At 29.1% G+C, this 144,179-nt stretch overlaps 6 protein-coding genes across 8 annotated transcripts in view; all 6 read left to right on the top strand.

Moving 5' to 3' along the window:
* Positions 1 to 15,264: 15,264 nt before the first annotated feature.
* Positions 15,265 to 18,880, top strand: LOC129916801 (uncharacterized). The gene is made up of 3 exons (XM_055996940.1): positions 15,265 to 15,505; positions 18,271 to 18,492; positions 18,549 to 18,880. The coding sequence occupies exons 1-3, from the start codon at positions 15,265 to 15,267 to the stop codon at positions 18,860 to 18,862; spliced, it is 777 nt and encodes a 258-aa protein (XP_055852915.1). The 3' UTR covers positions 18,863 to 18,880.
* A 23,268-nt stretch (positions 18,881 to 42,148) lies between these two features.
* LOC129914487 (uncharacterized) lies at positions 42,149 to 91,982 on the top strand. Of its 2 annotated transcripts, XM_055993765.1 has the most exons (9): positions 42,149 to 42,895; positions 51,659 to 51,889; positions 56,144 to 56,397; positions 62,955 to 63,199; positions 63,430 to 63,660; positions 63,792 to 63,930; positions 79,829 to 79,939; positions 80,029 to 80,207; positions 91,813 to 91,982. In XM_055993765.1, exons 1-9 carry the CDS (start codon positions 42,178 to 42,180, stop codon positions 91,955 to 91,957), a joined length of 2,253 nt encoding a protein of 750 aa, XP_055849740.1. In that variant the 5' UTR covers positions 42,149 to 42,177; the 3' UTR covers positions 91,958 to 91,982. The 2 variants fall into 2 exon arrangements, with proteins under 2 accessions (XP_055849740.1, XP_055849741.1); XM_055993766.1 differs by lacking the exon at positions 63,430 to 63,660.
* Positions 91,983 to 101,051: 9,069 nt separating this feature from the next.
* Positions 101,052 to 102,291, top strand: LOC129914957 (uncharacterized). Its single transcript, XM_055994408.1, has 3 exons — positions 101,052 to 101,499; positions 101,741 to 101,922; positions 101,986 to 102,291. The coding sequence occupies exons 1-3, from the start codon at positions 101,052 to 101,054 to the stop codon at positions 102,289 to 102,291; spliced, it is 936 nt and encodes a 311-aa protein (XP_055850383.1).
* A 21,372-nt stretch (positions 102,292 to 123,663) lies between these two features.
* Positions 123,664 to 124,564, top strand: LOC129914958 (uncharacterized). The gene is made up of 4 exons (XM_055994409.1): positions 123,664 to 123,876; positions 123,930 to 124,146; positions 124,203 to 124,384; positions 124,445 to 124,564. Exons 1-4 carry the CDS (start codon positions 123,664 to 123,666, stop codon positions 124,562 to 124,564), a joined length of 732 nt encoding a protein of 243 aa, XP_055850384.1.
* A 6,553-nt stretch (positions 124,565 to 131,117) lies between these two features.
* LOC129914524 (uncharacterized) lies at positions 131,118 to 136,220 on the top strand. Of its 2 annotated transcripts, XM_055993824.1 has the most exons (6): positions 131,118 to 131,310; positions 133,236 to 133,385; positions 133,455 to 133,529; positions 133,736 to 134,025; positions 134,746 to 135,011; positions 135,069 to 136,220. In XM_055993824.1, exons 1-6 carry the CDS (start codon positions 131,118 to 131,120, stop codon positions 135,121 to 135,123), a joined length of 1,029 nt encoding a protein of 342 aa, XP_055849799.1. In that variant the 3' UTR covers positions 135,124 to 136,220. The 2 variants fall into 2 exon arrangements, with proteins under 2 accessions (XP_055849799.1, XP_055849798.1); XM_055993823.1 differs by having other exon boundaries at positions 133,236 to 133,529.
* A 7,909-nt stretch (positions 136,221 to 144,129) lies between these two features.
* The window catches only part of LOC129916970 (uncharacterized), a 956-nt gene continuing 906 nt past the window's right edge, over positions 144,130 to 144,179 (top strand). The window contains exon 1 of the mRNA XM_055997241.1: positions 144,130 to 144,179. This exon is cut by the window's right edge and continues 361 nt beyond it. Coding sequence (XP_055853216.1) covers positions 144,141 to 144,179 — 39 coding nt within the window. The 5' untranslated portion in view covers positions 144,130 to 144,140.

Below are 144,179 nucleotides of genomic sequence, written 5' to 3' on the forward strand. Positions count from 1 at the left end.
TAAGTGCAATTAAGATCTTTTATTCCAGTTGTTTTTGAAAAAACTGGTTGTCTGTAAAGTCGGTTTACGGACTATAATCTAAGGTTATAACATCATAATAAAACAGGTTGTGTGCTTTTTTCAGGGTTGGTGATGAATGACCAAAACTCATAATCCCAAAGAGAAAATCCCCAAAGCCAAAATCCCCAAGACAAACCTGGGTATAGACAAAATCTACAGAAAAAAATCTCAAAAAAAAAAAAATCTCAGAGCGAAAATCCCAACATTTCAGATGCGCAAGTTGTGTATCAAGCAATCAAATCGCGCGCGCATCTTCATTTTGGAAATACCTGTTTTTAATCATATTTAATTGTAAGCTTTGATAACTTGCCTCAAAAGATAATGCTTAGTTCAACTCGCTGTATCCTTCCAGTATATTAGAATCATTGTCAAGGCACACGAATGGTAGGTCAAACAACGAAGGTTCAAGTCACGGTTGTTTACATAATTTATATTTTTACTGTTCCGTTTTAAAAGAAGAACCTTTATGATTTCAAAATTGTCGTGTTTAGTTCTAATTTTACTTTGACTTACAGTGTTTTTTTTATCATTCTATTACGTTTTTGTTTTTGCTAATTGGAGATTTTTGGGGATTTGGAGAAAATGGGAGAAAAAATTATTTATTGGAGATTTTATCCATTGGATGCCTTTCCCCATGGAGATTTTGTCCATGGGATCAAAAATTTTCTGGAGATTTTATCCTATTGAGATTTTTTTTTTGGAGATAGTGTAGGTTTCCCCTTTTTTCATTATATCAATTTTGTATACCTATGCAAAGCTTACAAAAAATTACACCATTAAAAAGTATAATATTTCTTCTACAGAAAGACAATAGCACATTTTTCAATATTCTGTTGTTTAATTTTTGTTTGCTTGGTGAATGTGTTTTGACAGGATGACCATTAGGGTGTCCGTTATTTCCCAAAGTGATGTTTTCGGGGGAGACACCTCCCAGATCGAATGTTTAGGGCCTAAATAAGGTCAAATTAGCAAAAAAAAATTTTTTGGAAGTCATTAACCCGTGCCTCTAAGGTCATACTTTCCCCATACAAATTTGTATGGGAAATTTTTAACTCATACATAAAATTTTTTTTCTCTCGAGTTAAATCATCTATTTTTAAAATGTTTGTTGATTCTGATTTGAAAATAGTTCCTTTAAAAGATTACATTCAAAATTTCCCGTTAAAAATTTTTTTTATATTTTATTTCGGTTTTTGAAATTATTAGCTGTTTTCGTAGTTTTTTCTTTCACCTATCACATAATTTTAAATGCAGTTTTATTGGTTTTTAATTCTTTTCAAATATTGCATTCAAAAATTTGTGTATAAATCAAAAATTTTAATTTTTTTAAATTTCTATTTGAAATTTTTGCCGTTTTTATAGTAAATAAATATTATTAAATACTTTACAATTTCTTGTTTGCAACTTTTTTGATGTCATTTTTTAGGTGAATAATTTTTAACAAAATTCAATAAAAATATTGTAAACATATATATCTTTTGTAGTTCGAGAAAAATAAATTTAAACGTATAAAAACCGCAAAAATTTCAAAAAAATTTTAAAAAAATTAAAATTTTTTATTTATACACAAATTTTTGAATGCAATATTTGAAAAGAATTAAAAACCAATAAAACTGCATTTAAAATTATGTGATAGGTGAAAGCAAAAACTACGAAAACAGCTAATAATTTCAAAAACCGAAATAAAATATAAAAAAAATTTTTAACGGGAAATTTTGAATGTAATCTTTTAAAGGAACTATTTTCAAATCAGAATCAACAAACATTTTAAAAATAGATGATTTAACTCGAGAGAAAAAAAATTGTATGTATGAGTTAAAAATTTCCCATACAAATTTGTATGGGGAAAGTATGACCTTAGAGGCACGGGTTAATGACTTCCAAAGAATTTTTTTTTGCTAATTTGACCTTATTTAGGCCCTAAACATTCGATCTGGGAGGTGTCTCCCCCGAAAACATCACTTTGGGAAATAACGGACACCCTAATGACCATTGACCATTGCTGCACCAAAGAGTAAACCCATCAAAGTGAGTTTACTATTGCAGCAGATTTGGTAGGCAGTAGGAAAGGAATCATGGACTTAATTTCATATACAAAGAAACTACGTATTGTCTATAATGTTTAGGATAAGTTTCTTGTTATTTTTCAAACAGAGCCAAAGCGTACTTCAACAATGTCATCCTGTTATGCATTAGACCCCTTGATAGCTTAAATGGTAAATTGAAAGTCATTATTCCTTGGAAAGATTTTGAACATCAGTGATATCTAATTAAACAACGTAGGAGTGCTATAGTAGCTATTCTTCTACTGCTTTGTTATATAATTCAATATAAATATTTCCAAAAATTAGGAGTTTTTGAGTAAGAAAAATGGGTAAAAATATCTCCATAGCATTTATACAGGGTGTCCCACACTCACCGCCCCAAATGAAAACCATGGATTTCTGAGGTCATTTTAAGTCGAAAAACTTAAGTGGCAATTTTCTCGTTTTCTTAAATTACCTCAGATATCCATGGTTTTCATTTGGGGCGGTGACTGTGGGACACCCTGTATATTCTATACATAAAAAAAGTTTTTTCATACAATGTATGAAAATGTATATTTTTAGATTGTTAAAAAAAAGCTTTATATAAATTTCTTTCAAATAAATAGTGAATACAAAATCCACTACTTTTAATTCAAAAGTTACAGAAGCAGACAGATTAGATTTTCGAACGTCACACCCATTACAACTTATTTTATTTTATTTATGTCAAATTGACAAAATTTTATTTTAAATCAAATTAATACAAATCAGGAAAAAAAAAACTTGAAATAACTAAATAATGGAAATATCAATAGGTTAATGTCATTAAATTTTAACGGTCAACCACAAGACAGAAAAAAGGTGTGGAAGTAAAACATCGCGAAAATTTTAACTTCCAATTATAACTCCATCCAAAAGTGAATTTTGTTCCACAAAAACAAAGAATTGGTTCACATATTCGGTTTGAATTAACTTCAACAAATACAAGTAAAATTATTTGGCATGCAGAAATAGTTTCCAAGAAATTCGCTTCATGCACCCCTAAATGAGCACTTATTTGTAAAATAGAACAAAAATCGATAAATAAAAACAGAATTGTTTTCCTCATGAAACTTTTTTTAAAGTGTATACGAAGGTCTTTTACATAAGAAATAAAATGCACGACTAGGTCGCACGAAATTGCTCTTTTAGATTTAAAGTTGCTTAAATTTTTAAGGCTTTTTATATAGAAATTTGGAAAAAAAAAATTCGTTTAAAAAAAAAATTAAATAAAATCTGAAATTAAATTGCCCTCGAAAACAAGTATGCAGTTTTATATTAATTATCATGCATTTTTAGAAAAAAAATTTTCAAAATCGTTAGAGCCGTTTTTTAAAAAACTAAATTTTTATAAATAATTTTTTGGAAAAAAAGTTTTAAAATAAAACTGGTATGCCATTTTGTAGAAATCACGAATCAACATCTAACAACAAAATTTCAAAAATATTCAATGTCCCGTGTTCGAAAATTTGATTTTTCAAAAAAAAAATTCAAATTTTTTTTAAAAATCCAAAAATCATTTTTTTTTAAATTTTATTTTTGGTTTATATTTAAATTATATAAATGCTTCTTCACAATAAGTTTAGTTGAAATCGAATAAGCAGTTTCGGAGATAATCGGATTTGAAAAAAAAACGGTTCTATGGCAGGTACCGTTAATAAAGATTTTCAAAAAAAAAAAAAATTCATTGAAAGATAGACCTTAGCTTGAAACTAAAATTTGAATTTTTTAAACAAAATCGTTGGAGCCGTTTTTGAGATATTTTAATTTGACTAAAATCGGTATATGACAAGTACCGTTATTTTTGATCCAAAAAAATTAATTCCAAAAATCCCTCTGAAGAGTCGCTAAATAATGCTTCATACCAAGTTTGACATTAATCGGTCCATCCGTTTAGGCTGTAGCTCCTTATACAGACAGACTGACAGACAGACAGACAGACGGACTTCCGGTACCCACTTTTTTCGCATTGTCTACCATCGTAATGTCATGGAAAAATGTTATCTCAACTTTTTTTTTTGTACTAATGCATAACTTGATATATAGTACCTATATCGCAAGTAAAAAGACACTAAAACCAGCCTTTTTAAGACATCTATTATATATATTTAAGTTTGGTTTTGTGTACGTTCGCTAACCGGCCACACCGACTGACTTTTTTTCTTAATTTTTTTTTTAAATCAAAGAGGCATAAGAGGAGAAGGTTTAAGGCAAAAAAAAATTTAAGATTTTATAGGGTAAATAGGGGTAACAAGACATTGAAAAAAGAGGCTATTTTCTAAACGGTAAGTCGTAAAGAGTTGACTTTTTTTTTAAATGATAGACAAATTCATTCAATAGTTAAAAAAGGTATTGAAAAAATTCAAAAAAATTTCAAAACCAAGTTGTGAAGGTTTTTTTGCAGTCATAGACCTTCGACAAAAGACTAATTACAGGTGCGCAAAATTTTGCACAGAAATTTGAGTTACACCATGAGAAAGATATTTTAAAAAAATATTAGGGGTCTAAAACGGATTTTTTTCATAGGCCCTGTATTTTGAAATAAAAATTTTTGAAAAACAACCTAATTTTTAGATACATTTTTGAGTAGTCTTTTATTTTTTTGGAATTTTTAAAAGTCTGCAAAAAATCTCAAATTTATAGGAAATATAGGTTTTAATCATGCGCATGCATGTACAAACTTTTGAATTTTTAAAATGATTTTTGACCGAATAACGGGAAAAACAATTTTTTTTTGTCCCAAGTTTTTTGGCTGTTTTTAACAGTTTTTTATTTTTATCTTTTTTTCCTCAATAGATAAATGAATGAAATTTACAGTGTAGATAGATAATGAGCAAGACTATATTTGTACCAAGTTTCAATTAATTTTGTAATGACAAATTTGAAATAACGGTAAAATAAAACTTTATTTTTCAACACGTTACATCTTTTGATCTGGAGCTTATAAAAACTTGATTTATCTGTATTGAGCATCCTGATAATATTACCTTTCATTTGATATATCACACATAACGCTGCATTCACTACAAGCTTCACAATGGTAAATTAAAAAACTTCAGAAATACCTCAAAATACCTGTGGGGATCTGTTGCCCATGACGAGTCACCAGTGCGTTGCAGTGAGGGATGTACCGTAATCTAAGTGTGTTATTTCGACGTGGTTGGCTTTAAAAAATTCTTACTTCTTTTGTAGTCATCTCAAAAATAAGATTGAACCGTCATTAGAAAGGTGAAATATTAAGCTTTCACATGATATAAAAATTTTTATAGGTTGTCATTGAAAAAAATTGATTTAATAGCGTGAGAAAAAAAAATTATTATTTTTTTTTTTGCTTTGCTTGATTTTTAAGATTGAGGTATCAATAAAAAGGTAATTTGACAAATAAAATTCAAAAATTGAATATTATTTTACTTTTTATAAAAAAAAAAAACAAAAACAGTCAAAATATTACATTTTTTTCTGTCATGAATCCATTTGTTATCTATTATATATATTTAAGTTTGGTTTTGTGTACGTTCGCTAACCGGCCACACCGACTGACTTTTTTTCTTAATTTTTTTTTTAAATCAAAGAGGCATAAGAGGAGAAGGTTTAAGGCAAAAAAAAATTTAAGATTTTATAGGGTAAATAGGGGTAACAAGACATTGAAAAAAGAGGCTATTTTCTAAACGGTAAGTCGTAAAGAGTTGACTTTTTTTTTAAATGATAGACAAATTCATTCAATAGTTAAAAAAGGTATTGAAAAAATTCAAAAAAATTTCAAAACCAAGTTGTGAAGGTTTTTTTGCAGTCATAGACCTTCGACAAAAGACTAATTACAGGTGCGCAAAATTTTGCACAGAAATTTGAGTTACACCATGAGAAAGATATTTTAAAAAAATATTAGGGGTCTAAAACGGATTTTTTTCATAGGCCCTGTATTTTGAAATAAAAATTTTTGAAAAACAACCTAATTTTTAGATACATTTTTGAGTAGTCTTTTATTTTTTTGGAATTTTTAAAAGTCTGCAAAAAATCTCAAATTTATAGGAAATATAGGTTTTAATCATGCGCATGCATGTACAAACTTTTGAATTTTTAAAATGATTTTTGACCGAATAACGGGAAAAACAATTTTTTTTTGTCCCAAGTTTTTTGGCTGTTTTTAACAGTTTTTTATTTTTATCTTTTTTTCCTCAATAGATAAATGAATGAAATTTACAGTGTAGATAGATAATGAGCAAGACTATATTTGTACCAAGTTTCAATTAATTTTGTAATGACAAATTTGAAATAACGGTAAAATAAAACTTTATTTTTCAACACGTTACATCTTTTGATCTGGAGCTTATAAAAACTTGATTTATCTGTATTGAGCATCCTGATAATATTACCTTTCATTTGATATATCACACATAACGCTGCATTCACTACAAGCTTCACAATGGTAAATTAAAAAACTTCAGAAATACCTCAAAATACCTGTGGGGATCTGTTGCCCATGACGAGTCACCAGTGCGTTGCAGTGAGGGATGTACCGTAATCTAAGTGTGTTATTTCGACGTGGTTGGCTTTAAAAAATTCTTACTTCTTTTGTAGTCATCTCAAAAATAAGATTGAACCGTCATTAGAAAGGTGAAATATTAAGCTTTCACATGATATAAAAATTTTTATAGGTTGTCATTGAAAAAAATTGATTTAATAGCGTGAGAAAAAAAAATTATTATTTTTTTTTTTGCTTTGCTTGATTTTTAAGATTGAGGTATCAATAAAAAGGTAATTTGACAAATAAAATTCAAAAATTGAATATTATTTTACTTTTTATAAAAAAAAAAAAACAAAAACAGTCAAAATATTACATTTTTTTCTGTCATGAATCCATTTGTTATCTATTATATATATTTAAGTTTGGTTTTGTGTACGTTCGCTAACCGGCCACACCGACTGACTTTTTTTCTTAATTTTTTTTTTAAATCAAAGAGGCATAAGAGGAGAAGGTTTAAGGCAAAAAAAAATTTAAGATTTTATAGGGTAAATAGGGGTAACAAGACATTGAAAAAAGAGGCTATTTTCTAAACGGTAAGTCGTAAAGAGTTGACTTTTTTTTTAAATGATAGACAAATTCATTCAATAGTTAAAAAAGGTATTGAAAAAATTCAAAAAAATTTCAAAACCAAGTTGTGAAGGTTTTTTTGCAGTCATAGACCTTCGACAAAAGACTAATTACAGGTGCGCAAAATTTTGCACAGAAATTTGAGTTACACCATGAGAAAGATATTTTAAAAAAATATTAGGGGTCTAAAACGGATTTTTTTCATAGGCCCTGTATTTTGAAATAAAAATTTTTGAAAAACAACCTAATTTTTAGATACATTTTTGAGTAGTCTTTTATTTTTTTGGAATTTTTAAAAGTCTGCAAAAAATCTCAAATTTATAGGAAATATAGGTTTTAATCATGCGCATGCATGTACAAACTTTTGAATTTTTAAAATGATTTTTGACCGAATAACGGGAAAAACAATTTTTTTTTGTCCCAAGTTTTTTGGCTGTTTTTAACAGTTTTTTATTTTTATCTTTTTTTCCTCAATAGATAAATGAATGAAATTTACAGTGTAGATAGATAATGAGCAAGACTATATTTGTACCAAGTTTCAATTAATTTTGTAATGACAAATTTGAAATAACGGTAAAATAAAACTTTATTTTTCAACACGTTACGTTCCTTTTTTTTTATTTTTTATTCTGTAGAAGATAATTTTTTTATAAACTTTTGATACCTACCAATGAAAAAAAATTGATACAATGAGAAAAGAAAAAACATTGATTTTTTTGTAAAATATGATTGGTTTCAAGAAATTCTAACTTTTTTCTAATAACCTTACAGATAAGACTAAAGTCTTAATCCTTAGCTTAAATATCAAGCTATGTACTTTTTATATTTTTTAGAATACCTACCTCTTACGTAACGAATATATTTGAATATGATATTATTCTTAAGAAGGGTAGGCATAAGGCTTTTTGATGGTAGACTTTTCATTTCAAAATTCTTTTAATAATTTTTTTATTGTATTTTTTGCATTTTTACGTTTAAAATTATTCAGAATCACACACATATAAAAATGTATATCCATTCAAGATTGTGGTATAGATTGTAATTTCATCTTAAAAACCAAGCCATATGAACTAGGGCTGTAAAAGTAACGACAAAATGAGTACCCGCATGTATACGTTACTTTTGATACTAGTACCTGCATCAATAATATCGTTACTCGTTACTTTCGTATGTTTCGCATTTTTCGCATATTTCGTATGTTTCGGGTGTTTCGCATGTTTCGTTACTTTCGTTACTTTCGCATGCTTCGTGTGTTTCGTACATTTCGTATATTTCATGTTTTTGATGCGTTTGGTATGTTTGGTATTTTAAGTATGTTTCGTACATTGGTATAAGGGTGTTAATTTTTTTTTTTTTTGAAAAAAACCAAAAACAATTTCTATAATCTAAGCTACATTTTAAGGTCATAAACATTAAAATTAGTTGCGGCATTCTCATGTAATAAGAGTTTAAAGGTAGCTATATTGAATTTCTTTCGTTTTTGTTTTTAATCAAACGTGGAAACTTTTTTGATTTTTTTCCAAATTTTTAGACAAAACTTGGGTAATTTTTTGTTTATATTCTTTCAGTAATCTTATCACAATTCTTTAGAGACCTTTATTTCAAAAGTGCAACGCGCAGATCTCGAAATATTAACACTTCAATACAACCATGTCGAACAATTTTTCATTTATTTTTTCTATTGAGAGTGATTTTCAAACCTCGTTTTCTCTGCTTTTTTTTGTGTTGAAAATTTTGCACCGAAAATAAACTAATTTTTTGAAAAACCAAAAAACTTTTGTACATTCTTAAGCTAAATATAAACTATTAACACAAAGGCCATAAACAGATTGGTTGCGTGGTGGTGATGAAGTGATGATACCGATATCGAACCGATACGAGATGCGATAAATGCTGTTCAATTCAGAATGTTCTACCGAAGGGAACCGCAAACGAATACGTAAAAAGCGTACTCAGTTTTAGGGAAAATTGCGGAACGCAAATTATCCTCATTCCCGAACACGCCCATGTTTCGTTTCCTCCCGGTCCAAACTTAAAAATTGTCATTGCAGCCAACCTAAAATAAAAAAACCATTCAATCATTTCATTCAGTCAAATTCATTCCATATTCTCATTCAAAGTTGTCGTCACTCATGTCAGACACCACCTCACCACACACAAGCAAGAAAGTAGTACCTACTTGAAATCAAAAGAAAAAAAAAACAAAAACTTAAAACCACGAATAAAACCAAAATTGAAATTATTTGTTTGAATCAAACTAAAGAATAAAATAAATTAAACAAATCAAACAAAGGAAAAGAAAAATTCTTTTTATTAATTAAAAAAGGAGAAAACAATACAAGTACGGCTATGCCCCAACAGATGCAGTGTACCATTTTGTTTTTGTTTCACATTTCGTATACCTATTCAAATTGGTATTCTAATTGGAATGTATCTACACTACACTCAAACACACTTTCACATATCTCACTCCCACTTGTCCATAAAAAACAGGTACGAAAGAGAAAGAAACTGAATTCTTATTTACCCCTTTTGATATACATACACAAAAACAGAACAACAAAATCGTAAAATACATAAATGATGATACCGAACCGATACGAGATGCGAAATAATGCGCACACGACAAATGCAGTGTACCATTTTGTTTTCGTTTCGCATTTCGTATATCCAATCCAAATTGGTATTGGAATTGGAGTATCGTCGTTACTCGTATGTTCCGTATTTTTCGTATGTTTCGCACGTTTCGCACGTTTCGTATGTTTCGCATGTTTCGTTACTTGTTCAGTACCAGTAACGAAACATACGAGTAACGAAATTATTTGGGCAGTAACGTTTCGTTACTCGTTACTGAAGTGAATACCCGCATTTAAGTAACGAATACATACGGTTTCCTACAGCTCTAATATGAACCCAAAACTAACTTAAGACGAAGTATTGTGTATCCAGTCAATAGCGAAGTTGGTTAGGCGGTAAAATGTTGTCATTTGCACTTGAGGTCCGAGGTTCGAAGCCCATGAAAGACGAATTTTTTTTTTCTTTCAAATAATTTTTAAAATCATATTTTTTTTATCTAAAGCACACAACCTATTTGCATATGACTTCATCACGTTAAGTTAAACAACCGATCTTTTTTTTTGTTTTTGTTTTTCAAAGACAACGTTTGGTACACCTACATATATACAAATCCATAAAAAAAGTTCTTATGATAACAACTGACACCTACCATGCCTACCCCTATCAATTAATATTTACACGATCACAATAGGGGTGGATTTGAGTTCATTGTTTTATGACACCCAGTCTTCGAACCCGTTCGTCGAATCTGTTCGTTTGCTGACCTACACACACGAAAAAAATGTTGTCCATACCTACCTATATTTTTTTTTTATTTGTCGAAGAGAAAATACATGCGGAAGAGAAAATACATGCGGAAGAGAAAAATTGGAGTTATGTTCGCAAAGCTTATACATAGTGGGAGTGTGTGAGGTGTGACGTGTGACTGTGGAAAACGAAAATATCCGTAGAGCGTAGATACCGTTCAAACACAAAATACTCATTATGGTTTTAATGTATTTGTAGTTGTACCAATTACAGTTCACAGTTCAGAGTTCACACAGTTCTAAATTCATTAAATTAATTAATTAATTAATTAATAATTAATTAAATTCATTGGATCTACCAGGAATTCCACCACATTATTTGAAATTAAAAGTTGGTATTCCAATTATTATGCTGAGAAATCTTAATCATCCAAGATTATGCAATGGCACCAGATTGGTAGTGAAACGTTTAATGAAAAATCTAATAGAAGCAACAATTTTAACTGGTAAATTTAAGGGCGAACATGTTTTAATACCACGAATACCAATGATTCCATCTGATTTGGCTTTTGAATTTAAGCGTTTGCAGTTGCCTGTTCGTGTCGCTTTTGGTATGACCGTTAATAAATCTCAAGGCCAAACCCTTGAAATCTGTGGTATACATTTGGAACATCCAGTTTTCTCCCATGGTCAACTTTATGTTGGTTGTTCACGTGTTGGTAAGCCATCAGCCTTATTCATTTATACGACCAACCAAGGAAAAACCAAAAATATAGTTTATAAAAAAGCATTAGAGTAAAAAATAATCAATAAAATACATACATATACAAAAAAATTAAAAAAAAAAAACAGTTTTTTTAACGCCCTGCGAATCGGTCGGGGGTCTTGCTATCTTATAGGTATATAAACCGGCAACACCGGCTGACTTATTTTTCTTATTTTTTTTTTAATCAAAGGGGAATAACAGTAGATGGTTTAAGGCTAAAAAATTAATGATTTTATAGGGTAAAAAGAGGTAACACGATATTGAAAAACGAGGCTATTTTATAAACGGTAAGGTGAAGAGAGTTGAATTTTTTTTTAAATGACAGATAAATTTATTTTTAAGGTTAAAAAACGAATTGAAAAAATTCTAAAAAAATTCAAAATTAAGTTGTAGTGAAAACATGTGGTTGACATTCGACAAAAGTCTTATTACAGGTAGGGAAATTTTTTTACAGAAATAAGAGTTACACCATTGGAACGATACTTAAAAAAAAAAAATTAGGTGTCTCAAACGGATTTTTTTCATAGGCACTTCATTTTGAAATATGAGTTTTTGAAAAACAACTCATTTTTAGGAACATTTTTGAGTAGTTTTTTTTAATTTTTTTGAATTTTTAAAAGCCTGCAAAAAATCTCAAACTAATAGAAAATATAGGTTTTAGTTATGCGCATGCATGAGTATTTTGCATAGGCCACTTTTGCTAAAAGTTTAAAAGTGAATATTTTTAAACTCATTTTATGAACTCTTCAAGTTTTGATCCTCTTTTTCATTTGAAAATTAAACAATTACAGAGTCGAACATTAGAAATAAATACAAGAAATGGCGGAACGAAGTCCGCCGGGTCAGCTAGTTATTTCATAATTTCTTGAAAGTAATGCCGCACGTAGCTTAGAAGCAGTCTCGCTTTTATTTGTTTAGCTTCCAAAAGGTAATTTAGTGGTAAAAGTAAGATTTAGGTAAGCTTTAATAACTTTACAAAATTATTGCTCTCACAGGAACTACCTGCTCGGTTGTTTAGTTTGCTATGGAACATCTTGCTCTTAATATTTAAATTTTAATACAAAAATTATCTTCAACCATATTTCATTAAATAAAACACATTTTGTGCTTCCTTATTTAACCCCATTAACATCATTACTGAAAACATTATAAACTTTCAAAGCTCAATACTTTTTTTTTAACCCTAACCCTTTTATCAGCATACCTTATTAATTAGGTACATCAATTTACATCTTACATCTTCTTTTCTTATCTTCTAGTCTATAAAAAAACATTTTTTTTTCAGCACAAATTGTTTGCACTTTGTAGTCATAAAAACTTCAAACTTTCCGCAAATTACTTTCTCATTCCCAAAAAAAAAAAATTTGTAAGATAGAGTATATAATATTCTTTGGTACAGAACAAACAGCCTTGGGCTCAAGCAGTAAATAAATTTGAATTACATAGATACAACGACGACGATGAAGATGCCGCCGCAGTATTCCTGTGAGACGCTTCCAAAGAATGACGATGACGACTATTAAATAAGAAGATAATCACTTTGTTCAACTAGAAGACTGTAGCACCTGTAAATGAAGATGAAAGAGTAAGTACAAACTAGAGACTTGAATGAAATAAACTTTGACATAAATTCAATTCAACAATGATTAATTATATCCCGCTGGAGTGTCACGATTTAGATGCGTCATTTCGAAGAAAAAATATTTTTGTCTCAATAGTGACATTGTTATAATTTTGTTAAAGCAAACGATGAAGTTAATAATCTACAAACTTTTAGGCAGAAATTGTTTGAAGAGTTCAATTTTCGTTCACGTTTTAATAATTATAGTTATCTGTGTTGTTTCCTGGAGGAGCGATTTTGAAGAAAATTGTGCCTGGGGTGAACATAAGAACAACTATGCAACAAAATAATCTCAAGACATTGTTTTTTTCATATTTTTTACCTAGTTGATGCCATAATAGTTCCCGTAGAGCTCGTTTACTCTATTTTCTACTGATTCAGACCGGTATCAGAATCAGTATACAGTATCGCAGTATGAACTACACAGTATCTAATACCCAATATCCATTATCCGTGATCCATTATCCACTTATTTATTAACTACTATCCTTATTCCATTTTTCATTATCCATTATGAACTATCCATTATCGATTATCAATTATCCATTACTCATTATCTAGTATCCAAGAATCTTCATCCATAATCCATTTTCCATTATCCATTATGCACTATCCATTATCCAGTATCTAGTATCGATTAACCACATATTATCTAGTATTCTATTATGCAATATTTAATATCCAATAAACCTTAACCAGTATGTAATGTCCAATATCCATTATTAATTATCCATGATTCATTATCCAGTATCCATTATTCATTATCCATCATACCATTCCACCATTCACTATGCAATATCTTTTATCCGGTATAAAATATCCAGTATCCCAGTATCCAGTATCCAGTTTCCAGTATGCAGTATCTAGTATCCAGTATCCATTATACATTACCTATTCATTTATCCATTAACCAATATCCATTAGGTATCCATTATTCATTATCAATTATCCATTATCCATTATTAGATTAGATTAGATTAGATTAGATTCTTCCTTTATTCATTAGATAAATTACAATTTTTTTTTTCTATTGGAAATACGGACATGACAATGCTGCCGTCTGCCGGAAATGACATTTCAGTATAATAAATAAAATTATATAAAGAGAAGATGTATCAAAAAGATTTACAATAAATTTGAAATAATAAATTACATAAATAACTGTTACACAAAATATTAGACAAAAGTTTATATTAACATAGATATGAGGAGTAAATTTGTATATAATTTTAAATTTTAAGTATTAAATATTAATTTTTTAATTTTAAAATTTTAAATTTTTTAAATTTTATTATCCATTATTCATTATCTATTATCAATTATCCATAATCTTTTATAAATTATCCAATATTCAGTAACTATTATCCAGTATTCAATATCCAATACTCCTTAACCAGTGTCTAATATCCAATATTCATTATCCAGTATCAGTATCAATTAACTAAGCTTCGGCAGTTGTATGAACTAAAAAGCCTATAATTTTGAAATATCCGACCCTTTACATAACAATAATATAATTATTATCCGCGACCCTAGTCCTTAGCAATACTTATAAACATTTTACTTAAACAAAAAGTTAATTAATAGTTTTCACACTTTAGACCTTTGATCTTCATTTCTATTCGTTCTGTGTTCTGTCCACTTTGACCAAAATTACTCAACCAAGAAAGGAAGTCAAAAGAAAGCAAAACATAGACAAAATGTGTTCTCAGTTTAATTGCAGTTGACCACCAAATTGTTGCCCATTGTTATGCTTTTTGCTTTCTTGACTCTTAAGTCAACGTTAATGGAACCCTAAAACAAAAAAAAAACAAATAGCATTGCAAAGGAAAGTGCTTCTGTATATTACCTACAATTGTATAAAAAAAAGTCTTAGGTGAAAATATTTTTATAGTAAGTGCTAAAAAGATTCATGTTTTTTAGAAAGAGGCCGAGGGTCCATCACGGATGAATGATGATGAAAAATCATTTTTTTGTTTTTTTTTTGCTTTTGTTGTAATTATCCAACCAACAACGATGGCATTTTTTTTTTTGTGGTATGTAATTGAAGCATCTAGTAGTGTTGTAGTTGGTTTTGGTCATTTCTTTTATTTCAATTGGAGATTTAGTTTTCTTTCAACTTAGCCCAGAAGTCCATCACTTTGGACTCAAATTAACTCTTTGAGTTCTTGTATAAATCGAAGCTATTTTAAAAGCTGGCTATTAGTTCTAGTTTGTCTATTTCATCTGTTAGTTGTGTTGAATAAATAATCCTCATTTAAGGGAATTTCTTTTTTTGATCATTGATTTGAAGTGATTTTGATATTAAAATGTGTATCATATTAAAAGGACTTGCCATGTGTTTTGTGCTTCTAGGGACATTATCAAGTGGACTTACAGCAAGTATTGATAGTAAACTAGAAATGAAAAAATCTATTGACAATTGTGAAACTGAATTCAGTTTTACTTGTTTGAAGTTGGAATTTGTAAAACTTCTTGAACGATTAATCGAACGTAAAGAAATCGATATACTACCTGGGATTAGTTTAATCCAGGATACGAGTGTTACAGTGCAAAAGAATACAGAACTAATTGCTGGTAAAAATCTTGTACATTAATTAAGCTTTCATATATTTTTTAATATTCGATTAAAAAAACAGTTTTGTGTGTGCTCTGATAAAATAAGGCAAGAATGTAAAATGGGTTTTAGCTCATACTATGTCAAGTTCAATGCCATTAAAAAAGCACAAGTATTATTTTCAAACAGCTCCTATGATTTTGATTAAAAGGTATTTTCTTTTGTACCTAACTGGTAAATTTTTCAAGCAAATTATTGAACCATGTTTTTTACAATTTTTGGTTTTCCTTCAAAACTAGTTCAATTTAACAGTATATTTTGCATATAAGTTCTTATTAAAACAAAAAAAAAAAACTTCGAAAATTAATTTTTTTACAATTTTTGGAAATTTTAACAGTTTTGTTTGAAAAATCAATCGCAAACAGGGAATTGCATTTAAAATTTAATTTTTAGAATTAAAAAAAAAAAAAAAAATATCTGTTATTTTCTTTCTAATCTAATTTTTATTAATTTGTTTTTTGTTTTTAATATTTACTAACTGTATCTCCCATATAATTTTTTTTACTTCAAACTTGTTAAATACTGATTTCATTGATTATTTTTTTTTTATAAAATCATTAAAGTTTCCTTCAGAAAATTCTAAAATAAAATTTAAAAAGTGGCCCATCGGTGTAACACATTGTGACATACATCAAATGAAAGGTCTCGATGAGTGTATTATTTTTGTATATGGGCAAAAGTCTGTATCTCGTGCAGGAAAAGTGCAGTGATGCATTTTATGTTCAAAAATGTATGTAATAAAATTTTAAAAAAAGTATACATTTTGGCTAGATTCTCGATTAAATTGATTCAAGAACATAATAACTGTGTTCAAAGTTCAATTAGGCTATTCCATCATCAATTTTCACACATGACGCAATGCATTTTTCGTTTTTTAGAACCCTTTTGTATGGGGCGCGGCTTATTGGTGTAACACATTGAGACAAACATACATCAGATGAAAGATCTCAATGAGCGTATTATTTCTTTGTATGTACAAAAGCCTCTATCTCGTACAGGGGAAGTGCAGTGGTGCATTTTATGCTCAAAAGTAAATGTAACACATTAAGACTTACATCAAATGAAAGGAACATGATGAGGGCATTATTTCTTTGAATGGACACAAAACTCTATCTCGTGGAAAGTGCAGTGGTGCATTTTAGGTTCAAAAATATATAAAACGTTTTTTTACATGTTTGTGTTTTTAGAACAAAAAAGGTGGAGAAAATACTAAATCCATGTCGTAAGGTTTTTAGTTTAAATTGATAATACCTACCAACATTTTTTTAGTAATATATCTTATAGTTTGAGTTGCATTTTGAAAAATTAGTCATAACCTTCGTGCATTTCATAAATCCATAAAAACCGATGAATGCATTTTTTTGAAAATGAAAGCAGTTGAGGGATTAGTCCAATAGAACACCGTTATTATAATGTTTTTGAATCAAGTCAATCGACCATCTAGACGAAATGTATGCTTTTCTGAATTTTATTAGATACTGCACTTTCCTTGCACGAGATACAGACTTTGGCCTATATAAGAAAATAATACACTCATCGAGACTTTTCATTTGAAGTATGTCTCAATCTGTTACACAAATGAGTCGCGTTCCATACAAAAGTGTTTTAAAATTCGAAAAATGCATTGCGTCATGGGTGAAAAGCGTTGGTGAAATTGCCCAATTGTACTTCCACACAGTTATGTAATGTTTTTGAAACAATTTAATGGAGAATCGAGTCAAAATGTATACTTTTCTGAATTTTATTACATACATTTTTGAACATAAAATTTTCAAGACCGATAAATCAATTTAGGGTGCTGATTCCGATAGCAATATAATTTATTTTCTCGCAGCTCTAGTTTTAAATAATTACTTCATAAAGAGGCATACAAATACTTACAAAATTATTTTGTTATTTTTTTTGTTTTTCATTTTACTTACTGAATCGAAATACATACATACATTACATTCGAAATAAATTTTTTCAGTAAGACTTTTAAAACGCATGTGATTTTTATGCTCAATGAACCCACATAAGGTTTGATAAATTTTTTTCTGGAAAATGGTAAAAAAAACAGTTAAAATAAACATAAATTTAAAATTAGTACGAAATAACCAACTAAATTTGAAAAATAAAATTTGATGTAAATTTTACTGAAGAATTTTAAAAAGTGGAAAATTGTTGGCCTGTTCTTTTCAAAATTTTGTTTTCAGACATGATGTATTCTGTTTGAGAGTTCAATTTCAGTATTTTAATAAAACAGTTTTACTGATCCAAGATATTTTGTATGTATAATTGTGCGATCAACTCATGCATTTTATTTCTTTTCGTTTAATAGTTTTCCCAGATATTTTTTAACAAAGTTGATTTTTATCAATTTTTAAGTGTTTTTTAAAACATTTTTATTAACAATTAAAGTAATTGCTCATATGGTAAAACAAGCTCTAATAATAAAGCTTTTTTGAAAAAAAAATTATAATTTGATTTGTTTTTGAAGATAAGTAAAAATGTAAACAAAAATCAAATCAGTTTTTCTGAATAGTAAACATCGTTTTAAATGATTTCGACCACAAAACGAAGAAGGTGTTGCATTTGAAAATTTGTTAGAACCGTTCACCACCGGCTCACAAAAAAAGAGCGGTCAATAAGTCAGTTTTGCCCGAAAACCCTCAAAATTTTAATAAATTTGCAAAATTTGAATCTCAAAATCATTTAAAACAAATCCTTTATTTTTTAATTACAGAAATTGCCCGAAGTTTTCCAAAAGATCCTGACCAGCGTTTAAATGCATTCATAGTTACAAAATTCAAAAACTTCCTGCAATCCCATTCGTTACGGTTTAAGTTGTTAACATCAGATGATTCATCATCGTCAACTGAAGGATCTGTAACAACTGGAAGAAAGGGTAAATTTCACAAAAAAGGAGGCATGGAAGCACTCTTAGCTGCCGGTTTAATGATGAAAGGTTTGTTCTGAAATTTTGCTTCAGCATTTTTATTACAAATTAATCTTTTTTGATAGGAACATTAATGGCTTTGGGAATGGGCACTCTAGCACTAATAGCTGGCAAGGCTCTGATTACAGGACTAATGGCATTAACACTCTCAGGTGTTATTGGATTAAAGGCTCTAGCATCGTCAGGAGGCAAGTCAACGACTTATGAAATTGTTGCCAAACCTGTCTACACTTCATCGCATTCGCACTCTGTGAGTCATGATGAGGGTGGACATGGTGGCCATCATAGTGGACACAGTGGCAGTGGCTATGGAGGAGGTTATGGAAGATCGATTAATTTGGATTTGCCACATCATTTAAAGGCACCTGAACTGAACTGAATGAAGTAGGAGATTTAAAATTAGGACAAATGTACTTTTATTTATTTATTTGATTATTTATTTTAATTTTAAGTTCAAAAAGAGTTTTGTGTAGGTATACATTGTAAATTTACATAATTGTGAAATTTAAAAATTAATAATAATATGAAGCTTACCTCTGTTTCCTTGTTTAATCTTCTTAAATAAAAATTTGCCTGAGAGTATGATATTAGAAGGTGAGATATATTTAAAATTCTTTTCAAATGCCCTGAAATTATTTTAAATCTATAAATTAAGGTAATTGCTTCTTCTAGAAAAGACACAAGAAAGAATGCCATTGTTATATAAAATAAAATGCACACGACTGGGTCGCACGAACTTGCTCTTAGAACTAAAAAATTTTTATATACCAATGTGTATAAAAAAAATTCGTTCTTCAAGTGTAAAAAACAACTCTTTAAATGAAATTGAGGTCGAAAGTATGCAGTTTAATTATTTATTTTATAAAGATGCATTTTTAGAAAAAAAAAATTTCAAAATCTTTGGAGACTTTTTTAAAGAGTATTTTTTTATAAATAATTTTTGAATCAAAAATTTAAAAATAAAATTGGCATGCCATTTTGTAGAAACTTTTAATCAACACGTTAAACCAAAAATGTCAAAAAATTCAATGTCACGTTTTCGAAAATTTGATTTTTCAAAAACAAAATTTCAATTTTTTTTTTAAACTCAAAAATTTTTTTTTTCAAAATTTTAATTTGGATTTATATTAAGGTAATATAAGTGTTTTTTTTTTTTATAAAAAATCGTTAAAATTGAATTTGTAATTTGGAAGATTGTTAGAAATTTAAAAAAACGGTTCTATGAGAGGTACCGTAAATAAATATTTTTGAAAAAAAAAACTTTTTTCATTGAAAGATAGACCTTATTTAAAAACTAATACTTGATTTTTTTTATAAAAATCGTCAAAGCCGTTTTTGAGAAAATTAATGTTTTTCAAAATTGGTATACCACAGGTACCGTTATTTTTTATCCAAAAAAACCAATTCCAAAAACCCCTCTGTACAGGATCCAAAAACTGCTACATATCAAGTTTGAAGTAGATCGGCCTATCCGTTTACGCTGTAGCTTCTTATACAGACCAACAGACGTACTGACAGACTGACATCCTGACAGACAGACGGACTTTCGAGACTCACTTTGTTCGCATTTTCTATCATCGAATTGTCATAGAAAATTGTTATTTCAACTTTTTTTTTTACGAATGCATAACTTGATTAAAAGCGATCCTTATATTTTTTGTAATTCCTTACTTAGGTTGGATATATACCAATTGCATTTTTTGCAGAGGCTAAGCGTCTTTATGCCTGATAATCTTAATTTTAAATCATTTTAAACATTTAAACAAAGAGGAACAAATTTTTCCAAACATTTAAATAAATAATAATAAAATACCCTACCCACTACAAGTACTAACATTTGCAAGCTTTATGACATAAGCTAGCTCATTGAGCTTTTTGCAGTCGATATTACTTCAAAATATGCAGTAAAATTCATGATTTCATTGTATTATTTAAATAATTGTTGCCTACCTTAAGGTATATTATGAAATAGTCTGTTTATAAAATTCAAATTTTCCCAAACAAAAGAGCTGAGATACAAACTTTCTGTATATTTCTTCTATCACAACTGTTATGATATTTTTGAAATTTACATGATGTGTCTTATACAAAGTAAATTAATAAAGATTACGTACAATTTTGTGCTATAATATCTTTGAATAACAAAGCCGAAAGAAAGTTGATTGATTCAATCCGCGATGTAAGATCTTGTGTAAGATCTACGGGAATATTTTAGTCCAGTGTCATAAGTCCATATTGAAATATTAGCCGACTTGTGTTTTCGCTCTGACGTAAGGAATGAGCAGCCAGGCATTATTAACTGGTCAGATCAGTGCGAGGATCCACTTGTAACTTTTTGAAAACAGTATTGTGGCTGGTGTTTAAGAAGTATATCATAAAATAAAATTAAACTACGAGAGTCGAAATAGGGGTTGGGGTCAAAATTCTGCCGGTGTCAAAATTCTTTTGTCAAGATTCTGCTTTCAATATTCTACTTTACAAAATTCTGCTTTCAAAATTCTGTTTTCAAAATTCTGGTGTTCAAAATTCTGCTTTTCATAATTCTGTTTTTCAAAATTCTGAAAAAAATTAAAAAAGGGGTTAAAAAATATTAAAAAGCCGCGCTTTTCCCCCTTTTTCACCCTTTTTTAATTGCAAAATTCTGTAAAATCAGCTTCTTGCTTATTTGATTACTTACCTACATAATTTGTCATTCTTTGAATGCATATTAATTTTTGTTTTATAAAAGAACAAATTTGAAAATATTAAGAAAAGGTTTTTCATACTAAACATTTCCGAAAATAATTCAAATTTTTTTAATTTATCAAATAAAGATGAATATTCAAAAATTTTAATAAGAAAATTAATATCTTGTATCAAACAACATCGGTTCCAATAAGTTATAGATTTTATTTGAAAGAAAGTCAGTCTATGCATTTTAAAAAATATTTGCGACACTTAAACAAAACAATTTAGGAAAGTACCAATGTTGAATTACATTGATGAGGTGTATCTTTCTTTAGTCAGCGCATAATGCTATAAAAAAAAGCAGAATTTTAAAAAACAGAGTTTTCGTTAAAAAAGCAGAATTTTGAAAAGCAGAATTTTAAAGCTAGAATTTTGACCCGATCCCTCGAAATAGTTTTCAAATGGCTATGACATATTCAGTAAGTGCGAAGAAAAACTAGGTATCCTGTCATATCTACGTAGTCCGTATAATTAAAGTACGGTACATCTAAATGGGTTGTAAAAAATCATTTGTTCAATGCATTTATGTACCATTGTAAATTAAAAAAAAAATTATTTGAAATAAAAAAAATTGCATTAAAAAAAATATTTATTAAAACCCAAAAAAAAATTGCATCATTGTATTTCCATACAAAAATTTTTTACGGTAAATATGTAGGTATGTAAAAATATTTTGAGTTAGGAAAAAATATAATTGCAAATGAAAAGTGTTCTTTATTGAGAAAAAATTCAATGCAAAATGTGTGCATTCAATATTTTTTTTTTTGTATTTGTCGAAAATCTAACAATTTTGACTATTTGACCATACATTAGGTTTAATTTTATAGCTAATATAGCTGATGTATTTTCAAATAGTCAAAATTGTAAGAAATTCGACGAATGTAAACAAAAAAACATTCACATTATGAATTTTTTTTTAATGCAGAGATTTTTTTATTTGTAATCAAAATTTTTTTCAGTTGCAGTAAATATTTTTTTTTCTTATGCAAATTTTTTTTATTTGCAATAAATACTTTTTTACTTGCTCAATAGGGCAAGTATTGGTTTCGTGTAAAAAAAAAAATTCGAGGTTTTAATCAAAACTAACATTACGATGATGGAGAAGTCCAAAAAAGTTGTTTTCGTCAAGACGTCCGTCGGTCTGTGCGTCGGTGCGTCGGTGCGTCGTCACAAAAAGCTGTACATGAAGCTGCAGCCTAAACGGGTTGAGGGATTTTCTTGAAATTTGGTACAGATGATTTTTTTGTAATTTCCAAGGTTGGTTTTTTTTTTTTGTTTTTTAATATCTCGCTTTAAACGTATACCTCCCAGTTTTGTTTTGGAGTTATTGCAACTTTCTCGAAAACGGCTTTAACGATTTTGATTAAATTTAACATACGTAATGCTTTTTGCAGTTCTAACATAACTGCGTTTTTAGTTTTTCTCAAAAAATGCGAATAGTGAAAATATGACATTAACTCTTTTTTAAATCGCGGATGTCGGCTCTTCCCGTACATCTTAATGGAGTTATTGCAATTTTCTCGTAAATGACTCTAACGATTTCGATTAAATTTTACACAAGTAATGTTATACGTAAATCTAACTTAACTGCATTTTTAGTTTTTCTCAAAAAATACGGATAATGGAAATATGACTTTACATTTTTTTTAATCTTTGATGTCGGCTCTTCCCGTACACCGTTAATGAGTTATTACAATTTTCTAGACTAAATTTGACATACATAATGCTTTAAGTGATTTTAATATATGTAGCTAATTGCGTTTTTTGTTTTTGTCAAAAAAACACGAGTAACAAAAATATGGCGTAAGAAAAACTAAAAAAAAATAATTCAATTAAAAAGTTAATAACTTTTTATTATTAATTAATTAATTAATTAATTAATTAATTGAATTATATTCAATCACTCCGCTTAAAAATAAAAATAATTTTCATTATTTTTTTCACTTTGTTTAAAAAAAAATAATTTCGTATTTTTGCATTTCTTATGAAATTCCTTAAAAAAATCAAATTTTAACTAATTCAAAATATTTTTTTTTTAAATCTTTGACATAAAAGCTACTTTTATCATAAGAGCAAGTACGTGCGGCCCCAGTCGTGCATTTTATTTAAATTTCAAATGCATTTTTTTATAATTCATATTTTTACAACCTTGGTTGCGACATTAATCTGAAGCACACTAGTAACATTTGGCAAAAAATTAATTTTGTTGCACCGAAGGAAAAATCGAAATTTAGCATGATTGATAATAGCTTTTGAAAATTCAAAAAAAAAAGAAAGTTACCTGTATTTTATGCAGTGCTTGCCTAAGACCTTCAGTAACATTCTGAAGCTCAGTATTTGCTTTGGGCTAAATAATGTTTAGGCAGATGAGCATTTATTTGTTTTTGCAGAATCTTTTAAAGTCCTTAGAGACTAAAATGGCAGTATGGAAATACGCTTAAAATCATCATATTTTTGGCATGATTGGTGAAGCGGTATGATTTTGGCAAATTTCCATATCTTTGGATAGGTATTAGGTACACACCAAACATCAAAATAGTAGGCTTTTCAAAAGCTGACATCCGTTTAAGGATATGTTGAGATGGTAAAAATCATTTCGAAAAATTTCTAAAAACCACTCAATATCGGTTTCAAATAAAAATTATTTTTTTTTTAATGTAAGTTTTTTGGCGTATTAATACAAAAATTATGATTTAAAAAATGATTTTTGTTTTGAAAAAAAATTGGGGGGTTTCGAATTGTATCAAACGAAAGCAAATTCAAAAATAAATTGGAAATTACAAACGGAAAGAGATTTTGAAGAAATTTAATAAAATATTAATGTATTTCGTGTGCCATAATCCTTTTTGTTATCTCTCCAATAGGCTGTGGAACTTATTAAGTGCAATTTAACAAAACAAGAATGAAATCAATTTTGAAAATGCCGAGACCTTTTAGTACTTTGCAAATAATTATTGCTTGCCGAAGAGAAAGCTGTTCTCGATTCAAAGCAAATTTGAATGTTTGATAAAAGGCTGTTAACTTGGAACATAAGCTCCAGACCAAATTATCTTAGACAATGGAGATATAACTTGGGAAAAGAAAAACTTAAAATCTCAAATTTTTCAATTCAGATTAAACAAAAAATGCAATAAGATTTGAATTTGCAGCATTGCCCTACATGACTAATTGAAAGTCATTTCTCATTCCTCCTAACGAGATCTAACGTTCCGAAACGTTGCTGCAGCTGTCAATTTGAATTTACTCATAGTTACCATTATTTTCATGCATCCTTTAGCAAAGTCAAAAGTGCATTTAGTAACCAATTAGATTTTATTATTTTTGCACTCTACAAAAAACAGTTTGTAGACACATCAAACACATCAACACTTTTTTGCTAAAGAGACCGACCATAACAGCAATGAGTAAGCGTTGTTTTTGTTCTCCCACAAGCAAAGGTGATGATGATAATGACTCTGAAAATGGAATCAACTGACTTACTGACCGAATCAGTTCGCACAGTTTAAACAGCAAAACGCTGCAAGCTTCTTAACAAAAAAGGTTTACAATAAAAACTTAGTCCGCTAGTCGGTCATTTATATCAGTTGATAAATAACAGTTTCTATTATTGTGCCGTTCTTGCTGATGATGGGCAATTTTTAATGCTTCAGTAATATTGTATTGGGACTCTTCTTAATTACCATGCGAAAAAAGCAGAGTGCAAAGGTGTGGAAAAAAATTGAGAAGTGATAATGCAAAAAAATATGTATGCTTATTGCCCCACGGTGCGTGGCGTGGTGGGCAATGATTTTAAGGTTATACTGGTAATTGTTTCAGTACTTTCTAGGTAGGAATTTAATTATTATTAAATTGGTATTGCAACTTCAGTTTTTTTTTGTGTTGTTGAAGAGTTTTGCAAGTGATTAATTGTTATTAATTGGCTGCAAATGAAAGTGGGAATGCGTCAATTTTTTTTGTTGAAAAAACTTACAGATTTTTTAGAAGTGAAAATATTATAAAAAGTTGACAAAACAAAAAAGATGAAAGTTAAAAAAGCAAAAACAAAAAAAAAAACCAAGACAAAATATTTAATTAGGTACATATAAGGAATTATTTGTCCCACGGATGTCTTACACATACAAACTTCAAACATATATATATATATATCCTGAATAAAGTAAATTAATCAATCTCAAGAATTATAAATAAAATAAATATTTTGAAATACATGCACATATAATGGAAATATTTTGCATTTAATTTCATTTTTTTTTTTTTTTTCAATGCAGAAAATTTTTTATTTGCAATAAATTTTTTTTTTAATTGCAAAATATTTTTATTTGCAATCAAAATTTTATTTTCAATGCAAATATTTTTCAGTTTCAATATAAACTTTTTAAATGCAAATTTTTTTCAGTTGCAATAAATATTTTTTTTTAAATTTCAAATGAATTTTTTTTGAATTGATATTTTTACAACCCTGTTTTCAATTTTTTTTTAACATTTTCAGAAGGCATTGGTAAAATGCTAGCCTTTCCTATAACCCGGTCTGCAGAATATTTTATTTCTGGTATTTGATAAAATTAATATTTCGTATGCTCTTGTTTTAAAATTTGAAGTTCCATTTTTGTAATCAGCTCATCTCCTGATTTCAATATATTCAAAGCTAAATGCTTAGTAAATCTAATTTTTCATCATACGTGAGAGATAATTTTCAGAAATAATTTTACACTTTTATGAAATATTTCGGTGTTTTGATTTTCATTAATCTGGTTTCAAATTTACTCTTTCCACCAATATTTTCAAAATATTTAAATTTTAAACACTATTACGAAAACGCAGTACTTTTTGAACTTTTGAACTTTTTGAATTTTTTTCTTAAAAAATTGAAGTAAATTGTCTGATTTTATTCTGACAGTAAGAACCTCTATAAATATTTAAAAAAAAAAAAATAATAATAATTTTGGACATGAATTGAAGTTCCTTAGACTGGTTAAAGTTAATGCATTCATAAATAGGATGGAAAATTAAAAAAAATGTTCTTTGAGAAAATTTTTCCAAAAAAAGTTCGTATGACTTTAAAAACCCTAAATCGACAAAATAAACCAAAATTTAAAAAAAAAACACACTTTAAAAAAAAAAAAAATGCAATGAGGAATATTAAAAACAAATATTTAGTAGATGTATCATGTATAATTACGGTGACCATATTTCCAGAAGCAAAACCCGGGACACATACAAAATTTTTCGGATCGTTTTAAAAATATTGATTCTCCAAAAAAATAAAAATAAAATAAATTAAAAATTTTTAAAATGCGTTTTCATAATTTTTGATATAAAGACTTCTTAAACGATTTATGGGAGCATTTTCGTTGAAATCATTTAAGTCGTATACAAAATAAAGAAAGCATTTTTATACTTAATAAGTACTGTTAATCACTTCTAAAAAAATCTTTTTCAATCAAAATCGTGAGAGCTTTTCTTTTAAATTTTAATTTTATTTAGGGCCAATTTTTCAATAGACAGTTAAACAGTCAGTTAGTACTTATTCCTAAGGATAGAGAAAAAATCAATTTTTCAACAGGCAGATATAGCTTATTCCTAAAAATAAAACTATCTGCTTCTTTCAGAGGCGAATAAAAATTATTTAGGGCCAATTTTTCAATAGTCAGTTAAATAGTCAGTTAGTACTTATTCCTTAGGATAGAGAAAAAATCAATTTTCCAACAGGCAGATATAGCTTATTCCTATGAATAAAACTATCTGCTTCTTTCAGAGACGAATAAAAATTATTCTAAGGAATAATCTCAATAAAAATATTATGTCAGTTGTCAAAGCTGTTTTGAAGGAATTTTGAAAAAAATACAGTGGAACACAAGAAAACAAAAACAATCATGAATAAAAATGACGTTTAATTTTAAATATTTTTGAATTTGACAAATTTTTTTTCTTATTCTGTAGAATAAATTATTCTTGATTGAAAAATTCAATGTTCTTATCTGATTGTTTATGAGCATAATAACTTTATTAGTCGAACAGTTAACTGACTGTTTATTAGAAGATTGAAAAATTGGCTCTTAAAGGAATAATCTCAAAAAAATATTGTGTCAGTTGTCAAAGCTGTTTTGAAAGAATTTTGAAAAAAATACAGTGGAACACAAGAAAACAAAAACAATCATGAATAAAAATGACGTTTACTTTTAAATATTTTTGAATTTGACAATTTTTTTTGTTATTCTGTAGAATAAATTATTCTCGATTAAAAAATTCAATGTTTTTATCTGATTGTTTATGAGCCCAATAACTTTATTCGTCGAACTGTTAACTGACTGTTTATTAGAAGATTGAAAAATCGGCTCTTAAAACTAAAGCCTAGTCTAGAGGCGAATTGAAAATTATAAAACCAGCTCAACGAAAATTTTACTTTTCGTTGCACATTACGTAGCTTAACCAACGAAAGAAATTCTTACCTGGGCAAGAATAATTGGAGAGTTTTCAATCGTTTGTCACTCATACTTAACGGTGCAGGTAATTTTTCTTGCTCCAAAAGAGTTTTTTTTTGACTTTGGGAGACTCTGAAAAATTTTCGTTTTTCTCCGGCAGCAAAATAGGCTTGACGCTTTTATACGAAAAAATTAGAAAACCTTTTAATTTGCAACCACTGGTTTATCTTTTTTTTCATACAAATTTTTAAAAATTTTGAATGAACAAATCAGAGAATTTGTAAATACGGGACAATCACGGACCAAATTACAAAATACGGGACACTTACACGTCCCGGGTTTCTTAAATAAAAACCCGGGACAAGCTGTAGAAATACGGGACAGTCCCGGGTAAACCGGGACGGATGGTCACCGTATGTATAATACATAAGTCACTGTGGTGTATGAGTAACATTTTTTTCTATAGGAAAACTTAAACTGTTATTAAAAAAAATTTTAACACTGATAAATTAATTAAAACCAACAATTATTCTTTATCTTTGAAAAAAAAATGCTTGCTCATTTAACTCGTTATATTTTAAACGAAAATACATTTTTGTAAGCAGAACATACAAACATAATGTAAGTTAAAAATAAAAAAACACTCCACCGATGTCCGGAATTTTGTGCTAGTCTTTTGTGTGGGGACAAGTTATTCGATGAAAAAAATTTCCTAGCATTTTTGATTCATATTGTGAATTAAGCTCTTCCGTGACTTTCAAACAACATATCCAAAATTTTGTACGAAAAAGGTTTTATCAAAGCGAGCTTACATTTGAATTTTTCTTTCAAAAATATAAATGTATTTAAAGGAAAAAAAATCAACAAACGTTTTTATAATACTCACGTATTCGATTCTTATTATTCGTTAATATTCCTTTTCAAATAAATTTTTACCATTTCACATAAAATTGTAGATATCTATGTTTAAATGATTCAAAATAATGGTTGCTTAAATAATTTTCCCAAAGACGTTTAGAAGAATCATAACAAAAAGGGAACGTGAATCGTTGAAGGTATTCAAACGCTCGATTCACCATTGAGCAAAAAAGAGCTGAATATTAATAAAGCAATAAATATTTGATACTGGAAGCTGTAAAAGAAGAACAAATTCTATTGGCATTTTTTTGCTTTGTGATAAAAATTCCAAGATTATTTATTAGTTATTAAAAAAACAGATCTACCAAATTTTACGCTTATGTGGAAGGTAATTTATACTATAAACAGAGAACAACCAAAAAATTGTAAAATATTCAAGACTTCTTAAAAACACATTTATAACAAAGCTTTAACAAATTGAATCTTTATTATTGTTTACAAACAAGATATTATCAGTGGCAAAAATGCCGGTAAATTCTCTTAAGCTGCACTTATTCTTCCGGTTATTCGTTAAGTTATACCACTTTTATATTAGATATTCATACTCTTTCGTCTCTATTTTAAACTCTCTTTTTCTTTTAAATTTTATACCAATAAAGAGGAACCTGAAACTATACTCAACGAACATCTTTCTTCACAAAGTGATCGTAAACAAACTTCACCATCATCGTTGTCACATATTCCGTCTATTCGGCTGAGACACCTTACCTTTCTTTCATCGTTTAGCCATGAGACTTTTCTTGAAGAATAAAACTATCTGAAGACCCGTTTGAGACTTCAGTTAACCGGTTGCTATCTCGCCCCAAACACGTACCTAAAACGAGCGCGTGTAGAATGTGAAATTATTTTTTTTTTTCGATTTTTCCGCTAATGTATCTTTATTTTTTTTATTTGGTTAAACTAATTGCAAACAATTAAAATTAACCTCACGCATCAGTAAGATACAATTAATCTAACGGATTGGAAAAAAAAATTGTGGGTGGAATGTTGCTTATAGAAGTGTTGTTTTTAAAATTAAATTGACCCAAATAAACAAACAAAAAATTTATCAAAACCAAAATTATTGGATATCAATTTTAAATGTGGAATGCATTTTTTTTTAGAATTTTGGGCATCATTAGCCTTGATAGCTGATTACCATTGAAAGTATGTGAAATTTTGGTCACTTTTCCTAAAGTAAGACAAATTTGGTCAATGCGACGAACGTGCAGATCTTGAACGCTCCAATAAATAAAACTGCAACCAACAAAAAAAAAATAAATTTTAAGAATAAAGAGGACGCAGCTTTCGATACACGATACAGGTAAGATGGGTGATATTCTTTTCACGTAATGGCTTTTTGCATTATTTTAAGTTTTTTTTCTTTATATTGGATTAAGAAGTGGAAAGTAGATTCAGAACGGACGACGAATAGTTTAATTAAAAAAATAATAAAAATAAATTGCAGGTTTTAGCACATTATAAGAAATACCATAAAAACCTTACCTTACAGCGAACGATTGGGAAAAAATGAAAGCTGAATAAAATTGGGAATGCAATAATTTAAGTGATCATTTTAAATTTTAAAATTTTTTGTTTGTAGGCACAGGTACTTACGTTAAACAATGTTTCGTACGAAAAATACTCGTGTTTGATTAAGGTTCTTTTGATATTAATCTCAATATGGAGGAGAGTAGTCAATTCCTTTATCTTTGATATCGAGAGTTCATCCAGGGATTGTGTGACGGCTTTATCAGTTAAAAATCTGCCAAAGAAGTTTACTTAACGAAGGGATGAACTAAAGGCGTGGCTGATTCATCCTGCTAATTCCGGAAACAGATGTGGGTGAAAATACTTTGGAGTACCTACTATTTTTTTCGTCTTCTCAAAAAGACAAAAAAAAAAAAACAAGTAGATTTTGAAAGTCTATATTTTATCCAATTTTAGCCGTATTCAAACCGTATTCAAGGCTCAAAGCCTTTAAATAAACTGTTTAGTAAAAACATCAAAAACGTCAATTTTTCTTGCGATATCCCTAGATACTATATTATATCAATTTATATGCATTCTTAAAAAAAAGTTGAGATAACAATTTTCCATGATATATATGAAAAACTTTAATGCAGGATCCATGTCAATAACGTTTCGAGCATGAATACACTCTTCATCAGGCCTTTATTAAAAAATTATAAATTAATGTACATTATTATACATAAGTCAACAAAACGTACAACAACAAATAGTTGATTTGTATTAACAGCACAAACACACATTTTAATTTATTTAACAGCATTAAATGAACTATAAGATTAAATATAACATTAATATTTAAACATTTTATACATAAAAATTATAATTATTAAAACAGTCAAAATTACATTTTGCAAAACTTACAAGAATTTTTCACACCACTGTTCTCGACGACTAACTGTTTCTTTTTGTGTGTTATCAACTGGTTGTATATAATGCTGAGACTGTCACAATCAGACCGTCTATTAACTGCATTATCAGTGTTGTTGATATGCAGCATCTCTAGCAACATTCTTTTTTAATGATGCCTCTCCACCACCAAAATTGTTAAAATTTCAATTTATCTTCCAAACTACTAGTTCAATTTTAACAATTTGTTTAATGCAAAAACATTTATATTGCCTAAAAATAAATCAAAAACAAAATTTTGAAAAAAGTAATTTTTGGATTTTAAAAAAAAATTTGAAATTTTTGTTTTGAAAAATCAAGTTTTCGAAAACATGACATTGATTTTTTTTGAAATTTTGGTTTTCTTGTTGATTAAAAGTTTCTACAAAATGGCATACCAAATTTATTTTTAAGTTTTTTTTTTCAAAAATTTTATTTAAGAAAAATTGGGTACTTTTTTAGAAAACGGCTCTGAAAAAAACGATTTTGAATTTTTTTTCCTAAAATGCATCCTTATACAAGAAATTAAACTACATACTTTTTTTTGGAGCTTTGATTTAAAGAGTTGTTTTTTGTATTTTAAGAACGAATTTTAAGTTTTTTTTTTTATTATTTAACAAATTTCAATACCTATAAAGAGTTGTTAGTTCTAAGACCAAGTTCCTGCGACGCAGTCGTGCATTTTATTTCTCTTATTTTGAATAGTTTTTCTTAAGTTTTTTGTATAACTTATATTTTTAAAATTTTTAAAAGGATCCAATTTTAATGGAATTTTAAATATCTGTAAAAGGTTACTCAATAAAAAACTTGAAATTCGACTTTTAGACGAAAACTAGAAAATTAATAACAACAATCGAAAATTTTTTATAGTTACAAAAATGGTTATATTTTTATAACTTATCTGTTGATTTTGAAGAAAAATATTTTAAAATCTTGCCAGAAAGTTTTTTAAAACAAAAAAAAACATTAAAACTGTGAAATTTTTTTTTATTAAAAAATTAAAAAAAAAATCATATCTAGAAAATCTGTAAATAAACGTTTTTTTTTTTAATAAATCTATTTTTTGGGTTTAAATCTATAAAAAAGTATAACGGAACTTGGTGTTCAAAAAAATTTTTTTTTTTTTTTTTGTAAACTAGCTAGTGCTATTAGCAATGTACGAGTAGCTGTCATAGAAAAGTTTTCTTGATTTATAACTTTCTCGTTAACAACTTAACCGAATTAAATGATTTTTTGGTTAAAAAATAAAAAATTTTTAACCTTGGGAAAACATTTCGAAAATTCTTTTTATGGGTAGGTTATTCCATGAAAAAATTGCAGTTTTTTTTTTTACTTTTTTTAAAAGCAAATTACTATTAACAAACGGTTACACTTTATGCAAGTTGCAAGAAAAGATTCTTTGTTGTATTCCCTTATGGATAGAAATTAAATTCAGGTAGTATAAATAATCTTAAAGCATTTTTAAAGCATAAGCTGCCAACTACATGAACATGACGAAAAAACAAGCCCAAAGAAAACTAGATGAATCTAATAGTGTTTTCTAAAATAAATTAACATTTAAGCAGGGTTCGTTACACAATATTCGATTTAAAAAAAAAAACTTGAGTGAAAATGCATCTTTTCTTTACTTTTGGAAACACAAATCGCAGGCAACATGAGTTACCAAAATAATGTAGTGTGAGTTACCTCGGAGTTGAATAAAACTTGAGAATTTTTATATTAAAAATTCTCAAGTTATGTTCAACTCCGAGTGAAGAAAATGGACCTAAATATTTTAAAATTTTCCTCGAAATATTGAAAAATTGTTTGGTTTTGTCACTTATATTAAAAGCTTGTAATTTTTTATGTATGAAATCTTCATTAAAAACAAATAATTAAGATTTTTAATTTCGCAGAAAAACTTCATACTTGTGTCCGATTTTTATAACGTGAGTTACCATCATACTCTTATTTGTCCCAAGCAAATGCTAAAAATAAAGAAATCTTTTTTTGTCAATTATGAAAGTAATAGTTATTATAATTAATTAATATAATATAAATTATAATTAACAAAAAAAAATTATTTATGTATTGGAAATTTTTGTGAATGTAACGTGAGTTAACACAAATGCAGTCATAAAAAACAGTTCTTCACGAATTTATGCTACCGATATTATAAGCCAAGAAACTTTTGTGTTTCTAACCAATTCTAAAATTATGAAAAAAGACCTAAATATGTTTACTTTACTAATTTGTACATCAAGTAGTCTTATGTGGGAAATTAATTGAATTCTGTAATTTTGTTTCAATTCAACAAAGTTTGTTTGAAACATTTTCAGTTAAAAGAAAAAAAAAGGAAAAAAAATTCACCTGAAAATCATTCATAAGGCTTTACGAAAACTGTGAATGATTTTCCGGTGAATCTTCTTTTTTTTTTTTTCTTTTAACTGAAAATGTTTCAAACAAAATTCTGATTTTTTTTTTTTATTTTTTTTTATTCAATACAACTACCGATCATAAGGCAACAAAATTTCTACTGCGAACTCACTGTTTCAGAAAATTGAGTTCTTAGAATCACACATCTGACTGTGTTAGTGTTTAAAAGTATTTCCAACTACGAAACTATTTCCATTCTGTTAGTTTTCAACTATGTAATGTTTTGAAATATTTAATTAACTATAAAGTTGGGAATTGTAAGGTCTAGCTTTTCCAATTTTCACACATTTTAATTAATTTTTTTTTTTCTGTTTTGAAAAGCAAAACTGCTTAGAGAACAACCAAAACAACTTTCCCAGTGAAAACAAAAAAAAAAAAAAAAAAATAAACTTCATCTTTTCATTTGTATCTGATTAGCATCTTCATGTCCATTTTTACGTGTAATTGTTAACATTTTGTTACATCAATTAAAAAAAAAAAAAAAAAAACAAAAAATGAAAGTCGAAATACAATTATGTATAAATTTATTTTGTATAAACGTAATATTACATTTCTTTAACTAAATTGCTCTACTTTTTATTGCTAAAATAAAATGGAACTTGTTTTAATTAAAACGAACGTGTAAGAGTTAAAGTAAATTTTTTATCTTTTAACTGCATACAACACAAAAGTTGGAACATACCTAGGTCATGAATTAAATAACACATAATTTCATAGAAAAGTAAAACCTCCAATGTCATGTCAAATGTTAACCAGGTATTCATTCAAAATGTAAAAGACTGATTCCTATTAAAATATTTACTAAAGTCAGCGACATTTAAAAGCATACACTGATGATTTTTTTTTTTAATTTAAAAATGTTCAGTAAATTATTTCATATGATATTTTTTTAATGGTACCCATGGTTTTTCAAAAAAATTAGTTTTAAAAAAATAGCAAAAAAAATTAAAAAAATTTCTTTTTTTTTAAATAATATTTACATATATGTAGTTCAATTTTAAAGTTCACAAAAATTTTAAAGTGCAGTAAAATTGTAAAATATCGTTAACAATTCATTATTTATATAAGGTCCTGGAAAATTATTAAATGCTGAGAATAAAAAAATATTTTAGAAAAAAATAAAATTATCGAATTAAATATTAAATGTATTTTTTTTACTAACGCTGACTGTAGATTTGTTCTTTATCATAATTATGATAGGAACAAGTTTTGACTTTTTTAATGAATGTCTAACTAACACTTTGATATGACATTTCGGGGTTCTAACTTCTTATATAATTGTGTGTTATTTAATACACGACCTATGTTGCGACTTTTGCTTGGAAACGAAATATAAAAACATGATAAAATTCTGCAAAAATGTAACAATACCATTACATTACGAGTTATAAGATATAAAATAACAGTATATAAATTACCTATGTACAGCGTCTTATATCAATTTTGGGAGAATTAAATTTTCTTGAAAATGGCTCCAACGATTTTGTAAAAAAAAATTTTTAAGGACCTACTTATGACAGTATAGCGAAAATATAAGTCTTATTTTTTTTTTTTTTACGGTTAAAACAATTTTTATTATAATTTTTGTGTAGGTATAATATGGAACGAAAATATCAACGAAAATTTGTTGACAGAAGCGTTATGAAAATCGTTGTATTAAAACTATAAAATCTGTTTCTAATTTCGGGATAAAAAAAAGTATTACAAGTTGATTTTAAAATTACGAAAAGACCTTTTTAAATTATTTTTTTAATCTCCAAATGAAGTGTGTCATTTGATTTAATATAGCTATCTCAATATAGGGTGTCCCACAGTCACCGCCCCAAACGAAAACTATGGATTCCTGAGGTCATTTTAAGTCGAAAAACTTAAAGGTAATTTTCTTGTTTTCGTCCCGTTTTCGAGTTATGATGGTTTTTATGATTTTTGTTCTCTTTCAACTTAACTGGCCTTATCTTTACAAAACTACGTTTGATTCGAAAGATTTTTTTTACAATCAATCAAGAATTTGTTACAGTTTTAGTTTGTACAAAAACAACCGTTGGACAACCGTTTCTCCGCTATTTTGCATCAAACACAATTTTCTTCGTTTTTAAGTGTTTTTTTCACTTTCATATCATTTTATTCAATAAAACACTTAAATGAGTATTAATTTTGTTCACTTATTATTAAAGCCCAGTTTATTTTCTTAAAAAAAAAAAATAACTATTCTTTTATACAAAAGACTACTGATAAAATTTAAAAAAAAAAATAAACAAACTTAGTTCAAAAAAAACAATTTAAAAAAAAAATAATTTTTAAATACAATATTAATTCAAATGCATTAAAAATATTTTCTGAAATATTGTGGTTAAGAAATGAACAAATAGATAAAGCTCAGAAAAAGTTTTAATTCATTTAAATTAATTTTGTATTAAAAAATTAATTTTTTTTTAATTCACTCAGTTTGTTTATTTTTTTTTTTTTTGATTACTTTCAGTAGGTAGTCTTTTTTATGAAAAAAAAACTTATTTTTTTAAGAAAATAAACTGGGCCTAAATAATAAGTAAAAAATATTAATACTCATATGTGTTTTATTGAATAAAATGATATGAAAGTGAAAAAACACTTAAAAAACGAAGAAAATTGGGTTTGATGCAAAATTGCGGAGAAACGGTTGTCCACAGAAGAAAAAGTTTTTGTACAAACTAAAACTGTAACAAATTCTTGATTGATTTTAAAAATAATCTTTCGAATCAAACGTAGTTTGGTAAAGATAAGGCCAGTTAAGGTGAAAGAGAACAAAAATCATAAAAACCATCATAACTCGAAAACGGGACGAAAACGAGAAAATTACCTCTTAAGTTTTTTGACTTAAAATTACCTCAGGAATCCATGGTTTTCATTTGGGGCGGTGACTGTGGGACACCCTGTATAAAAAAGAATTTTTGGATTTTGTTTCTCGAAAATATTGTTGAAGCCATTTTAAAAAAATAAATTTTTGTAGGTATATAAAAATTTTCATAAATTTTTCAAAAAAAAAAAAATTGGTATGTTTTTTGAAGAAAAATTTGAAATATTTTTTAAAAACTTTTTTTTTATAGATTGAAATTTTTCAAAATTCTTTTTATTAATATTAAATTTATACAAAAATTAATAATTTTTTATATATTAAATCTATTTAAATCTATTTTTTTTTTTTGTTGTAGTTTAAAACGTTGGTAATTATAAAAAAATATACATATTTTTTACTCGAAAAATACCTTAAAAATCAAAATTGTAACTATAATAATCATTAATTTTTTTTTTTTTTTTTTTGAAACTGAAAAATTATCTTTTCTTATACTTCGTATCTGCTGTTTTAGACGTACAAAACTCCGAATTTGTCCATACTAAGATTTATCAGTGTTAAAATATTTGGACAGCGTTTTTAGAAAAAAAATTTTTTATTTATACAAAAGTCGTGCATAGGTATTTACATAACATATACTATTATGCAGCCACTCGTGTGCCTTCACTTCTATATGATAAGCTACTCGATATTGTGAAAAAATCAATTTGCATTCAAATAGCTTTCTAATATTGGGTCACAATCTCATCCACAGCCAATACACACCAACACCAAGATGTAATTGAATTAGTTTACTTGGAAAATTTGCAAATCAATGCACACGGATTAGATTTAGATTTTGCGAATATAAAATGGTAATTCGCATTCTTATTCTTTGTTAAATTTATGCAATGAGATCAACTTAGAATGTTTCGAAATTAAAATATTATTAACGTTATTACGAAGTCTTTAAGCTTCTCCATGATGGATAAGTGTTATAATTTATCAATAACTATTTTTTTGTTATCGACATTTATATATCATTCTTTTCCTCTATAGATTGAAAAATAATAACAAAATCAAAAAAACCGTTTCCACTTTTCCTGACAGAAACAAAAGTTCTTGTTATGTAAGAAAAACAAAACAAAAAATGTTACTTAATAATATTTATCGTTTAAAATGATTTATTTATTGTTTGTTGATCAGAGAATCTTATATGATGCAACTGAAATACAAAGAAAAAGTTAAAGCTTCAGAAGTTATATACCGTTTTGTGTATTTGCTTTAAAAGTCTGGGCGCTTATGTTGCATCTGTTCGTTTTGATGAAATTTTACCTGCGATATGGAAACTATGGATTGTATAAATGTATTCCTTAAAAAAGTTTAACTTGATTTTACAATCACTCACGATAAAAGGAAATCAGTAAAAAGTCGGTCGTAAAACACAGTCACTTTTACAGTCAGTTCTTGGGCGTTGAAAGTCAATTTTTTTCCCTACTAAGTCAGTGATTAAACTATTGGTGATTTAAGGGGTCACTGTGACGTATGTGTAACTTTTTTTTTAAATTTATGCAAATGTAATTTTTCTAATGGTTTAACTATTCAAACAAAGGGAAGCAAATAGAATAAGGCACAGAAAAGTCACTTTAGAGATCCAAAACATATTAAAAATTTAAAAAGCTAATTTTTCACTATACATCATATCGTCGGCGTAAAGCAAAATTGTTCTAAGTCACAAAAAGCTAATTTTACAGGGCACGATTTTTAAGTTTCAAATTTTTTCTCGTTCGCCATTCAAGTTATGTTTTTTATAAAGTTTGTTCTTTTCTCTTGAATAAAATATACAAGTTTACCTCATTAGTACGTGCATAATATTTTTAAATATTTTGTAAAACTAAAAACTCAAAATATTATTTGCGAAATGAAATTTTTTTGACAAAAACGGTTTTCAAATTCGGAAAGAGCACCCTCAAATTAGTAAAACTGCATTATTATCTCATTTTCGGTAAAAAGTGGATTTAGAACAATTTTGCTTTACGCCGACGATATGTCTTCTTTCATCTCCGACTTTCTTGGTTATGATTATGATATTCTTTTTACGTAACTTAAACAATGTTTAAAAAAAAACCTAATAAAAAAAACTGTGAGCCTTTAATTCTGTTCGACAGTTTGAAACAAAAGATTACTGATTGGAGCGACTTGAATCTTTATATATTTAGGATGTTTGTATATTTATCTATAAAAATCTTAGGTCTTTGACTTTTATGAAGCCTAAAAAGTCTCTAGATAGTCCCCAAACCCATGCGCTCCAAACCAACCGCAGTACAAAAACGAAAACTTTGAAGGCATTTTTCTCCAAACACATTTTTTTCCGCACCGTGCAACGTAACTAAAAAACTACTAAAGCTATTGCCTTTAAATGCAAATTACTCGTTAACTCATTGGCCATTGCATGAACCTAAAAGTTTAATAAATTTTACAGTAAATATTGTTTTTAAAAACTTGTTTATTAAAAGACCATTGTGTTTTTTCGTGTTTTTGGTCACTTATTTTTATTTTTTTATTAAGAAGTTTTTTTATGCAATGCGTAAAAACATATTTTGATGGAAAAAAATTTCTATATTGATTATAATAATAATTTCTTTGGAACTCAGATTTACACGGCGCAAACTCGAAAGGAAAATTTTGAAGTGGTGCAAAACTGCCATTTTATTGTTTTTCCCTTAAAACAAAATTATATAAATGCTTTATAATATCAATAATATCATGTACTTTTCCAAATTTTAACAAATGCTTTCAGTTTTCCAAAATAAAATTATTGAAAAAGATGTAGTGCAGAAGGATTTCCGCCCTTTAAGGGAGCTGTTTCTGATCATTTGGGTGGTATGAACGATTTTCTCTAAAATTTAACTTAAAACGAAAAAAAAATTAAAATGGATGACTGGGTCAAAATCGTTAGAGCCGTTTTTTTAAAAACTAATTTTTTATAAGTAAATGATTTTTTGGAAAAAAAGTTTTAAAATAAAATTGGTATGTCATTTTGTATGAATCCCCAATCAACATCTAAAACCAAAATTTCAAAAGATTCAATGTCCGGTTTTCAAAAAAATTTTCAAAATGTTTTTAAAAATTCAAAGAAATTATTTTTTTCAAAATATTATTTTTGTTTTATATTAAAATTATCTTAATCGAACTAGTAGTTTCGGAGAAAATCGGATTAAAAAAAAAACGGGTCTGTGGCAGGTACCGTTAAAAGGACTTTAAAAAAAAAAATGTTTTCATTGATAGATAGATCTTGTCTTAAAACTTAGGTACATTAAAATTTTTTAAACAAAATCGTTGAAGCCGTTTTCGAGAACTTTACTAAAATCGTTATATGAAAAGTACCTACCAACCGTTATTTTTGGTCCAAAACAATTTATTCCAAAAATGTCGCCAAATACCGCAATATACCAAGTTTGACATCAATCGGTCTACACATTTAGGCTGTAGCTTCGTTTACAGACAGACAGACAGATGGACTTCCGGGAGCCATGGAAAAATGTTATCTCAACTTCTTTTTTTACAAATGCATAACTTGATATAAAGTAACTATATCGCAACTAAAAATTTTCCGTTACACAATAAATAAAATGGCATTCTTCTTTTGGAGGTTAAAATCATTTAAAAGGTGTTTTCAATATTTCAAAAAAAAACTCTTAATGTTTCATTTAATTTCTTTTAAATAAATAATACAATTACATCAACATTAGGATGAGTAAAAAATCCACTTTTTCGAATTTCAAATGCTAATAGCGCAGAAAAGTGGCGAATGGTGATGATTAAGAAGGGTTTAAAAAATAATCAAAATCAGTTAATATCTTCTGCCTCCAATTTGACCTTGAAACTTGAAAAAAAAATTAAAAAACTGTATTTTTAGAAAACAAAAAAAATTGACCACCTTAACGCCTTATTTTTTTAATATAATAGCTTTAGCTTTTATGAGCTAAATATTAAGTAGAAAAAGTTAGTATTAATTTTTGTGTTTAAATTTGCACTTTTTTTACTTCTTTTCTATTTATCTTCATAAAAAATTGATTTTATTGGTGTTACACTGTTGCCAACTATGTTTTTATGAAAATAAAAAGGTGAGAAATAAAAAAAAGTGCAAATTTAAACAAAAAATCCAAGAAATAGGTCTAAAGCCTAAATTGTGTTTTACTTCTATGGTATTTTTTGATCTGTGTTTTAATTTTTTAAAATTTTTTTTTCATTGAATATGAACACTCAACATTATTCTTTTACGTATTGAAAATGCATACTAACATGGTACGTTTTTAAAACTCTTTAAAAAAAATTAAAAAAAATTACTTTACAGCTCTGTCGTTTATTGTTATACAAATTAGTGATGGGAACTATCGAATGATTTGAACTATCGATAGTTATTTATTCATTCGAATAAAAACTATCGAATAAAACTATCAAATAAAAACTATCGAACAAACTATCGAATAAAAACTATCGTATAAAAAAACTATTCAAATAAACAAATTATCGTTTAAGAAAACTATTTGAAAGAAAAAACTATCGTATTAAAAAACTATTCAAATGAATAAACTATCGTTTAAGAAAACTATTCAAATGAAAAAACTGTCGTTTAAGAAAATTATTTGAATGAAAAAACTATCGTATAAAAAAACTATTGGAGTGAAAAAACTATCGTATAAAAAAAAACTATTCGAATGAAAATAGTAACTAAATGAATGAATGAATGATTTAAAACTATCGAATGAATGAATATTTTATAACTATCGATAGTTTGATAGTTTTTATTCGATAGTTCCCATCACTAATACAAATGTCCACAACTCAATATCCTTGACTATGAACAGAACATCAATAATAGGAATCTTAGAGAAAAAAAGAAAAAAATTAATTGTTTGCATTGTCTAGCAAGTTTTCAATAACAACATTTTCCAAGAAAATATCGAAATGGCAAAACAATTAACTCTTCGAGACAAGTTTCCATTGAAAAAAACAGTAAGTCTAAGTAATTACAACCGATAATTTTTCATGTCCCGCCACTCTACATCACGGAGCATCAAGCACACACCACGCATCTTGATCGTATCATTTCATAGTACTTTTCCTGTTAACTACTTGTCAATGTGTCAATTGTAAATTCACACACAAAAAAATTTTCCCAAACCACCCATCTTCATCGATCTTTTTCGTACAACGTACAAGAAGAAGTACCTTTTTAGCTCTCTTTATGCTGATGCTGATGGATGTGATTTCTAAATATTTGCTATAGGCCGGGTATCAGATTTTCTATTTGTGCAAACAGAAAGAGAAATTGGTCCACTGACCAGTTTACTTTTTTTCTTATTTTTAATCTTTCTTCATTTATTCGCAAGGTGATGAACGAACGTAATATTAGAAGAAGAGATGCATCTCACTGTTAACCATGGTTAACCGCACGTTTCACCTGTTTATTATTCGTTATTATTATGACCATTGATGGGCTTCCTTCTAACTATTTCCCATGTTTTTTTTTTATTTCATTTCAGAGACTTTTTCAGTAACAGCTGATAGATCAACTTGTATACAGAAATCAACGGTGATAACGTGCTGTGCAGACTTAACGAAGTATCTGCACCGAAAAAGAACGAAAGAAAAAACAACTTTTTAACTTTCCACTTCGACCATTCATTGAAGACACGCAAGAAATCGGTTGCAGGTAAATCTTCCGCCTTGACCATGGCCAAACTTAGTTGCTAGCCAACAATCAGCACGCGAAGACGGTCTTTTCAACCAACACGGTGTTACGGGCGTTACGATTCATAAATATTTGATTTTCAAGCGGAAGTGCTCCACCATATTTTTTTTTCTCCCGAACGTTTCAATCGTTCCAAAAACAAAAAATGAAAAATATTTGTGTCATCGATAAATAAAAGCATAATTTTCAAATTAAAAAACCAAGTCAGGATTTGTAAAACTAAAAAAAAAAAAAAAAAGTGTGTCACAATGCAAATGCCGGAGTACAGCGGCGGCGGCGGTGACGGCAAAAAGTGGAACTACTCAAGTTCAATGTGTTCGAATTCGAATTCCAAGTGCACCAGATCGTCAGTGAACAACGCTGTAGTCGACGATGACAGCGACATAACAACAACAGTGACGACGACGTTAAAAGTGACTAATAGTAGTTGTTGTAGAAGAAGTATAATGGCGGTCAGTGAAGCAGCAATAGGATCAAGATCCGTAGCGACGATGTTTATTGTGTTCGCCTCGGTTTTACTTTTAATTACCGTGACAGATGTGCGTGCGTCAAGTAGTAGTAATTATGTTGTACCAACTACGCCAATGACACCTGATGTTGTCAGTTCTACTGTCATTCCCGCCGCCATTATTAAAGAAAGTCAAAATCGAAGCGCGAATAGCAATAACGGTAGATGGTATTCAAAATTGTCAACGGGTAATGAATTATGGGATGGCATCATCCAGGATTGTTATCATCGTCCAATGATTTCGTGCTTCCAAAAGAATGTTTACACTTTCCTAGATGGCGCTCTTGATTCGAGTGACGTTAATGTGACAGGTCGTTTGAAATTATTCAAAAACAAGGTGGATTACACGAAATACACAGTTGAGGCGAATAATGGTGAGCAACGTAACCATCAGCATGGTGATGGTGATGATGAACATTTGGATGAAACGAATGAAATTCCAAATGAATCGAGAGCAGGTGAGTAATATTAACATCGCGCAGCGCGTTTATGATGGGGTTTCATTGAATTTTTATTGCTTATTTTGCATCTTTTTGATCTGATGGTGGAGAGTGGTTGTATGCTTTCACTTTAATATTATTTTTTTCTTGTTTTTTTCTGAGTGGTTTGGGGGGATATCTTTCTGATGTAGCTTAATCTACCTAAAAAGAAAGAAAAATTCCATCAAAAGAAACTGGGAGATGAGTGAGAGGAAAGGAGAAGAGTGTATTTTATTACGTGGACAGCATGGATAACGAGACTCTCGTGTAACCGGTAATAGGTTATCATGTCCAATGAATATCACACAACCGAACAAAATTTTATATAGTGTAGTTGAAAGGTTCTGATATGTGACATGATTTTTGTATTTTTTCTTCGAAATTGGTTGAGTGAATTTTTGTTTTTGTTTTTGGAAGTTACTTTCGAAATTCAATTCAATTGAAATGCGATGAAATAGAAATTCAATGATAGTAGCTATATCGAAAGAACTTATTTTTACAAAAAGCAATTGAAAATTCTTTAGAGGGATATTTTGTTGATGAAAGTGAATTTAATAAAAGGTTTCTGGAGAGGGAACTACATTTAACGTTGTTAATGGACAAAATTAAAGTTTTATTTTTTATTTTTTTCTTTAATTTTTCTTATTTATCAATCAATGAATTCGAAAATTAATTTTATTTATACATGATTTTCTAATGTCGTTTTCGATTGGTCTCACTCAAGGAGAGGGAGTCTCACCCCCTCACGATTTTCAGAGTCGGCAAAAAATTAATCGCCAAATATTTTGTACGTAAGAAGGTGTATTTAACATCTGGTTAGCTCGTGTCCAAATTCTTCACATTAGAACTTTTGTTGTTTTGGTTTTGACATTTTTTTAGGATATCTCAGATAGGGCAAAGTTAACTTGGAATCTGGATTCAGCGACCCAAAAACTATATGATTAACATATTCGCACATCCAGATCCGTGAGAATTTTTTTTTTCGTGAATTTTTTAAGGTTATCTCGAAAACCTGACGTGATGAAGCAAAACAGACCTCGGATTCGGCTTCAGCGACTCAAAAACTATATATGAAAAACATAGTCGCAACCCCAGGTCAGAACTTTTTTTTTGTGTGGCTGTGTAACTGATAGAGTTGACGATTCACAATTGATTGAAGGGAGAAAAATGACATTTCATTTTTCAGTGGAAATATTTTGTTTGACATTTTCAATTTAACGAAGCTTCCATCATAGATGTGTCATGATTGGTTGCATTCTTGAACTCAATCTTCGAGTATTTTTGGTTGAATGGAATAATGCCTTGTTTCTCGAATCACTCTAAGAACCAAAAAAAAACAGGTGCAATGTGCAAACTTTCAGTTTACTGAATTTTTTTTTTCATCTGTGTGAACATATGTATAACACAGGTTAAATGGTACAAAAAATCAATATAAAAAAATAATTCCTGACAAAAACCTTACATTTGCAATACGATTGAAAAATCAAAAGAATCCGTACAGGTAAAATAGTACATAAAATCAACAAATAAAAAAAAATTGTTGCACTCATAAAATGTGTCTGGGAACAATTACAGATTTTACTGTCTCTTTGAAAAAAACACCATTTCAACTATATTTTTTGAAAATTCTTTATTCTTGCTTTTAATCCCAAATTCAATGTTTTTACCAAATTTCATTAGAGTGACCAATCAATTTTGTTTCCACTCAAAAAAACACCCTTTTAACCATGATATTTTTATAGACACTTTAAATTCTTGTTTCTTATCATATCATTATCATAATTACTGAATTTCAATAGGGTACCACTAATATTACTCTAGTATTACACACTTTTTTAAATATACCCTAAAAAAACACCCTTTCACATAAAATAAATGTATAGATTTCCATGGGAAAGAGAACATAATATATAATTAATTTCGTAAGGGTACCTTTTATACCATTGATTTTATCGGCCTTACACTAAAGATAATCTTGTACACTTTATAGATTCTGAATTCTTATACCAACCAAAATTTGTTTTATAAATAAATAAACTTTAAGTCAGCTGTTATGATACCTTTCTGTTATATTTTACTTGTTGAGTACAAAAAACAAGCACCCTTGTTTTTTAATCGGCAATAACTTTTCATAGAGCAATCGTACTGACTTTATTTTAGTGTCATTAGATTCAGCATCATGTAATACCTTACAAACATGTGTCATACTCGTATGATGATGTTCGACAAATAGTCCAATAAATGAAGCTAAAAAAAAGGGGGTTACCCTACAAAAGGTCCGGTAGTTCTAAATTTTTGATATGTTGTTAGGTATGGTTAGTAGATAGAAAAACCAAATTTCCACAACCACGCCCCCTCCGCCCCCTTCAGCATCACCGAAAAACCATAGAAATCTGGCACTTTTTTCACTTTTATGCCCATAACTTTCTTCTGGTGCATTTTACTGAAAAAAAGTTGTTGGTAGACTTGTAGAAAACATAATTTCCTATGAAAATGACCTTGGTAGTATTTTTATACATCCAAAAACAACGAAGTTATGAAGCTTCCAAAAACATGTAAAATTTCGGATTTTGCAATATTTTCAGTTTCTTGTCACTTAACAGTGCTATAACTCTTTAACAATTGACTTTTACGCAAAAGTCTTCATAATCAATCTTATAGACAATTTAATTACCTAAAATAAAATGTAACCCACTTTGATTTTGTGAATCAAATAACCGAGTTAGGGCTAAAATAGTAAAAAAGTATTTTTGATAGTTTTAGAAAATTTTTTAATTATCCATTAAATGAAGGATTTGAATCCCACAAAAAGTCGGGTGGTTCTTATTCTATATTTAATCAGGTTCTAATGGTAGATTGAAAAAAAAATTCATAGCCACGCCCCCTCCGCCCCCTTAACCATACTCCAAAAACCAATTCTGCATTTTTTTCAGTTTTATGAAGTTTCATATATGAGTTGATGAGTTGACAAGTACGATTGAAGGAGGTTCAGCTTTATTGCTATATACAACAGGGTGGTCCTTAGGAACAAAAAATTGGGGACGTCCCCTAGAGTGGTTCCAAATCAGGAAAAAAAAGCCCTATTTTTTTCAAATTTGTATTCCTAACCCTTCCTGACCATATTTAATTAAGAAGTTTATATCAAAAATCCGCCATTTACCCAACACTGGACACAGAATATCGCCCTTGCTATAGTAACTTCTTATCAAAATAGGGCCAGGAAGGGTCAGAGATAAAAATTTAAAAAAAAATAGGGTATTTTTTTTCCTGATTTGGAACCAATCTAGGGGGCGTCGCACTCAATTTTCGAAAAAGAGTAAAATAAGGACCACCCTAATATACAACTATCAATCGGAAGTTGATACAAATTTAATTTTAATATCTTATTACTTAATTAAAAAAAGTTTTGAAAGCAGAGAATGGTCCTAGTCGTTATAAAGAAATCTAATTACAAAATTCCAGTTGACCAGTTTTCCTATAATTTTGGTTTAAAAACCCAAAATTACAGTATTTATCAACAATCGATTGACAGTTGTAAATCACAATACGGGTGATTATAAAATGGATAATAAAACAGTCAAATCCTGTTTGCCTAAGAAGTATGGAGAAGGTTAAAAGGTTGAGAGTAGTCAAAGCAGCCGCAGGCACAGTTTTGGAAGTCATTCGGTCTAAAGTTTACAATACAGATGAGTACCCTTACCCATCCTCTATTTTTTGAAACTGTAATACTGAAGAATAAGAGTGGCCCTTTGGATAAATGGAAAAGGAAATGTTTGGCCTTATCCCATGCTGTTAAAGCTGCTGCTCGTCCCCGATCCTTCCTTTCCCCCTTCAAACAAGAATAAGTGTATATGTATAGGAAGGTCCTGAGCTTCTCATTTATATGATTACATCCCTTGGCTTTTCATCAAATCACCACGAGGCGCAGCTACTTTAAGTTTCTACTATCATGCAACCACAACCACCCCTGATTCAACTCGAACGTAAGGATGCTTTCTTCCAGTTGCGCCAGAATTAGTATCTAAAGCAGGTACCATAGAGTTTCAAAGATTTTTGAGGAAGACATCGACTTACTATACCTAGGGCAGAGAACGTGTATGTACCTTCGAAAACCTGGGAGGATCAATTTATCTGATGAATTCTCCATTTTTCACATTCAATTCTATGGAGAACGTCTCATTCATGCCATAAGTGAATGTGACACCACCTCAAACATCTTTGTTTTCGGAAAAAAAACAAATTTTGCAAAATGTTTCAAAAACCCCTCTGCTCTTGAAGCTGCAGAGAAGCTAAGGACCCAAATGCCAGAGATCAGAAAGTATCGGAGGCGGAAGAACATATCTTGTTGGCTTTATATGGAGAGGACAGTAGTCATATCTCTAAGCTCTCTTCGATATTTCAAATTTATGAGCAGTTCAACTAACTTAATTTGTGCAAACTACCGCGTACAACAGATCCAGCACACTTTCATTTCCTCCGGACTTATCACCAGATCATGGCGTGGATGGGTATTGAGAAAAACCTCTGAAATGGGGCTGGACGAGAGGATGCCACGTATTGCAACCCATTAAAACTGTGCAAGATCCTGCTCCCCAAAAATTGATGAAAGCTGTGTCATGCAAATACCTATGTGCCTAGATGCATGGGAGCTGGCAGATGCAGGAAAGAGGGACTTAAATGTTCCACATTCTGTAATTTTTGCTGTGGACAATCCTGTCAAAATCGTCCACTTGAATTTTTTATGAAGATGTCGACGAAGAAGATCAGATATCATCGATCAATTTGAAGAAAAATTCAACGAAGCCAACTTTTCTCATAATTCACCATCTTCAACTCCACCTATTACTTCTATATTTCCCCACCTGCTACCCCTTCCCCTCATAACGCAATTCTTTTACCTTCGTCCACTCATAGCCCACCGCTTTATAAGCGCATGAGATATTAAACTAGGTTATTAAGAAATACGACTTTTATTAAATAAAAACACTTACTATTACCTGGTTCTTATCAAAATAATAAAGTTATGCAAATGAATTCCCTACAAAAGGATTTTTGGCTAAAAATTAAAAATTGGGAAGTTATAGCGCTGTAAACAGGTAAGAAACTGAAAATAAAGAAAAACGGAAATTGTAACTTTTTTTTGAAAATTCTTAGTTTGGTGGATATTGGATGTGCAAGTTGTAGAAAATTTTGTGTTCTACAATTTTGCACATTAATTTTTCACATTTAAATGACCAGAAGGAAGCTATGGGCATAAAACTGAAAAAATGCAGAATTGGTTTTTGGGGTATGGTTAAGGGGGCGGAGGGGGCGTGGCTATGAATTTTTTTTTCAATCTACCATTAGAACCTGATTAAATATAGAATAAGAACCACCCGACTTTTTGTGGGATTCAAATCCTTCATTTAATGGATAATTAAAAAATTTTCTAAAACTACCAAAAATACTTTTTTACTATTTTAGCCCTAACTCGGTTATTTGATTCACAAAATCAAAGTGGGTTACATTTTATTTTAGGTAATTAAATTGTCTATAAGATTGATTATGAAGACTTTTGCGTAAAAGTCAATTGTTAAAGAGTTATAGCACTGTTAAGTGACAAGAAACTGAAAATATTGCAAAATCCGAAATTTTACATGTTTTGGAAGCTTCATAACTTCGTTGTTTTTGGATGTATAAAAATACTACCAAGGTCATTTTCGTAGGAAATTATGTTTTCTACAAGTCTACCAACAACTTTTTTTCAATAAAATGCACCAGAAGAAAGTTATGGGCATAAAAGTGAAAAAAGTGCCAGATTTCTATGGTTTTTCGGTGATGCTGAAGGGGGCGGAGGGGGCGTGGTTGTGGAAATTTGGTTTTTCTATCTACTAACCATACCTAACAACATATCAAAAATTTAGAACTACCGGACCTTTTGTAGGGTAAAACTCCTTTATTTACTGGACTAAAATAATTTTTGTATATTTTTGACCTTCCGCCCAACTTTTTTTTATAGACTTTTTTATCCTTGGTTCTTATCCCAAAAGCAAACTTTTTGTCAAGTTTCATGAGTGTAACAATTTTTTTATTTTTTAAATGCCTATTTAATCTGTTCTAATAGGGTTCCTCAAAGGGCTTATTCGTGCTCCATGTTGTTTGGATATTGACTCTTATGAAACTAATAATTTTTTATCGAGAGTGAATCTGATCTCTACTTACACGGCTACAATCCATCTTACGAAAAACAATTTGTGGCAAGTGACTCCAACAAATCAGTCCCAAAAGAGTTGTAGGGTACAGTTTTAAAGGCCCGAATAAAGCTCTAGGAGACTCTAACAGAGCAGAAGGTGCTTCAAACAGAGCTGAAGGGGCCATCAACAAAAACGTAGGATCTCCTACAGTGCTGGACTGTTTGTCACCAATGAAGCAGTAGAAAACGTGCATTTTATTTTTTGGCAAGATTGCTTCCCTCATCTTCCTTGTTTTGTTATGAAACATCAAAAAAGTTGTAAACCATTTTTCTAGGGGTTTAGTCAGGACATGCATGTTTTTTTGGGTTTCATTTTATTTTTTGTGCTACTCATATGCTTGTTATAATAAAATAAACATACTTGCCCCTGACTAAACCCCTAGTCCTAGAATAACGATGGTTTATACCTTTTTATAAACGGTGTTTAATGTAGAAAAGAATCTCATCAAAATTTTTTACTTTAAAACTGGGTTGGGGTCAAAATTCTGCCGGGGTAAAATTCTTTTGTCAAAATTCTGCTTTCAAAATTCTGTTTTACAAAATTCTCCTTTCAAAATTCTGCTTTTCAAAATTCTGTTTTTCAAAATTCTGTTTTTCAAAATTCTGCTTTTCAAAATTCTGTTTTTCAAAATTCTGCAAAAAATTAAAAAAGGGTTTGGAAAATGTTAAAAAGCGCGCGCTTTTTAACATTTTCCAACCCCTTTTTTCATTTTTTGCAAAATTCTGTAAAATCATCTTCTTGATAAATTGTCTGCTTATTTGATTACTTACCTACATAATTTGTCATTCTTTGAATGCATATTAATTTTTGCTTTAATACTAAACATTTCCGAAAATAATTCAATTTTTTTTTTTAATTTATCAAATAAAGATGAATAATCAAAAATTTGAATAAGAAAAGGAATATTTTGTATCAAACAACATCGGTTCCAATAAGTTATAGATATTATTCGAAAGTAAGTCTATGCATTTAAAAAATATTTCCGACACTTAAACAAAAAAAATTAGGAAAATACCAATGTTGAATTACATTAATGAGGTGTATTTTTCTTTAGTCAGCATGTATGCTATAAAAAAAACAGAATTGGCAGAATATTTTTGTTTAAGTATAATGCTGGCAGAATTTTGAAAAGCAGAATTTTAAAAAGCAGAATTTTGAAAAGCAGAATAGAAAAAAAGCAGAATTTTGAAAAACAGAATTTTCGTTAAAAAAGCAGAATTTTGAAGCCAGAATTTTGACCCGATCCCTTTAAAACTTTATCTAAAAAATGGCCTCATAATTCCTAATTTTAATACCTATTTCAAATGAGAAAAAAGTCAAACCCTCTTGGGGCACCATCTAGCGTCAAATAAAAATCTGAAAGAAAATTAATTTATTGTTAAGAAACAGTTTCTGCACTTAGGAACTTGATTCTCGAAAAAAAAACCTAAAAAACGAACGCAATACTCGACACACCAGACGAAAGATTTGGTGCGTGGGAAGTAGCATTTACTGTACAAACAAAGGTTTTTGATAGTGTATGTCTGCTTCCACTATACTGAATGTTCTGATGTACCTTCCTGTTTTCTCCGTTAACGCACATCCAAAAATCCAATCAAATTGTCTTCCTCTTTCCCCATAGAGACTCTAAATGTTTTAAGGGTTATAAAAAAAAAACTGTTACAAGAAAGGAAAGTCAAAATGTTTCAACTTTTTGAGATGCAAAAGGTGTCATTTAAAAAATTGCTTGGGGTTTTTGTTTCAAAACACTCTATCAACCAAAACGGAAATAAGCGAAGTTAACAGGTATGTTGGAAGTTTCCAGAGGCTTTTGTTTTCCATTTCATCCGGAAAACAGACAGAAAAACATACAGTCAAAAAGTGACATTAAATCCATTCTTGGGACGTCAAAGGAATTCAAAAACCGCAATCAGAATTGGTTTTAAAATCCATTCAAAATGATGTCTTTTGCTTCTAAAATAAACTAAAATTTGCTTTGAATACAAAAACTCAATTTGAATAAAATTGCCAAATTCGTAAAAGTATCTTTGCAAAATTTAGGTTTCAAAATGAAAAATACCAATCAATCATTTTTAAACACAAGTTTCTGACATTTCTTGAAATCAAAAACCAACCTTTTGTTCTTAACTCAACTCAAAATTTGCCTGAAGTAACTTGACCAAATATAAAATATGCGACAAAACACAACAAAACTGATACCAAACTTTCACTCTCATCAGTGAAGATATACATAAATTAATTTTTATTTTGTAAAGTCACTGAACCTATATGAATTGCGTCAAAACCACAATGAAAGTTGCTTCCTATTTGATTATCACAAATTAATCTTCTCAACTTAAGAAAAGATTATGAAATTATATAACAAGAAATTCGGTTGAATAAAATTTGACGATGATACACTCTTCATAGAAAAAAAGCAATATTTTCTTTATTGTTAAATTTTGTGGTATTTATTTCATTTTTTTTTTATTTTTGAAAACAAAAAAATAATAATTTTGTCTTTTTTCAGCTGAATCACCAATTGAAGAAGTAACAAATGCACTTTATGGAAAAAGTGTTAAATTCGTTATGACACACGACGTTGAATTGAAATTACCAGAAATGGTATTCGATGGAGCAACATTTAGAATTTCACCGCGATCAATTGAAGGCAATGGAGCTATTGTCAAATTGGAATTAGTACCGAAGGCTGAAGTTGAAGCAAGAGACGCGGGGAAGTTCTTTATCAAGAAGAAAATACGTGAGTCTTGCATAACTTATTTTGTTTTCTTTCTTGTTTTTCGAAAAAAAAAAGGGTTTAAAAAATATTTTTGGGTAGAGGCCTTTTAGTTTCATAAATTAAAAAAAAAGTATAAAAAATTATTTGCTTTGAAAGGTCGCATACCAGTGTATCCATCGCCTAATAATGGTGTTGTTGTTGTTGCGCGTTTTTTATGGATTAAATTTGAGCAGACTGCGTTTCTGCTTCTCCTTCTTCTTCGTTATGTGGCTAACTAATGCAATGTGTATTCAAATTGCAACATTAAAAATGTCATAGTTATTTTCTCCAAGCCTTTAGAAACTGGAATCACAGTTGAACAAATTTTCTTTAACTGAAATTATTTCCAATTGCAATTATTTTTCAAAGTGTTCTGAAAATGTGAAAAATTTAAATTTGAAAAAAACTATCCTAGCGTTACCTAAAAGTTTTAAGTTTTTAATTTTTAGTGTGAATTCAAAAATGTAATATATTAGTGGAGTAACTAAAGCAAATTTAGGGAACCCGGCCAAACTGCTGCGATTTTGATGATCTTTTTTTCATACGTCGGTAATTAAAAATACTTAGGTAAACCTCTATAGGTAGGTTAAAAATTACCGATGTTGCCGAATTATTTTTTAAAAGTAAAATAATTTTTTTTTTTACAAAACCATATTTTTTGCTTAATTTCATAAATTAAATGATACCAAAAGATTCTTTAGGTAATTTAAGGAAAAAAACAATAAATGGGAGTATGGGATGGAAGATTCCATCGTTTAAGCAATAGATGGAATTTTCTCACAAACTGACTTCAAACACAAAAACAAAAATATTTTGAACAGAATGGCAACACCTACTATATTTAAGAACACATTTTTAAAAGTACGAAGCTCATTCCTAACTGATGTAATCTAATAAATTTAATGCAGAGTTTTTGAAAAAAATGGTCCTCAAACTCAGAATTTTGAAAAAAAAGAGGTTGTCGTAAAGTCGGTTTACGGACGATGATTTTACGTGATAACGTCGTCAGAAAACTGGTTGTGTGCTTTTGTTTAAAATGAGTCAATTGAAGCGTTTACTTTTTTCACACAATCATAATCTACAAGAAAAAGCTTAAAAAAATACCTTTTTTATTTTCTCATTATATTAATTTTTTTATTTTAAAAGCTCACAAAAAAAAATTATGCAATTTAAAAGCCAAATATTTCTTCTCAAGAATAAAACCATTTTTAAATTTTTACAATGCGCAAAAAGTATAAAAATAATTTATTGAAAACAATCATTTTCATCAAAAAAAAGCAAAGAAAACATATATTTTTATCTTCTCACGTCATCAATTCCATTTTTTCCCTAACAACCTATAAAAAATTTTATACCATCTGAAGTCTTAACTCAAAATATATATATCGATCAAGTCTATGAGACTTCTACAAAGAGAGCTAGAATTTTTTGAACTCGATCAAATTTCATTAAAAAAAAGCAAAAAACACATTTATTTTTATGTTCTATGCTATGCTATGGCTATGGAATCAATGCTTTTGTTTGACAACCTATTAAAACTATATATCATGTGAAAGCTTATTATTTCACCTTTCATATGACGTATCAATCTTATTTCAAAGAAACAAGATAAGTTAGAATTTTTTAAAGTCAACCATGTCGAATTTCCAGACTGAGATAACGTACTTCCCACACTGGTGGCTGTTCGGGGGGCAACAGATCTCCACTGGTGTTTTGAGGTTTTTCGCAAGTTTCTTGATTTAACATTGTGTAGCTCGTAGTTAGTCTACCGTTATGTGTGATATATCAAACGAAAGGTAATTGTATCAGGATGCTCATTAAAGTTTAATAAAATTTCTATCTGCTCTTGGTCAAAAGTTATAACCTATTGAATTCAAACATTTTATTTTACCGTTATCTCAAAATTGTGTTTACGAAAATGATTGAAACTTTGCACATATATATTTGTGGTCATGGTCTATCATTATTTCTTACACTTTATTCCTGTATCTATTAAAGAAAAAAAAGATAAAAATAAAAAACGATGAAAATCGGTTAGAAACGGTCAAAAAACGTGTTTTTTAAAACTTGTTTCTTCCGTTATTCAGTCAAAACTGACTAAACGATTCCAGAAATTTGCACATATATGCATACCTAAGGCCAAAACATACATGTCCTATAAGTTTGAGATTTTTTGAACGCTACAAAAAAAAAAGATAAAAATCAATATTAAAAAATACCCCTATAAAACAAGGTGTTTTTCAAAAATTCATATTTCGAAACGCAGAGTGTTGGAAAAAAATCCGTATCAGACGCCTAATTTTTTTTCCCTCATCTTTCACTTGGCATCTTTAGAATTGTCAAAAAAAAAATTTCCTTTACCCAAAATCATCATTTTGTCACGTGTACAACGTTCAAACAAAGCGTTATTGCTTAGTTTCAAAATTTGTTAGAATTTTTTCTTAAATGCAGTTATTCTTAAATTAATTTCATCTATCTATAGCAAAAAAAATCAATTTTCTACGACTTTGCGTTTAGATTTTAGCCCAAATTTCATCTTTCCGTTTTATTCATGTTTACCCTATTAAATGACGGAATTTTTAAAAATCCTTCATTTGGATTAAGCTTTAGGTTATTATCTTTCAAATAAGCTATAGAAGATTTTTGTATCTCTAATAGTAAGTTTTTAATTTTGAATTTAAATTTTTTGCCGCACTGCGAAAGTGCGAGAGTGTAACGTTAGAAAATTGCGTCACTTTTTTGTTGTGGCTGCCATGGTTCATCGATTTATAAGACGTTATCACGTCAAAAAAAAAATGTTATTAAGAAAATTTTAAATGACCTTTTTTTAAACTTAAATATTATCAGTTGAATTCTGAAGAGAAAAAGGTAGTAGGTATAAGTATACATATTAGAGTTTTGAAAAAATAAAATTAAAAATTACTTCAATTTTTTTTTATAAAACTGAATTTTTGTGTTGAATTAATTGATTTTCTCTTAGACTTTGACAAATAAGACCTTTAACAATTAGAGCTGTTGAACGAAGAAAAAATAACTTTAGCTATATTTTTTAAATGTTGAACTTTGAAAAAAAAAAAAATAGGTAAGTTAAATTTTTTCAAAATCTTTTACCTATTAAAAAAGTTCTTCGAAAACTTAATACTTTTTAATTTTTTTCATAAACTGTAATACATATTGACATTTTCTTTTATGAATTAAAAAATTGCATTTAATATTTAATATTTTATTACGAATTTTTTTAAAAAAAAAGCAATTTTTAAATTTTTTCTTTACATTAATTTTTCCAAAATTCTAAGTTTGAGGACCTTTTATACGAAAATTATTCATTTAATTTACATAATTTTTATTTTACAAATAGGAATAAGTTTCTGTCTTTTTAAGAATGTATATTCAAATATTGTAGGTGTTGCCGTTGTGTTCAAAAAATTTTTATTGTGCTTGAAGTCAATTTGTGAGAAAATTATAATACTATTGTTTTTTGCTGAAACAATAATTTAATATCCAATTGGTTACAATTGTAATAATTTCAATTTTGAAAATTAACACCAAAAAATATACAAATACAAATACTCTATGATTTTATTGACTTTTTGTATATTATCACCAATAATACTGACCATATTCAATTGATTCCCTCTTAAACTCATGGGTCATGACAGAACTTAATGACATATATTTGCAACTTAACACACCTCTGTCTACTTCAAAAGTTCAATTAATTTTCAACTTCATATTATTAAATGAAACCAATTCAATTTAATGAATACTCAGTATATATGTACTTTTTATCTTCATGAGTGTATAATTCCTGGTAATTGAATATATTCTGCTTTACTCTTCAAGAACCGGATACATTGACGTTAATGTTTTCAACTTTCTTTTTTCTTATAATAACTTCATTGAAGGTAAAAACGCAAGTAAACTAACATCCTTAATTAAAGAAAAATTAACAGAAGTTAGTAAGAATAATCACAAAGTAATCAATTTGTTTAGATATTATTGTAAAATAATGGTTAACTACTATTTGACTTTAAGCTTAAATTTTGGTAAAATAAATTCTTTAAGCCAAACAAATGATTTTTTTGAAAAAAAGCAACAAATCAATCACAACTTTAAAATAAATGTCTTTTTTCGCTTTCCAATCCATAAAATCACACACTCCGATATCACGTAACCATTTAAATAATCATCACCGGGTTTGACTAATGGTTGTTTTTTGTTTTGTTTCTTCTTTAGAAAAATTCTTCAAGAGCAAACTGATGCTGTCATTCCTCGCACTAATACTCATTTTGAAAATAATTAAGATCAAAATATTTTGGCTTTTGCCTCTAATCGTTGGAGTTGGCACAGCCAAAAAGCTTCTACTCAAGTTCCTGCTTTTCCTCTTCCCAGCATTATCTCATCTGTTCAAGCTGTGCTCGTACTATCAGCAGGAATACCACTCGACCAAGTATCACCATCATCATCACCTCATCAACCATCATCATACGGTAAGTTTTTTGCTTTTTTTTGAAAATGAAAGTTTTTTTTTTTTTAATTTGAGGAAGTGCGTTGGCATGGCGGGCATGGTGGCGTATGCGCAACCAGTTTTTTTTTTATGTGTGTGATTTGTTTTAATGTTTGCATGATGGCATTCACTCACTGCAAATGGGGGACTTTTGCAGCATTTTGTATGGCAAATGAAATATTTTTCAGATTTGGAATTGGGTCATACATATGTCTGAGTGTGACATCAAAAGTGGGGATGGGGGGTAATTTTGAGTTAAAAATCTGGTTGTTGGTGGTATTTTTTACTTTTGCTTGAGATTCCTCTCAGTTCAGTTTTATTTTCGTTCATTTTGTTTTGATTGAAATCTTGTGGTTTGAAGTGAAAGTTAAAGAATAAAACTGGAATTTTGTGCGGCCGGCTTTGTGTGAGTTCTCTTTGAAAATAAAATTTAATTGTCTTACAAATGAGTTGCAAGGTCGTAGAGACATTAAGTGATTAGGCCTCTCTTTTGTTTTCGTAGAGATGTTTTTGTATAGGGTAAAACTATACAATACGCCCCACTTTTTTTGAATCTTCAATAAAACAAAAAAAATAAAGGAAATTAATAGTTTTTTTGGTAAATATAAAAACTATAGTCTTTTTTCTTACTTTTGGCATATTCATATGTACTAAAATATGTTAGCATATATTATATATAAATCGTTTAAAAAAAGTTCAAGTGGGGCGTTTTGTAACTCATTTGCTGTTTAAAACGCCCCACACCAGTGACAAAACGCCCCTAAGGAAAAAGTAGGTACAAATGTACTAAACTAGAATAATTAAATTATTTGATTTTGGAATATAGAATTTTGAGATGCTTTGCGGCCGCAAATGTTGCAATCTGGTATGTATACATGGTAAAAAAAATCGTGCAACGCCATATGGCAAGATATGTGCTGAAAACTAAACTTCTTTAAAAACGGTCCTGTAATAATTTTCGTTTTTGACCATAATGGCTGCAGTGTCGTCTTTTTGTAATTTAATGCAATTCTTAAGCATATAGCAAATAAAAAAAAATGTTAATGAGTATTTTACTTCATAATTTACTGGGGCGTATTACACTTACTGTACTGGGGCGTTTTGTAAATTTCGAAGTGCAATACGCGCATGCAAAAATATAGCAATCCAAACTGATTTCAAGGAATTGCCAAAAAAGGACTAAGAAGCCCAATTTTTGAACTTTTTAAATATATATATCAATTTGATATGGTCTTTATACTTTTTGAAAAAATGAAATTTTGCCTGCGCTCTCCGCAATATGTTTTGGTCCCAAATTTTTGTTTTGCAGTTTTTTTCTTTTCAGGGCACACAGATTACTACAACTCAATAACACAATTGACGAGCAACTTAAATTATTTTGAACAGTTTTCGTTTTGTTTGTTTAACAACACCTGGGCCCTATTTCATAAAACTATTACAGCCTTATTTATTAGATTTCACTAAACAGCTCTAAACGGCTGCATAGTTATACAATACATAAAGTTTTATGTAGCCTTTATGCAACGTTACATAAATTTCAATTTATTAAACATTTTCCTAGCCATTATTGTTATACTAGGTTTGTGTCCAAATAAGTACTAAAAATGGAAAATTAGTACGACAAACAACTCCATCTGTCGATAAAATAACTCCATCTGATTCAAAAATAAACAAAAAAAAATAAACAAAAACGTGAACGAAAGTTCTCAATGTCATATATGTATGTAGAAGGAAATCTCTAAAAAAACACATTTCATTTGATAACAAATTGTTCACATGTATGAAAATGTAGACACATAAGAAAAAGATGAATACACAGACACACATGAATTTATAAGCACTGCGGCCAAAATTTCTCGAAAATTATATCAGGAACAAATCTGCAAATTTCTTATTTTTTGATGTATACATCAATATACTATAGTTGACTTCAAGTTGTTCATTTAATTGAAAATTTAATCAAAAAAATAAATTTTTCAATGAAAAAACAAAAATATATACAATTATTGACATTTTTTTCTTTTTCTGAAAATTATGTGAAGTTCAAATGACATTTAAGCAAAATAAATTCTTATTCAGGCTCTAAACAACCTAAAAACGCGTTTAGATTATACAACCTTTATTAAACGTTGCATAAATATTATAAATCACAATTTTTTGTTTAAATACATTATAAAGAGTACATAATGCTATGTACTCTCTATGATGAGTTTTTAAATAGGGCTGTTAGTGTTGTACTTGTAGACTTGTAGTTACAAGCACAAAAATAAAGTATGGAGTTGTAGTTTTCTGTTTCATAAAAAAATTCAAACTATTTTGCTTCTAAAAAAACTACAAGTGTAACTAGGGTAACAAAAATAAACAAATAATAAACAAATATTCGAACTTTCTGTAGCAGCAGCGAGAGACGAAATATTATGAGGAATATTTGTGAAATATAATGAACATTATTGGCTTTAAAAGCTAAAAACTTGATTTTTAAAGGTTGGGTTTCGGTAGATTATGGTCTTAACATTTAGTTTAAATAATAGACTATAGAAAAATCTATGTTCTTGAAAAAAAAAGAAATGAAATAGAGTTTTAAAGATGAATTACAGTTGCAAAATGTGAAATTACTTTGAACTAAAACATTGATGCACTAAATATTACTTGGCAAAACACATCATCTATTGCAACTTTCTTCAAAAAAGCTTAAACTCGTTAATGAACTTAATATTTATCTATAAGTAAATTAATCTTTAAGGATAAAAAACCAAACTTAATCTTCATTATTTTTCCGCGTTAAGGGGTGGAAATCTCTCGTATACTTTTTGCACTTTTTGTTTAAAAAATTATTTACCATCTAAAAAACTATTTTCAGTGGTCTTAGCGTTATATGAAGCATCAAAAGTTCCTAGATAGTCTTCATACCCATGCCCTCCAAATCTAATGCAGTAGGTAACGAAAAACTTAAACGCAATTTTCTCGAAACGCATTTTTCCCGCGCCGTGCAACGTAACTCAAAAACTAATGAAACTATGTTTTTGTAAAGATCTTAAATTTTATGTTTCAGATGTCCAAGTCTTGTAGTCTCTATAGGTATTTAGGTTATATGGAAATTCAAGTGCAATAACAACGCATTATTTTTAAGTAATTGAGAATCCATTTTTTTGTTGTCTAATTTTGCCAAAATATATACACTAAAAAGGATGAAATTTGGTTCAGTGTAGTACGCCAAATTTAATAAAAATCGTTAAATGCATTATCAATAAAATTGCAATGCCATATCTCTCAATTTTATATGGGATGTATGCGTTTTAGAGGGAATATAAGAAAAATAAAATTAAAGGATGTTAGAAATTACGAAACATTAAAATAAACTAAGAGGCCACTATAATTTTTGTAAAATTATTGGTATTTTTGGAAGGATCTTTGAATTGTATGCATGAGATCTGCAAGCGTTGCAGTCTCTTTAGTGGGGGCATATAGGAATCCAAGTGCAGTATTTTTAATTTATTGAGATTCAATAAAAACGTTGAATCCTTCTTACTTTACCTTTTAAAAAGTTAAGTTCAAGTTGTTTTATCCTTTAAACCGCAAATACCTACAATCGAAAGCTTCTATTTTGAGTGAATATTGCAGAAAGATAAATACATAAAGATTTCAAAGTCAAGTCTTTTTGACAATTAGAAAAAAAATATTAATTGTAGTTTGTAGTGCCAACTACTTTTGGTATCACAACAAATAAAAAGACTGAATTGTTATTGAACTTTAACTACCAAATAAAGTACATTAGCGCTTCATTAAGGAACAACAAAACTAGTACATTTCTTTCTATCAATGGCACCCAAAAATTGCTGTGAACTCTTGATTATAATGCTTTATCATTTTAATTCTATTTAAGTGATATAACATTATTTGTATGAAATACATTTAAAGCCCAAAAGACCCAACGTTAGACACCATACTTTTTTTTACAAGTCTTTCTTCTCTTGTAGAAAAATCGCTTGTAGTTACAAGTCTATCGCAAATAAAAAATTTTCAGATACTTTTATGAAATTAAATTTTACTTGTAGCTACAAGTCTACGATACTTGTAGTTATTAGTCTTTATGAAACAGAAATTTGCTGATAATTTACAAGCTACAAGTAAATTCACAAATAATTATTAGTCTTGTAGTTTTATGAAATAGGGCCCTGTGTGCGTACGAGACTGGTGGGGCGTTTTGTAAACTGGGGCGTATTGTATAGTTTTACCCTAGCAAAGAATTCTACCCACTCTTTAGCGTGCGTGTGAAAATTAATAATGATTATGTATAAAACTGTCAAATATGCCAGAATATGAGAATAAGAACGGAATAATTGCATTTGCGTTTTTTAACTATTTGTAAACAAAATACTGGTGTAAAAGCATCAACTATTTAAATTTGAAATAAAGTGATGAGAATTTTTTTTTAATTTTGTTTTTTGATAGAAATTAGCAAAAATATGTTTATTCAGAGTTTTTGAAGCATCACGTTGCTTGGTTTAAAATCTTTATTTTATTGTAATTATTTATTAATATTATTTTTTAATCATGAGAAATAAGAACTAAAATATTTCATACAAAACTTAACGTACCTTATAGGCACATCGTGTAGGTAGGAGTGTTTAGTGCACGAACTGAGTGCCATAAGTATCAAAAGCATAATCTAAAAATGTTTTTGGTAGTATGCTAGTATTGACTATTTTGTATGCATATACGGGCCACTGTTGACTATTACTCTGGCCAACAATAATTTTCAACTTTTTCAAATTTTCCAGAAGGATTTATATCAAATTTTATAGATTTGGGTTCCCTAAGCTCAAAAATCATACTATTTTCTTTCATAGCTGAAAAATCATACTGGTTTCTTTCTAGCAGTCTAGTTTTTGAAATATTTAATTTTTCATATTTCTTGAAATATTCATACTAATTATTAAGTTTTTCTTATTTTGAGAGAAAAATTTATATTATCTTCTAATATATAAAAATCTCTTGTAACGGTGTTTGTTACCAAACTCCTCCGCAACGGCTGGACTGATTTTAATGAAATTTTGTACACATAGGTATCGGTTAGATCTGAGAATCGGCCAATATTTTTCATACATCTAAATTGTTAGGGCCAAATTTTTTGTGTACAAATGTTGGGAAGTCTGAGAATCGGCCATTCGACCAACATGAATTTTCATAAGATAAAATGGTTAGGGTGGTCCAACCAAAAAAATTTCTATATTTTTTTGGAATGATTTTTATGAAATTTTGTACGTATATCGGGTAGGTCTAAAAATCGGGCAACATTTATTTTTATACCACTAAATAGTTAGGGTGGTCCAACCAAAAAAAAAAATTTATGTATTTTTGGAACGATTTTTATGAAATTTTGTGGGTATATCGGGTAAGTCTAAGAATCGGCCAACATCTATGTTCATACCATAAATGGTTAGCGTGGTCCACTCCAAAAAATTTTTTTTTTTGAACGATTTTTTCAAGTCCTGGCTTTATATTGTTTTCAAGAGGTTCAAAAAAGTTAGTTTTCCAACTCATATGAATAGTCTAAATTTTTAATATTTCATAGGTATTCTAAATACAGAAACTTTAAGCCAACAAACATCAATCTCGATAATACGATCAATAGAACTCAAAAAACACATTCTTTTGTTTATAAAGACCTGTTTTTTGATGTTGTGACCCGATTTTTGTTAGAAAAGATTGACACACTCCAAAATTGGAAGTAAATAGCAAAAGAGGCGTAACGAAGTCCGCCGGGTCAGCTAGTGCTCAATATATTTGGGGTCAATAAACCTAAAGTTCACATTCATTTTTTTTCTAGGAGCTCTGTTATTTTTAATATTTTAGTTTTCCACATTTTGGGGGTTATTTTTCGTACTTATTTTAAAGTTATGCTTATTTTAACTGTTTGTTAAATTCCAGAAATTTTCTTAGCGAACCTAATGCATTTGGGTTCACTAAGCCTAAAATTCTTACTGGCTTGCTTTCTAAGAGCTCATTTTTTTAGATATTTTAATTTTTCACATTATTGGGGTTATTTCATACTATTTTTTTTTTAGATTTTATTATTACAAGCGTTCTTAAAGTTTTGTTGGAAAAATTTGTTTCGAATGTACCTAATGTATTTCTGTTCAGCTAGTGTAATCATTAATCAACTACAAATTTTGAGTGAATGAAGGGTACAACAGCATCTTACTGACGAGCCTAACTGTTGGGCCTGGACGAAACACATTATTTTTTACTACAATTAAAAAAAAAAAAAACACAAGAAATCTTATTTACCTAAGCAAATTCGTGAATTACCTTCATATCACTATGGAACCCATTTTTTGCCATATTTATGTTTCTAAAGCACACATAGCTAAATTACGAGCACTAATAGGATTCTTGATGGTCTGCTACTAATAATTTAAATGATAAGATAATTTTCATAAGAAATAAAATACAGAGATAGAAATTTTTTATTAATTGTTTTTATCTATATTTATAATAATGTGTTGTTAGTAATATTTACATATTATTCTCTTACAGATTGTTCCACCTTGGCATCATGCTGAAGGATCAGCGCATATACCAAATATTGCACATGTATCCCATGGACCACCACCGCATGGTCATGGACATGGCCATGGCCATGCACCAGAAATCATCTACACCGACCCGCCAAAAGTTCATCCATCTGCATTCCTACATGGCGCACATGGTCATGGTGGAACAACGCACGATGATTATGGTGCAAATGATTGGGTCAGTTCTGGGCCAGGTTTAGGATCAGAGTAAGTTTTTTTTTTTTGAGATCCACAAAATATTAACAATGATAAAATTTGTGATGAGTGAGTTAAGTTATTTTAACGCATCGAAGGAACTTTTTGGTCAAAAATGATTTTCGAAAAAAAAAGTTTAAAACATTTTTTTTTCAGATATGAAACACTTTTTTAATATTCCTTTCTTTTCTTTCTTTTTTCTCTTAACTTCTTTAAAATGGACACAAAAAAACTTATTTTAGATACATCAGCGACATAAATCGGAGTGCCCAAGTTGATGGAAACTATTTTAAACCAAAGCCAGAAGACGCACACGAATTACATGCCTGGGGCTTGGGTACAACAAGCGATCCAAATATCCAACAACATTATCAACAACAACAACAACAACGCCCACCACCACAACAACAACAACAACCCACTAGTCAAAACTTTAATACACATCCCTTCACAAATGACCCTCAGTCTCAGAGGTATTATTACAGCCACCGCCACTTACCACCACCACTGTCAAACTTTCATCTTTCATTTTCACACTCACTTTCGTCTTTTTTTTTTTTTTGTTTTATGTTTCTCATTGTTTTAATGTCTTAACAATTTGCAGCTTTGTCCAGGGTAAAGTTCGAATACAAGGCCCAGTTTACGTGCCACAAAGAAGTTCCAATGTTGCTCAGCAAGCTCCATCACAAACAGCAGCACAAATTGCCGCACAATACGACCCAAACCGGAACAAGCAGATCACAGTAAGTAGAGAAAATTTATTTAAAAGTATCATTTTTTTTTTTTATGACAGACTCCAACATCAATTAACATAAAACAACAACAACAACAACACTAATTTGAATACAGTATCCATCTTGACAACACGACGAAATGGATGTCATTGAAATTAGCACTTTTTACTCCGCCCCGTACCGCAACACAGACGACAAACCAAACAAACACTTTCCAATTGATTCATCAGTTTCTGTTTCTGTTTGTATTTAAACTCCATAAGACTCCAAACCAGCAAAATGATTTAGAAAGCCTTTTAACTAAAAGGTTGTTTGCATATGTCTCAGGAGGAGTGAATAACTAAGTTCTTTTTGATGACACTGTTGTATAGTCGATTGATATGAAAAAGTGTCAATATTTGCGTTTTATTTCATATAAAAGGGAAACGCGCCATTAAGTCTGAGTTTTAACCCAAAGCATATAGCAGCTGAATACAATATAACCGACTCATGCTGTATATTTTAACCTCAGGTGCTTAAAGACGAACTAAACTTAACTTTTGTTTACATTGTGAACCATGATATTAGATTTTGTTACCCGCCGCCGCCGCCGTTAGCGTTTGTGTGGAATTTACGTTTTATTGCATGGGGCAGAAGAGATACATAGTTCATCTTTGTTATTAAGGTTTATGACAGAAACAAGGTCTTAAGGCTTGTTATGGTTATTTGCAGACTTATACGAGATGACAAATAGTAAAGATGCTATTTACAACCTTTTAATATTCTAAACAGTTTAAATTAATAGTTGAATTTAACAGCCTTCACGAAGGTGTCTCAGCGGGTTAAGCATATTTGCTGTTTTAACATTTCTCTCAGAAGGATAACCCCTTAAGCGGTTGTTTGTTCATCGTTTTGCACTGCACTGAATTTTCTATTGGTTTAGGAACTCAATTTCATGACCACCATTTAATACCATCGATTAATTCTAGCTTTGCTCTTAAGGAGAATGAAATACTTCGTTATGTCGTTGTATTACTTATAACTCAGAAGCTTCTCCATAGATTTTTAAATTTACAGCCTTAAAATGGGTTGGGGTCAAAATTCTGCCGGGCTCAAAATTCTTTTTTCAAAATTCTGCTTTACAAAATTCTGCTTTTCCAAATAATGCTGGCAGAGTTTTGAGAAACTGAATTTTAAAAAGTAGAATTTTGAAAAACAGAATAGAAAAAAAGCAGAATTTTGCAAAACAGAGTTTTGAACACAAAATTTTGACCCGCTCCCCCTTAAAATATTGTCATTGGATTAGCAAAATTATTCGATATAATTTTAAAAGGACATTTAAAGGCAAACACGATATCTTCATCAGTTAAAACCTGTGGTGTAATCGGCTAACGCGATAGTTAATAGTCAAAAAACGATAATTTTGCTCCAAAAATCGTCGATTTTGATTATTTATCAATTTATCGACTATGGCGTTAGCTAAATTTACCCCTGATTTTAATTTTTAGGCCTGTTCAAAAAAAAAGAGATTTCAAACTTTACAAAAATACATAAAAAGAATGGTTTTAATATAAAACCTCTAGACTTCATAGGCTTAGTGAATAATATACAAAAAAAATTCTGTTTACTTTTGACATTTTTTCAAAAATTGGAACTTGAAAATTTTTATTTTATTTTTTTTTTATATTAATTAAATGACTTATTTTCTGTGAAAATCGATATTAAATTGACGAAGCTAGAGTATTAGCAATATATCGAAAATAAAAAAACTTTTTTATCCCTAAATCCAGATTTTGGGGGTAAATTTAAAAAAACTATATTCAATATGGTTTAGGTTGGAAAATGTATGTCAGTAAAACATACTAGGTCACGAGAAAAGTATTAAATTTTTTTTTTAACAGTGTATTGAAAACTAAAAATCTGTAATTTTTCTAAAAATCAAGGAAGGCAACAAACTTCGACTGGGGTCGCACGAACTCTTATGCTTAAAGTAACTCTTATGTTAAACCTTTTTATTCAAGAAAATTTGATACTTTCAAGAAATTTGAAAAAAGTAAGAAATAAAATCTGTTTTTATAATTAACTAGCTGACCCGGCGGACTTCGTTTCGCATTTTTCTTGTATTTATTTTCAATTTTTGGCTTTGTAATGTGTTAACCTTTTCCAATACAAAAAAATCGGGCCACAACTTGATATATGGAACACAAACATAAAATTGTATAAAGTATTAAAAAAAGCAAACAGCTATCTATTATAATTTTAATTGGAATGTGTACGAAGTTTCATTAATATAATTATTAAGGTATAACAACATAAATCTTCAGCGGAAAGCAAAATGGTATTATGTCCTTAACAGATCCTTTATGGAGTTACAATAATTTTGCTTTCCCAGGCGATATGTATGTTGTATGCATGCCACTGTTTTTTTCTGTTATTGGCACGGGTTTTTTTGCGTCAAATAGTAAAAAAATGTTTTTAAAAACTTAATCTTATGTGTCTCGAACTCCTTTCAATCACTTGCAATCGCTACTAAAATTTGATAATCCAGTCAAATAAGGGTTTCACCTCGGAATGAATGCTAATAGAATTTTTTTTGCTCAATACCTTCGTTTTGGCATTCTATAACATACGTCAAAAGTCTAGAAAGTCGCGATTTTCAAGTTCAAATCGCGAAATGGAGATTTTCAAAATTAGAATTTCGAGAATTACATAACTTCGAGGCATTTTTTAATGCTGATTACAAAAATTTTTTTTTTGATTTTTGTCATAAGTTATAGAATATCCAAACAAAGATACAAACAAAAAAATTAGCCTATCAGCACTAATTATAAGATTGTACCAGGATGTTTTTTAGTGCATATCATAAAATTGTCCCTTTTCTCAAAAAATACCAATTTTTGATAGGTATGAATGTTTTTTTTTCATTGCATTGTTTTGATTCTTAATGATAATGAATATGAAAACCTTCATAAAAAATTTTGTCCCTCTACCATAACTTTTAAGGGTTTTTCGGTAGTAAGTTTGCAACTGTTATAATAATATGGGTTGACAATTAAAAAAATAGGTATAACCTTTTTTAGAGACGTCAGATTGTCTTGATCTTGTCTAGATTTTTTGGCATCAGCATTAAAAAATACCTCGAAGTATTGTATCATAAGTGAATATAATACCATTGTTTTTTATTGCTTATTTTGAAAATCTCCATTTCACGCTTTGACCTTGAAAATCGCGACTTGCGGACATGAGATTTTTCTATACTTTTGAGGTATGTTATATAACGCCAAACCGAAGGTATTGAACAAAAAAAAATTTCTATTAGCATTCATTCCGAGGTTTACTCCTTTTTTTCACCTTATTTGACTGTATCATGATATTTTTTGGCTATTTAGGAAATTCAAAAAGTAGCAATCTGTTTTTGTAAATTGTAAAGAAACCGACTTAAAATGAAAAGATTCCGTCTTAATTCTATACATACGTCTAAATATTAAAATATTTTCTTAAGAAGATTAAATCATTTTAAATTAATGCGGAAATTGTATTAATAAATTGGTAGTTGAAACAACTTAAACAAATTTTAAGTTTCAGTTTATCATACCAATTTTCAACTGTGAGATATAGCTTAGTGGTAAACAATTTTATTTGAGGAAATTACATTTTAAAGAGTTAAATCGTGTTTGTTTTTATTAGCCTTGAATATGAGCTCTTTGAACCCCAAATATTGCATTTGGTCATAACTTGACAGCAGCGCCACGTACCAGGTCCAACAGGGGCGTACACACCATTGGGGCAAGTGGGGTGGTGCCCCGGGGCCCCCAACACGCTAGGGTCCCGTAAGGAGACAATGTAGAGAAGGCAACTGGTTATAAAAGTATCGAAGCAAAAAGATAAGATACTTGACATGAATCACTTCGGACACAAGAGAGACACATTATATTTTTCAGTGAATTGGTAGCCAGTCACAAAAATGTAGTCTTGCCCCGGGGCCCCGACAACTCAACGTACGCCCCTGGGTCCAACTATAAAACAAAGCCTGTCTCGAATGAACCTTATCAAACGCAAAAAAATTCATAAAAGTCTATAAAGCCGTTCGGACTCCAAATATGGAATTTAACTATAACTTGACAACAGCGTCAAGTCTTTCTATATATAATTTGACAACAGCGCCACCTACCGCATACAGTTATAATTTACAAAACATGGATGGAATTTATCACACAAACGAACTTTCACAAAAATCTGTCAAGTCTATCGGACTCCAAATATGAAATTAGTCTATAACTACTTCGGCAAAAGCGCCACCTACCGGGTCCAATTTATGAAACAAAACATGTTTCGAATAAATTATATCAAACACAAAAAGTTTCACAAAAATCAAAATATGCAATTTTCCTAAAACTTGACAACAGTGCCAACTACTGGGTCCAATCATGAAACAAAACTTGTCTAGAATGAACCCTGTCATAACACAAAATTTCACAAAAATCTGTCCAGTCATTCGACCCCACCTATGGAATTTGCCTATAACTTGAAAACAGCGCCACCTATTGGATCAAATTATAAAACAAAACCTGTAACGGATAGACCTTATCAAATAAACAAAATTTCACAAAAATCTGTTCAGTTATTCGACCTCAAAATTTCAGAAAAATCTGTCTAGTCGTTTAGGAGTAGGGTCACAAACAAACGCACAGGAGAAATATATATAATATGAAGATACCAAACCATAACTCGATGGACGTGCCAATGCTTTACTTATTTGTCCTCAATGAAAATCAGAGATATACATTTTATTTGTGAAGTCCATATGTGGATTTAATATCACAAGACGAATAATTATTTGTTTCACTCAAAATCAGACTTTTTTAATTATTTTGAAAGCTTTAAAAATTAAGCTTAGTTAAAATTTTTAAAAAGCGAGAGTGGTTTTTTACTCGTACATATTGACAGCTATGTAAAGATGTGAGAAAAGGTATTATTTTTTTTTGATACAAACCATCTACATATTAATACCTTTCAAACAAAAAAAAAATTACCAAAATCGGACCAGCCAAACGCGAGTTTATCGGCCACACACACTAAACGAACTCATTTTTATATATAAGATTAAACACCGTTTAAAATGATCTTATCCAAAAAACCAAGTATGCCTTTTATTTGAAATATTTTTTTTAATTTCAAAAATGTGTTTTTTTTTGAAAATTTTATAAAATTTTTATATAACATTTACTTAAACCCTTTTGTATAAAAATGTTCGTTGAAATCGGGTTAGTCTTGTACGAGATATTCATAAATAAAAAAAAAAGTTCTGTGACAGGTATAGTTAATATCAGTACAAAAAATACTTTTTTTATTTCAAAAGTTGAATCTTATACATAATACTACGCACAAAAATTTTAATCAAAATCGTTAGAGGCGTTTTTTTTTTAAATGAATTTTCTATTTCCGTTATATGACAGGTACCGTTGTTTTGGTCCTGAAAAAAAAAAAAAATTCAATTTGTCGTCTAGGGAATCACCCAAAAATTATTATCCCAAGTTCCATCTTTTTACGAATCTTAAACTTGCCCTATAGTACCTAAGTATGTATATCGCAAGTAAAAATTTGGCAGAGATAGCTATGTGTCAAGTTATTTTATTTTTGCTTTCTTATAACATAAAAATAATTCAAAATACCTTTCATGCCGAATTTTTTGTATTATTTCTCAAACAGAGAATTTCAAGATTTTGACTTTTAACCGTTCATTATGTCGAAATCCAGAATTTTTACATTTTTATTTTGTATGTGTGACTTTCATGTATTTATAATATCTATCGATTTCAATTTTAAACTTGTTGCTAGGTATTATTTTTTGTTAAAAAAATAACTTTTGACCTTTTCCTAAATTCACCTCTGTTAACTCTACTTAAATTTAAAATTTCTAAGAATACTGAATATTCAATTTTTAAATTTAATTTTCTCTGACATAATTGTTTTTAACACCTTTTTGACTTTCCATATATGTAAGTATGGTAGCGTAGTAGAAAAATCTCAAAAAAGGAACTTTAAGCGTGGCAACCCTATGAATTGATAGGATGTGGCTAAGAATCCCACATGCAAACTGTTTCTTTTGACACTATCTTTAGGAAAATATAACTCTCAATTTTTATAACGATGAGGGTAGGTCGTTCTATTTCGGGATCTTCCACTATTAGTGCAATAGAATATGATGAAAATGTCTGGGTTCGATTCCCTGCCTCCGCTACCTAATAAAAACATGTTTTTTTTAGGGGTACTAACTGCCGAGAAATTGATAAAGCCTCCAAGAGGGTCATTGTCAAAAAAATTTTTAAATTGAGCAACATAAACAAAAAAAGGATATTTTTTTGCTTGGGCCTAATAACAGGGCAAAGTGAAGGTACTGTAATTACGTTCGTATAGAGGTTATAACTCATCATTAAATAATCAAGGGACTTGAAAATTAGGTCTTGAAAATTACATATCAAGCAAAGGTACAAACTAATCCGACTGACGCACAGTATAGTGCTTTTATGAATTCCGATAAATTACTTCCATAGCCATTTCTTTAAGAACATTGATAAAATTGAGATCACTACGGTAATTTTTCTAAGTATTGTATAAAGTTAAAGTTGTAAGAAAAGATTTTGATATGTTGAATCTTAATTCGCAGCTAGAAAAAATCTCTATGACATCACGTTTGGAAAACCACAGACGTACAAGTAAAATCAACAAAAATCAAATTTCATAAAATTGTAACGCCAGCAATATTTTCATGCAATAGCTTAAAGTTTGAAAAACGCAAATCTCTAACCAAACCACAAAACCAATATCAAGGCTCTCAATAGCGAAGCTTCTGTCAGAAAATGATGTAGGTATATTTGTGGAAAGTCCTTGAAATTTTTCGTGACTAATTGTTTGCTCGGATTTATGGTTTCGATATCCGTAGTGCAGATCCAAAGTTTATTATCCTCGATTTCATTAGGTAGGAGAGAGAATCCTTCCCGGTCTTCTACTACCACCACTTCTATGACCTTCAGTATAATAACATTTTTCTCTTGAAAATATAAGGTTTAGATTTGTTTATCCTTGTAATTTTCCAAAGAAACCGAAAAAATGCAACAAGAAAAATCATCTTTCAAAAGCAATTCATTATGCACAAGTTAATGGAAGTTCTCCTTTCAACTCTACAACCCTCCACGAGCCTCGGTTGTACGAAAGAAACATTATAATCATTCAACGAAAGTGAACTTTATTAGGACCTTGAAAAAAAAAATTAAGTTGAAAGACTAGACATAGACAATACAAAACAAAAAGCAATTTATTATCAAAAGTCAACGTACTTACTTAGAACAATGAAGAAGAAAGAAGAAATAAAATGCAAAAAAATGCATAAAGTTTAACTACCAACTTGTTGGTTTTGTACTTCACGTCGTAGCGTAGTCGTATTTATCTTTAAGTATTTCTACTCTACCTTTCTTAGATGCTCATCAACCATATTACTATTTTGTATCTATCTAGATACTGACATTAAATTGTTGTGCACAGTATTATGATACCTAGGTTTATCCAAGCTCCATGCTATGTTTTCTTCTTGTGTTTAACGACTACAATTCTCTCAAAACAAATCACCCAACCAAACCACAAAACCAGCGAAAGTGTGTCAGTTAAACGCGTGTGCAATTTCTCGCATATATGAAGTGTGGCAGAAGGCTGATGGAAGCGCAAGCAATCTCTTGATGGAAGCAACATATAAACACTTATTTTATTTGAATAGGTTATGATTATGACAACTTTGCACAGGGTTCGGTTTAAAAAAAAAAGTATTTTTTTTAACAGTTAAGAAACAGTGCAAATAGGTCGATTTTCACGACCTAGGCCGCCAAAATTATTTTATGTTGTATTTTATCTTTAAACCATATGTACGTTCATAGAAAATAGTCCGCTTCTTAAAATAAACATGTACAGTAGAAACCCATTAACTTAACTCGTTTAACAGAAAAAACACATATGTTACATGTTATTTCTTTAAAATTTTAATTTTTTTCATCTAAAAAATTAGTTGAACCGAAAAACCTGCTTAAAATGAATAATGTTCAAGTTTTTTGTTGTTTAACATAAACGGGTTTGATTGTATTATTAACCAAAACTTGGAAAAGTAAAAGGAAAAATTTGAAAAAATAAAATTTTTTTTTGTAATGTTGCTTGAAAAGGGATTTTCTTTTCGGTGTATATAGTATAAAAGAAGAGAAAATAGTATAGGTACAATTTAATCCATGGAGTATATCTTTTGCCCGTCGAATCAAAGTGCGTTGTAAAGTTGGCACTATTTGAGAAGAACACACAAAATACTATTTTCACGCACTGATTTTATATACTTTCCAAGCTTTTTTGACCTTTTTTTGTGAAAACCATAAATTGTCCATGCATGTAGTTAAGACATAAACGGTTTGAAATGTTTTCCTCTTTCATTCCACATAAGTCGTTTTTTTGAAAACCTCTCTCTTTTCAAGTAATATCCCCCAGTAAAAAAAAAAAAAAAAAAAAACAATTTTTTTTTAAACTTTTCAAAACTCAATAAAATGACCATCCGTAGGTTTCCACAGCAAGTCTATACGTCACTACTTTACCATATACATAAAATTTACTGTGCAAATAAAAAAATTGCTAAATCGGGTTCGATAATATAACAAAAATATAGATATTACTGAGTACATCATATTTCGGGACTTGAAATTTTTCGTAGACCCTCAAAATTTCAGGTTATCGTCAAAAAACCGTTTTTCAATGATTTCAGATTTCAATGATTTTTTTTTACAGTTATAAACAGAGGAGTACCTACTTGTTCTTTTTGAAAATATTTTTTATTATGCTCAAGCACTAAATTGGGTGTAGATTTTATGATCTGAATCTAAAACTACAACATTTTTTCACCGTTTTTAAGAGTTCGGAGACCGTTTTAAGCTACATTTTGTGTTTCGGAATTTTATTTTTATAAACAGTTTTATTTTTCTGTTTATGCTGAATCAAGAAAGCTTTTACTCATTAAAAACAGTTAGAAATTCTGGAAGTTATGGTTTTTTGAATTATTAAAAATGAACTTTTTGAAACATCAGTTTTAAACTTCTCCCGCACTTTTAATTTGGCAAGTGTAGAAGTTTGATGATACATTAGCGATTAGCATTACTAGCATTATTCTCTTACTTTCACTATTTAAAATTTGTTTACCACAACTTTGAAATATTGACTTTTGGCCGCCTAAAGATTCGTTTTCCGTTTAATTTCAGTGCTGGTATAACGAATAAAAGTAAACAGAGTCCTTAAAACCCTTAAATCTATTAAACGACTTACTAAACACCGCCTTTGAGCGCTACTCATAGCTAAGATTACTCGTAAATTTTGTATCCTTTCTAAACTGACGTTAGAACGTTGCGTAAAAATAATCCCATCGAAAAGCGTTAAAAATGCACTCTGTATGGCAAAGTCTCAAAGTCTTCAGTTCTTTACAACAAGGCGAGAGGGTGCTAATAACGTGAATTAATTGGTAAAGCCGGGAATAAAACTAAACTATGAATATTATCTTTAATGTAATAATTGGAGTAATATCCGAACCCTATACTACAGTACTACACACAACAATGATTAGTCATGATTATCTCTCAGATGCAGATGCAGACAGATACAATTGTTTACTTTGTTTTCAGTTGAGCCCCTCTATATGAGTTCACTAAGACGGAACAAAATATGGATTAACAAAATGAAGAGTTGTTGAACATGTCGAATGTTGAATACCTACTCACAGGAGCTTCTACTTAAAAGGTTTGGTTATCAACATTTATAATTGAAAAGTAAGCCAAGTACGTGCCATGAATGCTTTCATAATATACCTGCCTCGAGAATAAATATTTTTTGAAAACAGTTATTAAAATAAAAAACGTCACTATAACAATCTTATATACGTTCAACTATTTTTAATAATTTTTAAAAAAACATTCCCAAAATAAAGTTTTTGTTGAGGTGATTTCTTATGGTAATTATTTTTTTTTTTATAAATAACGTTTTGACCATTATCATTATTGTCCTTGATTGTGTTTCTCACAATTTAAAATAAAATATTTTATGGACTACTCGTATGCTCTAGCTCTAAGAGCCGTTTTCTGAATCGAAACTTAAGCATTTAAGTTAAACATAAATCCTTATGTGACAGTTTACGCAGAAAAAGTAGAGAATAAGAGTTTATGTTCAACATTTTTGTTTTTCTCGTTTACGACTTAGTCGATTTCAAAGACTTTTTTTTTATAGAAGCGTTCTAATTGCTATCATATTACTTTTATTTAAAATTTTCAAAAAATTTATTCTTGGATTAAAAAAAAATCAATTTTTGAATTTGTTTTGAGGTTTTCATTAATTTTTTTATAAGAAATTGCATAGATTTTTATAATATTTTCTTATTAAATAAAAAATGTGTCTACAACCAACACCAACGATTTGAAAAAAAAATTCATTGCTGTACAAGAACAAAAATGACATATGTACTTAATTTGGCAGTTTAAACCCTTTTTAAAGAAGTTTGAGTGATTATAAAAATAAATTGTATACATTTTTACATTACTTAAAAAATAAAATTATAATCTTTGATTTTTCTTATAAAAATCTTAACTAGTGCTTAGCCACTTTTACAAATGACATCAAATTCATATTCGTGATACCTTTGTCATTCTTAAAAAAAATGTTTGGTCAACCAAAATGTAAAATTTCGACCCGTTTAAAAAAAATTAATTACAAAAGAGAATTAAATCTAAAGCCTAATTTTTTTTTTAATAATTTTCAATTGTTGAAATCGTTTGAGTGGTTGGCGAGAAAGTCTGAAATCAAGTTAACGGTTGTACGTAACGGTACCGGTTAATAAAGATACATTAAATATTTTTTTCGGTTACCGCTAACTTCGATTAAGTAATCAACCTAATTTATTATCTACCAAGTTTGAGGCCTAAGTAGTTTCAATAAAATAATTAGAAAAAAAAAACACAGAAATCGCTTGTCATTTAAAAATAATAATTGAACTTTATTGCATGTTTCTGAAAACTTTAAATTATTAAAAATTTTACATGGCTTAAATTTTTCTACACAAAAAAAATTGTTCGTTTTTTATTTATTTATTTGGATATAGGAAAAAAAAAGAATTAAAAACAATTAACACTTATATTATGTAGGTAGGTATTTTGTTATTAACAAAGTTCTCAGAAATTTGTTTGGCTTTGAAAAATATCAATAAGTGCAGATTTATTGGATAACAACAATATCAGATTTTATAGCAAATAATACTTCTGAAATGTATCACTCTATCATTTATATTAATTCCTTTTAATTCTCATTTTTACCTCATTCATTGTTCGTAGTTGTTATTATACAAACCAAAAACATTAATAAATTGTTTTCATAATAAAGATTTCCAAGAAGTTTATAGTTTTTAATTTATATTTTTATATAATTAAAAAAAAAAAAACAATTCCTACAAAATGTATTTATTTTTTGTGCAGGTTTATTATTTTTTTTTTGTTAAAAAATCAAATGCTTATAGAGTGTGGAGAAAAAAGTTAAGCGCATGAGGTTTGGTAAATCCTGGGAATTCTGTATAGTAAATTATTTTTAAAATGCATGCTTAATATTTTTGGTCTATAATAATTCGCAAATTGCATTTCCATTCCAACTAAAGCCACAGTTATTGGAAGTATGTAAAACATATACCTGTTATAATATTAAACTATCAAACTCTAATGAATTTCCATGAATTTTTAAGCAACGTTCGTTACATAGCTAATTGAATTGTTTCCACTAAAATCAGAAAGTGAAAAGTGAAAAAATTGCAAAATTAAAAAAAACAACACAAACTTTATGAAATTAATGAAAAGAACAAACTTTGTTGGAATAATTATTTTACTTTGCAACGAATAAAATAACATAAAATATAAAATTGTTTTTTAATTCACCTGGGGTCAGTTCCAAAAAATAGTAAATTGTTTGGTTGCTTTTCGGATGTTCGGAATTTTGATAGTTTTTGTTAGAATTTTGTAGGCCTGTAGGCAACATTGCAGTCTTTTGTGTGTTATTTCATCACAGTTATTTTATGAATGGAATCAATAACAGGCCTATAAAGTGAGAGGGAGAATTTTCTAATGAATAAATAGATTTAAATAAAAAACAAATGTTAAAAAATAACAATGGCACTGTTTAAAATAACATAGGAGTAGGTACCTTTTAATAAAGCTAAAAACTTAATAAGAATGAATGAATAAATTTTATTGAGTGTACTGTTTAATAATGAAATATAAAGAACTTCCCAATAAATAGCTTTTTAAAAATAAAATTTCAAACTGAAAAATTTCAAAAAATTTAATTTTTTAATAAATTAATAAAAAATAACTTAAAAAGTTATATTGGGTTATAGCAATAACGTTGACTTATTTTAAACAAAATATGTTGTCTAAAAAAAATGTTAATTCGGTACTCTATGAGGGATGGTTGTTGTATCTATGATAATGGCATCTTACACTATTAAATAATTATATAAACGAATTGTGGTTTTGAAATGATTTTTCAAATTTCCTTATCCTTTATAAAAAAAAGGACGTATGGATTATTTAGGTTTTTTTACTTGCGATATAGGTAGTTATAGAGTTATAGGGGGTTGGGGTCAAAATTCTGCCGGGGTCAAAATTCTTTTGTCGAAATTCTGCTTTCAAAATTCTGCTTTACAAAATTCTGCTTTCAAAATTCTGCTTTTCAAAATTCTGTTTTTCAAAATTCTGTTTTTCAAAATTCTGCAAAAAATTAAAAAAGGGTTTGGAAAATGTTCCAAACCCTTTTTTAATTTTTTGCAAAATTCTGTAAAATCATCTTCTTGAAAAATTATCTGTTTATTTGATTACTTACCTACATAATTTGCATTCTTTGAATGTATATTAATTTTTGTTTTATAAATGAATAAATTTGAAAATATTAAGAAAAGGTTTTGAATACTAAACATTTCCGAAAATAATTCAAAATTTTTTAATTTATCAAATAAAGATGAATATTCAAAAATTTGAATAAGAAAAGGAATATCTTGTATCAAACAACATGGGTTCCAATATGTTATAGATTTTATTTGAAAGAAAGTCAGTCCATGCATTTTAAAAAATATTTGCCACACTTAAACAAAAACATTTAGGAAAGTGCCAATGTTGAATTACATTAATGAGGTGTATTTTTCTTTAGTCAGCGCATATGCTATAAAAAAAAAAACAGAATTGGCAGAATTTTTTTGTTCAAGTATAATGCTATCAGAATTTTGGAAAGCAGAATTTTAAAAAGCAGATTTTTGAAAAGCAGAATAGAAAAAAAGCAGAATTTTGAAAAACAGAATTTTCTTTAAAAAAGCAGAATTTTGACCAGATCCCAGTTATAGGGCAAGTTTAGGATTTGGAAAAAATCGAACTCGAGATAACAATCAGACATTACAATGATTGAGAATGTCAAAAAAGTTGGTTCGGCATATTCTGTTTGTCAGTCTGTCTGTCCGTCTGTATGTGACTCGAACTACAGCCTAAACTACTGGAGCGATTTCCTTAAACCTTGGTAGTAAACTGTTTTGAATGATTACCTAGAGGACAAATTAAAATTTTATTTCAACATCAATACAAACGGTACCTGTCATATAACAGAGAATGAAAAGTTACTTTCTTTCAAAAACGGCTTTAACGATTTTGATTAAAATTTTTAGGTGTGATATAACACATAAGAACCATCTTGTAAAATAAAAAAAAAAAATATTTTTTTGTAGATAGAACGCTATTTTTAATTTATGAATTTTTCGAAACGACCTATATGTAGCTTATCGTTAGATAAAAATTTCACAAAATTTTCGAACAACACATTTTTGGATTTTTAAAAAATATTGCAATTTTTTTTTTTTTTTTGAAAAATCAAATTTTTCATGAATTTTATCGAAACGTCGTTTTTATATGTAATATTTTCTTTAAAATGGCATACCATCCCTTTTTTGTAAAATGTTAGAAAAGTTTTATACATAAAATAAAACTATTTTTTTTAAAACTCTAGGTTAAGATTTTCAATTTTTTTTTCTAAAATTTTTTAAATAGAAATTAATACCTATATTATTTAAGATTTTTCTCAAAACTTTTTGAAAATTTATGTGTGTAAAAAATTATTTGAAAAAAATTAAAATGACTCTTTTGACATAGAAAAAAGTGAAATACTTCTTTTTATGTTCAAAATGATTTCAAACGGTGTTGAAGCAATTAAAATAAAATGCACGACTGGGTCGCACGTACTTGCTCTTGTTCACAGTATCCTTATCTTAAATATTTATTGGAAACAGTGTCGAGAAAAAAAAAATTTTTTAAAAAATCGAAAGTTTAAAAATTCAGTTAAGTTTTTTTTTCAAAAATGTTTAAAAAAAATTTTTTTTTTACATTTTACATTTTTCAAAATGATGTCTGTAAATTTTTAATAAAATTGACTTATGCTTTGATGAAATATATGAACTTGAGAAATATGTCATTTTTTAAAAAACGAGCACGCCATATTTCCGTTCTCTGCATTTTTTGAGAAAAACTAAAACGCAGGTTTGTTAAAATCAATAAGTCTATTACGTATACCAAATTTAATCAAAATCGTTAGAGCCGTTTTCGAGAAAATTGCAATACCTCGAAAACGTTATATGGGAGATATGTGTTTAAAAGGAGATATTAAAAAAACAAAAAAAAACTGGCCTAGGGAATAACTTCAAAATCATCTGTACCAAGTTTCAATGAAATCCATCTATCCGTTTAGGCCCTAGCTCGATGTACAGATGGACGCACAGACGCAAAGACCGACGGACGGCATGAGGAAACCACTTTTTTGATCTTCTCCATCATCGTTATGTTGGTTTTGATTAAAACCTCAAATTTTTTTTCTACACAAAACCAATAATACAAGTAGTAAAAAAAAATTTTTTTAATTCTTTATAAAATAGTTTTTCTTAAAAAAATTTCATAAAAATCTTTGACATAACAGTTTCTCTCTTTGATATTTTTATTCAAATTTAAACATTTTCGAATTAAAAAAAATGTGTTCACAAAATTTTAATAAAATTAATAAAAAAAAAAAACAACAGCGATAATAATATAAAAAGATTAAAGTGTTTGTAATTGCCGACGGCGACAGCGTGAAAACAAAAATCATGAAAATAAAATCTGTTCGCCCCAGTTCTAAAATGATCTTTAAAATGTAGGTACAATACATAGCTTTATTCTTCTAGCTTTGAACGCATTAAAGAACGCTTATCTTAACTAGGATCTGTGATCATTATCGGAAATTTGTTGTTTCGGGCGGGTCAGCAAGTCCTAATTTGAAATTAGCAGGTTAATGATACCAATATAAGTCAGCAACAGTTTAACTCGACCTTCCGCTTAATTCATTCTTTATTTATTCTTAAATTGGTATTTATGTCTGGCTTATGTATCTAGTCTTTTTTCCTTCTTAATTACGTATTCTCTCTTAATTACTTCTGTAGGATCTCCCTTTCCCTGCTCTTATTTATTTTAAATGAACTTTAAGTTTTCTAAAAGTAGAATTTCAGAAAGCAATTCAGAGTTCCCAACTCCTTCCTAACTCCTTCTTTAACTAATTAACTCTTTTTTCTAAAAATGCTTAGTATCCTAAAAAAGGGTTAAATGAAAAATCGACTTAACCCCCTTTGACATCTTTTATCAAAGAAAGATTTCAAAGACCTAGTACCAACTGAAAGTAATTTCCGTAACTTGACAATAAAGTTCCTTTTGTGTGTAATCCCCACACGTAAAAATAAAAAAGAATTAATCACCATAAAGAAAAAAGTTAATTAAAAAAAAATTAAACAACATAATTATTTTTTTGCCTTCCATTTCAGCCTGAATTATCTGCTCAAGTAAAAGAAGCTTTGCGTATCGAAGCAGAAAAACGAATTATTTCACAACAGCAAGAAATTCTCGACAAACAACCATTTATTCAAGGTGGACCTGTAAGTAGATACATTATATACCAATAAATTATTCACACCAACACATTAATTATATATGTATATAAATTTTGTTTTGCCATTTACACCAGCCGATTATGCCAAAGAACTACGATGAATTCTATACACCGATTCTGGATAAAATTGACAAAATTCTCGGAAGTCTTGGATTCGTTGATAATCACTGCAAGGAACGGCTGACTTGCAGTATGTACAAGAATCCAATTCGTTTCAGTCCACATAGCAATTTCCTGTCAGCCGAACTGAGTCGGTAAGTGGTTTTCCTCTATCAAATTTATTGTTTTACATGCGGAGGGAACTCCAAAATCGAGGCAAATTCTACCATCGCAGATGTTATTCTCATTTTAACCTTCTCTCGATGAGGTAATGAAAGAGGTCTTTTGGCTCTTGAGTAAGCGAATCATGACGAAGGCGATGCCGATGTGCCCGCGTGCCCAAGGTCAGCTTAAATAGGCAAATTGTTTTTCCGTGAAGAAATTAATTAAATGAGTTTTTTTTTTTTTTTGTTTGCTTGTTTGCATTTGTTATGTAACTCGAAGAGAATCCTTAACAATGACACGAGAATTAATTTATTTTGTTAGTTTACCTTACCGGAAAATAAAAACTTTCCAGCTAAATATTTGTTTCATTCGAATTCGATGAATGAATGTTTTTAATTAAAAAAAAAAAAATAAAAAAAAATTCAATTCAATTCAATTCGATTTCTGAAAAATGGGAACACAATTTTTCGAGGATTTTAATTTTTTTTTTTCATTTAAAAGGGTTGAATTATTTAATGAGTGAAACAACCAAGGGTAAATTTGTAAATAAAGCTTTGGCATTTATTTTCGGGATGGATTTAAAATAAATTATTTATTTGTGAAGGAGGTTAATACGAGTATGATAAAAAAAAGATTATTTATAAATAATAATTCAGCAGAACTTTAAATTCTGCGTAAAAAACATTGATTGTTTTAAGTAACCTAATGTCAGTGCTGCAATTTTACATTTTTTTTTTTTAAGTTGAGTTGAGCTGAGATTAATAATTGAGATAAACTTTCCAACTTTCATAAATTTTTGTGTTTTTGAATGTTTTTTTTGTGAAAATTTCTGTGCGAATATAGTTTTGATTTTATAAGCCAGTCTCATCTTCATCCAGAGCTGAACAGATTTTTTTTTTAACGCATTAATACGTTTTTAAATTTGAGTATAATAAGGAACACGCTAAAAAAAAAAAAACCATGATAACAAAAATTTGGGATACGGTTTGACATAGGTATTATTAAAATAGGGGAAAATCTATAGCACCGCGTTTACATTGACTATTAATAATAAAAAAAAAGAGGTTGTCTGTAAAGCCGGTTTACGGACGATGATTTAACGTGATAACGTCGTAAGAAAACAGGTTTTGTGCTTTTAAAAATGAGTCAATTGAAGCATTTATTTATTTCAAACAATCATAATTTACAAGAAAAAGCTAAACAAAAATTACCTTTTTTCTTTTCTCCATCACACAAAAATTCATTTTTTTTATATAACAACCTATAATAAATTTTATACCACCTGAAAGCTTATTGTTTCAGCTCAAAATATATATATATATCGCTCATGTCTATTAGGCATCTATAAAAAGAGCTAAAATTTTTTGAACTCGATCAATTTTCATCAAAAAAAGCAAAAAAAAAAACATATAATTTTATGTTCTCACGCTATTAAATCAATTTTTTTAAGATAACTTATAAAAAATTGTATATCATGTAAAAGTTTATAATTTCACCTTTCATATGACGTTTCAATCTTATTTCTGCCATGCCTAGAAAAAAAGTTAGAATTTTTTAAAGCCAACCAAGTCGAAATTCCAAATTGATCAACATGATCAGGTGTTTTGAGGTATTTCGCAAGTTTTTTAAAATAACATTGTGTAGCTTGTAGTGAATGTAAAGATATGTGTGGTATACCAAATGAAAGGTCACATCATCAGGATGCTCAATAAAGTTAAATCAAATTTGTATTTGCTTTAGATCAAAAGATAAAACCTGTTGAATAATTAAGCTTTATTTTACCGTTATTTCAAAATTGTGACTACAAAATTGATTGAAAATTTGCACAGTTATATTCCTATTTATTTATCTGTTGAAGAAAAAAAGATACAAATAAAAAACTGTTAAAAAAGATAAAAAAAAAACTTGGGACAAAAAAACTTGTTTTTCCCGTTATTCGGTCAAAGACCACTTTGAAATACCAATTTTTTGCACATGTATGCGCACAGTCATAGACTACATGTTCTATAAGCTTGAGATTTTTTGAATGCTACAAAAAATTTAAAAAAAAAATAAAAAATTACCCAAAAATACCCCAAAATAAGTGATGTTTTTCAAAAAATTCATACTTCGAAACGCAGAGACTTAAAAAAAAATCTGTATCAGAACCCTAACTTTTTTTTAATTATCTTTCGAATGAAGTTTTTCAAATTGTCAACAAAAAAATTCTCCTACCTATAATCACTATACTTTGTCAAAGGTCTACCTCATGTTTTAGTTTTAGAAAACCATTAATAGCTTGGTTCTATAATTTTTATGAATTTTTTCAATACCATTGTCAGTCTTGCAATAAATTTATCTATATTGATTAAAAAAAAAAATTCGTTTAGAAAATAGCCAATTTTTTCTAAATTTTGTTTTACCCCTATTTACCCTATTAAAAGATGGAATTTTTTAAAATCCTTCAAATGTATTTAACTTTAGATTATTATCTTTCAAATAAGCTATAGAAGATTTTTGTATCTCTAATAGTTTATTTTTAATTGAAATTTTTGCCGCACTGCGAAAGTGCGAGACTGGAACGTTAAAAAATGGCGTCACTTTTTTGTGGTGGCTGCCATTTATAATCGATTTATAAGACGTTATCACGTCAAAAATTACACTGGTCTGCAAGGAAATCCTCCTTTAAATAAAACTATACTTTTCGAAAGGATTTTTGTATGCTGATTCCGAATCCGAAGTCAGAATTGATCTAACACGTCACGTTTTTTAGATATTTCCGTTAGAAAATCTCAAAAACCCATTTTTTGCTGTTTTCGAAGAAATATTTTGGCATAATGTAATATTTTTCAATTAAAATTGTTACGGTTTGTAAAAGAACTTATTTTTTTCTTTCAAATTCAGTTTCAATCTTCTCAATATCTCTTTTCTTCTCCGAGATATCTTAATTTAAGTAAGTTTAATAGGTCTGGCATATCTTATCATAAAAAAAAACTGATCTCTAAAAATTAATATATCTTTCTCCCTAGAACAAAAATATACTTTTCTTATGGACTTTAGTGTGCTGATTTTGAATCCGAACTCAAAAAATTTCGGTCAGCTCTGGTTTGTTAGATATAGTAGTTTTTGTTGAGATTTTCTAAGAAAAAACTTGATTTTGTGATACTTTAATGCGAATATCTTAAAATCCTCACATGATAGAATTTTTTTGACTTCGGATTCTAACTCAGCACATCAAAAACTATAAGAAAAGTATACTTTTGTTTCTAAGAGAAACAAATCTGAAGCTTTACAAGGCAGTTTATCGAATGGTTTATTACAAATAAGATATTTCTAAATAGATAAATAGTATATAAAATTACAAAACACGTAAAAATTTTGTTTAATGTATTTTATTATGGTGTTCTTTACATATTTGACATTTTTACAAAAATGGTACCTGATAGAATTTTTCTGAAACCAGATTTAGATTCAAGAAAGTCTAATCTTTCATAATATCAAAAAATTATTTGAAGGAGAAAAAAAAAGTTAAATTTTGCAGACCAGTGTTATTAAAGCTGGTTTTTGAAAATCTATGAGTTGAGTTAACGTGGTTTTCATTGATTTTTAGTTGTTTTTTCCCTCAGTGTAAGCTTAATAGTGCTACAGGGGCCTACCCCTCCACCACGTTGAGGCTTACCCCACGTATTCTCCGCTATGTTAAATTTTATTTTAAAAATCCTTTTTTTTTAGCTTTGATTCGGTTTTATTTTTCTTGTTGAAGCTTTCACGTATTTCTCCTCCTTTCTCGTTAGCCGCAACGCACTTTTCTAACAAAACAAGGAAATTTAATCTTCTATTAACATGTTTAAGAACCTTCGGTCTCATTGCCTTGAAGTTTAAATAGAAATAAGTAAATAGAAGGTTATTTTATTCCGCAAAAAAAACCGCAAAAAAGTTCAACTGTTTAAGCTTGATAAACAGTTGGAGGCATAAAACCCAATTAACGCCGCCTCTGGTATGTCGAAAAACACTTTTATGTTATCCTTCGTTAGTCCTAATATTGAGTAACAAGCACAACACAAATATGGTTACATTCACATTCGCTTGAATTTCATAGATTTAAGCTTGAAACCGCAAGTCAAAGTCCTGAGGCTGTGTCGAAACGTTTTATCTTAATAAATTCATTCGATCTTGATGAAGGTATGAAGTTCAATTATTCCCGTTGGATTGACTTTATTTTTCTACAATTTATTCTACATAATCTCTTTACCTACAATCAGCTGAAGAAAAGGATATGTCGAAACACACAAAAAGCTTTAACATCAATTTAATGATTTTTCCACCCAACCACCTTAATCCAACATTCGCGGTTTTATCTGGAAACGACGGTAATCATTTTGGTCTTCCTCTTTGTTGTGCAAATTCTTCCCTTTTTTTTCATCTCGTAAATTTTGTCATATTATGACACTTGGGAAGTTCGACAGCTTACATCAAACCACGAACTTCACTGAAATTTGACGGAGTCTACTACCGACTACTGTGCGCCATAAGCAAAAGACTTTTAGGCCAACAAAAAAAGAACCCAATAAAGCTCATGTTATTCCTTCTTTATGTTGGTTCTCAATTTACACGCTCTACATACAAACAATTTCAATTTAGCTCCTGTAACGTGTGTGTAATTTAAACATCAACTAACGTCACTTCACTTCGTCTGCTGTTGACGTCCTAAATTGTCACCGTCAATATTATGATGACGTCTTTTTAGCAAAAGATCATGTTCTTCAAGATTTTCATTAAGAAGAAAAAAAAAATTGAAAAGAAAAAAAAAAAAGTTTTCAATTATTTATGAGCCAAGAGTTGCGGAACAACAACAACACGAACATGAACTTGAACGCATTAAAAGGTACCTTCAACAAAGTAAATGAAAACTTCAACTACATTTATAATTTCTGTCATCTTATAATACCGTTTGGTATTGTTAAGTTCTCATGCATACCATTATCTAGAATCTAGATGTTTTGTGAAGGCTTGCAATTTATTTAGGTTGTTTTTTTTTTTTGTGCTAATCTTTAATAAAAGTTTAGTGGGTGTGTATGGAGAATTGGAATAAATTGACTGACATGTGCCAGGCATCAAGCATGTGATATGTGGTGTGCGCGGTGTTTGCATTAATTTTCTGCTAGTTAAACATTTATATAGAAGCTCTATAACTTGAAGGAAGCTGATTAAAACAGACACAATTTGCTATCCTTTGAGGTAATTATTTTCATGAATGACTGATGGAGGAATTTTGTTTACTTTTATGTAGGCTACCTTCATTAGATATATGTATGTTTATAAGGATAATCAGCTAAGCTTTCAAGCTTTTTATTTAAGAAGATAAGGAATTAATGCTTCTTAAATGGTGGAAGGCGTTATGTGAAAATTGACATAAGGAAATATCGAAACCAGTCGAGTGAATACTTTGATCCTTTTGTGCTATTGTGGAATAGCAAACAGTTTTTCAATACCAATTAAAAATAAGTTATTAGTAGATATTTGTTTACATCACAATTCAAATATACTACAGTGGGGTCTGTAGAGGAGAAGATGACGGACATCGATTTCTCCAGATGTCTTAAAATTTTGTAGGTAAATGGGTTGAACGATCGTGGTTTGAGTATTCGAGAGGAGTGTCAAAAGTTTAATATTTAATGTCAAAATTAGGCTTCTTTTGTTTATTACTTTGAAGTGGTGAATGGTATTAAAAAATCTGTACTTATACAAAAGTTGTAGACAATGATAAGTTCTCCAAAATCTTTGACAAATTTTTATTAACATTGGTTTTAAACATATTCTAAACATATTAAAGAATTATGGACTATAGTTACATCTACAGAAATACTATGTGTTTTTTTGTTCTGTGGCTAACCCGCTATGCTGGATTAGGATTATTTTGATTCGTTCGATAATATAATGCATTGATAAGCTACAAGTTAAGCTGTGTTGTAGAGTTTTGTATGGATTGAACATCCAAATATTTTTTTAATTTTGACTAAACCGATAATATTTAAGAATAAAAGCAACCTTGTCTAAAGGCAAACTAAATAATTAAGCAAGTTTAGGTCACTTAAAATAACCTTCGAAAATCAATTTAAGAAAATCTAATAAATATAACTGAATATGTTTTATATTTTAAACCGCTGATAAATACCTGAAAGCTGACGAAATCAGTGCCGATTATTGTAAAATCCTCAGTATGTGATCTAAAGCATTTCTTTAATTAGTATTGACGTTTGGAATTTCGAAAAGATATCTACCCTAAAACTAGCATAATTTTGTTTAATATCTTCTGTTACGCCAAAAATATTTTGTTGTCTTTACTATTGACAGAGCTATTTGAATCGTGTAACCACCCCCTCCTAAAGGAAATACAAATCCGCGTACAGTTTTAAAACAAAATTTAAAAAAAATTGCATTTTAAAATGTAATTTTTTTTGCAAAACTTTGCGAAAGTTTTCCTGAGGTTAGGAAGACAATTAATTCAAAATTTATAAGCGTTATTAAATAAAAATGATTTTAATTTTAACTTGTAAAATAATTCTGGACTAGCGGAAAACAATGCAGAGTTGTTTAAAGGCAAATAATTCAATCGAAGGACTTGTACATTACTAGGGATCGGGTTTCCATGCAAATGCATGTTTTTTTTTAGGAAAACCTTGGAAGCATGGCAACGAATTATGGTATACGAACCAGGAGATTTCATTTAAAATGGCAATCAATTGTTAGTGCATAGTTTGCATTTATTTGCATTTTTTTTTGCATATTTTGATATATTTTAGAAGTAAATTCATGTTTCTCGTGCATATTTTCGCAAAAATTAGCAAAAACAACGATAGTACAGGCTTGACAATTTTTACTAAAAGTGACTGAAAGTCAATTAGAAAACGTAACACGCACAGCATTTGCGTGCAAAACAGGCAAACCAACGTTGTCCAAACTAATAAAAAACACGATCAAATGATAAATTGGATTATTTAAGAGTAAATTTTCGCCAATTTTATTTATAAAAAAAAAAAAACAATATTTCCAAAAAGTTACATCTTTGAACTCGGAAATGGTTTCGTATACAGATTTCATAAAGGTTACGTAAAATCTTTTTTTATAATTTTAAAGAAATATTGATATTTAACAAATTCATGTGGCCTTAACCCTTTCGGACCCAGCGTTACTCTCATGTAACATATTTTTAAAAATTCGTAAAAAATATTCCATTAAATATTTTTTTAGGTTTCGATGGCTCAAATGAAAGATAACGATGTCTAGTTACTGGATTATTACAAAAATTTAGTCAAATATCATACCTTTATTTTTTTTATCGAAAAAGGAACTGAATTTCACATTTTTTCTTTTTTTTTTTGCAAAACAAATTTTTTTTTATATATGGTCATAATTTTGAAAAAAAGATATAAAAAAAGTTAATCCAGCAAGTGTTTTGCTTTTTGGCTTTGAAAAAGGAGCATATATTATTGTTCTATAAAAAGTTATTTTCTCAGTTGTCCGACTTTTTTTGGTGGTCATAGGCAGTGTATTTTAATTACATGTAGCATGAGAGTAACAGATTAGTTTTGCTATTTTTTATTTTGGAAAATAACTTTTTGCTATTTATATTTCTTAGTTGTGATGTTTTTGATACGATAATACTGAAAAAACATTTTTTAATATTGATTTTCATAGCTTGGGTTCGAAAGGGTTAAATGCATATTTAAAGTGCATATTTTCTATTTTTAAGCGCGTATTTTTCGTTTTTAAGTGCATGAAAATCCTATCCCTATACATTACACTGAACTTTAAGGACAGGATGGTCTTAATTGGTCAGAATTAAGACTAAACCCTAAACAAAAGCAAACGAATCACACAACGTTTTTGTTTGGTTATTCTTAGAACCCTGTGGAACTGTTCGATTCGAAATGCAAAACGAACAAACTTTAATATTTTTAATTCAAATAGCACATTTTCAAGTTTATGCCTACTATCAAAACTTTTGTAAAAAAAAATTTGGCATGAACAACCAACGCTAGACATTCTAAAAGTATTACACTGGCCAACAATTTTCAACTCTCTAAAATTTGCCAGACAGATTTATGTCTTATTTTATACATTTGGGTTCAGTAAGCTCAAAAATCATATTAGTTTCTTTAATTAAACTAATTTTTAAGTTTTAATTATTTTGACCGATTATTAAAATTTTCTAGAATAATTTATATTAAACTTAATGTATTTAGGGTCAGTTAACCTAAAAATCACATTCATTTATTTCTATGAGCTTTTTTTTTTTTGGAAATATTTAAGTTTTCCATATTTTGGAAGTAGTTTCGTAGTTCGTACTAATTTTAAAGTTATGCTTATTTTAAGTGTTTGTTAACATTTTCCAGAAATTTTTTTGTCGAACCTAATGCATTTGGGTTCACTTAGTCTAAAAACCACACTGGCTGCTTTCTAAGAGCTCTATTTTTTTTTTTAGATAGGTATTTTCATTTTTCAAATTTTTCATACTATTTTTTTTTGGTTTTTATTACAAGCGTTTTTAAAGTTTAGCTGGAAAAATGTATTTCCAATTTAATGTATATTGGTTCAGTTATTAAAAAAAATTTTAAATACAACAAAAAAAAACTAACAAAATAAATTTAATGAATTTATCTTTTCATGTATGAACAATTTAAAAACTAGAGCTGCTAGAAAAAAGTAATGTTGTTTTCGGAATCAGCACCCTAATTGCCATTTTTTTCACTCGGAGTTGAACATAACTTGAGGATTTTTATCCTCAACTTCCGAATTCGGTTCTATTCACTCCAAGTTGAATTTTTTAACTTTCGATTTTAAACTTGAGAATTGATCAACTTCCAGTTTTCTCAACTAGAAGTTTGCCGACCAAACTAAGGGTTTGCTTTAAATTTTTTTTTTTTTTCTATTTTTCTGTCAAAATTTTGTTGGCAGTTATTGTGTTAACGACTTAATATTCCAAAGCAAACAAAAATCGAAAAGCAAACAAAAACCGAAAAATTAAACACAAAATAGAATACAAATATGCTATCGATATGACAGATTAAAATTTTTATTTAAATAATTGACAGTTTTTGTTTCATATTTCCTAAATATCCCAGTTTGCCAACTTTAGATCTTCAATTGGAGAGTTGAGAAAATATTTAGTGAATAAAAAGAAATAACAACTTGTGTTTCAACTCTCGAGTTAGAGTCAACTGTCAAGTTGGCAAACTCGAGAGTTTGCTTCAAGTTGAGCAATAGTGAAAAAAATGGCCCTAAATTTAGTATAAGAAATAATAAATAACAGCCTGGAAAATTATTGTATTTTGGGCAGTGTTATCGATGTCCGAACATCCCATAGAGCCAACATTGACACTGACAACTAACAAAAATTTATAGATTCGGATATCAAGTTCAACAATTTATCAAGAGATCTCTAATTTTTTTCCGATCTAGTCTCGAATAACCTCTTTAAATGTCCACATGGTCAGCAGCGTTTGTAGAGAGCTAGTGGATATATTGCCAGGCATAGCCGTAGCTAGGATTTCATTTCGGGGGGGGTTAGCTCAGACCAAACAAAATTTTTTTTTAGAAATCACAATACTTTGTATCAACTATATGTAACTGCAGTCGATTCTAAATCCCGCTAAATCAAATAGCCATTTGAACTGTGTAGAAGCGAAAAATTTGCCAATATCCTTTTTAAGTATTTTTTAGGAGAGGAATTCGTAGTTAAAAGTTTAAAAAAGCCCTGCTTACGGTAAACGAATTTAAAAATGGCCGAATATTTAGCGGCATCTCTAATTTTGTAGCTACAAAGAGTGATAAGTTGGTTGATATAAATCGCGAGCGTTAGCGAGCAAGACAATTTTTTTTAAGAAACAAATTTTAACCATTCTAAGGCTTTATAAAAAAAATTATTTCGTACAATTTAATATATAAAACATTGAAAAATGGACTTTTTCTTGCACTGAAATTTTGTAGCAGAAAATTGACAGGTACATTCTATCTATTGAGTTCTAAATGAAATAAGCAATACTTAAAAACCAAAATTTTAAATAATCCAAGTTGTTTCACATGGAGCTAATTATACTGGTCAACAAGGTTTTTGTTACAGAAGCCAGGGTATACTTTCCCATAGGCTGAGCTCGAATCCGAAGTCAGAAAAATTCTATCACATCACGTTTTGGAGATATTCCCGTTAGAAAATCAAAATGCCGATTTTTACCAGTTTTCAAAGTTATTTTTTAGCGTTTACTTATTTTTTTTTAAATTAAATTTGTAACAGTTTCTAAAAGAATTAAAAAAAAAAAAAAGTAAACGCTAAAAAATAACCCTGAAAACTGGTAAAAAGCGGCATTTTCGATTTTCTAACGGGAATATCTCAAAAACGTGATGTGATCGAATTTTTCTGACTTCGGTTTCGAGCTCAGCCTATAGAAAAGTATACCCTGGTTTCTGTAACAAAAACCTTGTTGACCAGTGCCGAATCCGAACTCAGAAAAATTCTATCACATCGCGTTTTTGAGATATTCCCGTTAGAAAATCGAAAATCCCGCTTTTTGCCAGTTTTCGAGGTTATTTCCTAGCGTTGGTAGGTACTACAGTCTCTGAATAAATCGATACATTTATTTTCGCTTACATACTGGATTTAAGGTTAACATAGAACAAAAGTGGGTAATAAGCAACTGAAGATATCTCGGACAGTAGAAAAGATGTCTGAAAGATTTAAATAGATTTAAGAGTAATATTTAAAAAAAAAATAAGTCCGTCTTTGGATTCGAGTTCGGCCACCGAAACCCTTTGAAAAAGCATAGTTTAGTCCCGGCACCAAAAACTTGTACTTGTGGTATTTAAAGGGTTCTTAAAAGAGCATTTTAAAGTGTTAACATAGTGCTTAAGGAAATGGTCAAAGAGATAAAAACTCTTTGTAATGGACCAAACAATTTTTGTTTTCCTTTATACAAACTTCATCGACAGCTTCTGCAACGATGCAAAATTGGTAGTGATTTTAAGGGAGATTTTCGTATAGGTAATCAAATCACTAAAATACAAAAACAAATTATTTAGTGCTGCATATATTAGACTTGTATACCTATGTTTATAATATAGGTATCTTTTGATTTTCTGAAAAAAAATTTCGGGGGGGTTAAACACCCAAAACCCCCCCCCCTAAATACGGCTATGTCAAGCGGTAATTACAAATTTTCTGTGAGCTCCTTGCTTATTCTATAGCTACACTTTTCTGCTGTCACGTTTACGGCATCTTCTGCTTATTTGATCGAGGCGTAGTGAGGAAATTTCAACAAGAAAATTCATCAAAAGTTTAAATGATTTAAAACTTTGTAAATAATATCCTTTTACAATGAAATTAAACCTTAAGCCTCTCAAATAATACATTAATAAATCTTAAAGTATTATATTATATTGCAAAAAAATTAATCAATTGCATTTATGTAAAAATTAAATATTTATAATTGTTTATCCTCATGAAAACATTTTTAAGATTAATATTAATTTTTCATATTTTTTTTTTTTTTTTTTTTTGATGAGATAATAAATTAATTCTGTATTAAATTCGCATTTAATGTTTTTTTTTTTTTATTTCAGAGATACAAGTGAACTTCAGACACCGGATGCCACAAATCCCACTGTCATTCGATTCTATAGACTTGTGGATGCAGCACGAAATGGTCAAGAACAAAGAGATTGTTTACGTTTATACGCTCAATGTTCTGTTAATACAGAACTTTAGACCAGCTTATACTTTAAGTTTAAATTTAAATAAAAAACAATGAAAGAATTATTTATGATATAATTTGAAATGAAAAATCAACAATTAATTTTTAAAATTATTTCTGAATTAGAGTGAAATAATGATTGTTATAAAAAAAAAATATAAATGGTGTGTTGTAAATATGTAGGTATTTAAATTTAATTATTTATTAAAATCCATTTAAAAATTATGATTTTAAAATGTATAAAGAAAATAAGTCTGGTGTAGAAATTTTAATTGTTTTCTTTTTTTTCTTTTCGTATTTATTAAATTTTTATAATTTTTAGTTTAAATGTTTAAGAAGTATGAATATACTATTTTTTATTTATTTATTTGTTTAGTTATTTAAAAATAATTTTATTTACATATTATAACTATTTATTCATATAATATTAGTAAAAAAAATAATAATTTTATGTTTGTAAATTTAATATATTACAAAAAAAAAATATTAATTAAAAATAATTTATTTGTCTACGCCAAATTTAATTTAATAATAATTAAATATATTAATTTGAATGTATTTATTGTGAGTGTCAAAAGCTAACACAAGTGAGGAGTAGGTTTATAATAAAACTTAAAATTAATTTATTGTTGTGCAGTTTTTTTTTTTCTTTTTTCAGTGCAATAATAATGCAAGGTGCAGCTTGAAGCCTATTGATAAGGTGATAGTCAAACAAAAATTTTTGATGATAGCTTTTATTTTGAGTTCTGTTAGTAAATCGTTTAGGTGTTTAAGATGGCAAAACAAAGATAAAACTGCTAAGAAAAGTGAATTTACATACTTCTCACATAAATAAATTTTAATTCTTAAGTTTGATTGGCTGACCTTTGCCACACTTGACTAAAGTTACGCTCCAGTCTTAGTTTTTGTACTCGAGTCTCGAACGCAATATTGTCAAAAATGTAGGGTATGCAGGGGTACATTTGACACTGGGGCACATTTGACTTTGCGTTTTCGGTATGATCGTGCCCTTAATAAAGAATAGTTTAAATGAAGAAAGAAGCTTAGTTTGATTTAAAGATATCTACTTTGTGAAATTTAGCAGTCTCTCATTAACTTTTCGCTGAGTACCACGTGTTGTCGTGTTTTCTGTATTTTTGATCTAATTTTTGACCACCGGTATGTAAGCGATTTCTGAACCTAATAAAAAAGTGTTTTTTTAATGGTGAATCAATATTTTGTTAGCACTATCCTTAAAGTTTACGAAATTAAAACCAGCTTTGTAAAAAAATAGTGTTAATTATTGAAAAAAAAAGAAAAACACTTATGAGGCTCCTTCGGGGCACCTTTGACTTTTGCAATGGGAGCACAGTTTTACGTTGATTTTGGGGAAATATATATTAAATAAATTATTTAAAAATAAATCGACATTGATTAATTTTGATTAAGATTTAAATGGAGGGATTTTTTTGAAATATTTTTTTTTTGTTTTTTCTTCTTCTTTTTAGAAAATGAATTTTTTGATTTATTTTTTTTCGTTATATTATTTAGTAGATCGTTTAAAACAGAAATTTTTTTTCTAATCAAACAATAAACGAGCAAAATTCGCTGACAGTTTTAAAAACATAATGCATAACTTTCATATTTCTAAAGATAATTGAATGAAAAAGAAAACGAGGCTTAAAATATTCGACCTTATAATTACTAAATATATGAACAATTGTGATTTAGAGAGTACAAAACACTTTAATTTTGGTCGTTGTTTTAGTATGACCTACTTGTTTTGTTTGTTTCTTAGTCAGACTTAAAATTTAATTTTTTTAATTCTGTTTTGGAATGAAATTGAATCAAAGGAAGGGATAAGCTTTTTTCAAAAAATTAAACTTTTTTTTTTTAATAAAAAATATGAAACGCAACTGATGCTATATTTCTTGATTTTCCAATGTTTGAACTGGTTTAACTTTTGCTCTTTTCAATATAATTCATCGAAATAAAAAAAATTATAAAATATTAATACCTTTATTAAAAAAAAAAAAAATGGTTTTAAATATTAATTAAAGAAAAATGTTTAAAAAGGATTTTGTACTTTTTCAGAAATATTAGTTTAATTTATTTTTAATTCAAATTTTGTTCTCTATTTTACTTTGTTTTGCTTAAGACCTCAAAACATTAGATTTTTTCTTGTAAAAAATCAAGGTACTTTTGTTCGAGTTAAGCTTCTTATATTGGTAACTGCAATTGTGAACTATATACTATCTGTTCTTACAACTTCAGCATTCACTGAGAGAGTATTTTGGGTCATGAATATGAAGTGATGAGATGAAAGGAATAGGGCTGCATTGAAATTGATCAAAAATGAGCTCTTAATTTATATCAATTTTGAATTTGCCTGTTTAGGGTTACACAGATACACATATTTTAAAAATAACAAAAATATTCTTATATACTGCAAGAAGTACCAAAAAATACATTTTCAAGACTTGAAATGAATGGTACTCTTCTTTTTTCAAATTTACTCTTTTTTTCGTCTCTGAAATCAAATATACTTTATTCCTTCTTAAAAAAGTTGGCAACCCTAGCTACATTCGTAGATTTTCAAAAAGAGGCAAAAAATAGGGTTTTTTTTAAAAGAGGCCCCAATAAAAAAATGTGAAAATTGAATAAGTTAAGTACGAGAGTCACACGAATAACCTCATTTGCGCCTTTTTCGAACCGCAACACAAACCTTTTAACACAATTTTAAAAACAGAATATTATAAAAACATTGCCTGTGCAGTGCATAATTTCTTCAAAAAAGAACACAAAATTTATCAAAAATAAGCTTATAGAAATCAAATCAGCGCTAAACAACAGTAACGTATATTTTTTTACAATTGAGTCGTTATAATTGAAAGTGGTAGGTAACATTTTCTTTGATTTTCAAAAATATGTAATTTTTTTTAATCAAAAGTACATAATTTTAAAAAAGAGGAAAAAGAGGAACCAAAATATCAAAAAGAGGAATTTTTTGACAATTTTTAAAAAGTGGAGAAAAAGTGGATTGGGTGAAAAAAAAGGAAAAATGCCTCTTTAGAGGCGCAAAGGTAGCCCTGATCTATATGAAATTTCAGGCAAATCATGCCAATAATTTCAAAACTATGAGATTTTAATGCTCTCCCGTAAAATTTACTAATATGGAGTTACAAACTTTTTTGGTTTCACCGGAACAGATAACAAAAGCACTTACAGCGGAAGTTTTCAAAACCAATGCGAGTAAGTTCTTTGATATGCTACATTTTGTTCGAAGAAAATGAAGTGTTGTTATACGTTGAGATCTTTGTTTCATTAAAAAGTGCTGAAAACTTATTTTGAATATAATGCATAAGTGAAATGAATGTAGTTTTAACTTGTTTCCATTCAATTAACTTAAGTTAAATTTTTTCGGTTAGAAAAAAGTTTAGGAATAAAATTTATTCGAATAATGAGAAAATTTGGTCATACCATACTCAACATAATTTATGAACTTATTAATCTTCCCAATGACAAAATTATAGTTCCCCCAAAATTTCTATACCACCTATCTATATGAAAAGATGAAAATAGATTCAGGCATAATGTTTCAGACATAATGGTTTTCAATAATGTAAGGGGGAATTCTTTGAAGAAATTGGAAACTCACTCCCTTAATCTGAAAGCAACATCTTCCTAACACCTAGAGTCGTTCGTGGTAAGTGTGCGCAGCCGGTAAGTGTGCGCATTGCTAATATCTCGAAACTAGTGTAAAAATTTAAATTTCTGCTAATGCACAATTAATTAGATATCTGATCTTCGTCGAAGTCCGTTATATTCATGCTTCTGTTGTTTTTAATGTTTCGAGAAAAAGCAAAAGAAAAAAAGCTAACTTTCCTTAAAATTTTTCACAATTTTCAAACTCTGACAGTGATCTGCCCTTGACTTAAAGTGAAGGCAATTGATTTTTTTTATTGAGCTTACTATTTAAACTTTATGTTCCAATTAAAATTTTATTGTTTTTAGTATTTATTTATTAATATTTTATCAAAAACAATAAAAACTGCATTTGGGGTAAGTGTACGCAAAAATTTGGGGGCAAGTGTGCGCATGCAAATGCATGGGATTTTACTGAAAATATATATATTTGCATAAAATGCTTCAAAATGCATCAAAATTTCACAGTGTACAGAATCGATCAAAATAATAAGAAAATCGTATGGGGGCGGGGGTCTTAGGCCCCTCGTTTGGTTTTTAAATGTCTTTAAAAATTGAAAAAAACAACAATTGATATTCATTAAGATTACTAAGCAAAAGTACCTGCGCACACTTACCGTACACCCTAAGTGTGCGCAATATGACCTGTTTTGGTTTTCTTAGAGAAACATAATTAATTTTATAAATATTAGTTATATTTTAATTGAATTTAAGAAGTCAAAACATGTATCTCTAATAATCAATTTACTTTTTTTATGTACATCTTATATTTTGCTTGTAATACTTCTTCAAAGTCCAAAGTGCGCACACTTCCCACAAACGACTCTAACCGTATCAAACAATTGTGACCTCTCTCAACATTTTGGCAATTTATGAAGACTTAAGCAATTTTTTCTTTATTGCAAGGAAACATACAAAATATTCACTCTAAATAAAAATAGTCGTTTTCTTAACCATAACCTACTTGAGGCTCCACTCAAATTAATTTTAATACCTATATTAAATTTTCTTTATTCGTCAAAAGAAATCTTTGAAATTTCGAAAAAATACTTGACACACCCTAATGAACAAGACAACCAAGGTTGAATGGAAGAAAAAAAAATTGGATCAACTTCAAAACATGAAAAATACAAAACCACACGAATATGTACACCCTAAGGAAGATACAAGATAGCAATGTTCACTTACTTTTAGAAAACTACACTAGTAAGCTATTTAATTAAAAGATTACAAATTGAAGGAATACCTGCAATAAACATCAAACAAAAAAGATGTTTACAAATCAGAAAACCATATTGAATATTGCTGATAGATACCCGGGAACAAAACAAAACAAAATTTCTAGTTTTTAAAATAACTGAATAAAACTTTGATTTAACAATTTTCCATGTTATTAAAACCAAAGTCGAGCTACACGGAGGAAAAAATTTAAGACAAATTTTAATAATTTCTAAGGTAATTTTCTAAGGTAAAATTTGAGAGAGATTTGAAAGCTAGCAAAAATAGAGGTTTACGGACGATGATTTTACGTGATAACGTCGTCAGAAAACAGGTTGTGTGCTTTTGTTTAAAATGAGTCAATTGAAACGTTTACTTATTTAAAACAATCATAATTAACAAGAAACAGCTAAAAAAAATACCTTTTTTATTTTCTCATTATATTAATTTTTTTATTTTAAAAGCTTACAAAAAAATTATGCAATTTAAAAGCCAAATATTTCTTCTTAAGAATAAAACCATTTTTAAATTTTTACAATGCGCAAAAAGTATAAAAATAATTTATTGAAAACAATCATTTTCATCAAGAAAAGCAAAAAAATACATGAATTTTTATCTTCTCACGTCATTAATTCCATTTTTGTCCTTAACAACCTATGAAAAATTATACACCATCTGTCTTAACTCAAAATATATATGTATATCGATCAGGTCTATGAGACATCTACAAGAAAAGCTAGAATTTTTTGAACTCGATCAAATTTTCATTAAAAAAAGCAAAACGCTATGGAATCAATTTTTTTTTGTTTGACAACCTATAAAAAATTTTATACCATGAAAGGTAATTGTATCAGGATGCTCATAAAAGTTCTATCTGCTCTTGGTCAAATGTTATAACCTGTTGAATTCTAAAATTTTATTTTACGGTTATCTCAAAATTGTGCTTTACGAAAATGATTGAAACTTCGCACACATTTAGTCGTGGTCATGGTCTATCATTACTCCGTATACTTTACTCCTGTATCTATTAAAGAAAAAAAGATAAAAATAAAAAACGATGAAAATCGTTTAAAAATGATCAAAACGTGTTTTTTAAAACTTGTTTCTTCCGTTATTCAGTCAAAACTCACTAAACGATTCCAAGTTTTTGCACATGTATGCATAAGGCCAAAACCTACATGTCCTATAAGTTTGAGATTTTTTGAACGCTCAAAAAAAAGCTAAAAATCAAAAATTACCCAAAAATACCCCTAAAAAACAAGGTGTTTTTAAAAAATTCATATTTAAAAACGCAGAGTGTTGGAAAAACATCCGTAGTAGACGCCTAATTGTTTTCCCTTATCTTTCACCTGGCACCTTTAGAATTGTCAAAAAAAAAATTTCCCAAAATCATCATTTTGTCATAGCCCCAACACGTGTACAACGTTCAAACAAAACGGTTTAGCTTAGTTTCAAAATTTTTTAGAATTTTTTCTTAAATGCAGTTATTCCTAAATTAATCTCATCTATCTATAGCTAAAAAATCAATTCGCTACAACTTCCCTGTTTACCCTATTAAATGACGGAATTTTTAAAAATCCTTCATTTGGATTAAGCTCTAGGTTATTATCTTTCAAATAAGCTATAGAAGATTTTTGTGTCTCTAATAGGTTATTTTTAATTTTGAATTGAAATTTTTGCCGCACTGCGAAAGTGCGAGAATGGAACGTTAGAAAATGGCGTCACTTTTTTGTGGTGGCTGCCATGGTTCATCGATTTATAAGACGTTATCACGTCAATAAAAAACAACGTTTATGGTACTTACTTTTAACTGCTCCATATGCTATGATCCCACGTTTTTTTTGTTTTATCATGCTAAACCTCGAGTTGTAATCGTAGTAACATAATGACACAAGGGCCAAAATATACTTTTCGGAAGGTTTTTGGGTTGCTGAACTCGAATCCGCAGTCAGAAAAATTCTATTAGCCTTCGTTCTTGAAATATACCTAACCGTTTTAAAAAAAAACCTTTTTTATGCATTTAATAACGGTAATATTTCAAGAACGAAGGCTACTAGAATTTTTCTGACTTCGAATTCAGCAACCAAAAAACCTTCAGAAAAGTATATTTTGGTTCTTGTGCCAAAAAAAGTTTAGTTTGGTTGGCCAGTGCTGTTTCTGAGTCAAAGACCGCAACTTAAATTAAATATCTCGGGCAGCAAAAGAGATATCGGAAAGATTTAAATATTTTTTGAAAGAATAAGACCAGTTCTTATAGGCATCGTTACAAATTTATTCACAATGAATTACCCCACATAAAAACATAACCTCCAAAACAGCCAAAATGACGTTTTTTGGCATTTTTTAACGGTAATATTTCGAAAACGGAGGCCAATACAAAATTTCTGACTTCAGATTCGAGTTCAACTCATCCAAAACTACTAGAAAAGTATATTTTGGTTCTTGTGGCAAAAACCTTGTTGACCAGTGTTATTAAAACTATCCAACATAACAAAATGTAAAGCTTATAAAAAAATATTTTTTTTGGGAGCGGGTCATAATTCTGCTTGTCAAAATTCTGTACGACAAAATTCTGTGGGGTCAAAATACTGTAATACCATAATTCTGTACGTCATTATACTGTAAATACAAAATTCTGTACGTCAAAATACTGTATCAACAAAATACTGACATGCAAAATTCTGTTTTGTAAAATTCTGTACGGCAAAATACTGTATATCAAAATTCTGTAAAAATTTTGATTTACAGAATTTTGATGTGCAGAATTTTGAAATGCAGTATTTTGACCAACCAGAATTTTGCTATACAGAATTTTGACTTTCAGAATTTTGTTCCTACAGCATTTTGCACATACAGAATTTTGACATACAGTATTTTGGCATACAGTATTTTGAATACAGAATTTTGAAACATACAGAATTTCGACCCCAACCCATTTTTTTTTTTGTTTTCGAAACAAACTAGTCTTGATATTTCTCTTACTGCTTTCTCTTTGGGCAGTAAATTTAATTATTTTCTTGATGATGGAATTTTACAAACCTAAAACTTACATATTCTCTCTCACTCACTTGTCGCCGTTCTCAGAGTCTATTATTGCTAACCCTTTAAAGTTTTCATTAAACTCTACCCGTCCTATTTGACTATTTGTCCTAGGAATTTTCAAATAATAAGTTTCATTTAAATTAAAAGGATGCCTTAACGCCCAAGGACATGGACTTGTTTGAGTGTTTTTCTGTTGGCCTTGACTATAACAAACTTTTGTAAACTTGATTAAATATTGTCTCACCTCATACACTCAATTTTGACATAATAATCGATTGGCAAAAAAAAAAACAAAAGAAAAATTGGACTTCAAAACCAAAAAGTGAGTGTCCATGCCATCACAACCTGTCAAATTGTGTCTGACAATTAATAAATAGGAAAAGCTTCCTAAACCAAAAAAAAAAAAAATAATAATCAAACACAATCCAAAGACAGAAAATGTATTTTGAACTTGACATTCGTTGCACGTTTCCAACCTGATTTCCCTCTTTTGAAATAAACACACATATGACTGTGTTAGTTTTTTTAGTTTACCAGTAGTGTCATCGGCAGCCACAGCGGGCGAGTGACCATAACATTGCTTCATTGTTTTCCCATATCACAAAGGGTACCCCCAAAACTCTTTGATGTTGGATGGTTTGATTTCTTTCCGTGTCATATCAAATGGAAGATTATTTCATCAAAACATCACTCACTACCACCACCACCCATTTCACTGCCTGCACCTTTCAATAAAGGCGAGAGTGAGACTTGTTGATTGGAAGTTCTTCACATTCTGAATGAAACCGTTTAAATCAGCAAAAAGTTACTCGTTGGATTTGAACACCAAATTTTACTAGACGACCAAATATGTTTAACAACAAAAACGGTTTACACACGTTGGTTGTTGGGGTTTATGTTATCGTGGCTTTTCGTTGCTTTTGCTTTTTGATACCCGCGCGCGCATTGGAATGTTTCATTTGACAATCATTTCCAGGTGAAAATCTTTTACTTTGAGCGCATTTACTTATGCGGGAGGCATTGGTAATTCTACGCGTCGTATAAAAACCACAACTGGTCAGAGTGGCTATTACATATCCACTTGGATTGTCTGATAGTACGCACGATTTTAAATTAAACACTAAGGATTATTTTCTATCATTCCACCATCAATCAATCGGAGCCATGAATAAGTTCGTTGTAGTTCTACTTGTGGCCACCGCCGCAGCCAGTTTGGTGCCATCAAATGCTGTCAAAATGTCAGCCACTGACCTTGCCTTAGACATGTACGAAGGATGTCTAAAGGACTTTTCTGTGTCGTGTGTGAAACCTAGAGCAATGGCATGGTTTGACGAGGCTATTCGACAAAATGAGATTCTTATCACCGATGAGATGTCAGTTGTTCGGACAGCACCAGTTGATCAGGAACAGAGAGCTGCTGGCAGCAGTGATCCACAATTGGAATTATTTGACAAAGTCGACAGATTTCTTGCCACTCATGCTTTGCGTGTCAAGGCTCCAGAATTCTTTGGTACCGAGGAAGCTCGTTCAATGATTCCAAGCTTTTTAAGTGACAATCCATTGACTAAAGGTGCTTTAGTTCCACTTTCTGATGATAACCCAATGGAACAAGGTGAGTCTTAATATTTTAATGATAAAATCCACATAGAATCCACACTTTATATATCAATTATGTTGGTATTTTGGGATGTGGATTGTATGTGGATTCTATTCAAGGTGAATCTTGATGTTTTGAAGATAAGATCCACATACAATCCACACTTTATATATCAATTATGTTGATATTATGGGATGTGGATTGTATGTGGATTCTATTAACTAATTCATAATCTATCATATATGTCTTTCTTAAGGTCGTGGATTCGTAAGGAAGGTCATGTTACCATTTTTATTGGGATTGAAACTCAAGACAACTGTGCTGGTTCCACTTGCCCTTGCTTTGATTGCCCTCAAGACATGGAAGGCCATGACTTTGGGTCTATTGTCGTTGGTTCTTTCTGGAGCTTTGGTTATTTTCAAAATTGCCAAACCAAAGGTAGGCTAAATTAAAAAACAAACTAATTTGAAAAGAGCTGGGCTTACACAATAATCCCTTTAGGTTGTCAATTACGAAGTTGTTCACTATCCACACCATGTGGATCATGTTGAACACTTACCACACCATGTTGAACACATCGTTCCACATCATTTGGATCATCATGTTGAACACATTCCACACCATGTGGAACAATACGATATCCCCCAACACTATAACCACATCGAACATGTGGAACATATCGATCATCCAGTCCAAGGCTGGGAACCATCGCACACACAATGGGCGAGATCATCAGTTGAGAATATTGATGCTCAAGATATGGCTTATGCTGGACAACAACCACAACAACAACAACAACGACGATAGACCATACAGACGACTCATCACAAAAATCCTGCGAACGAGATGAAACTCCGAGAAAAAAAATCCTTAGATTTAGAAAAAAAAGAACAAAACTAACCCTGATGCTTACACAAACGTCATTCCAAAGATTTGCTTGTACGTGTATTTATTTAAAAGAAAACAAAAGAAAAACATTAATTTATTGAACAAAAAAAAAACAAATTTTATTTATAATTTTGTAAATAAACTTATTTAATTAATTTAAATGAAAACAAACAAAAAAGCATTTGTTGGTGTTCAACACTTTCACTTTTGTTCGTTTAACAGGGGCAACTCTTGCTGAATAGCTGAATAAGTACGCTTTCGCTTTCAACCGGAAGTTTTGTGTGTGACGGGGGAACAGGGTTGGAATTTCAATTAAGGAATATAACTGACTTCTGAGGCTTTGTGGCATGATAATTCACATTGACATATTATTTTCTTTTGTGTGGGGAAGAATAAAGTTATCACATACAGGAAAGTCATCAAAAACACAGGCACACACATATTAGTATCCACCGGTGATATTATTGATTTTATCACACATCTTCAATTAATAAGAAGTCACGTTTTCCTTAGAGGAATCTGATTAGAAATTTTGTTTTGATTGCTTTGTGTAAAAGTTTTAGCTTCTTATATATTTCTTGGAATTTTTTTGGTTGAACCTTTCTTGTTTTGTTTTTTTTTTCGGGGGTAATAAGGCAAATGGAATAAGCTTCTGAGTTAAATGTTTTTATCAGAAGATTCATGCTGGGGGGAATTAATGTTTGCCAGACGCAAAAATTCTTAGAGACTCATAATGATTTGTTTTTCATGTTTTTTTTTGTGTTGAAAGTCTATGATATTCAAGGTCTTGACGTTTATATTGTTTCTTGTGGGTATGTCAGAAGCCAAATTAAATTCCGATGTCGAATCGGAGGCTGTTGCTTTTTCTGAAAAAGTGTTTTATTTAAACATTATTTCATTAATTTTGACAAGTTGTGAATTAAGGACAAATTCATTCCATAATTTTTTGTGTTGAAGGTTGTTTTTTTTTTTAATTTTTTTGTAATGTCCTTGACAAAATCATCACGAAACTCAAACTGAACTTACTGGAGCAAAAAGATTTCAGTGACAAAAATTAAAAGGGTTCATACAAAATGAAAACTTCACGAAGTACAAACTGTGACTTCCAGAATCAAAAAGATTTCATTGACGATTAAAATAAACGAAAAAAAAAATTCAATGCAAAGTGTGTGCATTAAATATTTTTTTTTTTTTATTCGTCGAATTTCCTAAAAAAAAAATCAATGTTACTGTTGAAATAGCTTAAACCTATGTAGATGGTCAAATAGTCGAAATTGTAAGAAATTCGACAATGTTAAAAAAAATATTTAATGCATTTTTATTTCAATGCAGAAAATTTTTTATTTGCAATATTTTTTTTTTTTTTTTTTTTTTCAATGCAAAATTTGCAATAAATTTTTTTTTATGCAAAATATTTAGTATACCTAGTTGCAATAAATATTTTTTTTACAATGCAAATATTTTTCACTTGCAATATGTTTTTCTTATTTCAAATGCATTTTTTTTAATTGATATTTTTATAACCCTACTTCCATGTCCACAAAAGCTGAACTAACATCACGATGTGTTTCTCGAAAATGGCAACATCATTCGCAGATGTAAGTAGCTGGACGGATTTAAAAATAAAATGCATGACTGGGTCGCACGAACTTGCTCTTAGACTTCAAGTTGCTTTATTTTTTAAGACTTTTTATATAGAAATTTGGAAAATGTAGGTACCTACTATATGGGTACAACAAAAAAAACAAAATAAAATTCGTTTTTTTTTTTTAATAAAATAAAATCTGAAATTTAATTGCCCTCCAAAACAAGTATGCAGTTTTGATTGATATATTAACATGCATTTTTAGAAAAAACCTTTTCAAAATCGTTAGAGCCGTTTTTTAAAAAAACAAATTTTTTATAAATTACTTTTTGGAAAAAAAGTTTTAAAATAAAATTGGTATGCCGTTTTGTAGAAATCACTAATCAACATCATAGAACTAAATTTTAAAAAAATTCAATGTCCCGTTTTCGAAAATTTGATTTTTCAAAAAAACACTGTGATAGTTTTTAGAACTTTTTTTTTGCAACAGAGCGGAGACACATCGATTCTAGTTAATTCGAGTGTGCTGAATTCAGTGGTGGCAACCGTTTTAAAAATTTGGCTCAGGTTTTCGAGATATTTCGAAAATAAAATCTTATGTCGGGACTATTAAAATACTGATAATTTCGAATAATTAAGTTTTTTTAAGCAGTTTTTAGTTTAGAGAAAATCTATTCCAGTATATAGCTATATGTTTAACACTATTCCAACCTAGATTGTTATGTTTCGGTCGCTTACAAAGCATTTTTTAAACAACAACTTCACTTTTTCATGTCTTTTTTTTATTTTTTTGACTTTCAAAGCCTTTAATATGGATGCAATTTGAGTTTAACATTGATTCGGGATATTATATATTATTAACATAGCATATAATTCCAAAAATGAATAAAATACTGCAAACCTCAAAAAGTTCACTAGTGAAAATCAGCCTATTAAGCTATGGAAATGTATTAAATAACACTGGTAAGCAAAATTAAACTTTTTTTTTTGCCACAAGAACCAAAATATACTTTTCTGAAAATGAAAGGGGTGCTGAAATCCAATCCGAAGCCATAAATATTTATTTGGCTGCCTTTTTTTAAATATTACAGTAATAAAAGGCAAAAAACGTTATTTTGACTGCTTTTATCCCGGCATGATGTAAGTATATAAGAACGTTTTTTTTTCTTCCAAAAACTGTTTAGTTTATTTATTATCTGAGCTTAAGCTACAAATCCAAAAACTATCTTAACTTAATCTTAAGTTCAAGTTTTGATACATTTCCGTAGGTTAGTAGGCTGATTTTCACTACTGAACTTTTTGATATTTGCAGTATATTATTGGAACTATATGCTACGCGAATAATACAAAATATACCGAATCAATGGTAAACTCAAATTGCATCCATATTAAAGGCTTTGAAAGTCAAAAAAATAAAAAAAAACATGAAAAAGTGAAGTTTTTGTTTAAAAAATGCTTTGTAAGCGACCGAAACATAACAATCTAGGTTGGAATAGTGTTAAACATATAGCTATATACAGGAATAGCTTTTCTCTAAACTAAAAACTGCTTAAAAAAAACATAATTATTCGAAATTATCAGTATTTTAATAGTCCCGACCTAAGATTTTATTTTCGAAATATCTCGAAAACCTGAGCCAAATTTTTAAAACGGTTGCCACCACTGAATTCAGCACACTCGAATTAACTAGAATCGATGTGTCTCCGCTCTGTTGCAATATCGAACTATCACAGTGAAATTAATATTTTTTGGAAATTTGATTTTTGGTTTATATTTAAGTTATATAAATGCTTCTTCACAAAAAGTTTCGTTGAAATCGAATGAGCAGTTTCGGAGATAATCAGATTTGAAAAAAAAAACGGTTCTATGGCAGGTAGGTACCGTTAATAATGATTTTAAAAAGAAATTTTTTTCATTGAAAGATAGACCTTAGCTTAAAACTAACATTTAACATGTTTATTTCCAGTGTAAAATTTTCAACTAAAAAAAAAGCAGAGAAAACGAGGTTTGAAAATCACTCTCAATAGAAAAAAAAAATAAAAAATTGTTCGACATGGTTGAATTGAAGAGATCTGCGCGATGTACTTTTGAAATAAAGGTCTCTAAAGAATTGTGATAAGATAACGGAACGAATATAAACATAAAATTACCAATGTTTTCCACGTTTGATTTAAAAAAACAAATCGAAAAAAAATCAGTATAGCTACCTTTAAACTCTTATAACATGAGAACGCCGCAACTTAAATTAATGTTTATGACCTTTAAATGTAGCTTAGATTATACAAATTGTTTTTGGTTTTCTTCAAAAAAAAATATTTGTACAACCTTACACCAACGTACGAAACATACTTAAAATACAAAACATACGAAACGTATCAAATACATGAAATATACGAAATGTACGAAACATACGAAAGTAACGAAAAATGCGAAACACACGAAACATACGAAATATACGAAAAATGCGAATCATACGAAAGTAACGAGTAACAGTAACGATATTATTGATGCGGGTACTAGTATCAAAATTAACGTATACATGCATGTACTTATTTTGTCGTTACTTTTACAGCCGTAGTGCTTACTCCCAACCAGGTTATCTCCTGCTGCTTTTGCTTTAAACAGCTCGTCAGAAAGGCCGTCAGTTCCATCAGCTTTATTCGACTCAAGGGGTAATAACACTTTGTGAGCACGAAACCAAGAAGTATCATTTTCATCAGCGTATAAGACAAAGGAGAAACATTATTTTCTTTTGGTGTTTGTTTAGTTTGAATAGTAAGTATATAAAAAGGTAACAGAATAGGCTAATTTGAAATTTTTTAATGATGTTAAATTTTTTAAATGGCGGCATAATTCAGGATGATCGATTGGGCTGAAATTTGTCATGTAGCCTTACAATATTTTTCCCCAGTATTTTTTTTGATACATATATTAAAATTTGGCAAAATTATGGTCTTTTTTAATGGAATTCTGTTTTTCAAATAAATTAATTTTTTTTTCAAACTAATGCCATTTCTTTAAAAATCAATAAATCAAAACATCTTACGTACTTCACTGGGGAGTTGTTAAACTAAGTTGGTCGCCCGATGGAAAAAAAGGAGTTCTGTTTCAGAAATATGTTTCGCTTGCTTTTAAGAAGTTCCTCATATTTTTAGTAAATTAATGTAAATAAAACACTGTTAACCGTTGCAAGGTGCGGTATTTTGATCTAAAACGTGGTCATAAATCAAATTTCTCAATTAAGCCCCCAAGGCAGGGTTCCCAGGTTGAGGGGAAAATCACCATTTTTGCTGATTTTCTTAGACGAAAGGGATAAAATAGGGGACGGGGATAAAAAAGGGAGAAAAATATCTAAAAGGGAAAAAATTTAAACTTACAAAAACGTTAGACACAATCTTTGAACAATGGAATCAATTTAAATAAAACTTAATTTCGAAATAAACTATCGTATTCCACGCTAAGTGGATTTTTTAATTTGACAGCTCTACTAAAATCTAGGGTGCTTCCATTTTTTAATTCACTCCTCAAAATATTTCATTAAGGGAATCTGTACTTTTTTGGGTAGGTGTATCAAACGAAATTTTCAAAATTCAAAAGTAAAAAAAATAAAAGCAAAAAAAAATACTTATACACTTTTAAGACATCGTTGTTAAAAAAGCCTGCCTTAATCGGAATAAATACTCTATGATTTACAAAAAAAAATTATATATAGAAAATAACATCCATTTTTTATTAAATTAGCACTGATATTTTAGATTTACCCTCAAAATAAAATTTATGAAGTAGTTCCATACTTATTTTGACAGTATTTAGTTTGAAAATGAAATATGTATTTTGAGCTTCATTTTTGTTAATTTTTTTTTTATTTACTTATGTTCATTATAAAGTTTTTATTTTTATGAATAAATTAAATACAAAATTAATATGTTTAAAAAAAGATTTGAATAAAAAAAATTTAAAAAAATAAATACATGCATTTTTTTCTGGAAAAAAGGGGATTTTTTTTACGAAAAAGGGGAAAAATAAACCAAAAAATTTTTTTTTAAGAATCACAATACTTTGTATCAACTATATGTAACTGCAGTCGATTCTTATAGTGCTAAAGCAAATGGTCATTAGAACTGTGTCGAAGCGAAAAACTTGTCAATATCCTTTTCAAGTATTCGTAGTTAAAAGTTTAAAATAGTTCTGCTTACCGTAAACGAATTGAAAAATGGCCGAATATTCAGTGGCATGTCTAGTTTAAATTGGTACAAAGAGCGAATAAGTTGAAGACCGAATAAGTTGGTTGATATAAAGAAAATTTTTGTGAAGAAACAAATTTTAACCATTCTTAGACTTTACACAAAAAATTATTTCTAACAATTTTATATATAAAACATTTTATGTATTGATTTCTAAATTAAATTGGCAATACTTAAAAACAAAAATTTTAAATAATCCAAGTTGTTTGTCATGAGCTAATTATACTTCACTTTGAAATTTAACAATAAACTGAAATTGTTCAATTTTATAATTTGAAACAAAAAAATAACGAAATGTTGTACATACAATTTTAAAGTTCAAGATTCAAGTGACCTCAATTCCAAATTTATAAAACGTTTCACCTACTTAAAATAAAAATAATTTTAATAATTTTTTATTATTTTTGTTATTTTTCTTCGTTATTAAATGTTGTACATAGGTACTACAATACTGAATAAATGGATACATTAATTTTCGCTTATATACTGGATTTAAGCTTAACATAGAACAAAAGTGGGTAACAAGCAACTGAAGATATCTCGGACAGTAGAAAAGATGTCGGAAACAGGGGCGTATACAGGATTTCTTCTTGCGGGGGGTCATGCCACAATAATTTTTTTTTTTTTTTAAGTTTTGATAATATGCATACATTTTTAAATGTGCTTTTTGAATTGCAAACACTAAAATTTTTTCGTTTTGCATTTCGAATCGAAAAGTTCCGTAGAGTTCCAAGAATAACTAAACAATAACGGTATGTGATTCGTTTGCTTTAGTTTGGCGTTAAACCTTAAGTATTGACCAATTAAGACCATCCTTTTTTGAAAATACACTGTGCTTTACAAGTAGGTACAACAATTCTTTATTGTTTTCCGCCAGTCCAGAATTATTTTAAAAGTTAAAATTAAAATCTTTATTATTTAATAACAGTGGTAGCTTTTGAATTAAAAGTCTTCCTAAACTCAGGCAAACGAATCACAAAGTTTTGTAAAAAAATTGCATTTGCAAATGAAAAATGAAAATACAATTTTATTTAAATTTTGTTTTAAGATTGTATGCGAATACAGTTTTCTTACAAGAAATTAGAATTTAATGCTGTTTGCGTAAAACCCAACACCGACACATGTTAAGGATCATTTCTGATAAAAATAGGTAAATCTATCAAAATAGTAAAGAAAAAAAAAATATTTATGGCAGAACCGAAAATATTAAACAAAATTCTGCTAGTTTTAAGGGTAGATATTTTCGAATTCGTCAGTTTTCAGGTATTTATCAGCGGTTTACAATATAAAACTGATTTAGTTTTGTTTAGATATTAGATTAAGTGACCTAAGCTTGCTTTAATATTTAATTTGCCTTGAGACAAGGTTGCTAATATTCGTATCTATAAAATCGGTTTACCATTGATGATTAACAAATCAATTTCAAAAAATGTAAGAGAGTTAGGTAATCTATTACAAATTACTATTATATTCTGTAAGCAAACAAAATTCATAAAATTTGATCAGTCAAATGTATTGAACTGGAACATTGCAAGAAGATTTGGGAAATGATATTCTTCTTAAAAATTTCGCCCATGACGAATGTAATCAACAAAATTGACCTCCACACAGCAAGGCCACAGAAAGGTTATTTAATATATATTTCATTCACTCACTTCATCATATAGGTTATCAAATAAAATCCAAACTGTTCATGCACAAATCTGTGTAAGTAAAAGATAATTTTTCTGAAAACTCCAATAACTTGAAGTTTTTGTCGAAATCAATTATAAAATGGCTAAATGATAGCTTGCCAGAAAATGCGATTGAAGTTTGAATAGTGCATGAACATCGGTTAGTTTTTGAGCATCGATCCGTTTGATTTTTTAGAAAAGAGTTGCTCTTAATTTATGTTTATGATACCAAATGAATGAGAATACACAGTGTGTATGTGTACATTTATTTGCTGGTAAGCAGCATTTAGCCCTTAGGAGGTGATGTTTTGTACCTACCCAATTCAATTTCAAGCTTTGATTATAATAATTGTTCGGATTTTAAATCCATACAAAGCTCAACAACATACAGCTCAATTTGGGGCCTATCAAAGCCTTACTATCGAACGAATCAAAATAATCCGAATCCGTTCGCTAAAAATATGAACACATCTGCAAAATATGGCAAAACATTTTGTTTGAATACGACAAATTTTTTTCACTTTTCATTTTCGTTCATGTTCTAAAAATTCGACATTTTGAAAATCATCTTACTTAAAAGAATTTAGCATCACATAACAATTTCTTGTTTAAGTTTTGAATTCTTGGGGGGGGTCATGACCCCGTGACCCCCCCCTTGTATACGCCGTTGGTCGGAAAGATTTAAATAGATTTAACGGTAATATTTCAAAAACGAGATGTGGTCGAATATGTCTGTTAGTGTCCGACCGAAGCTTCGGATTCGTCCTTCGGCCGAATTCGCTCAAAAAAACAACATTCGGCCAAACGTTCGGCTTCGGCTATTTTAGGCCGAAGTTTTGACCGATGGGGGTTAAACCCCATAACCCCCCCCCCCCCCCCCCTAAATACGGCTATGGTTGGAGTATACACTTAAAAAAAAAATCATGTGTGTAATTCACACGTGGTTGAAGTGAAACCTTAAAAATCATTAAAAAAAAATCGAAAAAATATAACTTTTTTTTATTCCATCACTTTTTTTATATGACAACCTACAATAAATTTTATACCATCTGAAAGCTTATTGTTTCAACTCAAAATATTTATATCGACCATGTCTATACAACACCTACAAAAAGAGCTAGAATTTTTTTAACCCAATTAGTTTTCATAAAAAGCAAAACAATCAATCTTTTTTCTCTTTTAACGCCATTAAATCCATTTTTCAAAAGACAACCTATAATAAATTTTATATCATTATTATTTAAACTTTTATATGACGCTTCAATTATATTTCTACCATGCCTAAAAAAAAATAAGAATTTTTTAAAGCCAACCATGTCGAAATTTCAAACTAAGATTACGGTACTTCTTCTACTGCTGGCTGGTCATCGGCAACAAATCTTCAAAGGTGTTTTGAGGTATTTTTCAAGTTTTTCAATTTAAGATTATAAAACTTGTAGAGCACGTACCGTTATGTGTGATATATTTAATGAAAGATAATATTATCAGCATGCGTATTAAAGTTAAATAAATTTGTTATGTGCTCTAGATCAAAAGATATAACGTGTTTAGAAAAAGAACATCTTTTCACCGTTATCTCAGAATTTTGAATATGAAATTAATTGAAATTTTGCAAAATCATAATTCAATTACCTATCTGTATGAATTTCATTCATCTATCTATTAAAACAAAAAAGTTATGATCAATTGATTTTTCGTGTCGCTTTTTTGTTTCATCTTGTTTTAAATCACTACGATACTAAAGAAGTTTTCACTTCAAAAATTTCCATTTTTTTCGTTGTTTTTTGTAAACATTAGTGTTTTTAAAATAAGCTATATAGTATTAAACTGCTAGATATGTAGAAGAATATTTCATTGCAAGAGTTTGCGTAAGGGCCCTTTGAAAAAAACTCCTCAAAAACGACCCTTACTAATAGATTTTTATATTATTCCATTGAATGTATTATATTAATGAGAAAATTTCTATAGGGATACCTTAAAAAATATGTACAGAAATAGTATTTCAAATTTCAAAAGCATCAGTGCAGTAGTTTTGAAGTTATGAGGCTTTGAAAACGTTAGTTGTGGCGAGAACGATTTAAAGTTTTGAACTCTGGAATAAAAAAAAACAAAATCAAGAATAAACTACTAGCTTTAAGAAAAGTTATAGCACAGGACTGTAAGTGCATTTTTTTGATTTTTAATCATTTTTTCACGGCTTATCGGGATGTAAGCACTTAAGTGGGTTTGACTGTACCAAGAAAATGAAAAATTTTCCCTCTAAATAATTTTTAGTCCTATTTGATGTGAAAATTGTACCCAAATATTGTACTGTGCGTTGCTGTAGTTACGTGTGCCTTTTAACTGAATTTTCTAAGATATCTACAATTTACTTAACTAAAATTCTTTTCTTCTATTGCTTCAGTGTTAGCAGTCGAATAAATTATTTTGCAGTCAAAGTTTAAGCTGAATTTTCAAAATAATTTTCAATAAAACTGATTCTAAGAAATCAATTTTCTTAAAATAAAAAATTGTAGTCTTTCACAGGCTCAGAATTTATTAAAAGAGCTATTTTTTTACTTATCTAAACTTTTACTCGTTTAGTAATCTTAAAAATATCATCTTTCATTTTATCCTTTGACTTTTGCAAATGCCTGTGATTCTTTGTATCGTTTTTTTTTTTTTTTCCTTTCGATGTAATTTTTGATCCAAAATTCATCAAAGTTTTAACTTTTTTATTTAATTCTACGAATTTGGTTTCATTGAACATTTTTAATGATGAGTTGTATAGACTCACGACTGGCCTTGAAACCAATTTCTATTCATTAATTTCAGACAAAACTCAACGGAATACAAATTCTCCGAAAAAATTACAAAAAAAAAAAATATTCAAAACAAAATAGGTTTCTATTTAATCTTCTTTTGATTTTTTGTTTTTTGAAGATAAATGATTTCTTGTTCTATTCCCAAAAATACTATTTATCATATTTATTTCAATACACCAATAGACAAAAATATAATATATGATGGATATAAAAAGTCATGATATCACAAATACTTTATACACGTTTAGTTTAGACATCCATTTATATTTTCTTTTCTTCTTCATATAATAAAATGAACGCATTAAATTAAAGTCTATTGGTCAGAATAATATTTTTCTTCCATTTTTTTTTTATATTTTTTTTGTTTGTCTTCATCTCTTCACCACGTAAGTGAATAGAAATTTAGCAAACTATCATCATCATTTATAAAACTGAAAATTATAATAAATAGCTTCAATAAAAAAGCCTTAGTCAATCGCAAAGTGATTTGACGTTAATGTTTGATCTCTCATCCCCAAGGACGACGAATATGAAAAATTGGTATGGAACTGGAGGGGGACAAAAATAAAAAACTGTTGATTTATATTTTCTATTTTTTGACACAAGGCATACCTATCTAATATAGTTATTTTAGTATTTTGTCAAACTTAAATTCAAAAGATATATGTTTTGCGTTATTTCCGTAACGGAAATTAATATTTTATCTTAATTTCGTTCTGTATTTCTTTGAAAATGGCCTTAAAAAACTGAAAATGTATTTTAAGAACTTTCATAACAATACATTTATTGTGGTAATAAAGACGTTGAATGAAATAAAAAGAAGAAAAGATTCTAATTATTAAATGACATTAAGGAAAAAAGAATATCCTGTCAGGTACTGAGGATAGCTTGATTTTATGGTAATAAAAATACAAATAAAATAATTTCAATTATACATTAAAAACATTGTTGGTTGAATATAAAAGATATAAGGATAAAAAATAAAAAAAAAAAGAGGTTGTCTGTAAAGCCGATTTACGGACGATGATTTTACGTGATAACGTCGTCAGAAAACAGGTTGTGTGCTTTTGTTTAAAATGAGTCAATTGAAGCGTTTACTTATTTCAAACAATCATAATTTACAAGAAAAAGCTAAAAAAAAATATCTTTTTTATTTTCGCATTATATTAATTTTTTTATTTTAAAAGCTTGCAAAAATAAAAAGCCAAGTATTTCTTCTTAAGAATAAAACCATTTTTAAATTTTTACAATTCGCAAAAAGTATAAAAATAATTTATTGAAAATAATCATTTTCATCAAAAAAAGCAAAAAAAATACATTAATTTTTATCTTCTCACGTCATTAATTCCATTTTTTTCCTTAACAAGATGTACAAAATTATATACCATCTGAAAGATTATTGTTTTATATCGATCAGGTCTATGAGACATCTACAAAAAGAGCTAGAATTTTTTGAACTCGATCAAATTTCATTAAAAAAAGCAAAAAAAACATTTATTTTTATGTTCTCACGCTATTTTATCAATTTTTTTGTTTGACAACCTATACAAAATTGTATACCATGTAACAGCTTATTATTTCACCTTTCATATGACGTATCAATCTCATTTCAAAGATGCCTACAAGAATTAGAATTTTTTAAAGACAACCATGTCGAATTTCAAGACTGAGGTACTTCCCACACTGGTGGCTGTTCAAGGGGCAACAGATCTCCACTGGTGTTTTGAGGTTTTTCGCAAGTTTCTTGATTTAACATTGTGTAGCTTGTAGTTAGTCTACCGTTATGTGTGATATACTAAATGAAAGGTAATTGTATCAGGATGCTCATAAAAGTCTAATACAATTTTTATCTGCTCTTGGTCAAAAGTTATAACCTGTTGAATTCTAAAATTTTATTTTACGGTTATCTCAAAATTGTGTTTACGAAAATGATTGAAACTTCGCATACATATAGTCGTAGTCATGGTCTATCATTACTCCGTATCCTTTATTCCTGTATCTATTAAATAAAAAAAGATACAAATAAAAAACGATGAAAATCGTTTAAAAACGGTAAAAAAAACGTGTTTTTTAAAACTTGTTTCTTCCGTAATTCAGTCAAAACGCACTAAACGAGTTTTGCACATGTAGGTATGCATAAGGCCAAAACTTACATGTCCTATAACTTTGAGATTTTTTGAACGCTCCAAAAAAAAGCTGAAAATCAAAAACTACCCAAAAATACCCCTAAAAAACAAGGTATTTTTCAAAAATTCATATTTCGATACGCAGAGTGTTGGAAAAAAATCCGTATCAGACGCCTAATTTTTTTTTCTCATCTTTTACCTGGCATCTTTAGAATTGTCAAAAAAAAATTTCTTTACCCAAAATCATCATTTTGTCGTAGCCCCAACACGTGTACAACGTTCAAACAAAACGTTATAGCTTAGTTTCAAAATTTTCTAGAATTTTTCCTAAATGCAGTTATTCTTTAATCTCATCTATTTATAGCAAAAAAATCAATTTTCTACGACTTCCCGTTTAGATTTTAGCCCAAATTTCATCTTTCCGTCTTACCCCTGTTTACCCTATTAAATGACGGAATTTTTAAAAATCCTTCATTTGGATTAAGCTTTAGGTTATCATCTTTCAAATAAGCTATAGAAGATTTTTGTATCTCTAATAGTTTATTTTTAATTTTGAATTGAAATTTTTTGCCGGACTGCGAAATTGCGAGAGTGTAACGTTAGAAAATGGCGTTACTTTTTTGTGGTGGCTATAAAATTACTATTACTATTTTGAAATACAGAATTTTAATCATACAGTATTATACAGAATTTTGAAAAACAGTAATACCTACTGTTAATACCTAAAAGCTGAGTTTTCTTAAATTTTTTTTTTAAATGTAAACTCGCTAGTAAGTTAGAACAACCCTTAAAACTATAACAAAATCGATACAATTCTTTTCGAATCATTAAAGTATACACTGAGGGAAAAAAACAACTTAAAATCAACGTAAACCACGTTGATTCAACTATTTTTCGGAATGATTTTGCGTTAAAGACGAAAATTTCAATTTTATTTTAAAGAAGTTTCATGCTAATTTTTTCAACATTAAATCAACGTTGAACATTTTACATTGCGTTTTTTCCCTCAGTGTATGTACAAAAAATTGGTATATAGATTTTTCAAAAGCTACTCTTAAAATATTTTTTTTTTGTTATAACAATAAAAAGAAAAAAATCCATCAGAATCGGCACTGTCGTTCACGTTTTTATTTTTAACTAGCGGACCCGGTGAACTTTGTCTCGCCTCAGAGCAAATTAAGAAGGAAATAAGGATAATAAAGATTCAATAGTCGGAATAAGTATTTTGACAAAATGAACATTTCTCGATCGGATGAGAATAATCTATAACGGTTAAAGTTAAAAGATCCAAGTAAACGGACATTTATATGGGTGGTGTTAAGCTTCGGTGTTGCCATTTTTGTGTTAGCAGTGCGTAGTTCTGAGTGGAAAAAGTATTTTGAGAAACGTTCTTTTTCAATGTTGATAAGGTACGTAAGGTAAAGCATTTTACATTTTTCAAGCATGTACGTACATATGTATCAAAATGTTGAACTTATTTAGGCTCCGATCGTAAAAAAGTGCACAAATTGGTAACTAAATACTGCAATTAATGCATCTTTAATTGCGACATATAATTTGGGTGTGTCTTTTAAAGAAATCTGTTGAATTTATAGTGGAAAACTATTGATTACCAAAAAAAATAAGAAAACACAAAAAAACTTTCGTTTGAAATTTTGCGCTAATGTTTTTACCTCATAGAAACAAATAATAAAAAAAAAAAAAATAAGCGAAGTTAAATTGTTTTGGTTTTAGTGTCATAAGATCCAGCGTCGAAAAATACCCTAAGTTCATGTGCCATAAGTTTAGAATTTTTTTAACTGATGCTTTTCGCTTGTTTTTAGACAAAATGCACATGATGGACATGGTAAATTTGGATGATAACATAAAATGTTTTTTTTTTTTGAAGATGGGTATTTTATTTGGATGCATAAGATCCGAAATTCTTATAGTGCCTAGTGGGCTTATTCCAAAACAAAATGCATTAACAATGCAGTTTTTGTAAGTATCATGTATAATTCTCCTGGTGCTAACCTACATCTCCACCAAATTTTCAACTAAATCGGTTCAGCCGTTCTTCAGTTATAAAAGCATCTAAAATTTTATAAAAATAATTCCAAAAAATAATAAAAATTTTGCCGACCCTTAGACCTACATACCTGATATGCACACAAAATTAAATAACAATCGTTCCAAAAAAAAAATTGTTGACCCACCCTAATGGTTTTGTAGTTTAGGCAGATACATTTATAATAAATTTAGCTTTTTTTTCAAAATAAAAAAAAAAAATTATGTGAAGTATTTAATTTGATAGTCTCATAATTTTCAAAGGTGAATCATAAAAATGAAAAAAAATTATTGGACCACCCTAACATTGTGTGTGAAAAATAGATTTTGGCCGAATCTTAGACCTACATACCTGATACTGATATGCACACAAAATTTAAAAGAATCGTTCAAAAAAAAAAATATTTTTGTTGGGCCACCCTAACTATCAAGGCTAGGCGTATGATATGACTTTTTAAACCTTCCCTGGAATTCCACCAATAATTCAAGACCAAAATTAGGAAAATCAGTCAAGTCGTTCTCGAGTTTTAGCGAGACTAACGAATAGCAATTTAATTTTATATAAAAAGATTTTTATTTTTCATTTCTGCTAAAAATTCTTTGAAATAAAAACATAAAAATAAAAAAAATAAAAAAACTATTTCTAGCGGTAAGATTACGTTAACGCTAAGGAATTCCTTAGTTCCTATTCCTTTGAAATATGTAATACAATTTCGCTGTTTCGAGGACATATGTACAAATACAAAGCAACTAGAGCTTTGATAGGTTCTTCCAGTAATTTCTTTCTTTCTACTCAAGATTTTCTATTCGAATAGCTAAACCAGTCTCATTCAACACTATTTGGCAAACAAAAGTTCTTTCTTTAATTTCTTAGAAATTTAATTGTAAAGTTCAGAAATTAAATACTCTCATTTGAAAACGATAATTACTTTTTGACGGAAGAAATTTCCAAATGAATTAATAAAAAAAAAAAAAATATTTTGAAATAGCTAACTTTTCTTTCTGTGCAGTGTTTTAATAACATCTTTTGAATCAGGTGCAAGGACATCTTTGTTTTTCTATAAAAAAAAAAAATTCCTGTAAATATTAATAAAGAAAACTTCCAAGAATTTAAAAACTACTGAATTTTCTTTTATGCACTTTCTTGGCAAAATTATTATTATTCTTAGATTCAATTTAAATTTTCAACTTGAATATCATTTCAAGGTAATACAGTTTAAACTTATTTTCAAATTTATTGCAGCTAAAAGGAACAGAATTATTTGAAGCAATGGAATGCCTTTACCTTTTAATTTATCCAAAGTGAAAGTTTTTCAAGACTTTAAGTTTTTTTATAAACTCTTTTATGAATTTAATTACTTATTTAAGGCTAAGTGTAAACAATAAACACACATAGGTACTTTTGAGTTCCAGACGTTAGTACTTCTTAACATATAAAGCTTAACAATGTGGGAGTGTTGGTTAGTCAAATCCGTGAAACAATGCCGGATACGAGCACTGTGCTAAGGCATTTGGAACGTGCACTTTTTATATAAAAAAAAAAGCTTTGATAATAATTAACAATATATTTTCGAAATTGATTTCTTTTTGGCCATCGCCATCGTTATAGTTAGCCATGGTGCCATCGTGCCATATGCAAGTAGTGGCGCTCTTCTACCTACTTCTTGGTGGAAGTTCGTCTTTGCAAGCACCTTATTTTTTTACTTCCCTTCTGCCTTCAAACCCTCTTTAACCATATCGTCGTTTGGTTGGATACCACCGATTGATTGATTCGTCTGCTGAATTTGCAATCAGGGTCTTCACCTGACGACAATGGCTCTACCTATGGGGCTTCAAGAGAGAAGTGAAAACTTTTCTTTTGCGTGGCTTATTGATTAAATTTTTTGTATAACCAAAGTAATACCTTAAGTTACTAAAAAATTCATTCATTTTTTATAGACTCCAACTGCGACACTGACTGCCGATTATCAGGAAGGTTTTGCTTCGATTTATTAATACGCAAACGATATTTCACTTTCGCTCTTTCATATGTGTTCATGGCTACACTATACACGAATTGATTGGGCTGGCTTAACATGTCATCTAACTGACAGGGATTTCACTTTCTATTTCATTGTTGTGTGGAAGGTTATTGTAGTGGCGATGGTGGGTGATGGGTGTCCTGTGACGAATTATAATTTAGTTCGTTCACAGATAAGACGACGATAAAATATTGAGACAGAGTATATTTGGACATGGGCTTGCTTGACAAAATTGATATTCCAACAAAAAAAAAATAAAATCAATTTTCATATCAGCTTCTGTTGGAGCATGAATGAATATAATCAAGAATGGTTGATGAATTGGAAAGATATAATATTATAGTTGAAGGAGTTTACATGTGTTAGTGCCTTCCAATACTCCCACTATGACAATAAGGGTATTTTGTTATTGCATTAAGTTTTGTTTTGGTTTATAGGACGACGACAAAAGGTTATTGAAAGCGAAATTGAAATTTTAATAAAATACCAACCAAAGCTGATGTAAAACAGAATGTTAAACAATATTGATTTTAGGATACCTTCACAGAGAAAAAAAAAATATTTGACTAGTTAAAATCGGAATAACTATTTTAAATAGTCATTATTGACTATTTAAATAGTCACATTAAACTATTTTAATAGTTTAAATTGACTATTTTTTTTTTTTTTTTTTTTTTTTTTAAATTGACTATTTAATAGTTAATTTGGAGAATACGAGTACTACGGTAGTTATTCCGATAATAATTATTATTTTCTCTGAGTGTAGAAAAAAAAAAACACTTTATAAGTGCTTAGAATGTGTCCCTTTTATTCAAAAATTACACGTGTTAAGGTTTAGGAACTTGTCGGATAAGAATGGAAAACTCTTCATCGATGTATTCTTAACCGAACCTAAACTATTTTGCAAAGCAATTTTCATCAAAGGGTGAACATCTCTGTTCCATACGGCAGATATGGTACTATTTATAATCCATACAAGAGGCTTTGCTGGCCAGGAAACCAGTAGTATAAAGAATACATGAGTGATTTTTCGTTTAGCCTGTGTATCTACTGCTACTGACATCATTTTGTAGTGAGGGTAAAAATGATTCCCATCAAAACAAAAGCTTTGATTATAACGAATTGTTCTCGTTTCGATTTCATGTCAGCATAGTTGCAACTTTATAATGTTTTTATTAAAAGTCTTACACATCTCCACTCTGCCTGAGAAAATAATGCACGAGTGAGTCGTACCTACTTGAACTTATGGTAATGTATAAGCTTTTTATGTTAAAAATTTAGAAGAATCAATAATAATTTTTTTTTAAAGAAATCTAAAAAATATGCAAAATTAGTTTTTTAAAACTTTAAAAATTATCTTTTTTGAGGATTCTTGTACATCAAAGAATTTTTAGAAAAAATGCCGTTGAAGCTTTCAAAATAAAATGCACGACTGGGTATCACTTCATCTTTTGAAAAAAAAAAAACAAAAAAAAAAATTGAAAACTAAAGCTTTTCAATAAATTGATAAAAGAGTATTAAATATTTTATTTTACAATTTGTAAAAAAACTAATATGTATAAGATTTATTAAAAAAAACATCTCTTACAGTGGCTTTGAACTCCAAACAAAATGTGCCATAAAATTTCATGTTTTCAATTTTATTTATCTCTTTATAAAATATAAAACATTTTTTTTTTAATCCAAAACTAATATTTTTTTCAATTTTTTCTTAGTTTTGACGTTAAAGTCTTTTACACAAATTTTGTTGAAATCAGATGCGTCATTAACGAAGAAGTCTCACATCAAAAAAAATGTTTGTATGTCAAATACCATGAATAACGGTTCAAAAAATATTTATATGAAAGCTTTTCTAGATTAAAATCGTTGGTCGGAAAAACAACCTTTTCCATTTTGGTCATATGGCAGGTACCGTTAATTTTAGCATTAAAAACAATTAACTTAACTTTGCTAGGAAGATTGACGTAATTTCCTTCAATACAGATACAGACAAACAACATTTTAAGATCAACTTTTTTTGCAATCTCTATTATCGTTATTTTATGTCTGATTGTTAATTCGAGTACGATTTCTTCTCTACAAATCTAACAATGTGTAGTTTTTCTTTACAAAGAGAATCTTAAACAAACTCAAGATGGCGACATTTCCCCGAGCCCAGATTGCCCTAATAAATTTAATTTTGTTATAAACTAAATTTTGGTTGCGATTTTATTTCCAAATTTTACTGCACTTTACTCATTATTCCAAATACTAATTTATTTTTTTTTAGAATATGAAGAAACCATGTCACTCAGAACACTTCAGTAAACAGACAATGGAAAGTCAGCGATAGAAGATGTATATCAACTGTTTAGGTTTTACTATTAAAATAATATTACGTATACGCCACAGTGAACCCCCTTTACATCAAGAGCTATAAAAGAGCCGGTTTTAAAAAGTGGTACTATGTTCAAGGTTTGTTTAATGTATTTGCTTTCCATTACATGTACAAAAAATTTTAACTATAACATAAGACGAGTATGAAATATTAAAATAATGCACTCATTTTAAATCGAATTTTTTTTTAATGCAGACATTTTTTAATTTGCAATAACATTTTTTATTGCCAATTATTTTGGCTTTTTACAACCGTGGTCATAGTTTTCGAAAAAACGACTTCAAAAGTTAGTATCAAAAATGCATTTCTATATCACTTTTAATGACTTAATCAGCGCATAATTTTAAAGAAGAAGTAATTTGAATTTTTTTATTAAATGTCCTTAATTGAGTTTAAAATTAACCTTAAAACTTTATTTTTTTTTTGTTTTTATTTTGCAAAGATTCCTTTTCGTGGTAAAAATTTCCGACCCGTTAGTTCTTTTGAACTTTTTTGATTATCTTAATTTGCTTTTTATAAAATAAATAAGTAAATTCATTTGTAGGAATATTAAGGTTTGTCAAATAGATTATTTTATTTATTTATAAGTTAAGATACCTTTTTTTTGGGGATTTGGAGATGGGGGGAGAAAAAAATATTTATTGCAGATTTTGTCCATTGGGTCAAAAAATTTCTGGAGATTTTATTCGATTGAGATTTTTTTTTGAGATAGTGTAGGTTTTCCCTCGTATCTTCAAAACGGTTAAAGCAATCGATTTAACGCCAAGGACTTTTGTGTAGAACATTTAATCCCCTACAAAAATACATCTTACTAATTTGATAAGAATGACTTTTCAGTGAATTAGATAATTTTTAAAAAGTAAAAAAAAAATTCTTTCATAAATTTTTTTGACTTTGATCTCGAATATCTTTCCAATGGTTAGATTTAATGAAAAATGTATACAAGATCTTTTTTGTAACACAATCAGTTTAATATTAAGAATATGCTATGCTCATTTGATTATTATAATTGTTCAAATTGTTACATAATTAAGAAAAAAAAAAACGAATTTTTGATTATTTTCCCAAACTTTGGACCTCGCATATCTCTTAAACGGTTATATAAACGAAAAATGTGTATAAAGTCTTTTTTGTAGAGCGTTCTATTAGATACAAGAGTATTTAAAAAAAGAAAAAAAATGATTTTTTTTTATATGAGATTGATGTAAAAATGGAAAACTGCGAAGCGGAGGATATTAACATTTTTACTAAGTATGTTCTAGAGCTGACTAGCAATCGTTTTTTCGGAGTAGAAAACCAAAAAAAAAAAAAAATATTCGATTTTTTTGACACACCCTAAGGAATATACCATGTCTGAAAATTACTTCTTTTTTCCCGTCCGTGACAGTAAAAAAGGCACAATTTTATTAATATATTATATTAGTTAAGAGTTGCAACATTTGCAATAGTAACAAACTTTAAGATAATGTTTTTAAAATGTGAATCTGTCACAAAAGTCACAATTGCAACAATTGACTATATCAGTTTTAGACAATGAAGCTTCCAAATGATTAAACCTAAATTAACACCTATAAGCTTATAGGTTTTCCTTCTCAAGTTCCTGTTATGTAAGACTTACCAAAAAATCATTTAACATTATTACGAAACAAAACGACATTAAAAATAAGAACATAAATTATTGAAAGTTTCTTTTGAATGAAAGTGTCATTTAAAAGTCATAAAAATGCTTATACCTTTTCATTGATTTTCTAATACACATTTTTAGCCCTAAATTACACATGTTACCCAATAGAATCAACTAAGTAACGAAAATTAAAACCAGAAAACCAAACTGATCTCCATCGAAATCTCATTTCAATTGCACACACTTAGTTCGAGGACGTGCCTTTAATACCAACTTGCCCTGAGAATGAAAACTTCAAATAGTTTCTTCGTCTTCTTCTTCATTTACACACTTCCACACACCAATCTTCGTTATCAATGAGAGTACCTACCTTTTTGTCTTAAAACGCACGTGGTAACGACACATAGATAACCGCATAGTCCAAACCAAAACAAATTTCGACATTAATTCCAAAACAATTGCAGCCAATATGGCTGTCTGCAGTTAGCCACACTGAACACATACCAAACAAAATGAGAGAACACTAATACACTCACATCTGTCACACCAATGCGGAGTGTACCCCCTCAATCCAATTGACAATTCCAAGAGCACCGGAATGAAGACGACGACGATGGTGGTGTCTTCAATTTGGAATTTAATTTGTCCCCGAGTATAAAAATCGACGATGGTAGGGAATCTAATATTATTCGCAATCGTTTCATTCGATCGAGTGGTCAGAGGTTTTAACTTTTTTTTTTAACCAACGTTAGCTTTATACTTTACCCTCCCATACAGCCTAATAAATAAAAATGGCCACCAAATTCATCGTCCTTGTAGCCTTAATTGGCTTAGTAACAGCTAATCCAGGAGTTCGACCAACCAACATGGAGCACATGATCGACGAGATGAACACCAAATGCGACTCGGGGGCCGATTCACTGGCCTGTGTGAAAGTGAGGGCAATGAGGTTCCTGGATACTGTCATGAGCAAGGATGATTTCAAAGTAGATTCCCGACAATTGGTCTAATTTTGGTCGAAAAAGCTGATTTTTTGGAATTTTTGTACCATTTTCAGGTCAGTGACGTAGAAGTGAAATCAAATGGAGCCAATAGCAGATCAGCCCGCTCCCAGGGTGACTTCTTGGACGCCATCGAAAGCTACATCTCAGGACATGATGTGACAGTTGATTTGCCAGTTGCCGATGCCAAAGTCACTGTTTCCTCAAGGAATCTCAACAACGATGAAATCAACTTGAATGTCAAATTCCCAGGATCCGAAGTCGAAGGAAAGGGTAGGATTGCAATTTCTTCCATTTTTAAGAAATAGTTTTTGAAAAATTCCATTTAGGTCGCAAGAACCGTTTGAAGAAAATCGCTGTTCCAATCATGGTTTTGATCCTTCTGAAGGCTATGACTGTCATCCCAATGGCAATTGGTATCTTGAAATTGAAGGCTTTCAATGCTCTGGCGCTTGGTTTCTTCTCATTTGTGGTTTCTGTTGGTTTGGCTATTTTCCAGCTTTGCAAGAAGGTAAACTTAATGGTTTTTTGAAATTTTCTTCTTATGATTCTATGATTGAAACCCTTTTAGCTTGCCGCTGAACATCATCCAGCTCATATTAGTGCCCATGGTCCATGGGACAGCCGGTCATTTGTTCCAAATGCTCAAATCGAATCTGCCCATAACCTGGCTTATAAGGCTTATGTCTAAAGACACAACGATAATCAGAACCTCCCAAAGATGCAACAACAACAAAGCCAAATGGTATTTTTTATTAGGCAAACAAATCGCATAGAATATACGTAATTTTAATTAATTTATTTACTTAAACCAAAATAAGAAGAAGAAAAAAAAAATGAAAACAAAAAATCGAAAGAAAAGAAAGCGAAGCAATAAAGTTCAAAAACAAAAAAAAAATTAGTACGATAAATGAGGGTTTTTTACTTTCCTATAAGCAAAGGGGGTAAGGGGGAAGAAAAGATTGTGAATTTCTATTTAAATTCCTGATTATGGTGAATTTAAATGCGAATCACGTTTTTGGCAAATGAGCTGTAATTACTTATCACGTGTAACCCCATCAATAGCTAATCGAGAGTAGATGAAAAACAAAAACTTTTCACTCTGCGCGAACAAAATTTAAGGTTTAGAGTGAAAGTAAAATTGGTTAGTTACCAAAAAATTAAAACACACAAACAAACATTTTAAATTTCATTTTGTTATTACTTCTTGTGTTCACTACTTACTTCCGGTTGTTTAAAAAATATTCAAATTAGTATTCATGTTGGGGACTGGGATTTTGTTTTATGTTGAATTTATCGATTTTATATTTTTAAGAGGAATTGTGGTTGGGTAACAGTAGTCCGAATTTTAAATCCAAGTGGATAAAACTTTTTTCGATTTGAAAATTTTTTTTATTTTGCATTATTGTAAGAATGTTTTACACTTCAAATCTTTTCGCAATTACATTTTTTTTAATCAAAGTCGATATTGGAAAAAAATAGTCTTCAAAAGTCAAATTAATGAATTGAAAATTTTGGTTTTGGGTAGTTTTTAATGATTGTGCGATAACGCCATTTGAAAAAAAAAAAAAATTGTTAGGTAAGGTAATAATATCATAAAACTAGACATGTATATTTCACATAATGTTCGTTTTATTTTATAGTACACGACAATTTTCCACTTAAATACAGCCTATCTCAAATTGTTAAAAACATAACGATTTTAAATTTTGTGGGCTAGTGTTAGTGTATATTCGTTCTTTATCTCTATAAAAAAACTCAACAAAAAAAAAAAAATTGGTCCTTAAAGAACAAGAAGTGCTTCTTGGTCCAATCCAACATAAACGAAAATTGGAAAACTTGATCCAATACATACCTCCAACAAATCAACAAATAAAAAAAAATTTTTAAAATAATGAAACTTGGCAAACAGTTTGCCTTTGGGATAAGAACCAAGAATAAAAAAAGTATATAAAAAAAAGTTGGGTGAAAGGGTGTTTTTTCGCGGACAAGAGGGAGGGGATGAAGCTCAAAGATATAGTGAAAAAAAATTTTTGTAAAATGACACATGTTTCTAAGGTATTTTTTGATGGTGAGTCTAAGGACATTAAAATAAAGTCAATACGATTGCTCTAGGAAAAGTTATTGCCGATTAAAAACAAGGGTGCTTATTTTTTGACCTGAACAGGTAAAATATAACAGAAACCTATGTGAAAAACATGCTACACTGACAAAATTCGGGATGAACGTTTAACATGTAGCAGGGACAAAGGATTCATAAAGTTTTTAAAAACATTTTTGGTGAAAGGGTGTTTTTTTTTTAGGAGAGACACTAAAATCTGTAATTGGTCCCAAAAGCCAATGATTCGTGTAAAACGTCTAAAAACTTAAGTATAAACATTTAATTTGTCATCAAAACCAAAAATAAAATGAATCATTGGCTTTTTGGGACCAATTACAGATTTTAGGGTTTTTTCGAAAAAAAACACCCCTTCACCTAAATTAGGGTGACCCATCATTTTTGTTTTCACTCAAAAAAACACCCATGATATTTTTATAGACACTTAAGATTCTTAGTAACATAATTGAAGAATTTCAATAGGGCACCACTAATATTACTCTAGTATTGCATACTTTTGCAAGTATACCCATTTTTTCTCTACACTAAAAAAAACACCCTTTCACATGAACAAAATTTATAGATTTCTTTTATTCGTAATTCCCATGGGAAAGAGAAAATATTTAATGAATTCCGTAAGGGTACCATTTATACCATTGATTTTATCGGACTTATCTCGGATTTTTCCAAATTTCCCAAAAAAACACCGTTTAACCTAAAATATTTGTATAGATTTTTTGGGTTCTTGGTTTCTGTTATAAATGAAACATTTTTACCAATTTTCATTGGTGTAACAATTTTTTCCCAGTTTTCGTGGTACTAATTCCAAATTTCACCATTTCTTTAAAAAAAAAAAACATCCTTTAACTCAAGAAGTGTTTGTACTTTTTATAGATTCTTCCCAAGTAACAATTTCAAACCTCGGTTACAAAATAACCAAAGTTATAAAATAACTGCAAATAACCGCGGTCAAAAAGCGGCTATAAACGGGTTGTTAAAAGTCTGTGGTTAATTTTAGGTTAGAAAAAAAACCCAGTATTTTCGAAGGTTTGTTTTGGGTTAAAATTATACGTAAAATAAACTTTTTAGTCATAAATTAGTTTAAAAAATTCCATTTTTAAACTAAGGAAATATTTTGGCTATTTATTTACTTTTATTAAACCCAGGTTACATTCTTGTTATTTTTTCAACCCAATTTTTTTGGTTAAATTATAACCTCAGTTTGAAGTTGGTTTTAAAATAACCAAATTTCTTCAAAAGTTTCGGAAAAGTATTTAAATAACTCGTTTTTGACACAAAGTCATAAATAAGTTTTTAAATAACTTCTAGTTTTGTGTTTTAAGGGTTAAAAAATAACCAAATTTTGGCTCCAAGTTTGAAGTAAGTATTTTAATAACTTTTTTTTTCGCACAAAAAGTTTTTTTTTAAGTTAGAATTTAACCAAATCTGATCCCAAAGTTTTAAGTAAGTATTTTAATAACTCTTTTTTTACCCAAAAAGTTATTTATAGGTTATAAATTAACCAAATTTTATCTATAGTTTGAAACGAGTTTTTAAATTACTCACTTTAAGATGGAAGTTGTTTATTGGTTTAAAATTAACCCATTATAGAACCTAAGTTTAAGGTGAGTTTCTAATTAACTTCTTTATTTTTGTCTTTTATGGGCTAAAAAATAACCAAATTTTCATTACAAGTTTCAAGTAAGTATTTAAATAACTCCTTTTTTACACAAAAAGCTATTTATAGACTAGAAATTAACCAAATTTGACCTTAAGTTTGAAACGAGATTTTAAATTACTGACTTTTTACCATTAAAGTTGTTTATTGGTTTAAAATTAACCCATTATAAATCTTAAGTTCAAGGTGAGTTTCTAATTAACTTCTTTATTTTTGTCTTTTATGGGCTAAAAAATAACCAAATTTTCATTACAAGTTTCAAGTAAGTATTTAAATAACTCCTTTTTTACGCAAAAAGCTATTTATAGACTAGAAATTAACCAAATTTGACCTTAAGTTTGAAACGAGATTTTAAATTACTGACTTTTTACAATGAAAGTTGTTTATTGGTTTAAAATTAATCCATTATAAATCCTAAGCTTAAAGTAAGATTTTAAATAACTACTATAAGTACGTATAAGTTTTTAATCAACTCGTTATTTACCTTTTAACAACCCTGGCAATTTTTCAACTAAGTTCCAACCCAATTTCAACTAACCAACAACTCTCCACACATACACATTCACCATACTCGAGCGTCGCGCGTCGCCCATCATATTTTTGTCTCTCATTTTTCTCAGATCTCTCAGTATTCTTTTGTGGCTGGTGGTAGCAAGTTATTGTGCGAGAAAGTTTTTGTGAAAAAATATAAATTAAATAAAAAAAAATATCTGTCTGTGAAAAATTATTAAGAGGTAAGTTATTTGTTTATAATTTATTTTAAATATTGTTATTTGTTTATAATTTATTTTAACCCTTTGCTTCCTAGTGGTTTCAGCATGATACCACCTATTAATTACTTTGTTAGTTTTTTTTACTACAAAATGGACTTTTCCTTTTGTACTCTCAGCTCAAAACATTCCTTATACAATGTTATTACTAGTACAATCATTATTTTTTTCATTTTAGTGTGTTGTTAGAAAATATCAAAACTTTTTTTCAAGATATTTGTATTTTTTTCCGGGAGCGAAGGGTTAAATATTAAATATTGTTTAATAAATAACTTCAGAGTATAAAAAATAACTTCTGAGTTTGAAAAATATCTTCTGAGTTTGGAAAATAACTTCTGAGTTTGAAAAATATCTTTTGAGTTTGGAAAATAACTTCTGAGTTTGAAAAATATCTTCTGAGTTTAGAAAATAACTTCTGAGTTTGAAAAATATCTTCTGAGTTTAGAAAATAACTTCTGAGTTTGAAAAATATCTTCTGAGTTTAGAAAATAACTTCTGAGTTTGAAAAATATCTTCTGAGTTTGGAAAATAACTTCTGAGTTTGAAAAATAACTTGAGAGTAGGCATACAGATAACTTAGCGCGTCTTTTCATTTGTCTTTCTCATTCCGCGTTATTATTCCAAGCTTGACTGTTGATAAAATCACTATAATAAAAATGTATTCTATCATTAAAAATAAAATTTGTAGTAGAACTACTTTTAAAAGAAAAGTTAAAAAAATAATATTAGAAATGCGTGAAAAAGAAAGAATTAAAAATCTTGAACAAGTTTTTCTTAGCAAGAGGTTATTTGAAGTGCAGCAACACCTTTCGGAAAATGAAATAAGTGCTAATTGTGAACAAGGTTTTTCTAACACGAAATTTGAAGAGTTGCAACACCTATCGAATATTATTTCTGAACATGAAAGTGACAGTGAAAATTCTGGAAACAATTGTGTCGCTGTCTCAACTAATTTTGAAGCTATTCCAGAAAATTTAAAAAAAAACTTAGTATTATGGGCTATTCAGCATAACATATCGAATATTTGCTTGCGTGATTTGCTTAACATTTTGCATAATTCTCATCCTTATTTGCCATTAGACCCTCGAACATTATTACAAACTCGCGTTTCCCTTGAGAAAATTTTTATCGAAGTTCCACCTGGTAGATACTGGCATTTCGGTTTGGTTCGCGCTCTTACTAAGGTTTTTGAAAGTGTTCAGACATGTCAAACAGTAATATTCTTGGACTTTAATATTGATGGGATTCCTGTTAGCAAAAGTTCAAAGGGCCAATTTTGGCCTATTTTGTGTTCACCAGATGGTTTTCGTGTGCCGCCGCTAGTAATAGGTGTTTACTACGGAATGGCAAAACCTTCAAGTGTTAATGAATTTCTGCGATTATTTCTTGAGGAGGCTGTTAACATTGATGATTTGAACATTGGTTCCAAAAAAATAAGTTTTAAAATCAGGAATTTCATCTGTGACGCCCCCGCTCGTTCTTATTTAAAAGGAATCAAAGGGCATAATGGTTATTTTGCTTGTGAAAGATGTAATGTAGAAGGGGATTATAATTACAAATCTCACCAAATGTGTTTTCCAAACCTATCAAAATCACTTCGCACGAATGATTCTTTCCGGGCTGGGATACACGAAGATCATCATACGCAACCATCTCCATTAGAAAAACTTCCAATAGATATTATTATGAATTTTCCTCTAGATTACATGCACTTGTTGTGCTTAGGTGTCATGAAAAAATTGTTGGTTACATGGATTAAGAATAGAACCCTTAAAACAAAATTCTCGGCAAAAAACATTGAGAGAATCTCTAAGACCTTAGTATCACTACGAAAATATGTTCCATGCGACTTCAATAGAACACCTCGTGGACTTGATGTGATAAGCTTTTGGAAGGCCACTGAATTTCGTATGTTTTTGTTGTACTTAGGTCCGGTTGTTTTGCAAAATGAAACTCATGAAGAAGTATATGCCAATTTTATGGAACTACACTGTGCTGTTTCAATATGTTTGAGTAAAAATAAACAAGTTTTTGTTGATGTCGCACAGAGTCTGTTCAAATCATTCATATATAACTTTTCTAGTATCTATGGAGCTGAAAACATAAGTTATAACGTTCACAATTTATATCATGTCGTAGATGATGTTAAATACCATGGACCTTTAGATAATATAAGTGCTTTCAAATATGAAAATCGTTTACAATATTTAAAACGTCGAATAAGATCTGGAAACAGACCCCTGGAACAAATTGCAAATAGGATTATCGAAGATTTTGAGAATGTAGATCTAATTGATGTAGATGAAAACAAAACTCCTATGCTTTATATGAAAGATAGGAATAAAATATGCAAAATTAAACACTGTGTTGGAATCTATAGAGCAATTCAGCTTCAACATTTTGTTTTGAAGTCGTCACTTGCAGATAGTTACTTCTTAACAAACTCAGAAGAAATTGTTAGAATGGAGTTTGCAACATATCGACATGGCATCCCAGTTATCTATGGTTCAAGCTTAAAACAAAAACAAAATTTTTACGAAAAACCGTTCTATTCTAAATTTTTAAGCGTTTATAAATCAAATGAAGAAGAAAATTTGCCTAATTTTTATAACATAGAAAATATTTCCTCTAAATTTTTCAAAATAACTTTACCAAACACTGAATCTGTTTTTTTTCCATTAGTACATTGTTAATCAAAATGTATTGTGTTGTGGAGACGCTCGAAGATGAAGGGAAGTTCGTGACGGCAGTTCCCAAAAATTGGGTCATCGATGGAACGAAGCTATTATGGCCAAAGTCCAAGAAAGATTCCATTTGCGGTCGGAAAAATTGCATCACAGCATCGGATGATTGGCAAAGCATAGCATGCAAATTAATATTTGATGACATCGGTAAGATACAAGTTTAACTACATCTTTTTTATTTTATTTTTATTAAGTTCACTTAGACCACTTTTCTCCAAGTAAAATTTTATTCGTATCTAAACTTAAAGCAGTTTATCCTGGGGGCCTATTTTTGACAGCTTAGTTACGTTAATTTTGATACACTTTAGGTCCCCTTTCATATACTTAAAGTAATCGCGGTTATGGCCTTTCAATATTTTTATATTTGAATAACGCTTCATAATATTCTACACAATGAGATTTATTACAGAAATTAAAGTTTTTTAGACCGGTCTTTCTTATATAAACACATTACATTGTCATCGAGTGCAATTCAGCATCAGCCAATTTGCAAAACAATATCGCAAATTTCGCGAAGAACAATGGCGCCTTAAAACACGACTAGCAGGTGTTTTTGCGAGCGGGTGCAATAGCAAAACTCACAGCAACCCTTTTTCTCTTCGTTCACGACAGCGTGCGTGAACGAAAAGGCGTCACGGCGCGGCGCCCACGACTACAATCGACATGTTGATCTTGTGTGATCGATACAAGAGCAATAAAACAATAAAACATCGACCTTTTTTCACTTCACTTCGTTGACAAAATCAATAAGTGTACTGTACAACAATAAAACAATAAAACCGCGACCTTTTTTTTACGTCGTCCAAGACAGCGCGCTTGAACAAAGCGCCACCCGCGACCGACGGTCGACTTGTTGTTCTTGTGTGTTCGATACAAGATCAATAAGTGTACAGCGATAAAACAATAAAACAGCGACCTTTTTTTCGCGAAGAACAATGGCGCCTTAAAAAAAAATTTTCGACCAGCAGGTGTTTTTGCGAGCGGGTGCAATAACAAAACTCACAGCAACCCTTTTTCGCTTCGTTCACGAGAGCGCGCGTGAACGAAAAGGCGCCACCTACAACATTTAAATATACATTTTTAAAAAGCTAGAAACTTAGTCATATTTGTAAAATTAAAATTAAGTTAATTGAATTAAGAGCTTTTGAAAGAATGGTATCTGAACTCAGATTTTTGAAAAAAAAAAATTATTGAAGAAATTTTAAGATGTCGTTTTTTAAACTTTTTCGTAATATAAAATGCATTTATTTTCAAATTTTTCTGACCACATTTATTACGATTTGAAATTATAAAAGAAAATGTCAATATGTATTACGGTTTATGAAAAAAATTAAAAAGTATTTCATTTTCGAAGAACTTTTTTTAATAGAAGTTTTGAAAAAAAATTTTACTTATTTGTTTTTTAAAGTTCAACATCTAAATATAAAGTCATTTTTTCTTCAGTCAATAGCCCTTATTGTTGAAAGTTAAATAGCAAAAATTTAAAGTTCTTATTTACCAAAGTCTTTGAGAAAATTAATTATTTCAAAGCAAAAATTCAGTTTTTATAAAAAAAACCCATTGAAATTGAAATTTTTTTCAAAAACTCTTGATTAAATTTAGTGGATTTAAATTTAGGAGATAAGAATGAGCTTCTGGCTTTTTAAAAATGTATTTTAAAATATTGTAGGTGTTGCCGTTGTTTTCAAAATATTTTTTTTGTGTTTAAAGTCAGATTATGAGAAAATTGCATTTATCTCTTAAACGATGGAAGATTGTCCCTTACTCCCTTATATTTTTTTTCCTTAAATAACCTAGAGAATCTTTTGCTATCATTTGTTTTATGAAATTTAAGAAAAAAAATGGTTGTGTTCAAAAAAAATTTAATTGTAATTTTAAAAAACAATACGGTAACATCGGCAATTTTTAATCTATAGACTTTAAAGCATTTTTAATTGCCTACGTTTGAAAAAAAATCGTCAAAATCTGAGCTGTTCGGCCGGTCTTAAGCCGCTTCACCTTTTGAACAAATATTTTCTTGTATCCCTTTCATGCCACTTATATTTACGACAAAACATGTATTTCCTTTTAAGGTTCCTGGGAGGAAGCAGTTCAGAAGGAAAAGGATGCCGAGTATTTGTCTTCTTCTGAAGAAAATACGGAAGAAGTGACCATCGACACCAATTCTTCGGAATACATGACAGATATGAACAAATTGATGTCAACTTTGATTCCTAATTCTGGTAAGTTTAAAATGTATAAACATGGGAACAAAGTTACTAATTTTGTCATACTTACTTCTCATTTTCAAGACGTTTCCTCGTTCACCCCCCCAAATGAAGATGTTACCATCACTAATGTCATTTCCGACTTATACACGTTTGAAGGTAAAAAATGTATTTTAGCACTAGTACAATTTTCAAAGTCGTTTTTAAACTCCAGCTTATCTTAGACTGGGGTTTATCCAATGTTATTTGAATAGGATAAACCCCAGTCCCTCTTAGTAACAGCTGAGATAGCATATTAGTTCTTTCACTAACCGTATTACTTTTTTTTGTATATTACTATAACTCTTATTTTTAATTGTTTATAGGCCCCAGCACCAGTACCCAATTCAAGGAACTGTCGTCCAAAATAGACGAAATTTTGGAAAGACAGCGTTCCACTGAGGTGAAGGTGCAGGCCATGCAAGGAATGCTGGAGGCATTCATGGCGAAGTCCGAAGTTTCGGTCAATTTGTTGGCGTCCAAAATTGCAAAAGAGAATGCAGAGGAAGTGGATGAGGAACTGCAACTGGATGAAATTTTCCCACTTACCTCTGTCCAACAAATTGAGGAAATCGAGGAAAAACTCCATCAAAATGCAGCATTCAAAAAAAAATTGGTAAGTACCAAAATATACGAAATATGCAATTTTCTCACAATCCGACTTCAAACACAAAAAAAATATTTATAAAACAACGGCAACACCTACAATATTTTAAAATACATTTTTACAAAGCCAGAAGCTTATCTTAAATTTAAATTCACTAAATTTAATTAAGAGTTTTTGAAAAAATGGTCCTCAAACTCAGAATTAAAAAAAAAATTTATTAAAAAAATTAAAAATGACTTTTTTCCAAACTTTTTCTAATAAATATTATCAGTTGAATTCCGAAGCAGAAAAGGTAATATATATCACACTTTTGAAAAAACAATTAAAAATAACTTCAATTTCAATTGGTTTTTTTTTTTGATAAAAACTGAATTTTTGCATCCAAATAATTAATTTTCTAAAAGACTTTGGTAAATAAGAACTTTAAATTTTTGCTATTTAACTTTCAACAGTAAGGGTTATTAAATAAATAAAAAATAATTTTATGTTTAGATGTTGAACTTTGAAAAAAAATAAGATACATTTTTTTTCAAAACTTTTATTAAAAAAAGTTCTTCGAAAATGAAATTCTTTTTAATTTTTTTCATAAACCGTAATACATATTGACATTTTCTTTTATAATTTCAAATCATAATAAATGCGGCCAAAAATATTTGAAAATAAATGCATTTTATATTACGAAAAAGTTTAAAAAACGACATCTTAAAACATATTTTTGTTTTCTTTCAGGTCCGTAAGTTGAGCTCCTATGGGGGGGCCAACGGAATGAAAACGATCCGCACTATTTGCAAGTGCATTTTTACGGATCCACTACTGGCAGAACATTCTTGGCTGGGGACTAATGCCAAAAAAAGTTTCAGCCAATACAAATTCCTGTATAAAACTATATTGGAAGCGGTCCGATCAAGGTACCCCACTTATAGTGAAGCTGAGGGTGCTTCATTTTTTAAAGGCTTTTTGAAGCAAGCCCCATTTCGAATGGGAAAACCGTCCACGTAAGTTAAAAAATAAAATTATAATCAACATTTAAGTTAACATTTTTCTCATTACAGAAATACCAGTTCCAACACCAGCTCCTCTGCCTCTGACGGGCAATCCACAACATAATTAAGTTAAGCTATTTTTTATTTTTAGTTTTAGTTTTACTTTTACTTTAAGTTTTAGTTTTAGTTTTACTTCATTAAATAATGTTTCACTAAACTTAAATTTCAGCGTTCTTATTTCAAATATTAAATTTTCAGCTGGGAAGAATCTTATGGTTTGCAGCATGTTGGTAAGCAAACATTTTATAGGTTTTTTAAAATCTGTAAATAACCGGTTATAAAAAAGCTGTGAAGTAACGTTTATTACAGGTTTTATAAGAACCTGTACGAAGTTATTTACAGGTTTTATAGAAACCTATAGGTAAGCGGTTATAAAAAAAACCGTCAAATAACGTTTGTTATAGGTTTTATAAAAACCTGTACAACGTTTATTACAGGTTTTAAAAAAACTGGAAGAAAACGGTTATAAAAAAAACCGTTAAATAACGTTTATTACAGGTTTTATAGAAACCTATAGGTAAGCGGTTATAAAAAAAACCGTCAAATAACGTTTGTTATAGGTTTTATAAAAACCTGTACAACGTTTATTACAGGTTTTAAAAAAAACGGGAAGAAAACGGTTATAAAAAAACCGTCAAATAACGTTTATTAGAGGTTTTATAAAAACCTATAGGTAAGAGGTTATAAAAAAAACCGTAAATTAACGTTTAATACAGGTTTTAAAAGAACTTGTTATATTACAGGTTTCAAAAAAACCTGTAATAACGTTAATTACAGGTTTTATAATAACCGTAGTAAAACGGTTATAAAAAAAACCGTCAAACAACTCAGTACAGGTTTTTTTTAAACTGTATAATAACGGTTTGTAAACGGTTATAAAATAGCCGTAAATGGTTTATTTCAAGTTTTTCTTTGACTAAAAATAAACAGTTATTTAATAACCGTGAAAATTAGGTTTTTAAAAACCCAGTATTTGTAGAAAAAAGTGGGTTTTTTAAAAACCCGATTTAGACGAAGTTAAAAAATAACTGACCATTTTCGGTTGTGGAGACGTTTCTGGAACGTCTTAAATACGTTTATTTAACGAGTTTAGTAACTTATCCGTTAAATAACCAGAGTAAATATCCGGTTTATTTTCCGCTTTCTAACCACAAAATGTTATTTGGGTTAGTTCTTATACCAACCAAAACTTTTTCACCAAGTTTTAAAAATTAATAAAATATAAGTCAGCTGTTATAATACCTTTCTCACACAACACTCAACCCACCAAAAAAACACCCTTACACCAAAAATATTTTTAAAAACTTTATGAATTCTTTATCTAAAACCTTCATCCCGAATTTTTCAGTGTAGCATGTTTTTCACATATAGGTTTCTGTTATATTTTATTTTATAAGCACCCTTGTTTTTAATCTGCAATAACTTTTCTTAGAACAATCGTTTGACTTTATTTTTATGTCATTAGAATTATCATCAAAAAATACTTTCAAAACATGTGTCATAGGATGATAATTAACAAAAAATTTTTTTCACTATATCTTTGAGCTTTGAGTGTAACAATTTTATATTTTTTAAATGCCTATTTTACCTTTAGGTACTATTAATATTTACATATTTTTTTTTTATTTACCTAATTTTTTTTGTTTTTTTTAAATAAATATATATAATTTTTTTTTTATGCTTGGTATTTATATTATTGATAAATATATAAATTTTTATTGGAATACCAAACTTTTGACAAACAAAAATTACCCTTAGAGGTCAAAAACATTTAAAAAGATGTTCTTGCAATAAAAAAAAACGAGTTTTACGTTAAAAATACTCCATTATGAATTTTTAAAAAGCTTTATAATTGAAAGAAACTTTTACCAAGAGATCAAGTATGTGGTGTTTTGACTTTGACCAAATTTTCATATAATTTTTTATTAGCACTTTTGCTTTCGACTGTGAAGGTGTTTTCATTTTTCTTCAGCTGCGTACTAGGCTCTAGCTAGGTAGCTGGAAAAACATGTTTTTTTTTTTAATTTTGTTTCCAGCTAGGCCACTGTTACTTGTGTGCAAAGAATTTTGGGGTTTTGCATTATTCGCAATATTTTGAAATTGCAATAAAAATAAAAAAATACGTATTTTTAAATTTCACAGAGAAATATTTATTATATTTTTTATTCAGTTAATTTATTGAACCTTAAAAATGACATCGGATAATGGGTGCGAGAAATTGATTATTACAATTTAAAATTTTATAAATAAGCATTTATCTACACGTAAAATACTTTAACAGGACAATTTGCTACAACAATACAAATCATTTTTGGAAAAGTTGGAATATACGTACAGTGCTGCTAAAAAAATTCCGGATTTTTTTGTCATTTTCATCAATTGAATTTTTATAACACAAAACTGTAAAAAAATATTATTTTAATATTTTTTCTTGGTCGTTTATATATCAGTTAAGCAATTTTAACAGAAAATAGTGATCTTTAATGCATACAAAAATTTTAAAAATTGAAAAATGTAGTAGAGTCAGAGTTTCAGCTGTGAAAAACTAACCGGATTTTTCAAGGATTTCGATTCTCGTTGTTGAGGTTACGGTTTTAAGCGTCACTTCAGTACAATTTTTGTTTGCAGTTACAAAAAAAGTTGTTAGCTTTGTGAATTGTAAAAATTATGTATTTAATGGAATAATAGAAAAAACGCGTTATAGTCATCAAATTCGTTATTGAGTTGTAGAACATTTTCAAGCTGAAATAAAACAAAATTTTGATGTTGAAAAAGTAAAAAGCGAAAAATTAGTTGAAGTAGATCAAATGGGTGGATGCCATCACAAAATATCCCTAAAAACTGATAGGCGAACAAAGACTTTTTTGATAAAAGATTCTTTTGCGACTTCTTAAACGATTTGTGAGGAGTTTAATCTGCCTTCAACATCAAGTACAGTAAGAAAGGGTTTGAGAGATTTGTTCTCTATGTCTTTCGGCTCGGAAAGAGGCCATTTCTTTAGACTAGGCATTGTCTAAAAAGGTAGGCAATGAAAGTATCTTAAGAAACACTTTAAATCTAAAAATAAAAATACGTCATCATGGTTGTATTTACAAAAAAAAAAAAACATTTGATAACAAAACGGAGAAATATTCTTTTCATTGATAAAAGCAATTTTAGCTTGTTTTATTCCGATTGTGAAATGGCTTAAACAGGGACATGTTTGAAACCAAAAAAATATGCTCCCTATTGTGAAGCACAGCAGAGGATCAGTGATGGTTTGAAGTTTTTCTAGCTGCAGGCTCTACCTCGTTACACCAAATCAACGGAATTATGGATCATTTCCAAAATGGAGAGATGTTGGAGTCGATAATGGCCCCATTTAAGGAGAAAGAAATGCCTTAGCGTCGTCGCATCTTTCTGCAAGTTATGATGTCAAAATTCTTAAAAGCTCATTAAACATTAGTTTGGGACAGAAAATACTCCTGGCTTAGAATAGCCGTCACAATGAGTCGACCCGATTAAAAATTTGTGGGCCATCTTTAAGTGACGCCATCAGCAACTAACGTACTTGTATAGCTTTGAAAAATGACTGGGAGAATATTCCTAGTTCTATTTTATTTAATTTTGCCTAGTCCAAGTCTCGTTGGTGCCAAGCAGTCTTCAAAAAGAAAGGTTACTGAGCAAAATATTAACTTTGAAAATTAATATTAAAAAATCCGGTTAGTTTTTCACAGCTGAAATTCAGATTTTAATTCATTTTTCAATTTTTAAAATTTTTGTATGTATCAAAGATCTTTTTTTTTTCTGTTGAAATTGCTTAACTGATATATAAACGACCTGGGAAAAATATTAAAACAATATTTTATACCAGTTTTGTGTTACCTATAGAATTTCAATTGATGAAAATGACAAAAAAAAATCCAGAATGTTTTTATGTATATGAATGAATTTTGCATCCCTTAACCATTGTAGAAAACCTTATAAAGTATGTATACCAAAAGTTATGATTTCCATTCAATTAGCTAGTTTTAAATTTTTATTTTATGAATAGTAACACCCATGGTACTATTTTGTCTCTAACAAGCTTAAATTCTACTTATTTCATTCTTTCAATTCTTATGCAGCAATCTGTTGCAGAACTCGAATTATAAATAATCTTAAATTTTTATGGATATGATGTGAATAGTGAGTAGGTCACTGTGGCGAATACGTGCTTTAATTAAATGTAGTTTTTATAACTTTGTTGTTGATCTATGTATATGTGTAGTTTGGTAAGTATATTTTTTAATATTGTACAAAATCGTTGAATCGTTTGTTATATTCATAGACCATTATAATTAGAAGGGGGTTTAGTCCAGGAGTGTAGCTGGATTTTATTTTTTTATTAAACTCGATTATTTGCAACAGTTTTTTTGTTCTGTTTCTGAAGCGAAATAATCATAAAAGCATAGCTGATTTTCACATTAAAAGTGAGGATAAGTCAATTCGCAAAGTATGTTAATAAGTGAAAAAATAAATTAAATACATTATATCGATTTCATAAGTATCTACATTTTTTAGTTATATAAAAATGCGGCATGGAAAATCTTGACCCAGACAAAAATTTGCAAAATCAAGGCCTACTATGAAAGGGTCTTTGTGTTATTGCAAATTTAATTAACAAAGTTGACTAGTATGGTTAACATAAACGAGTAGAAAGAAAGTTATATACATATGCCTTGTCAGAATTTGACAGCAAGAGAAGATATCGAAAAAATGAAATTGGAAGTGGAAGTATCTACAACGAGTGCATCATATGATAATGGTGGACTGAAGTCACTACAAAAGTTATGAAGGATAACCTGCGCTCTTGCCAAGACATAAACTTCACTTCGGTGAAAAGCATACATTCTGGGAGGAGTGGTTTAAAAAAATTTTTCGTTCACCGCTGAAAAAAATTTATTATGGATAGACAGTTTTATTTTCATTTTAAATTCAATAAAAGGGTTGGGGTCAAAATTCTGCCGGGGTCAAAATTCTTTTGTCAAAATTGTGCTTTCAAAATTCTGCTTTACAAAATTCTGCTTTCAAAATTCTGCTTTTCAAAATTCTGTTTTTCAAAATTCTGTTTTTCAAAATTCTGCTTTTCATAATTCTGTTTTTCAAAATTCTGCAAAAAATTAACGCTTTTTAACATTTTCCAAACCCTTTTTTAATTTTTTGCAAAATTCTGTAAAATCATCTTCTTGAAAAATTATCTGTTTATTTGATTACTTACCTACATAATTTGCATTCTTTGAATGTATATTAATTTTTGTTTTATAAATGAATAAATTTGAAAATATTACGAAAAGGTTTTGAATACTAAACATTTCCGAAAATAATTCAAAATTTTTTAATTTATCAAATAAAGATGAATATTCAAAAATTTGAATAAGAAAAGGAATATCTTGTATCAAACAACATCGGTTCCAATAAGTTATAGATTTTATTTGAAAGAAAGTCAGTCCATGCATTTTAAAAAATATTTGCGACACTTAAACAAAATAAAATGCACGACTTGGGTCGCACGTACTTGCTCTTGCAGTTCAAAGCACTTTTATGTTAGTGTACTTGTAGATTTAAAAATCTGGATCTAAATTTTAAAAAAATTGATATCGGGGAAGAGCCGACATTTAGGGCAAAATTTTGTTAAATGAAAAAAATTTTTTTTTGTTATTTGACTTTTTTGAGAAAAAATAAAAATGCAGTTTTATTGCCACTGCTTTAAATATTACGTATACAAAGTTTAATCAAAATCGTTAGAGTCGTTTTCGAGAAATTCGTAATATCGTATTTTTTTGTATGGGAGGTATACGTTCTAAACGAGATATAAAAAAAACAAAAATAAACAACTTTCAGAATTCCATAAAAATCATCTGTACCAAATTTGAAGAAAATCCATCCACCCGTTTAGGCTGTGGAAATGTGTACAGATGGACGCACAGACGCACGGACGGAATTGCGGGACCCACTTTTTCGGTATTCTCCATCATCGTAATGTTGGTTTTGATTAAAACCTCAATTTTTTTTTTCGACACGAAACCAATACTTGCCCTATAGAGCAAGTAAAAATTTAGGAAAGTGCCAATGTTGAATGTTGCTAAGAATTGGCAGAATTTTTTTGTTCAAGTATAATGGTGGCAGAATTTTGAAAAGCAGAATTTTAAAAAGCAGAATTTTGAAAAGCAGAATAAAAAAAAACCAGAATTTTGAAAAACAGAATTTTCTTTAAAAAAGCAGAATTTTGAAAAGCAGAATTTTGAAGCCAGAATTTTGACCCGATCCCTCAATAAAATGCACGAAAGGGTCGCACGTACTTGCTCTGATGGTAATAAATTTTACATAATTTAATTTATTATTAATTTTATAAGAAATGTAAAAAAATATCAAACTGAGTAGGTATACAATTTAGTTTATTGTAAAACAGTGAATTTTTGGAATTTTTTTTTCGAAAATTGTAGTTTTTTCAATAAATAAAAAAATTTTCTAAAAAAAAATGGTATGCTATTCTGAAGAAATAATTATTTGGCACACAAAAATTAAATTTCAACCCGTTTTCAAATCCAAAATTGATAGTTTTGAAAATTTTTAAACGTTTTAATATTACAGCTACTTAGACGCTTCAATATACAAAATATTCGTTGAAATCGGATTAGTCGTTTATGAGTTAGTCAGATATCAAGAAAATGGTTCTATGGCAAAAACCGGTTAAAAAAATATTTTTTTATTTCAAAAGTAGGACCTTTTTTTCCACAGTTCACGTATTTTTTTAATCAAAATTGTTAAAATCGTTTTTGGGAAAAATGTTTCTTTTTGGTCATATTGCAAGTACCTACCGTTAATTTTGGTATAAACAAAATTTTAATTTCCCCTCTAGGGAATTACTAAAAACTCTTAACTACCAAGTTTAAAGCAAATCGCATCGGTAATTTGGGCTGCAGCTCGAGATAGAGAAAGACTTTTATTAAGATTACTAAAACGCTTTCGGACAAATATTTCGTTGAAATCGCTTTAGTCGTTTACGAGAAAATCAAAAATCAAGGTATGGCAATATATTAAAAAATATTAAGAAATATTTTTTCAAAATTTAAAAACACAGTAGCAAATCAAACAAAGTATCAAAATCGTTATAGCCGTTTTTGAGGAAAATTACTTTTTTAATTTTGGTCATATGGCAAATACCGTTAATTTTGATCCTAAATTCGATTTCCCAAAAACCCTTAATTTCCAAGTTTGAAGCAAATCGCTTCATTGGTTTAGGCTGCAGCTTGGGATAGATTCCGACAGACAGAAATGCCAGACTCACCTTTTTGGCATTCTCCATCATCGTAATGTTATCCCTCATTGTTATGTCGCGTACAATTGTTTTTCCAAATCCTGAACTTGATTTTGAATTGATATTAACGGTACTTTCCATGTATAATGGTTTTATTTTACTTCTGAACTTTTCGTTTAAATAATGAAAATTCTGGGGTGGAATCGGCTATTGTGATTTGTGATCGGTGATAATCACAAAAGACCAATTTGCTCTGAGAAATATGATTTTGTAGTACAAATTTGGTTCTTGTGACTGTCACCGATCACAAATCACAAAAGCCGATTCCACCCCTGGTGCAGAAGTGATAAACCAATTTTTGGTCAAATATTTGTGAAATTTTGGGCCAATAATATCTTAAGAAGGGCATACAATTTTTTTTTAAATAATGTTGGAAAATATTTGACTATTAAAAAATATTTTAAAAATGGCTAAAAAAAACTTAAAATAAAAACTGATCTTTTAAAAAAAATTATTGAAAAAAATAAAAACCACTCTTGTACTGAAAATTATTTTTGATTTCATCTCTGGAAAACGTAGATTCCAAAAAAAAAAAGTTTCAGATCGTTTTCCATTAAGGCCACGAATCTATTTATATCATTTCATTACATAATAATCAACATATTTTTACCCAACACCTACCAACACCTTAAACAAATTTATTAACCAAATTTTAAGCTCTAAATTCCTGGCACATTTACGCGAATATCGAACCCCAGTCGTCATAGTTGGCCTGACAACCATATAAACAACAAAATTGGAGAGAAATTCACTTGCACTTTCTTATTGCTTTTTGAATCACAATCAAAATCGAAGATAAATACCAACCCATTGACCGTTTTAGCCATAAATTAATATCATTCCTCATCGTATACATTTCTATTCGCCCAAAAATGAAGTCAAATCATAAAACAAATTTAGTTCAAATAACCGATCGTCGTCGTATAGAAAAAGAATTCCATAATGCGCGAATAAAAATGAAATCAATAAATTAATTGATTATTTATGATTGACGACACTTTGATTTGAGGGGGGCTGCCTCTATACCTAAAGCAGGCGCTATCGGCGAAATCGTTACGGATGTACCCTACGTACAAACGAAAATTCGACAAACAATTATTTTTGGACAAAATGCGTCGCTTAGTCCGCATTAGGCAACAGGTACAGAGAGTGCGTGTTCAATTTGGCCCATCGCAAGGGAAACTGATTATGTCCAAGCTGGCTAATTATTGTTCGTGGGGGCTTGCAACTGGGTGAGCTCCAATGCAAGCTTATAGAAACACTAGAGGTTCAATCTTGCATACTAATTAGCTTAGGGGTAGGGGCTTACGTCGTCGTTAACTCCGGCTACTGGGGCTTACTCTTCAGCTTGCTATCAGTGGAAATGGAAAACGAAGACGAAAAGGAACGTGGTGGTGCGTCGCGTCGTCGGTTGCTCTTGCAATACAGCTATACTCTGATTGATTGAGTGTTTTGCTTCTAAAGCTTTTTGGCCAACGAGGTGAGCTATATGCAAACACACAAAAGTGGCAAAGAGACCATCGCAGTATTGGCTAAAATCAGGTGTAGAGTCATATTGCTCAGAGTGTTTTGGGAGCGGCAGTATAAAATCAAGGGCTCCCCAACAATTTGATATCATTCACAGATTGTCCACGCTCAGCAACTTATTAAAAAAGTGCACCCGCGATCGATTCGGAGAGTTCCCTTTTTTCTTACTTTCGATTATTTTCATTCGTTTCGGTTTAACGTGTTATCGTACAAACATGGCATTCCGAGTATCCTATTTGATTTTTATTGGCTGT

The sequence above is a fragment of the Episyrphus balteatus genome, chromosome 3, assembly GCF_945859705.1.
Source record: "Episyrphus balteatus chromosome 3, idEpiBalt1.1, whole genome shotgun sequence".
NCBI lineage: Eukaryota > Metazoa > Arthropoda > Insecta > Diptera > Syrphidae > Episyrphus > Episyrphus balteatus.

Bases quoted from the DNA above. Each gene is read 5' to 3' on its own strand.
- LOC129914957 (XM_055994408.1), top strand. From the start codon at position 101,052: ATGAATAAGTTCGTTGTAGTTCTACTTGTGGCCACCGCCGCAGCCAGT. The intron at 101,500-101,740 runs GTGAGTCTTAAT...GTCTTTCTTAAG, and splicing joins TGATAACCCAATGGAACAAG to GTCGTGGATTCGTAAGGAAG. The intron at 101,923-101,985 runs GTAGGCTAAATT...TAATCCCTTTAG, and splicing joins TCAAAATTGCCAAACCAAAG to GTTGTCAATTACGAAGTTGT.
- LOC129914958 (XM_055994409.1), top strand. From the start codon at position 123,664: ATGGCCACCAAATTCATCGTCCTTGTAGCCTTAATTGGCTTAGTAACA. The intron at 123,877-123,929 runs GTCTAATTTTGG...TACCATTTTCAG, and splicing joins AAGTAGATTCCCGACAATTG to GTCAGTGACGTAGAAGTGAA. The intron at 124,385-124,444 runs GTAAACTTAATG...AAACCCTTTTAG, and splicing joins TTTTCCAGCTTTGCAAGAAG to CTTGCCGCTGAACATCATCC.
- LOC129914524 (XM_055993823.1), top strand. From the start codon at position 131,118: ATGTATTGTGTTGTGGAGACGCTCGAAGATGAAGGGAAGTTCGTGACG. The intron at 134,026-134,745 runs GTAAGTACCAAA...GTTTTCTTTCAG, and splicing joins CAGCATTCAAAAAAAAATTG to GTCCGTAAGTTGAGCTCCTA. The intron at 135,012-135,068 runs GTAAGTTAAAAA...TTCTCATTACAG, and splicing joins CGAATGGGAAAACCGTCCAC to AAATACCAGTTCCAACACCA.
- LOC129914487 (XM_055993765.1), top strand. From the start codon at position 42,178: ATGCAAATGCCGGAGTACAGCGGCGGCGGCGGTGACGGCAAAAAGTGG. The intron at 42,896-51,658 runs GTGAGTAATATT...GTCTTTTTTCAG, and splicing joins TCCAAATGAATCGAGAGCAG to CTGAATCACCAATTGAAGAA. The intron at 63,931-79,828 runs GTAAGTAGAGAA...CTTCCATTTCAG, and splicing joins ACCGGAACAAGCAGATCACA to CCTGAATTATCTGCTCAAGT.
- LOC129916801 (XM_055996940.1), top strand. From the start codon at position 15,265: ATGTGTTTTGTGCTTCTAGGGACATTATCAAGTGGACTTACAGCAAGT. The intron at 15,506-18,270 runs GTAAAAATCTTG...TTTTAATTACAG, and splicing joins GAATACAGAACTAATTGCTG to AAATTGCCCGAAGTTTTCCA. The intron at 18,493-18,548 runs GTTTGTTCTGAA...CTTTTTTGATAG, and splicing joins TGCCGGTTTAATGATGAAAG to GAACATTAATGGCTTTGGGA.